Source organism: Tachypleus tridentatus, chromosome 8 (genome assembly GCF_004210375.1).
Source record: "Tachypleus tridentatus isolate NWPU-2018 chromosome 8, ASM421037v1, whole genome shotgun sequence".
Lineage (NCBI taxonomy): Eukaryota > Metazoa > Arthropoda > Merostomata > Xiphosura > Limulidae > Tachypleus > Tachypleus tridentatus.
The window spans coordinates 58,781,672-58,905,220 of record NC_134832.1 but is presented as its reverse complement, the minus strand read 5'-3'; the positions used below and the strand labels follow the sequence as shown (position 1 = coordinate 58,905,220).

At 33.3% G+C, this 123,549-nt stretch overlaps 2 protein-coding genes across 2 annotated transcripts; one reads left to right on the top strand and one right to left on the bottom strand.

The window, feature by feature from the left end:
- Positions 1 to 10,445: 10,445 nt before the first annotated feature.
- On the bottom strand, positions 10,446 to 32,019 carry Prosalpha3 (proteasome alpha3 subunit). Its single transcript, XM_076448979.1, has 8 exons — positions 31,867 to 32,019; positions 17,814 to 17,856; positions 16,454 to 16,616; positions 14,550 to 14,627; positions 13,187 to 13,275; positions 12,855 to 12,985; positions 11,020 to 11,143; positions 10,446 to 10,685 (listed from the first exon to the last, which is right to left on the bottom strand). Exons 1-8 carry the CDS (start codon positions 31,867 to 31,869, stop codon positions 10,537 to 10,539), a joined length of 780 nt encoding a protein of 259 aa, XP_076305094.1. The 5' UTR covers positions 31,870 to 32,019; the 3' UTR covers positions 10,446 to 10,536.
- Positions 32,020 to 32,168: 149 nt separating this feature from the next.
- LOC143222448 (mitochondrial import inner membrane translocase subunit TIM44-like) lies at positions 32,169 to 77,305 on the top strand. The gene is made up of 15 exons (XM_076448978.1): positions 32,169 to 32,269; positions 41,731 to 42,880; positions 45,369 to 45,446; positions 45,982 to 46,062; positions 48,215 to 48,364; positions 48,655 to 48,724; positions 58,583 to 58,649; positions 59,091 to 59,176; positions 60,130 to 60,222; positions 60,661 to 60,785; positions 61,613 to 61,663; positions 69,405 to 69,494; positions 73,636 to 73,746; positions 75,208 to 75,362; positions 75,932 to 77,305. Exons 2-14 carry the CDS (start codon positions 42,827 to 42,829, stop codon positions 75,325 to 75,327), a joined length of 1,176 nt encoding a protein of 391 aa, XP_076305093.1. The 5' UTR covers positions 32,169 to 32,269; positions 41,731 to 42,826; the 3' UTR covers positions 75,328 to 75,362; positions 75,932 to 77,305.
- The last annotated feature ends 46,244 nt before the right edge of the window (positions 77,306 to 123,549 follow it).

Here is a 123,549-nt window from a genome sequence, read left to right as displayed (position 1 = left end):
AATATAGCAACATCTTTTTGAACTTGTAATGTTGTGGTATGAGGGAATTTAGAATATGGTGGAACTAGTTGCACAATTCTGATTTAGACACTCGCTTTATGAAATTGCTAAATAAGAATATTAAAAGCCTTCTGGTGTTCTGTGGTATTGCTAATGTTAAGTGTGTTTCCTTTATTATGTGAAATAGCTATTCACAGGGCACAGCTTGTGTTTCTGTATACGTGACTAAAACACCTGTAAAAATTGTATACTTCTGTTTATAAATTATCATATAATATTAGTTATTGACTGTTTTTATTTATATATGTAAATCATGATGCAACTGTTAGGACTCTGCCCTTTTCAGATGAAAATGACTGTGTTTGTGTATGGTTGAAAGTGAACATGTGAGTACAGCAACTGCATATCTTCTCTCCAAATAAATGTAATAATTTAGTGATTGTATGTTTTTGTTTCATGTGAACATGGTGACTATAGCTATTTTAAGCAAAGAAAGAAGTTCTAGTATATTTTTTTGTCAGTCAGTGTAAGTTCTTTGTTTCAGTTAAACACAGCAGCTATTATTAGTTCTTTGTTTTCTCTGTTGCTGAACATTGCCAATGGTAATTGTTTACAGGTGAGCACAGAAAGTGTACTGATTGTACATTGTTAGTGGTGATGACAGTTACAGTAACCAGTATATATATGTAAATATCAGGTTACTCCTTTATTAAAGTTGCATCATTTCATGTCTTTCCACCGTACTTGTATTTACAATACAGAATCAACAGCACTTTGAGCGAACGATGGAGTATGCTGTGTATATGTGTCACATAATTACAGTTTTCAGAACTGATCTTGAACAAATAATTCAAAAGGTTCTATTTGTCCACTAACTGTTATTGTCTTGTGTTGTAAATTTTTTTTCATGTTCAGAGGAAAAGTTTGTGCTGCTTTATGTACATAATATTTGACTAATTTTGAAAGTTATTTTTTGTCTACGGTATACGCAAGTTTTTTTATCTTTAACGTCTGTACATGCAACTGTATAGTATTTTTTCCATAATTTGATGAAATGTACATTTATTTTTTTTATTAACTATTAAAGGCTATATAATTTTAGTTTTTATGTATAGGCAACCATTGGAAATAAGTTTGTTTTTATGAATTTATTTTTTGTACAACATTCTATTTAAAATGAGTAATGGTATAAAAGGTGCTGTCTGATAAAAAAAAAAAAAAAAAGAAGAGAAAATTCTACTGTAATTTAACTCAACTATACAACAGATATTGTGAAGCTGTAAACCTTTAAAAGTTATTAAGTGCTGAAAGCTTGTGTAGTGTTGCAAACCATTAGGCCTGGCTTTTTATAAAAAATAATTTAAACTGTTATGTTTTTTTTTGTACATTCTTTTATTGGCCCAGTTTGGGTTCTAAATCAGAAGTGTGTGAAAAATATTCCTCATTTACCTTTTGTTTCCCATAAGTCACTGCTGGAGAGGTCTTTTGTTTCATTCAATAACTTATAAATTTATGTGATTGTTATAATAAATTTTAGATTTATTGCTATACAAGCTTGTATTTGTAAGGATTACTAAGTACAGTAATTACTTGATTTAGGTGTAAAATCTCTATATTAATGTAACATTGTTATTAACCTAAGCAACATAATATAGAACTGAAGAAACTGAGGGAGCTGGAGGCAGAACAGTATTGTGATTTCTTACTTTTCAGTATCTCCTCTGTGGACAAATACAATGATCCAAGGAAAAGGTGTTTCAAGTGAATTACGTATTTCCTAGACTGAAAAATTCATTCTGATTAAAATGTTGGAGGTGTGAAGTTCTTCTTCCAAATTATATTCCTCTGAAGATAAACATTCCATTAACTTTAAATCACAACATTCAATGTTGGCATGTAGTAAAAGATGTTAGCAAGTCAAAGGGATTCAAGTTTGGAGAACATTAATTAAACATATTCTCTTGAAATATTGCTCAAGATTTCTCATTTAAAAACACATACACTGAACATTAACCCATTTAACCTAGTTCGAACGGTTGAGGTGAATAACATCTCAATCAGTACATTGCCCATCATGTCCTTATCTGGTTAATGAACCCTGCTGTAGGGCACATTCTCTTCACTTTAACTCTCAATTTTTTTAAATACATACCAGAAGGAATTAAAATTAGAAAATTTTGAATTGTCTATAAAACATAAACATTTCAAAATAACAGCAAAAATTATTTATTAATTATGTTTTCTTTTTCTTGCACACATAAGTACTTGAAACTTCAGTTACACCGTGTTTTTGTTGGTTTGCTATAAAGCTCTGACATATTGAACTTTTACAAATGTTATGGTTTGTCAAGAACAGTTGATGGAAGGGATTGTATAGTAATTTAATTATTAGTTATCTTTATGTGTCTTTCATTAAGAATATATATAGTTAAATAATAAAACATCTAATATTTGAAGTGCATTTAAGTCAGTTGTTATATGAAATTTTATATTGATACTAGATACAAGTGTTAAATGTTTTGATAGTGTTTGATGTGTCATTAATAAACAGTTTTAATACTAGTTCTACTAAAGCAGGCTGAAATGTTACATAGGTTTTTGTTGTTTTTTTACCTCCCATTAATTGCTTAAGGACTAGCTGGATTCTTCTATAATTTTTTTTTCAACCTCTCATCTATAGTAGTTGTACAGAAGTGAAATCCTGTTGGGAAAGAATTGCATGCAGTTTTTAAATTACATTTTTTCCACACTTTTTTAAAACGTAGTAGACTTCTCTTATTATATTCACACAATAATTTGTCTAATAGGAAAAAAAGAACAAACATGTAGAAAGGATTGAATTTCACAGTAATTAATTTTATATTAATGAATGTTATGGATAACTTTCTTTTTTTCAAAATCTGTTAATTAATAAAAAACATATATCAAGGTATTTTCACAAATATTTTACCATTCTTATGAAAATTCATCATTGTAACAAAGGACAGAGCAAGGTACTGTTGTAAACAGTGATTTTTTTATTATGTTATTTTATAAAACATAATTATTTACTAAGGTTAACCTTAATATTTTTTTTATCTGTGACTGTTTATTTTCATGTATACTTATAATGTAATGTGGTTTCTAGGTCAAAAATGGAAGTCATGCGTTAATTACAAAATAAAAGAATGGTTTAAAATTACTGAATGAAAAATAATTTTGTGGACATGATTTCAAACAAAATTAGACTTCATGATGGTTATTTAACTTAAATATGAATCAAATAATATTTTTCTTTCATTATCACAGTTTTAATCATTTTGTACTTTCAGATTTTGTCATGCTTCAGACATAACTGTTATTTGAGGCATAAGCTATGGTGAGGACTTGCTTATTCTTGCTAGCAGAAAATAATTAATGCATGAAATACACAAAGTTAGAGTTGAAACTGGAGAAATATAAACATTAAAAAAATAATTAGACATGAAATAACAATCGAATTGAAATCAGGGAAAAATTAAATTTAAAGAAAGCAAGAAATGAAAATTAAAATAATTACAATTAAATGGAAAAATAAAAACCATAATTTTATTAGAACCTCAAAACAAAGTGAAATAAAACGTTTACAAAAGTGAAGGTAAATATCAAGCAATTCTTCAGAAAAGAAATTTGCACCCCCCTAGTAAAAAGTGTAAATATAAGTTTAAAAACATTGAAAACAAAATGTTAAACTATAATAAATATTTCATTACGTTTTAACAAAATGAATGAGACCTATCATAAAAGAATAAAAAAAATTGGATGAGAAAAGTCTTTACACTAAGAGATGCCAACTTCAGGGCACAAGTATGTCAAAAGCCAAATATCAGTACAACAATTTTCTTTCACATCATTGTCTAGGAAACCAAATGATGGTAAAAGTACACCAAATGAAAATAAAACTAGATAATTCCTGACTGAAGAGAATTATATATTAAAATGAATATCTAGTGAGTTACACCAACTTTAAAGGTAACAGATGACACTTAACTTGATAGTTAAATCTACAAAAATTTATTGAAATGCAATTATAATTCTAGTCAATTTAGAAATACATAATCAATTTCTCATCACTCTGTTAACTATGCACTATTTGCATCATAAAACTGGTATAAATGTATGTGATAAAAATTAGTGCCCAAATACTCTAAAAGTTAATAAATTAACCTTTTCAATTTATTTTGTGTTTCTGTAAGAAAACATCCACATCTGTGCTGAAATATAGTTACAATGCCTCAAATTTACAATACTTATACTAACTTTAATTGCAAAAAAATCTTTATAATCTATAAATCTAAGCTAAATTATAATAGTTTTTGTAAAACAATGAATATATGATTTATCAATATTTCAAACACATGAATTGAAAAATTGTTTTTATCAACAATGACAGTGAGTAACAACAAGCAAAAAACTTCCTTCTAAGTGACGACCACAAATACGAGTGAAAATGGAACAGAGTGTGTGTGTGTATATATATATATAACATAAATACTGAACAGTTACAAGATGCTTTGGTGTTTTCATTAATATAATCATATATGTTATCAGAAAACATTTATAAATTGACACACAAAAATGGGAAAGACAAGCCTGGAACTGTCACTTAACCACCAATGTAATTGTACAATCCAGATAAATATAAAATAATACATTTTTATTTAAATCAAAGTTTTACCTTTGTGGCTTCTTCAGAATTAATATACATAACTGTTTATTAGAATATTTGTCAAACTCTTAAAACTGCTTGTAATGCTCTACTTCTTAATTCTTATGTGCATCTAACAGTGTATAAAATATTATTATTGCCCTAATATTATACTTTAGTTTTAATACTAACTATAAGTACGACATATATTATTTGAATTAAATGTATAAAAATAAAAGGAACCATAATACATTTTATGATTAACTGAAAAAACAGAAAATAGAAGCTGCTATGGAATGGTAATTAGTGGAAAGGATACAAAGCTTACTAGCAGTGTTAAACACAAACTGTAAGACTGTTTTAAACTGCAAATAATAGTGTTAAGTGTATTGATATGTGTTGTTTTATGAATGATGGTTTAGTTCCATGTATCGTCCATTATCTCTGTTAAATTTTGGATTTAATGTAGGCTTCCATAAATCTACAGGGTGGCTTGTAAGTCCCTACCCATCCATATATCTTATGTATCCAGTGTATCTGTGTGATGTCCCTCATTCTAGCTGCATAATATAATGCAACGCCATGTTCTGTGAGACATTTTCAAGTATAAATGGGCTTAAATTGGACATATTTCTCTGAAAAAAAAAGAAAAAATTTATAATACATGCGTAATTGAATATAACATGATAACATATTCATGTAATGATGTGTAGAGATATATCTGTAAGATAAAAGTTTCTAGCATTGTTTAATCATGACATTTTTAAAAAAAGCTGTATAGGCACCTCAACTCCTTGCTATAAATGAACAAGTTTGCACATCAAATGTGCAATATAATTTCTTGATGTGTTACTACATAAGGGCTATCAGTCCGTAATATTTTTCAGTTTCACACTTCAAAAGAATGATGGTAGTAACAGGTTGATTGGCCAAGTAAAGATTGTTCATGTACTAAAAGCAACAGTCTTGAATGTTGTGTCATAATGACTTTTAACTGGAAGATCTGATGTGTGAATTTCAGTCCTGAGAAAAAGATCATGACATGTGATAAGGGTTAGAACACACTATATTGTACTGCAAAACGAGAAAATGTGCTGAATCCAGTATTGGATGCCACGAATGTTGTCAGAAAAAAGTACATGAGAAAAAGAGCTTATTCATCTGGGTAACCATAGCAGAGTAGCTATTTAAAATTGAGATGGCCATAAACTTACAATATATTGGTAAAAATAGGTCAGTGTATATGAGATTCATGTTTTTGTTGATCGTAAGAATATAGTATGAATTAAGGTTTAACTGTAAGAACCAGAAAACTGATGTACCAAGCACCGAAAAACCTACAGTTATTTAACTTGGTCTAATAGTTAAGCATCAGCTTGATCAAAATTATAATCTGGGAACTGCATTCATGATTCTAGATCAATGAAGAAACTGGGTTTGACCATCTTTTGTTGTTAGCTTTATGACTACACATTGTGCTATCTATAATGGGTCCATCACAGATACTGGAACCTGATTTTTGGTACTACAAGCTTTAAGACATAATGCTGAACCATTTGAGGGCATTTTTATTGTTACTCGAGCATTTCAGTACCTTGTTGCTTTATTACCAAACAGATATAGTAGTGTCATGACTCCTAATGAAACATACAAACACAATGCTATTTCATTGTCAAACTGAAATGTACTGTTGTGGAGGTTCTGGTTAGAACATTTCAAAATTTTACTGCTTCATTGTAAAACTGATGTATAGTGTCATGGTTTCTGTTGAAGCATTTAAACACATTGCTTCTAAAGACTTATGTTTAAATGTTCCATCACCTGGCTGCTTTAATGTCAGATTTTTTCATTATATGTGTAAAAATGGCTGGTATGGGTAGAGAAAGCACTATGTAGAGGAGTGAACAATGTTTTGACCTTCTTCGATCACTATCAGGTTCACAAAGAAAGAAAGAAGTAACTGGCCAGTAGCTGACCACATGTTTGCTGCATCATTACCAAGCTTACATAATATGATCCTAAAGACACCTGTAGAAATGTTCCAACATCTTGTCTCATTACCAAACTTACATAGTACAGTCCTACAGATTCCTGTAGAAATATTCCATCACACTTCACCATTATTGAACTAATGTAGCATAGCTTTAAAGATTCCTACAAAAATGATCCATCACCAAACTTACTTCTTACAGCCCTCAAGATTCCTATAGAAATGTTTCAAAACTTTGCTGCTTCATTGCCAAGATTATTCTAATTTTAACGATTTCTGCTAAAATATTCCAATACTTCATTCCTGAATTAACATGGTACTGCCTTGAAGTTTTCTTTTGAAGCATTATATGATCTTGTTGCTTTTTTCCAAATGATATTAAAGGCTCGTGCCAAGATATTCAAACATCTTGCTGCTTCATTACCAAACTGGTGTTAATTTAAAAAAGAGGAATTGAGATTTACAAAGAAATACAAAAATGAGATAGGTAGTTTAAAGTGGAAATGCAACTGCCAAAGAAGCTTAACATTTGAGACAGAGTGTTGACATTATTTCTTCAAGCTACAAGTCTATTTTCACTCTCCTAAGGCACCTTGCAAAATTATTTACCCCCTTGCAAAGTTTCACATTTTGTTGCTGTCTTAGCTTGCAATCATAAAACTTAAATGGAGCTTTACATTTAGAACCTACACAATATACTCCAAACTGAGAAAATTTAAAAAATATTGATATTATTTAAGTATGTTAGATGTTTAAAGAAAATTAGAATAATCTCAATTGTGCAAGTATTCATCACCTTCCAATAGGAAACCATGAATCACTTCAAGTGAAAAATATTAGTTGTAAAGATCACAAAACTGTGTGCAATCAAAGTGGTTTAACTTCACAGGGAATACATCTTTTCAAGCCACAAGACCTGTCTAAACAAGTGAGGGATAAAGTGGTGGTGAAGCATGTAACAAGAACACTTCAAAGTTATTGATTATCCCTCTGAGTATGATGAAGTCCATCATTAAGAAGCGGAATGTGCTTCATCCTACCAAGCCACACAGATCAGGCCACTTTTCCAATCTAAGCAGCTGAGAAAGCAGGAAACTGGTTATGGATGCCACTGTGAAGTCAACAGTGACTTTGAAAAATCTGCAAAGTTCCATGCCTGACATGGGAGTCAGTGTTCTTACATTGACAATATAATAGTCCCTGAACAAAGTTAGTCTTTATGGGTGAGTGAGAAAAAAGTAATTACTGAAAAAGAATCATTTTAAATCTTGTATACAGTTCACAACAAAGCATGCAAATGATACTGCAGACGTGTGGCAGAAGGTTTTGTGGTCAGGGGAGACAAAAATTGAGCTTTTGTGGTCTAAATTCAAAACAACTTCTGGTGCAAGTCACAATATCCAGTCAGCACCATCACAACTGTCAAGCATGGTGGTGACACCATCAAGTTATGAGGATGCTTCTCATCAGCAGGGACCAGGAAGCTTATCAGGATTGAGAGTAAGATGGATGGTACAAATTGCAGTAAATCCTACAGGAACACCTGCTTCTCTCAACTTAGAATCCAAAACTGGATTTAAAATTCACATTTCAGTTGGACAATGATCCAAAGCTAAACTGGAGTGTCCTAAAAAGAAGAAAGTGAATGTCTTGGAGTGGTTCAGTCAAAGTCCTGACTTGAATCTAATGGGAAATTTATGGTAAGACATGAAAATTGCAGTCCATCAACAATCCCTGATGGACTTGTAAGAATGGAAATTTTGCAAAGAATAGACCTGCTGGAAAAGACTCACAGCAGTACTTACTGTCAAAGGTGCTTCCACCAAATATCGACTTAAGAGACTGAATACTTGTGGAATGAGCGAATTTCAGTTTCTATAATTACATTGCAGGATTTGCTAACATTCCACTTCCTTCATGTACAAGTGTTAACTTTGATGATTAGTTTGGAATAAAAACAAGTTTATTAAAAAACAACTTTACATTATTTGTATTTCATGAAAATGTGACATTATTGATAGGGGAAGGGGTGAATCTTATGGAAGGCATTGTAAATATTAAAGCTGTTGTTGTATGATGCTCTCTCTGGAAACAACTACCTTTGTATTAGCTTCATGCAGACTGGATGGCTATTGCTTATAATACTGTTCCCACAATGTTATCATTAATAGTGGTATTCCATGTTTGATAACTATGATCAACATACCATGTTATGTATATGCTTGTAAAACGTACATAGCTATTATGTTTATACCCTGTAGTTGTATGGGGAGTTTTAAAACACTGGATTGGAGGGACTACTGAACTGTACTGGAATGATGTAAAGACTGAATTGTTAAAGTGCACAAGTTTTAAACAAGCATGCATGCACATGTATGTTGGTTAGTATGACACTCTTCCATTGTGATGATCCTAAACTCTGGTTAGCTGTACGCACGTTAACAATTACTTATTGTAATTTCCTTGCCATGCATCTGCATTGAGTCAGACAATTTACAGTAACATAAATAATTACATCTAGAAAAAAAAAAATTATTGAAGTGTTCAGGGACAGCCTTAAGAGGGTGTGGGCTGCCCTGAGGCAAGTACTCAAAATTAGGTTCTTGAGTTTGGATACTAAATGTCTACAACTGACTTAGTCACTTTTTTTTTCCTTATAGCAAAGCCACATCAAGCTATCTGCTAAGCCAACCGAGGGGAATCGAACTCCTGATTTTAGCATTGTAAATCCGTAGGCTTACCACTGCACTAGCAGGGGGCAAGTTGGTCACTTAGGCACAATGCCTGAGGTGTTTGCTTCAGTGGACTCATCCTAAGGCTGGCCCTAGAAGCAAGGCCAGATTATTTATTAGGCACAGTGCCTACAGAAACTATGGGTCCATGAAAATGTTCCTTAAAAGTTAATCTTAGAGGGCCAAAAAATAACAATAAAAACTCGAAATACACATTTCACTGTAAAAATTTTATTACATCTTTAGGTTATATGATATACTTTTGTATATATGCATTAGTTTGTGTACTGACATTCACATATATGTATACAGCTAGTAGGGTCTACTGATAGAAGGGGCCCAGGCCCTATGATTGATCCAGCACTGCATGGAAGTGTCAACATGTGGAAGGTTATTTTACCATGTGTTTCATAGAAGAGCACATCTTTAAGCACTTTAAAATAATTTAATGTATTTATGCTCCATGAGCAAATATTTTAAAATTAATCTTTTTGGTGTACCTTTGTCTAAAATATGTAATTATGCAAAATCTTTTATCGCTGATTAATTTTGAGATTCAACGTTTTCTTTAAAATGTGAATACATGAATTATTGTACAAAAACTTGAGTTGCAACTGAGTAAGATTAAATATTTACTTGAAATGCAGACAAATACTTATGAAATTTCTCTACTGGTTTGTACAGCAGTTTTTTTGACAGCCCCATGCCAGTACAGCATTTTAGTTTGAAACTACACACATCAAACAAAATGGTCACATGGCAGATACATTTAATAACAAATGTGTTTTGAGTGAATCAATGACTAACATCTGTAATGTAGTGCAATTCACTGTATTTTTCAAGTGCCCATACTGAAACCACAGTTGGTGAATATTGTTTTTAATTTGTATAATCTTACAAGGAAACAGACTGTTATTACATGACAAAGAACATTAAAGCACATTGTCTGCACATTTTTCTTTTTCAGTATGTTAACAACTTGATAGCAGTGTTAATTCTTTGTTGATTCGTGTATCAGGAACAGGATTAACTATTTGTTTTTCTCATGACAAAATACTCTTTGTTAAAGACATTTTTATTTTATAGTTCAGAAGAAAAACTGTGATACAAGTACACCAAAAAAGGCAAAATATCTACTTTCATCCAAGTTAACTTTTAGATTTTTCCTTTTCTTTCTTTGCTGCTTCTGCTTTGGCCTCTTCTTCCTCGTGTTGTTTGATCAATGGTTGCACATCATTCTGATTCAAAATACGGATCTTTGTTTTACCATTTTCTCTTGTTAAAGTAGCCATTTCCACTGGAGAAGAAGGAAAGTTATTAAAAATAAAAAAATTACTTCCCAGTAGTTGAAATGAAAATACAAAGTTCAATATAATTTTAAAAACTGTATTGTATTGTTTTAAACAAAAAAAAAATCAGTTTCATTACTGCATACTTCATGAAGCTGAATATTATCTTTTAAGTACTGTCATTAACTGTATACTAGAAGTGATTAAAACATTACAGACAGGCTTAATGAAAGTATCTGAAAACAGGCTGCATCTAAAAATATATTAGTAAAATAAATTACTCTTTTCTTATCCCAGAAATTATTTTCCATAGACTAATCCATGAAGCTTCATAACACTCACACTTATCAGATGTTAGTTTAGTCATATCCAGGGTCTTGCTGAAAACCTTAATAGCAAGAGCTAAAGCATCTTTGAGTGTGGTTTTCCCCTCTTTGTATTCTTGCTTCAAAATAGAAACTGCTGCCTGTATTGGAACAATAAAAGCAAATATATTTCACAAAAACATTCTTTCGGCAATTAATATCCTCGAAGTTTCACAATGATTATTTAAAAACAAAACCATTCAACATCATGAACAATGAAAATCTGTATGTATATTAGAACATACAACAAAAGTAATATTTCTTTAGGGACCACTGATGTATTTTGTGCTCTTACATATCACAAAATTGTATGCACTTTCACTTATAATAGTAAAATAAATAACTAAACACAGACAGTTAATGTATTACTTGAAAATGAAAAACACTTTTGCTCCTTCATTGTTTACCTAATTTTAAAGGGTTTCTATCTCAACAATAAGATTTTCATATCTCAAAATATGACACTGGAAACAATATCAAGTATGAGTATTTATATTACTAGAGTAAATGTTGCCCATAGAGCAGTTGTTTATGTTAATATGTTTATATTTTTCTAAAAAAATTTAAAAAGTGAACATTTTCTATAAAAATGATTTTTCTGGGAAGTACTGTTTCAGAAAAGTGTCCAGATCATGCTGATATAAACTTTAATGTTTTTATATGTTGAAAGCATTAACTTTTATTGAACTTTTAATGAATTCCATTTGTTTAGTACTCTATTTACAAATTACACCCATAAAGATATAATCAGAAACTCGTGTTCTTGTTGTGAATTCAGACTTTTATTTAAAACTGTATTCTATTATAAAGAAATAGTTGTTGCACATATTGTAGTTATTCTTCTGTCTGAATCTTGAATACCCAAAGTGTGAAATATTTTATATATTTTTGTTAGTGGTGCTACTCAATAGATGGTGCCACATTGTATTCATTATTTCTATCACACACACACTCATATATATGTCTATTACAATAAGATATATTTTTCTCACACAATTATGAATCCACATTGTTAATCAAGAACTATAAAAGTGAATTAAATAATAATAGTGAAAGATGATGATATACTATTAATTTACACTTCAGTCATGTAGGTACATATGCAGTTTGTTACTTTGAAATTTTAACAAAAGGCTACTTTTGTATATCTGTCTCAAATTTTGAAATGATAAAGGGAGGCAACTTGCCTGCTTTGTTCTCCATTAATAACCTGCCTGAAAATAGTATTTAACTTTCACTTTTATAGCAAATTTTATTTAAGGCAATGACATGCAAACCACAGACCCTCTAATCCACAGTCCAAGCACTCATCTCTAGGTCACGAGTTGTCCTTTCTTTTAAGTGGGTCATGACATAGGCATTTTACAAAATTAAAGGATTAATATGGTAAATATAACGGCCAAACCATGTGAAAAAAAATTCTGTATGTTACACTACTGCTCCAACTTTTTTCTTATTGATGGTAGGAAGAATATGATAGAGAATACCAGTTTATTCACTGGTGTGTATTTTCCTTATAGCAAAGCCACATCAGGCAATCTGATGAGTCCACCGAGGGGAATTGATACCCTGATTTTACCATTGTAAATCTGTAGATTTACTGTTGTACCAGCAGGGGACTTATCCATTGGCAATTCAATTCATATACTACTCAATTTTTGCTTCTCAGCTTGTATTTATCATTTCAGTCACATACATAGATAAACACATGTACACATTTTATGCCAATTATATTCAGATTTCATAAAACTGTCTAATCATAAGTTTATTATAGGATATGCAGTGAAGATGTATCTGTAAATCACAACTTACAGCACTGTTATTGCCAATGCATGTAGCCTTCCATCCACCATAGTTGCCACTGGGATCAGATTGGTACAGCTGATATCCAAACTGTTTATCCCAACCCATGTACAGTATTGAAACTCCAAATGGCCTCTTTCCTATGTATGTATAGTAAAAATAAAAGAAATACAACATTTTTAAAACCATGTTTCATGGAGTGAAAAAATAAATAAATAAATATGCTGCATAATCTTGGAGTCGTTAGATAAATCATGTTCACAGCATTCACTACCATACTTTTAGAAAAATAAGGGTAAATGACTCATGTTAAGTGATATTAGCAAAGTGACTAAACCCACCTCCATACTGGGTATAAGCCTGTTTGAGATCGCACAACCAACTGACGAGTCTCTCACAGGGTATCGATTCACCAAATTGCAGCAAATACCTACGAGAAGCAAAAATTATTAATGGCTTGTGTTTTTCAAAACTACAATAACATTTTGAGTATAAAAATACACTGAAAATGATTCCATTCACTATAGTAAGTGTATATATTTACAGCTGAAGTAAACAGTATAATATAGAAATTATCTCACTGAAACATAAACATTGGATAAAATGTCTACCATTTAACGATGAAGTTTTTTTATAGCAAATTGTAACATAAAATAAGGGTGGCACATACATTAACACACAGATTTAAAATAAACTAAATCAGCAAAACAAATTAATACAAAAACCCAAAGTAATTTATCTCAATGTTTCCAGTAATAGAGGGATTTAAATCAAAGATGTACATTTAAAAACATTCAACCAACTAGTGTTACAAACTGGACAATTTTTTCTAAAAAGCTCACAGTTTTAATTTTTAAGACTTTTGACAAGTTAAACTTGAAAAAAGGAGAGAGTATTGAGTTCATTATTCAAAAAAGTAATTTGAAAGGAAATGTACATGATATACATACACAAATATATATGCTACTATTTCTTAATAAAATCATTTTGTAAAGGCACAAGCTATTTAAGTATTTCTCTCTCAGGAACTTCTGGAATATTAATGAAATGGCACTCAAATACATAGTATTGTTATATTTATTTGTAAGATTTGCAAAATCCTTCACCTGGTCTTTAACTCTCTGTACTTATACTAAAGATCTGAAAAACACATATTTATAATTAACTATTATTTCTTTATGAAGGAATTTTGCAAATATATTAGAACATATCTTCCTTATATATTTAATACTGTATATATGGAAATAATAATTACACATGATAACTGTAGATGTGCTAAGTTAATGTAAAAGACCTCAGAATATGTGACTGAGGAAGGGCAAAAACAATTGTTTAACCCTTTATGTTACTTCCAAGGGTACATGCTAGGCATGGTTGAATTTTTTTTTCTTTTCAAAACTAGATGTATGAAAATGTAAACAGACACACTGATAGTAGTCTCACAGAGGAAATAAAAACTGAATCAGACCAGACACTCCTGAGGATGGAACCTAAGTGTGTATGTAACATTTTAGTTGAAAGAAAAAATTAGTGTATGCACGTGCACACACACACACACGCACACACACACACACACACACACACACAGAGACCAGTGATTTCAATTTACTTCATTTCTATAAAAATTCACAGTGTAACTATATCTCCTGACATATCTCTTACTCAAAGTATCCAATTATTATATAAACATGTATATTAATGTACCTTTGAGCAATCTGCCTTAATTCATTTGTAAGAACATTTGCATCAGAAGTGATACCTGCTACACTGCATGCCATGTCACTGCAAAAAAATTGAAAACTTTAAAATAATTTTTTTTCTCAGAGCCACAATACAATTAAATAAATAGACAAAGCAGTTACACCTTTGCAGAGAATACTGAAACTTTCACTCATATACTTAATATTTAAAGGAGTTAAAAACATTTAGCAAAATGCATTATTCAATAATTTCCAAAAGTACTTTCTTAAATGTAGTAGGTGATATTTTTAGTTGTTTTCTGCACTTATATGTGAAACAAGATGCCTAATACCTCAAACATTCTCAAACAACACTGATCAAGTTATCTACTAAAATTGAAAACATTTAAATACCATAAACATATTTCATGATAAGTATCTCTCATCCTCAAATAGGAACATACCACATTACTAACTTTAAAAGTTAAACACTGTTATGTATAGTTATGTGTTTTTTACTTGATACTAACTTCCCATTTGGTAGAAAGATAAATCCACAAATTAAACTATAAGCTACTGACTGTGAATACTGAAACAGTTTTATAATAATAACGTCAGTATGTAAAATTGACCCTTTCACTGTGGCCGAGACGTACATTTCCCAGTGCTCCAACTTCCTCACACTGCGACTGGGAAAATGCTTCCCATTATCAGTGCTGTTTACACCTCTCTCTGCTGAGTCCAGGTTCATCATCTCAACTGTCAGCACCTAATGGAGAGCTGGCATCCTCATCTCATTGTTCCTTCATCATCACACATTCAAACACCCTGTAACTCTCTTCCACTATCTTCTAACCTATCTGAGTTAAGCATACCAAGCATATTTACACTGTATGGTCACTACTTGCCACTCTACCAATGTGGGCATGATCTACACTCATTTGTTGAGCATACCACTTGGCACCTTACAGGTTACTGAAGGACTGGAAGAAAGACATTGAGGAAAACCCTATATGTATACATTAACTGGGGTTCAATTAACTACTTTAAAACTCATTTTATGTACGTATATTACATGCAGTAATTTTTTAAATGACAGTGGGAAACGTCTGTCTCAGGGACAGGGTGAGGGGTTCGAAGAACCAAACAAAATACATCACAACCACAGTGAAAGGGTTAAACCCTCAAGGCAAACATATTCAGAATTTTCTGTGTTGCTCTACACACATATTCTTAATGTACAAATGGCACTGAAAATTAGGTTTCAATTAATAATAATTCTACTAACTATTATATTTGCATACATACAACTGTGTGTTTCTTCATAGACCTAGTATGCCTTTTGTCTGTAAGGTTTTTGTAATAATTATCTGTAACGATTATTCATATATAAAGAAACAAGAGAAAATTTTCAATAATGAATTTAAAAAATATTTTTTCCTTTATTGTGTTACGGTTTTACAACAACATTTATTTGTCAACACAATAGAAAACAATATTTACTGGCATGAATATTGTAGCATAATATTAAAAACCTCTTAGGTAACACACACACATACAAGCTGCTCCAATAAATCAAAAATGTGTATAAATCTTTGATTAACCAATTTAAGGTAAAAAGTAATGGTTTCTAATTACTTCCTCAGGCTTATATCTACATGCTGTAATTTTCATATAGTTACTAACCTATTGATTATTATGTTTCATTGGTAAGTCTAGAAATAAATAAAATATTAATTCAGCCTCCGACACTTTAAAGCTACATGCTTGTACAGGCCTTTAGTTAAATGTAATTTAAAAATTCTGCTAAGAAAATTCCTAACTGTATTATGAATTAAATACAATTTATCCACTAAACATTTTCAGAAATGTGTTTGAACTTTGAAAACATACGTATCATTAACTGAAATAAAGATACTTTCTACTTACTCGTGTAGCTTATAAATCTTCTCTGCACTGAATACTTCATCAAGTAATTTATTAGTATTCCTTCTTTCTGCAGCTAATACTATACCATCAGATGCTAGTATTCCTAGACAAGTTCCTGCATGTCCAATGGCTTCCATGGCATATTCAACTTGATAAAGTCTCCCTGAAATGGTATTTGTGGATTTTTTTACTGATAAATATATAAATTCAAAACCTATATAAACATTTAAACACACTAAAAAAGTTTCAGTGATGAATTAAACAGACTTTCTCCTGAAACCAAAATCACTTATCAACATCTTTTTTGCAAAATTCAAAACCTATTTTAACAGAGTTTGTGCTTTACTTTGCAGTTCAAATTTGCAAAGAATAGTCATTTTATTATTGACAATTATTTTATAAACATAATTTATAAATACAATACAATGATATATGTTAAGATGATGGCACTAAATGGTATTTTATTTCATAGAATTATTCACATCAGCAAATAATGTTAACTTTGGACAAACAATTTTTATAACATTTATTGTAATTAAATGTTATCTAATTACATATTAAAAACAAGGCTTAACTGCTTTTTGCTCACTAACTTTTAAATCCTAATGGTCACTTACTATTCATAACCAATAATGAGTACAATAGCTGTCCTGCAATATAAATAGTACACAATAAAAGTTTTTTGTACACATTTCACTTGGATATAATTATTTAATCCATTTACTGAAAAATACAGTTTGAATGTTACTGTTGTGCTTACTTTTGACACTGGAGATTGACCAGTAGTTTATGTTTGAGATGTAACCTACTGGAAATTTCTATATATATTTTCAATCCAAACAGATTTTATCACACAAGTTACAAATTTATAACAGACCGTACATATTTATTGTTAAGTTAATCTAACTTCTTCCCAACCTTTTTGCACTTTCTTAACTCTTGCAACTTCTTTAGTTGATTTAAAACTAATTCAGTTGCATGTTAGTGTTCTATTGCAGGCTAATTAATTATCAGAATATTCATATTTATTAATAGAAATTTTAATTTTCTGTTTTCATAAGCCTGTTACATTATAAGCTATAAATATCAACCTAGTTAAAACCTAAGAGCTTTCATTCTTTGATCATCAGTGATATTTTTACTGTAAAAGAAATGTAAAAATAAACATTAACTGCCTTATGTAGATAGTATGGCTTTAATACTGAAAGGTGTACAATAAATAAGGCTAGTGTATCAACATTACAAAAGTCTTCAGCTTTCCCTCACTCCAATGTTTCATCATAAATACAGTGTTTAAATCATCAATAAAAGAATACTTTAGATATTTCAGGTTTTATGATGTGAATTTAATAAAACTTACCTTCAGGAGAAAATATTGTTGTTCTTGAATCATATCGACGAGCCTTAAAATAATAAAAATATATAAACTGATATTTGATTAAAAATTAAATAGACAAAATACATTGTCTGTAGATTAAAGAAAATAAATGCAAGTGTTTTCATTCTTGCACTTTTCATAATATTCAAACATTTTCATAAGACCAAAGTATTATGAATACTTATGTTACATAAACCATGAAGATATAAAAGGCTATTCTATTCAATATATTAAGATGATTGACCAATAATTCACTGAAGTAAACAAAATAGTAAAAAAGGTTTAAAATAATCCAGTCAACCATTAACAGAATGGAAATTTCCAGAAAACTGTGTCCAAGACTGCTTCAGTTTACAAATAATGTACCACTCCCTTGTTCTCTAATGTGTATTCAAGTCTACTTTGCTAATTGTATTACTCAAACTAATATGACAACCTAAAACCACTCTGTAAGGCTTTCAAACACTTAAATTATACTACCAGTAATTACTATTTTTCTTAATGAAAACAAATAATTTAATTCATCTTTTTTAAATAAGATATATAGGGTGTTTGGAAAATCATTGTACAGTTTTGTAATCATATTTTATTCAGTCTATTTCAAGCCAGCAACTGATAGCGGTGTTTAGAAACAAAATAAGAAGGATCCAGGCCTGTATTGATGCCAACGAGGGTCACTTTGAACATTGTTTATAATTGTCATTCATATTTACATCCTGTATTCTATATTGAAACATGTCTGTTAATAAATATACAAGTGCACAGTGACTTTCCAAACACCCTGTACAACCATGTTATTTAAATTAGCAACAATAATTATGTCCTTTAAAATAACTCAATTTCTCCTGCAATAAAAATATGACTGAGCTAATTTATCAGGAAAATAAAAAGCATATTTTACTTCTAAACTAAAATGGACAGTCATATGAAATCAATATGTTAATATATAGTCATATGAAATTAATCAGTATTTCTCATATAACTGTACCTGTAAACTGACCTTTTCCACCAAATTAATGGTTCATTGAAATAATGCAAATTAAATTAGTTTACCAGGTAACCTGAGACATTGTATGAAACCTGTGATAAAGCAAGATAAAATGTAACCCTAATAAAATAATTCAACATAAAAATAGTATCTATACATATGTGAATTTGTATTCAACATGAAAAAAATAGTATCTATACATATGTGAATTTGTATCATACTGTGAAACAAAATAAAACTAAAAATAGTATCTATACATATGTGAATTTGTATCATACTGTGAAACAAAATGAAACTAAAAATAGTATCTATACATATGTGAATTTGTATCATACTGTGAAACCAAATGAAACTAAAAATAGTATCTATACATATGTGAATTTGTATCATACTGTGAAACAAAATGAAACTAAAAATAGTATCTATACATATGTGAATTTGTATCATACTGTGAAACAAAATGAAACTAAAAATAGTATCTATACATATGTGAATTTGTATCATACTGTGAAACAAAATGAAACTAAAAATAGTATCTATACATATGTGAATTTGTATCATACTGTGAAACAAAATGAAACTAAAAATAGTATCTATACATATGTGAATTTGTATCATACTGTGAAACAAAATGAAACTAAAAATAGTATCTATACATATGTGAATTTGTATCATACTGTGAAACAAAATGAAACTAAAAATAGTATCTATACATATGTGAATTTGTATCATACTGTGAAACAAAATGAAACTAAAAATAGTATCTATACATATGTGAATTTGTATCATACTGTGAAACAAAATGAAACTAAAAATAGTATCTATACATATGTGAATTTGTATCATACTGTGAAACAAAATGAAACTAAAAATAGTATCTATACATATGTGAATTTGTATCATACTGTGAAACAAAATGAAACTAAAAATAGTATCTATACATATGTGAATTTGTATCATACTGTGAAACAAAATGAAACTAAAAATAGTATCTATACATATGTGAATTTGTATCATACTGTGAAACAAAATGAAACTAAAAATAGTATCTATACATATGTGAATTTGTATCATACTGTGAAACAAAATGAAACTAAAAATAGTATCTATACATATGTGAATTTGTATCATACTGTGAAACAAAATGAAACTAAAAATAGTATCTATACATATGTGAATTTGTATCATACTGTGAAACAAAATGAAACTAAAAATAGTATCTATACATATGTGAATTTGTATCATACTGTGAAACAAAATGAAACTAAAAATAGTATCTATACATATGTGAATTTGTATCATACTGTGAAACAAAATGAAACTAAAAATAGTATCTATACATATGTGAATTTGTATCATACTGTGAAACAAAATGAAACTAAAAATAGTATCTATACATATGTGAATTTGTATCATACTGTGAAACAAAATGAAACTAAAAATAGTATCTATACATATGTGAATTTGTATCATACTGTGAAACAAAATGAAACTAAAAATAGTATCTATACATATGTGAATTTGTATCATACTGTGAAACAAAATGAAACTAAAAATAGTATCTATACATATGTGAATTTGTATCATACTGTGAAACAAAATGAAACTAAAAATAGTATCTATACATATGTGAATTTGTATCATACTGTGAAACAAAATGAAACTAAAAATAGTATCTATACATATGTGAATTTGTATCATACTGTGAAACAAAATGAAACTTCCTGAAACCAAATGTTACAAATATGAACTTATTTTTCACTGATTAAAATAAAGATTATTTATTCAGTTGGTTTCAGGCAAGAATTAACATGTACCAATATACATAACTATTCAATCACAACTGAGTTTATCCTATTTTAGCCTGTTAACATTCTACTATACTGTGTACCTGTGCTTTTATGTAGACATGCAAATGTCATTCCCACTATCTTGTTTGCATTATTTTTAAAGTATTGAATAATTGTAATCATCCCTACATTAATTTCTTTTTTTTTTTTTTTTTAAATTCTTTACTTCTGATGTAATACTGGCTCTTATTGGCTAAGCATTCATTTACTGACACCCTGTTTTTGTGTTAACATTCACCCACTCAATGGCAGAGGAGTGTTAAATGATCACAGTTATCTTATAGCTGATTTACAACTAATGTGACTACAGTTGCCTTACAATAAACTGTACAAACTCAACTTGTAATAACAGTACTTTATGCTTTTTCATTTATTATTAAATTTGGGATTTTGAATATGGGCAATTTATATATTCAAAACTGTAGCTCTAGGAATCCATATTATTAATAAGACTTTCTAATGTTTGTTTAAGATAGACTAGTAGAAAATCTAGTCCTGATGCAAATGACATAAGTAATGGCATATTTGAGATATCAGACGGGCATTGTGCAATACTGAAGAAAGTCAATGTTAAGAATTGTCAGGTAACAGTTTTTTTCCACCCTTTCAAATTAGAAGTAACTAATAAAACTATTTTAGGCTAGCTTCACCCTATCATGATGGGTCAAAGATCATGTCACTGTATTTGTTGACATATGTATTAGTTTATTGTATTTACTGTATACAATCTTATTGTATTGAATTGCTATTTTATGAATTTGTAAACAAGTTTGCAATCAAATTGTAGATTATAATCCAAATTTTAGTATGATATATTAATACAGTATTATATATTAATTAATTTCAAAATTTAAAAGTAAATATTAAAAGAACACACCCAAATTCTGATTTTTGTGGGTTACATGGTATGTTGAATGCAGTACTGGTTTATATTACATGTAAATGGGTAGGTATTTCATGTTTATTGGCACAAAGCTACTAGGCTATTTGTGCCAAACAAGATGTAGTATACTATAATGAAAAATGGAAATCAAGGTAAAAATAAGTAAAATTAAGATCCACCAAGAAGACTGAAGCATTAAGTTCAAACATGTTGTCAGTCACCTGAAGTTAGCCTTTCCAGTCCTGGGTTCAGGTCAAAATAAAATTTATGTGTGTAAAAGAATTCATGCTAAAACAGTGTATAGTCCAATAAAAACCTAAAGTTAAAAAGACTAATGGCTCTTAAAAATGTAAAAACATGAGTGAGGTGGCTAGTATCACTTATGACATTGGCTAATGTCAAGGACAAACCTACCTTAAAAATATGTTTGATATGGTGTCGTTGTTCTTGGTTAAATGAAGGCATGATAATAAAATATGTACAATTGTTACCTGAGTGCCACACAGACCACACATTGGTGCATCAGTACCAGATAAAAGGAAGTGGTGAGTTAAATAATTGTAACCAATGCATGTAGCCAAAACAACTTCCTTTGATCTTTACAGAAACAAGATGGCCAAAACAAAAGAAGGCTTGATTTGAAAAGCTTATTTCGTTGCTCACTCCAGGTCAACTGCCAACTGTTGTATAGTCAGGTTTTGATAACTGGACCATAGTTCATGTATGAAACAGGGATGTTGGTGACAGAGCCAGAGCAGATGGACTTTGCTGCTCTGTCAGCTAGCTCATTCCCATGAATACCAACATGACCTGGTATACAAAAAACTGAACAGAGATAGATGGGCCAGTTTGTTTTGGATACTGATAAGAATAGGATGGTAACTAACAGGGAATTATTTCAGGGCCAATAGACAACTGAGTGAATCAGTATAGATTGTACAATTTGTACATTGTGTAGTTTCAATATGATTCAGGGCAAAAGAAATGGCATACAATTCGGCAGTGAACACAGAAATTGTAGAAGGGACTCTGTGTGCTACAACTGAACTGTAACAAACCACGGCAGAACCTACATCGTCACCTGATTTTCAACCATCTGTATATATGTAGGAATGGATGGATTGTTTGAAAGATGTTCAGCAAATAAAGAGCAATATTTCCAATTAGGAGTACCAGCCTTCCTCAAATGACTAAAGGATAGGTCACAGTTGGGGACAGTAATTAGCAATGGTGGAAGAGGTCAATCTGTTGATACTACTATGCTATTCAAAGATAGATCTAATTTTTCTGAAAATGCCCAGATATGAAGGCTAAAAGGAACAATGGCAGATTTTCTATTATAAAAAAAGTGTGGCCCACTGAGGATGGAAAACACAACCCCAAGTAGGATGTTGTGGTAAAAAGCAAAGTTTGGAAGCATACATAAGAGACAGTTGCAAATGGTGAATATATAGAGGGGGTTCATGGGACTCCACATACAAACTTTGAACTAGAGAAGTACGAAAGGCCCCAGTGGAAAGCTGAAGCCCCTGATGGTTGATAGGATCCAGCATTTTCAGTGCTGAGGTTCTGGCAAAACCATAAATCCTGGACCCACAGTCAAGTTTGGATTGGATAAGGGCATGATAAATTTTTAGCATGTAGTATCGCTCCACTCCCCAAGAGGAGGAAGAGAGGACATGGAGGATGTTCAGTTCTCTTATACATTTGACACGAAGTTGCTCAATATGGGATATAAAGTTTAATTCACAGTCAAATATAAGACCTGAGAACTTCGCCTGTTGTCTCTGAGGCAAAGTATTGAGCAGTTACAAACTGCTGCTCAATAAATCTCATGTTTGATGACTGACATGAGATGTGAAAGCTGTCAATGAAGAGACCATTTGCAACTGAAGGGGATAGCTGCTCACTGATGGCATTAATCTTTATAATGAGAAGTGTGACACTCAGAACATAGCTCTGAGGGACTCCAAGTTCCTGTGGGAAAAAACTGGAAAGTTTTGAGTCCACAGGAACTGGATTCAGCAGTTCATTAAAAATGCTTAATAAAAAGTGGCAAATTTGCACGCAATCCATATAAGTGAAGGTCTTCCAAGATGCCATATCTCCATGTTGTATTATAAGCTTTCTCTAAATAAAAAAAAAAAAAAAGAAACAACATGTTGTCACTTCAAAAAGGCTTTTCTGACTGATGTTTCAAGGTGAATTAAGTATTCTATCATGGAGCGTTGTCTTTGGAACCTCCACTGAGTGGGTAAGAGAAAGTTGTTTGATTCAAGGAATCAAACAACACGAACATTAATCATCCTCTCTAAGGTCTTACTGAGACAACTTGTCAAAACAATGGGATGGTAATTTGAAGGATTCTTTGGATCCTTCCCAGGTTTAAGAATAGGGAGTACAATAGCTTGGCATCAAGCATCAGAAAAGACATTCTCCTGCCATATCCAGTCAAAGACAGCCAGGAGAATAGTAAGAGAGGTAGGAGGAAGGTGGCATAGCAACTGATTACCAGACCAATGAAGTACAAGTTTGAGATCCACCAGTATAAGAGGGTGATTGTAGTTATAGGGATGATCACTCGAAAAGGAAAGAGGCAGATGTTCAACTCGTATTTTACAGCTACAAAGGAAGGGTGAGTTTGAAGAGCTAGATACTTGGTTGGTTGGTTGATTTAGTGTTTTATGGCACAAAGCAGCTAGGCTATCTGCTCCAAACATTAAGTAAACGGTAAACTTGAAGTAAATGTAGTAAAATTCATAAAAGGAGATGAAGGTAAAACAAAACAGCATTTAAAAACATAAATAGCATAAAACCAATGTTGACATCTAGTCTACAATGTTAAGAGAGAAACCATAGCAAGAGAAGTTGTAAAGGACTTTCTGTAGCATAATGGTAATTATCATAACTCACCAGGAAGACTAACAGATAAGTACAAGAACCACCATCAGTCACCTGAAGTTGGCCTTTCCAGTCCTGGTTCCAGGTTATGTGTCATTACAACTATTATCAAAATTGTAAAGTAATAAAAGTTTTGAAAGACATGCAGCAAAACTGATCCTGGTGTCGAATTATTTTATGTTACAGCCATTTCTAATTTCAAATTGAACTAGAGAGATTGTTATTCTTAAAAGGGAACCACAATAAAAAAGGTTTAATGAATAAATATAAAACATTTAAATGACATTAAAAAGATTATTGGCCTTTAAAAAACTAAAAACTTTATCAAGGTGGACAGTGTCACCGTCACCACTAACACTGTCTAATGTTATGGACAAACTTTGGGACAGAACATGTTTAAAATGGTGCCATCGTTGAGAGTCATAACGATGACAAGAAAGTTAAATGTGGCTTATTGTGATCTGAATGTTACACAAACTTCACACTAGTGCATCAGTTCCAAATAAAAGAAAACGATGAGTTAACCAAGACGGCCAAAGTCCAATATAGGGTTTTATTTTGAAAAGCTTGTTTTCGCATTGCTCACTCCAAGTCGACTGCCAGCTGGCACGGAGCTGAGCCTTGAATACTGGACCATAGTCCATGTATGAAACAGGCACTGCAGTGATAGTGCCAGAGCAGATAAATTTAGCTGCCATGTCTGCAAGCTCATTCCTGCGAATACCAATGTGGACTGGTATCTAGAAAAACTGGATTGAAGTAGATGTTAATGAGAAATGGACCAGTCGGTTTTGAATATCAGCGAGAACAAGGTGTGAACCAGCATGAAGAGATTCTAGAGCCAGTAGAGAACTAAGCAAGTCAGTATAAATAGTGCTGTTGTAGTACTGCTTAGCTCCAATATGATCCAGGGCAAGAGAAATGGTGTGCAGTTCAGCAGTGAACACAGAAGCTGTAGAGAGGATTCTGCATGCAACCACCAAACCATGGTAGAGCTCACAGAGTCACCTGATTTGTAACCATCCATATAAATTGGAATGGAAAGATTGTTCGAAGGATGTTCAGTAAATAAAAGATGGTGCTTCCAATCGGGAGTATCTGCTCTTCTCAGATGACTTAAAGAAAGGTAACATTTGGGGACTGTAATAAGCCATGGTGGGATGGGCTGACCAGTGGATACTACAATGTTATCCAAGGACAGACCCAATTTATCCAACTGCACCTGGATGCAAAGGACAAAAGGAGCAATGGCAGATTGTCTGTTCTGAAAAAGCATGACCCACCAAGGAAGAAAGACACAACCCCAGGTGGGATGCTTTGGTAAGGAATGAAGTTTCGAAGAATATGGTAAAGACAGTTGCAAACGGCAGAGGTGCAAAAAACCCCAGTGCAGAGCTGAAGTCCTTGATGATGAATGGGGTCCAGGATCTTTAAGGTCGAGGGTCTGGCAGAGCCATAGACCAGTGATCCATAGTCAAGTTTTGATCAAATAAGAGCACGATATATCTTTAACATTGAACATTGATCTGCTCCCCAACTGGTGGTAGAGAGGACATGGAGAATGTTCAGTGCTCTTGTACATTTGACCTGTAGCTGCTTAATGTGTGGTATAAAGGTCAACTTGCAGTCAAAGATAAGCTCCAAGAACTTGGTCTCAGGGACTACAGGCAGTGAAACTTCACCGATACGGAGTTCAGGATCAGGGGAATACCCCCCGTTAGTGGCAAAAGTGCATGCAAACAGTTTCAGAGAGAGAGAAATTAAAGCTGTTTGCCGTGGTCCACTTCAGTACACAATCAATGGCAGTTTGTAGTTGCCGCTCAATATATCTCATGTTCGATGATTGACATGAGATGTTAAAGTCATCGACATAGAGCCTGTTTGCAACAGCAAGAGGGAGTTGTTCAGTGATGGCATTAATCTTTATACTGAAAAGTGTGACACTCAAAACACAACCCTGAGAGACTCCAAGTTCGTGTAGAAAAGAATGGGAAAGTGTTGAACCTACACAAACTTGGAATCTCCTGTCCATTAAAAATGTTTTTAATAAAAATGGGTAAATGGCCACGTAACCCATATATATGAAGATTTTGCAAAATGCCATACCTCCATGTTGTGCTATAAGCCTTAACGTCAAAGAATATTGATACAAGATGTCATTTGAGAAAGGATTCTCTGATTGATGTTTCAAGTCGAATCAGGTGGTCAAATGGTGGAGTGCTGTCATCGAAACCCACATTGAGTGGGTGAGAGGAGGTTGTTTGATTCAAGGAACCAAACAAGATGAGCATTAGCAATTGGACGGTAGTTTGAAGGAATACTGGGATATTTCCCAGGCTTAAAGAAAGGTACGATAATAGCCTGGTGCCAAGTATTAGAAAAAACATTCTCCTGCCAGATCCAATTAAAAACAATAAGAAGAATATCAAGAGAAGCATGAGATAGATGGCACAGCATGTCATAGTGTACATCATCAGGTCCAACTGATGTACTGTCAGACTGATGAAAGGACAGTTTGAGTTTCACCAGTGTAAAGAGACGATTATAGTCATAATCAGTTTGAAAGGAAAGAGGTGATCGCTCTGCCCGAATCTTGATAGCCAAGAAGGTGGAGGAACAAGCACAAGTGCTAAATACCTGGTAAAAGCTTTCACTTAGAGTATCGGCAATGCTTCGGACATCAGCTACTTCTTGGCCATCAGAGAGTAAGATCGAGAGGGGGACAGAACTATATTGCCCACTGACCTTTCAAACCCTGTTCCATATAACTGTGGAACTGGTGGTAGAAGATATGCCAGTTGTGAACTTAATCCAAGATTCCTTCTGGCTTTGACGTCTTACCCACCTAGTATGTGGGCACTCTGGAAAGCAATGCTCTTTGAAAGTGTGGGATATCTACGGAAAGTATGCCAGGTCCATTTTTGAGCCTTCTGTGCTATGTGGCAGGCAGGATTTCACCATGGCCAAGGATATAGTGGAAACCATGTCAAGGTTTTAAAAATACATTGAGCAGCTACTTGCATAATACAGTCGGTTACTGCTGCCACACAGTCGTCTATTGATGGCTGTCAGACGATGGCAGGATCAAGTTCTGCGAGAGCAGTGAAAGTGGACCAGTCTGCCTGATCCAGCTTTCACAGGGGCATGTGGGTAGGGTGGCATCAACCACGGCCAGTCTCTCTCAAAAGTAAAGGAAAATTATCACTGCATCGTGGATTACTGTCAACTGTCCATGAAAAAATGGGAGCAAACTGAGAGATCAACAGCAGTAAACGACTGACTAAATGTGTGAAAATAAGTGGAAGAACCAGTTTTGAAAAGAGAAAGGTTGTGATCAGAGAGCATAGGTTCTTCAGAGCCTCAAATCCCTTCTATCAATATCAGCACTTCCCTAGAGGGGATGATGTCCATTAAAGTCCCTCAGGATTAAAAAGGGAGACAGCAACTGTTCAATGAGAGCATCAAAGTCTGATTGATGACATGTCTCTCTAGACAACAGGTAGAAAGAACAAACAGTGATGGTACAACCCAAGGAAACATGGATGGCTACGGCCTCCAAGAGTGTGTCGAGTGGCAAAAAACAGGGTGGGCACATACTAATCAACCAACACTGCCACCATTCCATGGACTCATCCATCACACAGCCTGTCATTTCTGTACAAAGAAAACTGCTGAAAGGTAACTGTATCAGCAGGTTTCAGAAATGTTTCCTGTAAGGAAAAACATACAGGATAGTAGGAAGCAATCAGTGTTTTGATGTCATCCAGATTAGATCGTAAACCTTGACAATTCCATTGTATCAAGGTGGACATTTTTAATGACGTGTCAGCGAAATTGGTTGGAGAACCCTTCTGTTTGTGACCACGACTTTTTTCTTTACTGTCCTTATTCAAGGGAGGTCTATCAACCTCCATGGGTTCTGCCCTGGGTTGATTGGGCAGGTCTTTGTTGTTGGAAGGGGATTCCAGCTACTGAGGATGTAAACGAATGACTGTTTTGCATCTTGGGGTGAGAGAAAAAGATGCATCCAAAGAAATGCCTGTACCTGGAACCAAAGGATGTGGATCTTGGGGTTTATTGGAATGTATGGGATGAACAGAGACGGTTGTAGAAGTTGATTCATCAACTTTTTTAACCATGGAGGTCAAAAGGCTTTTCATTCATTTTGAGAATGATTCTCTTGGAGGCACAGAGAGATCTGTCTGCACTCCCACTGTAGTTGTGGAATGAAGTGCAGCAGCATATATCCGAGATGAAGTGGTGGACAGCAATTTTCGAAGCTCAGGATAAGTAACATTATGAGTGGTTTTCAAACCCTGTACCTCTTTTTCCTCCAACCATTTAGGACAAGAACGAAAGTAGAAAGGATGAGAACCATTGCACAATATGGATCCGTTTCACACTCACAGGCATAGTGGTCCTTGCCACCACAACAAGCACATGTCAGAGAACCACGACATTACATCTTTGAGTGACAGAACCTCTGACACTGGAAACATTGGAGGGTTTGGAATGTACGGCCATACCCTGCCTTGATGGTGGCAGGTACTCGTGGGGATGTAAATGTCAAAACGAGAATATATGTTGGCAGTGTAACTCCATCTTTGCGAGTGGAGATGCACCTCACTGCAGAAACTCCTTGAGTGGAGAAACCAGTGAGAATTTCTGTCTTGGGGATGTTCTTCAAATCCCTCTCAACAATAACTCCTCTTGATGAATTCAAAGTAGCATGAGGGGTAACCTCTATAGGTATATCCCCAATTGCCTTTGAATTCAAGAGAAGTTCACTGTGACAAGATGTGGATGTTTCAACCAATATGTCTCCAGATCGAAGCTCCTTTACTGACTTTTGAGAGCCAGCAAGGCCCTCCAGTCCCTTCTGAATAAAAAAGGAGGGACATTTGCCCTAAAGGTTTTTCTGAAAGAGAATGTAATATAAGAAAATGGGGTACAGGTGTTACAGATGTTGAAGATTGCTGCTAAGGGTCTTCAAGACGTGGTCGTTTACCTATTGACTGTTTTTTCAGTATTTTATTTAAATTTTTTGTTGGAGGTTCCATAGGAAAAAAGGAAAATTTTGGTACCCACTGACCCCACCTACCATGGAGCCCTACGAGGGGATGCACTACAATGTCAAGCAAGGACACTGCAGCAATGCCAGGGTTTCGTGAGCACTATACCCAAACACCAGCAACAGATACAATATCAGACATAATGTCCACTACACCTATTGAGGATGTCCTATGCTGGCACTCAGTTGACCCTGGCTCAAATGGACTAGGGAATTGATTGTGGGGTCGCCCTAAGACCGCCTGTCTACAGGAATTCAAGGCCAAAGTGGTGAGTTGGAGTTGAACCCCTCAACCACCAGGATCCTCTCCTCCCTTTCATGGGTCACCACGGATGGCAAACATGCAGGTGGATATTTAGATCCCAGAGAAGGTAAATTAAAACTGCAGAACCTTCTCTGGGAGGTTCCCCTCACCATGTACAGGAATCCACATTGAGAGGTCACATTACAGGTTTATGATGATAAAATACTAAGTGTGTGTGTTTTTCTTATAGCAAAGCCACATCAGGCCATCTGCTGAGCCTACCAAAGGGAATCAAACCCCTGATTTTAGCATTGTAAGTTCATAGACTTACTGCTGTACTGGCAGGGGGCCTAAATACTAAGTCTATAGTTTCATATGAAATAGGAATACTTGAAAGGTAGAATATAAAATATGAACCTTGTTTCTTTTCTATTTATTGACATATGGCTTATGTACTGAATCAACTCACCTCTTTGCATTTTTGGAAACAGTCCCTCATATAAACTTACTTCAATATATGACATGTGAATAACCAATCAAAAGCTCATAATGCCCCCAAGACACTTTCTCAGCTATTTTGTTCTTTCAAACCAAGATTTCAAGCATGTTGGTCATGTCTCTAGTCTGCTTGAAATTACACATATCTTTAAACAAAATACAGCTTAATTACTATGCTTGATAAATTATAGTGAAATTTTATGGAATCAATATAGGTATTTAAGACATTTTAGTTATTTCAAATGTATATATAAAACCTAAAAAATTATTTTGTTTCACAACCTACACATGCAAAATTTGAAAAGGCTTCGCAACTCAAGATCATATCATCAGCAAGTTTGTTATCATTTATTGACCATTACTTTATCTATGTTATTGATGTAAATTAAAAAAAAAAACCCAAAGGTTCTTATAGTGAGGTAACCACACAAGATACTAACCCAAAACAACTCTGTTTTACAATTAGCTAACTTATCCTCATATAATAGATTTTTTTAAAAAAGTCTTTTAAGTGTTAAATGTGTAAAATGCTTTCTGAAATCTAGATATACAAAATTTAAACCCTTAACTTTATCTACATTAGTATTACTCTATTCAAAGAATATCAAATGATTACTAATGCAAGATTTACCCCTAGTAAAATTATGTTGAATATTCATCAAAGCTTATTTTGATTTAAAAAAAAAATTATTTTTTTAGATTGTTGTCTTTTTTTTCCTGAACAATAACTGAAGCCTTATTGAAAGGTCTAAGGGTAAAAAGAATAGTAGTGGAAATATAACAGTGTCAAGTAGGGTAAAATTTGGATAGAAGGTAACATTAAGCACAACTCCAGCACTCATTACAATACAAATGAGGAATAGAAGCCTTTGGAACACTTTTATTCTGCCACATAATTACAAGTTGTTTTACTGACAAGCATCTTTTTATTTATTTTATTTAATACCACAAGTTGTGTACACAAATTTTATCAACAACCTCCCTCTACTGAACACAGGATAAAAAAAAAAACAGTACTGTTCATTCAAAACAGCACAGAAAAATATACGACTTCATAAGTTATTATAAATCTCTAATTTCTGTACTTTTAATGAGTTGGCATAAAAGAATTCTTTAATCATAATTCATGATTTTGGTTTTTTTTTTTTTTTTTGTTATTCACTCGCAAAATGTTTATCCACCTAAAGATTTGGGTATAATTCCAACTGATAACAGTTGGTAAAATTGAAATAGTGATCCTAATGGACTAAGCAGTTTTGTATACATTTGCTTGTTATAAGATAATCTATGTACAGATGAATGACGTACAATTATGATGTTAAATTTAAAAAAACCAATAAAAAACAGACATCACAGTTACATTTTAAGTTATAGTAACTGAAGATTCCAGTAGCAACATTAAACAAGTTTTCATTGTTACTACGATTACCACTGCTTCTAATATACTATTACTGGTAGTTCTATGTTACTCAGTTTTGCTAGTGTTATACCTGAGTACATCTTTACAGTACTTTTTCATTGACAATTCAAATGTTACTTTTAAACTCAGTATCAAATTTTACGAAAATAAGTATGAAATAATAAAAGGAAGAGTACTCACCATAACTTTGGTAAATTCTTTCTTTAAACCTTGTGAATTTTCGTAGTAACTTCAGAATACTTTTTATTACGCAGATATCATACACTCAAACGTTAACACTCATTTAATTTCATGAAACCAACACAAGAATGATTCCAAAATTTGCTTGTCATCTTTATTCACATTTGTTACCTTCGAACTACCTATGTTCAAAAAATTTTGGAAACTAGTAGTTAATAAATACATTAATAAATTACAATTAAAATTATTTTACTTAATTAATAAGGCAAAGAATTATCAAAATGACACAAATACGAAACTGATACCATTTAGCGAAAATATAAATGAGGATTATATTAAGATGGCGTCGCACGTGCTGGGTGCATGGCTATTATCGTCACGATTGAGATTCCCAATTACCAAAGTATGAATAATAAATTTGTTTGTTATTTAACTAATAACGGATTTTTATATCTTTAAATGTATTTTTGCCATCCACTTTTAATAACATATGTAACTTCACTGGTTTGGAGTTAAATTTTAAAATTAAACTTACGTAAACGGTAAAGTTTAAACTTGAAACTGTAAAACTTGACTTACAGGTTAGTTGTAACTTGAAAATAGTGAAATCTAACATATATTCTGCATCTCCACTAGATTGTTTCAGAGTGAAAGTTCAATAATTTTGACTTAAGTTAATGTCACACAGGGGGTGAAATTCACACAAAAAAGTAGAGGTGATCAGGTGGATAAAGTGATCCTATTTTGGAAGAAAAAAAAGTGTAAACATGAAAAACGACAAAGCAACTCAAATAAGTCCCAGTACCACTACCGCCTTAAAAAAATAAGTTCCAGTGCTCAGTACCAGTAAGTACTGGCAAAATTTCACCCCTGATGTCATGATTTATGGATGATATGTTTCTATTCCATTTCTTTATTCTTGCCTTTTATTAATCTTAATTTTTGTATTAATATCATATTGTATTAATATCATATTATTATTTTTGAGTCATGTTACAACTTCATAGTTAGCTTGCAAATTTTATTTGCCCTACAGCTATTATTATTACCTGCAGTAAACTAGTAGTAGTTTTATTGTAATTAAAATGTAATATCACTTTCAGCTTCACTCTGATTCTCAATTTGATTTTTCAGAATTGTATTAAGACATATATATATTATATTATGTTACATTTTGTTTTCAAACTTCTATTTGAATTTACATACCTCTGCTGTTATTTAAAGTTCATGATTAATATTCTTCCAATTTTTTGTTTACTCTTTTTTTTGTAACATTCTAAGACAAGCTGCATCATTGCGTAGTGAGTAAACATATTTCTGAAAAGTAGCAGAAGATTTTGATTTACCTTCAAATCACGTGGCATTCAACATCACAGTATACTTTTATTCACTCATTTTATGCATCTACTCAGTGGAGAAACACACAGTATCTACACAAAACATGCAATGATTTTAAAAGGACCCAAAATGTGCTTTCAAATAATAGAGTATTTATCCCCAGGTCGATTTGAAAGTGCTCAAGTTTTTCAGGTCCTTCTTCAAAATCAGTAGAGAAGCAATAAATATAAAGGTTTATATTGCTAAAATCTAACATTCACCATGAAATTATGTGCTTAAAAACAAACAAATTCATCATTTGCAATCATAGCTAGACTGTTCAGTTGAAGAAAAAGTAAAAGAATAATATTACAGTGTAGGTACTGTCAATGCTGATTGTTGTAATGCTTTGAATATTCTTGAAATATAAGGTTGTCAAAAGAATTATAAATTTAAGAACCTGGTTTTGTGTCTTGTCATTAATGGTATTGAACAGGGGTCACCAAACTTTTTTTACAGGGGGCCAGATTACTTGGGGAATGAGAAGCTGGGACCGCATGATCATTATGTTCAATACTCATAAACTAGAACGAAAGCTCTCTGTAAAAGCCTTAACACTAAGTTTAGGATGCCACATTAGCCATGTGGGAGTAGCATGCAATACACACATATAATAAAAAACAAACAGAAATACAACCAACATTTTTATTTACCAAAAGGTTATCAAAGAAGGTGACATTAGCAAAAACAATTGTCACATCGCACATAGTGAGTACATATCTGACTTTTACTAAGCTGCAAAGAAGTTAATGAGATTTATGAAATTGGTGTTTGGCTTTCAAAATATCTTCAATGTTTGGTTTTGAATTGCTGCATCCAATCATTAGAATTGCTTTCAAATGTTCATCAGTCAACCTTGATCGATGTACCGACTTCACATACTTCATTTTTGAAAATGCTTGTTCACAGACATAAGTTGTTCCAAACACTGATGCCATACCAGATGCAAACTGCTACAGCTTTGGAAAATCATCTTCAGGTATGCAGCTTTAAAATTCAATAAGTTGCCCCTCTCTGTGTTTTGCTTTCAAGAAGTCATTTCCTTGCAAATCGATGACCTCCAGCTGAAGTTCCACTGGCACGTCATCAATGACACAATCAAAAGGATTCTGAAAAGGAGAATGTCACTTTTGATTCTGTCGAGATCTGAAAATCTCTCTAAAAATGCTTATTTAAATCACCAATAATCTTTTTCTGAAACTCCAGGTTGGCACCTTCTGTGATTCCAGCATGAAACTCATTGAAACACTGAAAATGAGAGAGGTTTCCTCCTACCAAATGTGCTTCAAAGAATGACAGCTTTCTCCAAACTCCTTTATTGATTCTATAGAGATCACAGACAAGGTTATTCTTCCTCTGAAGTTTCAAGTTCAATTCATTCATGTGGGATGTGATGTCAACCAAAAATGACAACTTTGACAACCAGGTTGGATCCAACAGAAGTGGATCGGTTCTATATCTCTCTTCTCAGCTTATAAAAACGAGACAAGACTTTACCGCAGCTGAGCCACCTCACCGCCCATGTGACAAAGCAAGTCACAGAAATCCGAATCAATTTCTTCAAGAAACGCCTTGGACTGGCGATGATTAAGTGCATGACCCGAATGAAGTTCACTGCAGAAATGACTGGTTTCAGTACGCAAGAAATATCTAAGTCTTTTCCACAGAGTGCTTGCTGACGTATGATGCAGTGTATGAACAGAGCACTTGGGAGTTGAAGATCTTCCAACTGTTTCCTGATCAGCCCCACCAGACCCTTCCTTACTCCAGCCATGTTTTTTCCTCCATCAACTGTTACACCTTTAACTGATTCAACTGAAGGTTATAGTCTTGCAAAGTTTTACACACTTCCATGAAAATGTCTTCTTCAGTTGTTCTTCCATGCATGTTGTAAACTGATGCCAACTCTTCCATGATCTGAAAGTCCAAATTAACTCCACGAATGAACACAAGAAGTTGTGACATACTCGAGAGATCAGTAGACTCATCCAGTGTCAGAGAATACCATAGGAAGTTTCTAGCTTTTGGGGTTTTGTAATTCGATGTTTTCTCCAGGTTCTTCTGCTCTTCGTACAACTGAAGTTGCTGAAAGGCTGATACTTTCAAAGAAATTGGAATTTTCAGGACACAGCTCATTTGCTGTTTCCATCATACACTCTTTGATAAAGTTGCCATCAGTAAAGGGTTTTCCCCGCTCTGCCATCCTATGTACTATTTTGTATCTTGTACGAGTGACAGATTCATTTTCAGCAAACTTTCTCATGAAGAGATTCTTTCGAGATTCAAAAACATGTTTCATGGATTCAAATTTCTGCCATCCTATGTACTATTTTGTAGCTTTCTGGTTTTGTTTCCACAAAGAAGTACTTTTCTCCCCATTTTTCATTGAAAACATGACACTGACAGATTCATTTTCAGCAAACTTTCTCATGAAGAGATTCTTTCGAGATTCAAAAACATGTTTCATGGATTCAAATTTCTCAGAACAGAACTTTCCCGAAAATTTCAAATTAGTTGATAGATGTTTTGTTTCATAGTGACTTCGAAGATTGTGCTCTTTCAAACGGCAACACTTTCGAAAATTTCAAATATGTTGACAAGTAGCTTTCTGGACTTCAAGATTGTGCTTCCGGCAACACTTTCGTGCATAAAGTACTGGTTTTGTTTTTACTTTTCTCCCCATTTTTCATTGAAAACATGACACTGAGAGTCCATTTTTCTTCTTTTAAAAGCAGCCATAACAATGGGTGAAAAAAACAGGATCTGAAAATGAAAAACATAGAACACTGTGAGAAAAGTATTATACTGGTTCAAGAACGCACAAACAAAATATATTGAAATGTACGTTTGCCACGACACTTACCTAAGAATGAGTTACAAAAAGCGCATCACCCAACTGTTGAGAGAAATGAGCTTGCTGAAGCGGTAACCCTTGGCCGTTGAATTTACAAGATGAGTTGATAGGATGAGGGTTAAGTTTGTACTTGTTTTCAAAATCTTAATGCTTTCATAGATACGTGCCTCAATATGAATAAACAGGCATCAAGGATGAAAGAAGAATTTTCCTATTGGTTGAAAATGCACATGACAGCCTTGTTTCTTTTTATCATGATGTCTTGTGTTTGCCAGCTTAAAGCGACCATCGGTGTGATTTATTTTATTATGACAGTCGGACATTTGATGAAATGTCGCATTTTATTTCCAAGAGGCTAGCTGCTGGCAGGCTGGACAAAATGACTTCGAGGGATGTAGATTGGTGACCCCTGGTATTGAATAATGTTTGAGAATTTGATGACTTAGTTTCATACCTTGTGTCAACCACTTGAAAGTTGCTGAGTTATATTTATATTACAGTTGTGAAATATGTTGTTTTTTTTTTCAGTTGTTTGCTAGTGCTAAAGATTTTTACAATAAAAATTTAATTATTGAGATGTATATGTTTATTGTCATACATGCTATTATTGCAAGTTAATTTTATGTATTTGTAATGTTCATTGTTTTTGGTGTTATGATACTCTTCAGTTATCTTATTCCTCATTATTGAGAAAGAACACTTCATTCTGCACTATTTTGCACTTGTTTTGGTTGTGAAAACCTTTAATTATGTTTTAGTCTTGCTGTTGTATATTTTATGCAAGATTTATTTAGACCATTTGTTCCTAGTTATTGTTTTATATTTGTGACAATGACATGATTATTTTTCATTGCATGTTTATCTATTTTGATTATTTTCTTGTCACACTTTTTAGATCAGATATATTTTAGAAGCCTTATCAATTTCTTGTCATTAGTGTAATTTTTATTTCTAAGTTATAAGCTCCTTTTACCAATAGAGAGTGGTCCTGCCTGAAAAAAAAAAGTTTTTAATATTGACTTCAGCTTCCTTCCTGTGGAAAGTTACATTTGTACACATATTACTTACTAGTATCAGAGTACAGTAGAACTGAGAACTGTATAATGTTAAATGATATAAGCACGGGTCGTAACAGGGTCATTTCATGCCAGCTCACCTACGGCTTTCAAGTTCATGTCATAGTTTTTCTTGAAAACATTTAAGCAAAAACATCATCCTGATTTATTCAGCTATGCAGTACAGCTTTAGGATTTTCCAGCTGAGTAAATCAAAATGAAGTGTTTGCTTTAATTTTTTCAAGAAAATCTGTGACATGAATTGGGAAAAGTTCTTTCTTCTGGGTGAGTTGGAATGGAATGACCTAACAATAGTTATGTGACATATACAGGTTCAATGAAAATTGATATAAAATGAGGATTTAGTGAGATGGAGTTAAGTGGAAGGTTAAATGTTCTATTAATTGTAAAAAGTTGATATTTTTACAATTTGAAGATAATGTGCATACACACTTGTGACGTACAGATAAGTTAGGACGTTTTTTGAATATCATTTGCAACGTACACACATTTACTGCTCACCTCAAAATAATGAGAAGAACATTAGAATGATTAAAAAATAACAAATTTTTCCCCTCAAATGTTGCTGAACACATTACCTATTATGTATTGAAACACCAGACCATCCAAGTGATTGAACCAAGGCCTGTATATTTCATTATATTTTCCATTAAAATCAGGTTTGTTGAACACATTTTCTGAAAATATTGAAAATTAAATATATTGAGAACAGCTCACTAAAATGTGGACCTGTGATGATCCTTCCCACATGGTTATTCCAATTAGGTTATTAGTGACCCAAAAATAAATATATATTTTTTGTCACTTTTAGACATTCATTTTTGAAGCTTTACATATTTTTATCATATTTGACAATGTTTTTCACTGCTTGTGATAACATTATTTATACATGCTAAATATAACAATAGAAATAATTTGTATCATTGATTTCAGATTAAAACTAGAAGAGGCAAATGATATGATCCTTGCAATTTAGGATCTCTGGGTCCCAATGGTTGCAAGGAAGTCCACTCAATGTACAAGTGTGCCTGTGATTCTCCTACAAATGTGCTTCACTGTGATGATGTGAAGCTATTACTTGAATGCTAGGATTTTCTTTCCCCTGCTCATCTAAGCACTGTTCTGATTTTTTCTTACTTGCTCCAGTCGTTTATTCTTCAGTTAATAGCTCTCTGCAATATTTTTCTCTTTACATTCTCCACCTATGTCAGAGTGCCCTCTATCCTGGTACTGTATGTAAGCAAATTATTTAGATAACATCATTTTTTTTTTTTTTGACAAAGCATTCTCTATATTATGATTATTGAATATACTTTGTGCTTTCCTTGTGTTTACCTATTTGACTTTTGTTATTTTTTTCTTTTATTTAGCCATATGGCAGGCTAATCTACTGGTAGAATACCTGGAGTAAATTTTTGGTATGTAGGCAAACCAAATCTTTCTTGTATCACATTTGATATTTAGTGTTGATTAGTTGAGGTTGTTCTGGACAGTTCTGGACATTTTGAGAGAATTTAGGTTGGCTTTTCTGGTGTCTTCCTTTACTCAGTTGGCTTCTCATGAAGTCAGTTTCTCTCAGTCAACACTGACTTTTCCTCAGTTAATTAAGTATGTGATGTTTTGGGTCTTTCCCCAGTTGCTTTTGAGTCTACATCTTCCCTGATGGTAGAAAGGTCTGAGAGGAAATACTTAGTTTTACCTCCATCTCCTGATATTGTGGTTCATGTAGGGAGGTATACTGCTCAGTTATATGATGCAACATTTGTCAGAACAACATGTTTTAGCCTATCACTACCAGGTGTACATGTATCTAGATTATCAAAGACTATATCTTTTCCTGGAAATGTGGGATTCCATAACAAAAGTTGTGGTCATCTGAATAGATCACAATACTCTAGGATTTATTTCACCCTAACTACAATGTTAAGATATTTATGATCCCTATAACTTTTGTCAGAAGCATCTCAGCTTGATGAAGATTTGAGACCATTGTTAGTATCTATCTTGGTTTTGATGTCAGCTCCTGCACTGTTCCTAGTCTCTTGGATGGTACGTTGTTGGGATTTATTGGGTAAAAATGCCTTATTGGAGAGCATTTGTCTACCAGCTGCTACTCTCCATGAGTTATGTGAGGCCCCTTTCTTTGTTCTTTGATTTTTGCAGGAGTTCCAGAGTATTTGGAATCAAGGATTGATGTTGCTCATCTGCATTCCTCCCTGTTGTTGTTGACTTCTAGACTTTATTTGGGTCCTATGGGGTTTCGTAGTTCTGTCTCTGTCCGAGTGTCTTGATCCTTACGTCAGCTCCTTCATCCATTGGTACCTAGTATTGATCCTCCCCAAATCCAAGAGTTCCTCTGCTTGGTTGGAATGCCACCAGTAGTGGCAGTGACTGCCATATGCCTCTGTGGTCTGTGGGGAATCAGATTTGAGAATCTCTGGATGTGGGAAAATCTTTATGGTGGATTTATGTGTTACTATAAGTACTTGCATCAGGATTAGTAATTCGTTTCACCACAATTATCCATCTAACCTGTAGTGTTTCCACATCTCACAGATACTTGGATCTTGGAACTTTGTTCTAGGACTATCAAAGATTTGTTGGTCAAGGTTGTGGTGGAGAGAGTTGTCTTAGTTATTCTAGTGTTTTATTCCCACCTGTTTGTTATGTCCAAGATGTAAATAGCAGAGGAGCCAGCCTTCATGGGAACCTACTTGTAATACAGGTTTAGATTTGATGCTTCACTACCTGTTTGGGATGTGCATGGCTCTTCTGTTTGATCTTTATTGGTTCAGTACATACTGGGTCTTTAGTTGAGCACAGTTTGTTCCATGTTTTCCCCACACCTCTGGGTCAAGTGGAATATGCCTATATAGTTGAGTGGCATTAATTGTTCTGTTTCTTCAGTTTAAGTATGGCATACTGGATCACACCATTCTGAGTTGGAGTGTTACCTTTTGAACTTCTTTGGGTTAAGGAGAGGATTTGTCCATTTAAGTACCATTATTCTGTTGGCTCAAAATAGATCACTCTATAGCTGTTGGCTGTGATACGCTAACACACACACATATTGCACATCAAATGTTTTAGTCACCAACGTGTGATTTAGGGGCCATGGTTTTATAATTCCAATTCCAAGCAGTGAGACTTTAGCTACCTAGTTGTGGTGTGACCAATAATGGTGACAGATTATGTCTGTATTGCATGACTTAGGTTTTGGGTGAAGAACATACCTTCTCTGGATGTAGTGCGGTTCCCCCACCAGGATACCAGTATTTTATTTGTACACCCACAGTCTTGGAAAGTGATAATATTAACTGAATGAGGTGTTAAGGATGGTATCAGGATAGAGAGAGTGTTTATGTAGGTTAGTAGAGTGCCACAAGATAGATATTGCCAAAGGTAGTAAAGTGGGAAATAAAAGACTGGAGCAGTATTATTGGAAAGACATTTTCTTTTATGTTCAAAAAGCATAAAATCATACATTTTGAGGGGACATTTTAAACATTTCAGAAGAGTTTGTTCATTGGTGTTGTTTTTTTTTTAGTATTACAGGAAGCTAAAATTGTGTTTTTTTGTTAGTGGTTGTGAAGTGTCATTTAACTTTAGTTATGTAGCATTTTCAGTTAATGTTCATGAATCAGAAAAATTATAAATTCTAGCCTCATATCATTTTATGCCAGTAACCCATCTTCAAAGTGTGAAGCTTTATATAAAAATCTTTGATAACTATTTGCCTGCAAAAGTTGATTCATTTGTTATACTGTTTTTATCATAATGTTTTTGTTGAAATTCATAATACTGTTAGTTTATTATGGTACATTTCTTTGATTTTGTTTTCTCTGACTTGATTATGTAATTTAATTCTTATTAGTAAACAGATTTGGCATTGTTATGATTAGGAGAAATTGTCAGTATGGTAATTTTAAACATACAACTTGCTTGTGCACATTTTGTGTTTCAGTTCAACTTGAAAATGTTTGAATGATTTGGTTCTTCATGACAGTCCACTTTGTCTTGAGCTAAAAAAAAAAGGTGCTTAATTAGTAAGTGTTGAAGTTGTATTATAATAATACTCAATTTTTCACTGTCCTGAAAATATGTGCAAAGCTTACTATATAAATGTGTATTTGTGCAGACATCATTTCAGTGGATGTAAATATTCAGTAAATATTTTATACAATATGTTAAAAACTTATCTCTCTTTTTATTTTTTTATTTAAAGGTTGAACATTAAGTTGTGAAGTAACATTATAGGTTTATTGATAGTATTAAGTATGGTAAAATTTAGCCCTAACTAAACAAAAACTGCATTATATTGAATATAGGCTAAACTGAAAGGCTCACCAATGTTAGGTGTAAGACAAGTGGACTTTCAGTGTCTGTGATTAGAATTATTTTGTATTATTCTAGAAATGCTATATGTACATAAGTATTTTTGCAATAAATATACTGAGTTAATTGCAATGTTTTGTGGGTTTCTGCTAGTATTTAAATAACAGTACTTGTGAATTGGATTACATTTGGTATTTCTTTTTTTTTATTAATTTTTTACAGGCTATAGGAACGAGAATACAACTGGAAAGACTTGGTTCCACAGCATGTTTTACAAATATAAAATCTCAACCACCTCCATTAGGACTTGTACAACTAACACATTGTCAGGTTAAGTATAGTATTATTTAAGGATTATTTTTTCATTGTCTTGATTTACTCTGTAAGAGTTAAAACTTCTGAATGCCTGTTTTAAATATGTATTGATTCTAGCATAAACATTTGTATTTATTAATGTTTTAAGAAGTTTGATTTCTGATACTGATTTTTCTTCATTAGTTTTGTTTGAGAACAGATAAAGTATTATTACTGAACTGTGTGTTTAATGCATTACCTTCAAACTGGGTAATTTTACTATAGTGAATGTAGTATGTATGTCAGTATCTATGTATGTAACCAAAAGTTCTGTACCATCTACTGAATGGCACTACAAAAAAATCCTTTAAAATATTTCACACTTTGGATATTCAAGATTCAGACAATTAAAGGAATAACTGGTATGTGCAACAAACATTTCTTTATATTAGAACACAATTTTAACTGAAAACATTTTCTTCACAACAGAACATGACTTTTGCTAGTTCTGTTGGTGAGGGTTTGGTTATATCTTTATTGATGTAATATTTAAATTTAGTACTGAGAAACTGAAGTTATTAAAAGAAAAACTTATTTTATCAATATATGGTACCATGTTTAATATATAAAAACATTACAGTTTTATACAACTGTTTGTTATTTCTAACAGCACATAGGGTGGCACTTCTGTTAGTCTATATTATTAGAATAAGAAAATTTTAAAAGTCATTATAGTTCATACTTTTGTTTTTGTTCATTTGAAGTTTTATTAATTTTCAAGTAGTTTCAGAAATGGGTAAATGGAACATTCCAGCCATTGCATATTAAGTCTTGTTTGTAAATTGATATAGACATGTATTATACTTTATAAAGTTTTGACAAATATTTTTCATGAAAGTAAAAGTATAGATTACAATTGCATCCTAACTTATATTTGACAATTATTATTATTCATTAAAAATGATTTTTTTTGTGCTGTGTTTATACAGTCTCGAATTTCAGTGCTCCTCAAAAAAATTTCTTCATGAAGTTAATAGAAAACATTCAACAAGAGCTGGCAAAGAACAAAGAAATGAAGGTAAGTGTTTGTTAATAAATATGGAACATAAGAAAATACTAGGTAACATATGGATATAGTGTTTGACTGCATATAGTTCCAACTTAGGCAGTTTTTTTTAATATAGTTTGTTTATTTGTTGATTGTATTATGACATCTTACAATATGATATTAGTTTGTTTTTTTTTTTTTTCTGCTTTGAAGCTAGTGTTTTATACCTTATTTTCAAATATCTTGGTTTTAGCTGGAGCCTGCTACTATAAAATACTGCATAAATATTATGATACCATAGATCTTTAAATAATTTTATTGGTAATGTTAAATGCCTTGAAATTTTACTATATATAAACTACGATTTATCTCTTTTATATGGTATTGTCTGAAAATTGGGGATCCTAGTCTTCCTGCATACTTTAAGTGTTTTCCCTTGAAACAGAACATTACAGATTCTGTAAGGCTTCTGTTATTTCAGGTTGTCAAATATGTCAAATGCTAATTTTCACAAATAGGTCCATGTTTAATAAATGAGTCTGTTTAATGCAGATATTGTAAGCAATAAACATGATTAGATTTGTTTCAGTTTTTACTGTGAAATTCTACTAGATCAAAAGCAAAGTTAAAAGTTTTGTATTGCATTATCAAACCTAGCCTCCATGGCAAGTAACTGAGATACCAGTATGACCATTTTGATGGTTATTTTTCTTTGTATTGTTTTCTATTCATTATTATAAGCCTATGCATAAAAGAAAACATGTAGAATAATAAGCTTGGTTTACACTGATGATCACTAAAATGAACACAAAATTATTGTAATAATATAAAGTAACCCAAGAGAACCTTTGAACTGCTGCTAACAGTGTTAATATCAATGGGCCTACCCATGATAATTTGGTTTGAGCACAGTGCATTGCCAATACAGATTACTGAAAGTTTCACTTTTAACTTTTAAATATTTTGTATAATTGTAAAAAAGCATCTTTATTGTGGGAGTAAGTAACAAAACAGAGCTGATATTTTCTTATTCCATCAACAAATTATAATTGTTCATCTTTAACCTGTTGACTGCCAAGTATTTCAGCTGCAATACAACTCTAATGATTCTTCGTTTTGGATGAAAGTAAAACAATTTGTAAGTAGGTCAAATGCATGTATGGTGCTGACATCTAGCGTTGAAGTTAGGTATTATTGAGAATGAATTAACTCGTTCGTGGCACTCTGTTACCGATCAGATTGGATGAGTTATCTCATCTACGGCACTAAACAGGTTAATGACATTTCTCAATTGGAAAAAACTAAACCTGCGTCTCAAAAGTGTCACCTAAATTTTTTGTTGTGTCCTCTGAAGTTTGTTACAAGGTACAACACATGGGTCCATTAAACTGTAGAATCTAGGAACAACAATGTTTAAAATTAGTCAATTAGTTATACTTATAGTATGATAGGATGATTGTGTAAGTTTAGGGACCTGTAGTAGGTCTCTAGTGCATAAATAAAACTTTTCAGCTGAGGTTGGAAGTGTTTTTCCATTTGTCAACCTAAACTGAAAATTTATTTATATATAGAAGTTTTCAAAGAAGTGATGTATTTTTAGTTTGGTAAAATGAATTTCTTAATACAATCTGTACATTACGTATATGCTTGATAGAGTTGGGTCGTATGTGGAATTTGATAATTGATTGTTGAGCTCATTAATGAAGGACACTCCCCAAAATGTTTATTTTCATGAGTTGACTAAAAACCAAAGTTTATAACACGTAAGTTGAATTTCAATACTTGTAGTGGACAAAGAATGGATAAGCCATTGTGTAAGACATAATAGCAATATTTCAATTATTTGATTAATTGGAATAATTGAAAATATCAATAATTGTAAATCCTAGTTTCTGTTAGTTTATTATTTTTGTTAATTTTTATTCTAGTCAATTGAGCTTAACAAATTTAAATTAATCCAAAATAATAATGAAATATCATAATAGCAAAATTTTTATTATAGTTGGAATAATTAAAAAACAGCAGTAATTAGAGACATTAGTTGATCATTTTAATGATATTATTGTATGATATTATTCAATTTAAACATAATTCTGATGTGTTGATTACTTTACTTGACACTAATCAAATACTCATCAGTAATTGATTGAGTTCATACTTGTAATATTAAATCATCTATAGTAAGGATAGCTAATTATTTGAATACCAGTGTGAGAACACTATTTAGTTACGTTTATAGGATTATAAATCACTGATACCTTTCCATAAGTTCCATGAATAATCAGAATTATTTACAGAATGTTCTTACACAAGTCTTTACGTCTATTTGATATTTTGGTAATAAGAGGGTTGAAGAAACAGCTTTTAATGTTTCCTTACTTAAATATTTGGGATATCGTCCAATAAGAAATGTTTTATTAATTTATTTAGTCTGTTTAATGTACATTTTTGCCACTGTATTTTGCATTAAAGCTGTTAAAATGCATGTATGTTTACAAAAGCATTTGATATGATTTAGGAAAGTCTTAGGAAGTTCAGAGAAGAAGCTGAAAAGTTGGAACAGTCAGAAGCTTTGCAGAAAGCAAGGAAAAAATATGTAAGTTTGAGTTTCAGAAGTGTTTTTTTGAAATTAGATCATGATACCAATGTGTGTGTGTGTTAATATATATATATATATATTAGTGAAAATAAATACATTTTAGTGAAGCTAACTAGTAAAATAAGTAAACTCATAAGGAAGGACTGCATTAAAAACAGCAAATCTACATCTCTGACTAATTATATTAGTTTATTAAAACTCAAAAACAAGCCGAAACAAAAACAAGTTAAACAAAACATGCACTTACCTCTAAAACCTAGGGTACATTTTATAATTCCACATTGCAGCTTGTACTTTGGGATCATGTAAGTTGATGTAGTGTTTTTGTTCAGTGTGGTTTTGTTTTAACTTGTTTTTGAGCTATAACAAACTAATATATATATATATATATATATATATATATACATATATATACTTGATGCTGCAGTATTATTTGTGTTAATGCAATTTTATATCTAAATTTAAATTAACTTGATATGATAATTAATGCTTTATTGATCAATTAATTTAATTTTATATCCATTACTTATAGGAATCTATAGAAGCTGAAACAGTAAAAAGTTCTCAGGTTCTGAAAGAACAACTTGAAAGTTGGAAAGATAAACTTAAAGAGGTATGTTATGAAACATGAATGAACAATGAAGTTGCTTTAGGTGGTAAATCACTAGCTAGTAGCACAGTAACTGCTGACAGACTTATAATTAGGCTTAGTGTTTTGTTGCATATTCAGATGAAAAGAAACAAGTTTCAGTTGTTAATTGTTCAAAAAATGGTTTACAGAGGGCTACTAGTATGATTCCATAGAGAGGGGGTTTATCTTACAGAGATAGGTTAGACTCTTTAAATTATTTTCTCTTGAGAAGATAAGGAGATGCTTTTATTGAATTTTACAAGATTATCTGGAGGATTGATAGTGTAGAGGCTTCTGTTTTCTTTGTGCTATATGCTGAAGATGGGTTGAACCCAGTTAAGACAGTTTTATTTTTCTAATAGGATGATTGACTTAAGGAATTATATGTCATCAGGCTGGCACTTACAGGAAGTTAATTAAAGAATCAACAATTTCCTGATTTACATTTAAACTTTTTTTTTTCATAGGTAATTGAGTAAGGACAGCCTTGAAGGACAAAATTGTTCATTTTTCTCTATAGGTTATAAATGTTATTGATTTTTATTTTTGATATCCTTATGTTTTTGCCTTGAAAATAGTACATTATGAAATTTAGTAATATTACCTTACCATTTGATATTTGAAAACATGCTTTTGTTAGTGCTGACTAATTTACTATTTTCAAAAGGATAAATTGAAACATAAAACAGGTCTAATTGGTACAGGTGTTGTTACTTCTCATTATATGTCATCATAACAATGAGAGAGAAATGTTGTTATTAATTGATCTGTTTTTAAAATAAAGATATTTTTGCTTCTCTTTGGTTCAGGTTAAGTGAAAAAAAGTATTTTGAATATTCTCACACATAATGTATTCTAGAGAAGGAAATGAAAGTACAGTAACACTGACTTACATTTTTTCTCATAGGGACCATTATGTGCTGTTGGCCATTGATTTGCTTTAGAGCTTTTTAGTGAAATGTATAAGAAGCAACATTTATTATGAACTGAAAGTTTGTGAGTGTATATGGATATATCTCAAGTACTTTGTGTATAAATGTATATACGTTCTTTCTCTTAAGGGTACCATGGTATTAGTTAAAAGTGTTAGTACAAACATTAAATAACTTCATTTATGTGAAGCAGAGAAACCAAAAACTGGTATATAAAAATTCCAAATTTTTAATAAACTGTTTAAGTATAATTTATTTTATCAATGAATATGTTAGATTATATCTTCATTTTAACCCTGTAATAAACGTTTTATTTACTTTACCATCTAGCTAAAAACAAATATTATATGGAGGTAGACAACATACATGAATAAAAGTATACAATTAATATGTTGGCTCCTAAGCCTATTTTACTGATACTTTCCAGGGTTCCACTAGTCATTTTGCAATTACTCTTTTTAGGAAGAGTGTATATGTAGACATTGTGTCTCATCCAATAAGTGGTCCTTTAAAAAGAAAATAGAGCATGACTTACAGGTGGGTCATGGGGGTCTTACTGGTAGACTGTCATAACCTAGTAGTGAGTCGTGTGGGAGCCAACATGTTAATGGTATATTTTCTTCATTCAAGAAGATTTAAAAATAAAAGCTTCTCATATAATTAAAAATAACATTTTACACATATGTTATGGCAATATAACATAGATATTTCATTACGTAATAATTTATGCAAAGTATTTGAAAATTGTGTATGGTAGAAGATGCTAAAAAATTTAATGAAACTAAAATAATGAACTGGAAGTGTAATATGCATATATTACAGTTATTTGCACTTTGACATTCTCTTAGAAGTTTTTGCTATATTTTTGTAGAAAGCTTAAGAAAAATGCAACAATTAGGGATAAATGTTATATAACAGTGCAGTTGATCTTTAAGTGATCGAACAGATTAACTTTACTGTACAAGCTAAAAGTCTTGGTGTTTGAAACTACTGTCAGTTTGTGGTAAGTTTTTTATTGTGCATTGTATTATTAATTCAACTGTTTAAAAATAACAAATATTAGATCATAGAGTTATCACTTAAATAGCTTTTTCAGAAAAATGTTTTTATAGTAAGTTTAATGAGTAGAGGTGGTAATTTATGTGCAGAATACTGACAAAAGATTTCTACTGCATTGATTGCATTTTATTCTGATAAACTAGGGAATTGAAGAAGCTCAGAAGAGTGAATTAGGAAAAAAAGGTTTAGAAATTACTGAAGAGATCACCAAGTCAGCAAGAAGTGCAGCAGAATCTTTAAGTAAACACAGAGAACAGCTGAGTAAGAGCGAAAAGTTAAAAACTGTTTCTGAGGTAGTTTGCTCATTTCTTAATTTGTAATTATTGGTTTTGTTTTGCAACATATTTTTTACAAATCACATTTTTTCTGTTGGGAACGTAACACATTTCTTACAAATAAATTTTTTTTTCTTCATGTTAATGTTTAATTCAAGCATTCAGTTTCTTCAATTAATATTTCTAATAGCTTTATTTTCTCTGTACCTTTACTGATTTTTAGTAAAATAATTTTCTATTACTTATCTGTGTAAATGGATAGTTTTACTTCAGTTTGGATAATGATTTATCTTCAATATTCTTTGTAGGGGGTTAAAGCAGTAAGGCAAGAAATCAGTGAGAGTACCTTTAGTAGAGTAGGAGTATACAAACCACCAGGTGAGTTTAATTTTGTATTTTATTTCATAACATTTGTAATTAACTCACATGCACCTTCAATTGTTTTTAGACTTATTCTTATGTTAGTTTTATTTTGAAAAAATGTATTATTTGCCAGAAAAAATTCAAACTTGGGTCATAATGAAAGCAAAAGAGGTAGTGTTGACTAAGAAATCACTTATTAAAATCAACTGCTGTACTATATTTATTAGACTCTTAGAAATGCCAAAGGAAGCTTTTTTACTTATATTAAAATTAAGGATAATCTGCATAACGTTATTTAAAATAAAAGCTTCTCTATAATGAATTATAGATTATTTATCTAGCTGCTTCTGATGGATACATCTTGAGACTGATAAAAAATGTATCTCATAGTAATTTCTTAAAAATATCTATTGTTCAACTTTTGTTGTATATATATACATATTGTCAAGTGTTTTATGCAGGAATTAGGTACATATATTTTCATTATAATTGCATCACCTTGTGACATCTGTTAAACTTGTAATATGAAATCATGTGTAAACTGTAGTACGTATTAGTTTGTCCAGAAATAAATGTCATTTTTGGACTGCAAAGTTAGGAAAAGTATAAACCAGTGTTGTAAAACATGCTTTAATTAAAGTAAGCACCATTTGCTCCAACACATTTTTGCCAATGTGTAATAATGCTGTTTATGTCCCTGCTATAGAAATCAGAGTTTCTGTGGTTAATGAACTCACTGAAAGATTCTTCTGCAGCTGCCTGGTTGTGAAACCATTTGTTGTTCAAAAAGTTGGCTTGAAAAAATGAAAATCTGTAGGAGAAAGGTCTGGGAAATAAGATGGATGAGGCAGAACCCAGATTCCCAACTTGTTCAATTTTGAAGCATCTGGACAGATCTCATAATGCTGATTTTATTGATCTTCAGCCAGCTTGTGCGGAACCCACTTATCTAACTTTTTCCATCTTTCCAATCACACTCATGTGGTTGGCAATGCTTGATTTGCTTGCACCAAGCTATTCTGGAAGCTCATGTACTGTTGTGCGAGGATCTGTCTCAACTGCTTCCCTTAATGTGTTTTCATTTAAGGATGGTTTCATTCCATGACTTTCGTGGTCTTCAAGACTTTTACCTCCAGGTCAAAACCTTTGGAATCAATGCAGAACTGTACATTCTGTAACAGATCCATGTTTAAGTGCCTGGTTGATGTTCTGTGTAGTTTTGGTAGCTTTTTGTCCAAGTTTGAAGTTGTAGAGGAAAATCAGATGAATGTCTTTCTTGTCTATGCTGCCTTGGGGTTTTCAAAAGTTACTCTGAGTAGAGTTGAAACAGCAGACATTTAAGACACCTTGTAGGCGACAAACATTGGATTAAACCGATCAGCTAATGATTAGTTACTCAATATTCAGCTTCTAAATGTCAATGTGAGAATTCTGACATTCATTTCTGGACAACCTAATACAGTGTAGTGTATTTTAATACATCATGGCTAGAACTTGCCATTAGTATCCCAGGTTATGGTTTGAAAGGAAAAATGTTTGATCATGATATGCCTCTGAAGACACACTTTAAGATGTGGGAATGCTATGACAGTTATTTATATTTTTGAATATAAGCTATGTTGGTTTACCTATTACTGAGTGGTTTCTTTCTTATCTAAAGCTTTAGAGTAGGAATGGCTGTGTTCAGTCTCTGTGATTTGAATGTTTAGCTCACTCCACTTAGTTTCATCCATGTAGAAAATAACAAATATTAAATTTATACACCGTTGTTATGTCAAATATTAAATTTATACACCATTGTTATGTCAAATACTAAATTTATACACCATTGTTGTACAAATACTAAATTGATACACTAATGTTAAACCAAATACTAAATTCATACACCAATGTTATACCAAATAATAAATTTATACATCAACATTATACCAAATACTAAATTTATACACCAATGTTATGTTAAATACGGAATTTATACACCAGTTTTATACCAAATACAGTGGTACCTCGGTTCTCGAACTTAATCCATTTCAGAAGGCTGTTCAAAAACCGATTTGTTCGTAAACTGAATCAATTTTTCCCATAAGAAATATTGTAAATTAAATTAATCCGTTCCAGACCTCCAAAAATTATGCATTATGAAGCATTTTAAGTAAAAATATTGCTTATTTATACCTGTATAATAATACTTGCATGTATAAAGTCAACCACAAAAGCTATAAACACAATAAAAAAACAATAAATGAAAATTTAACTGCACATTACCTGTGCTGAGGAGAGCTGATGGCGTAAGTGAAAGGTGGTGAGGAACGTGGAGAGTAGGAGGGTTATTATTGTTTGGAAGGGGAGTCACCTTCCGTAAAAACGTCAGGTAACTCTCCTTCTGGGGCTATTTCTCTTTTCTGTCTCTTTGCACCGCTACAACCTGCTTGAGACTCACTGGACTTATTTCTCACTAAAAACTTGTCTAGTGAGGTTTGTTTCTGCCTGCATTTTAAAATGTTTCTGAAGTAAGACATGGCATTGTCATTGAAAAAGTTTGTGCTGCGGTTTGCTACAGCTTTGTCAGGGTGAAATTTTTCCAGAAAACTTTGTAACTCTCCCCATTTTCCACACATTTCCTTGATTAGTGAACTTCCTCCCTTCCCTCCTCCTCATCTGAAGACACTTTCTCAGTTGCCTTCTGTTGCTGCTCCTTCTGAAGGTCTTGGAGTTCTTCCATGGTGAGCTTAGTGTTGTGGTCTTCCACCAAGTCCTCCACATCATCACCACTCACATTCAAGCCCATACACTTGCCTAGTGAAACAATATCCTCAACAACAGGCTCAGCCTCACAGCCTTCAAAGTCTCTATCTGCCATTGAGTCTGGCCACAATTTCTTCTAGGCTGACTTAATGGTCCTCAAAGGCACTTCCCTGCAGGCTTTGTCTATGATCCTCAAACAATGGAGGATATTAAAGTGATTTTTCCAGAACTTTCTGAGGGTTAACTCTGTGTCAGAGGTCACTTCAAAGCACCTTTGAAACAGTGCTTTGGTATAGAGTTTCTTAAAGTTTGATATGAGTTGCTGGTCCATGGGTTGAATAAGAGGAGTCGTGTTTGGGGGCAAGAACTTCACCGTAATGAAACTGTACTCCTCCACCAACCCATCCTCCAAGCCTGGTGGGTGAGCAGGTGCATTGTCCATCCCAAGAAGGGCCTTGAGTGGCAACTGTTTTTCCGTGAGGTAATTCTTTACACGTGGGGCAAACGCTTCATGGACCCACTCCATAAAAAATTGCTTGGTTACCCATTCTTTACTATTAGCCCTCCACATGACATTTAGTTTACTTTTCAGGACATTATTTTTCTCAAAAAACCCTCGGGTTCTCAGAATGGTACACAAGCAAAGGTTTAAGTTTTAAGTTCCCACTTGCATTACTACATAACAATAGAGTTAGCCTGTCCTTCATTGGCTTGTGTCCTAGCAGTGACTTCTCCTCCCTGGTGATGTAGGTCCTCTTTGGCATTTTCTTCCAAAAGAGGCCTGTCTCATCACAGTTGAACACTTGTTGGGGAATAAAACCCTCAGCTTTTACATAGTCCTTAAATTCCCTAACAAATTTATCAGCAGCATCTTTGTTAGAACTGGCACCCTCCCCATGTCTCACCACACTATGTATGCCACTTCTCTTTTTAAATTTTTCAAACCACCCCCTACTAGCCTTAAAGGCATCACTTGTATCAGCACTCGTTCCAGGGGTGTTTTTCAGGAGGTCAGCATGCAACTGCTTTGCTTTCTCACAAATGATGGTCTCAGAAATGCTATCACTAGCTAACTTTTTTCGTTCACCCAAACCAACAAAAGTTTTTCTACCTTTTCCATTGTTTACGATCTTTGTTTTGTAAGCACTGTCACTTGCTTTGCAACATCAGCTCCTTTGATGATTTCTTTATTTTTCAGTATAGTGCAGACTGTAGACTTCACCATACCAAACTGTGTAACAAGGTCAGACACACGAACACCACTCTCATACTTCGCTATGAGATCTTTTTTCACCTCTATTGTGGCTCTAACAACTTTTCTTTTTGGTTTGCTACTTTTATTATCCTTTTTTAACCCCATGTTGGCTTATTTAATCAGAATATTTAGAAAAACAACAACAAAAAAAAAAAGAAAAACGAGAATGTTCACAGCAGAATTTAGTGGACTGAGCGACACGTGTGGGTAAAATGTTTTGGGCAAGCTAGGCGAAAAATGGTCGAAGGGTTGTTAGGGCCACCAGTCTGGTTATTTCGGGGTTCAGGCCACAACAGCTTAGTTTGGGAAACGAGTTTATGTTTGACAACTGAGACATTTTTTTCTTAAAAAATTTGTTCGAAAACCAAATTGTTCAAAAAGGGAGTCGTTCGAAAACTTGAGATACCACTGTTCTAAATTTATACACCAATGTTGTACCAAATACGAAATTCATACACCAATGTTATACCAGATACTGAATTGATACACCAATGTTATACCAAATACTAAATTTATACACCAATGTTATATCAGATATTAAATTGATACACCAATGTTATACCAAATAATAAATTTATACACCAATTTTATACAAATACTAAATTTATACATCAATGTTATACCAGATACTAAATTAATACACCAATGTTATATCAGATACTAAATTGATACACTGATGTTATACCAAATAATAAATTTATACACCAATGTTATACAAATACTAAATTTATACATCAGTGTTATACCAGATACTAAATTAATACACCAATGTTATATCAGATACTAAATTGATACACCAATGTTATACCAGATACTAAATTTTTACATCAGTGTTATACCAAATAATAAATTGATACACCAGTGTTATACCAGATACTAAATTTATACATCAGTGTTGTACCAAATAATAAATTGATACACCAGTGTTATATCAAATAATAAATTTATACATCAATGTTATATAAGATACTAAATTTATATCCCAACATTATACCAAATAATAAATTTATATACCAATGTTGTACCAAACAATAAATTTATACACCAATGTTATACCAGATAATAAATTGATACAGCAATGTTATACCAAATAATAAATTTATATACCAATGTTGTACCAAATAATAAATTTATACACCAATGTTATACCAGATACTAAATTGATACACCAATGTTATACCAAATGATAAACTTATATTCCAATGTTGTACCAAATAATAAATTTATACACCAATGTTATACAAAATAATAAATTTATATACCAATGTTGTACCAAATAATAAATTTATACACCAATGTTATACAAAATAATAAATTTACACACCAATGTTATACCAAATAATAAATTGATACACCAGTGTTATACCAAATAATAAATTTATATACCAATGTTGTACCAAACAATAAATTTATACACCAATGTTATACCAGATACTAAATTTATACACCAATGTTATATCAGATACTAAATTGATACACCAATGTTATACCAAATAATAAATTTATACACCAATGTTATACCAAACAATAAATTTATACACCAATGTAACACCAGATACTAAACTTATACACCAATGTTATACCAGATACTAAATTTATACACCAATGTTATACCAGATACTAAATTAATACACCAATGTTATACCAGATACTAAATTTATACACCAATGTTATACCAGATACTAAATTAATACACCAATGTTATACCAGATACTAAATTGATACACCAATGTTGTACCAGATACTAAATTGATACACCAATGTTGTACCAAATAATAAATTGATACACCAATGTTGTACCAAATAATAAATTTATACACCAATGTTATACCAGATACTAAATTTATACACAAATGTTATACCAGATACTAAATTTATACACCAACGTTATGCTAAATACTAAATTGATACACCAATGTTATACCAAATAATAAATTTACACACCAATGTTATACCAGATACTAAATTTATACACCCGTGCTATACCAGATACTAAATTTATACACCGCTACACTTTTTTCACTGCTATAAAGATCTTTTCCGTATCAAGGCAGAATAAACATCAGTGTTGGAACATTTGACAGTCTTGAACTTCGAAGATTATAGAAAGATTGTGGTGATATGGTGATATCAATTGTTGTCATGGTTACCAGTCTTTCCACCTAGGATCAGATTCAGGCCAACACCATCATGTCCTTTAGTCCTCAGGACATTTCTGAAAACAGCAGCCAGATTGTAAAATGTAATCTAGTGTCTTGTAAGAAAAAGGAATGAGTAATAAGTAGACTAAGGTGATTATATATGTTACTAACCACAACAGTGAGTTTAAGTAATAAGTAGACTAAGGTGATTATATATGTTACTAACCACAACAGTGAGTTTAAGTAATAAGTAGACTAAGGTGATTATATATGTTACTAACCACAACAGTGAGTTTAAGTAATAAGTAGACTAAGGTGATTATATATGTTACTAACCACAACAGTGAGTTTAAGTAATAAGTAGACTAAGGTGATTATATATGTTACTAACCACAACAGTGAGTTTAAGTAATAAGTAGACTAAGGTGATTATATATGTTACTGTTACTAACCACAACAGTGAGTTTAAGTAGTAAGTAGACTAAGGTGATTATATATGTTACTAACCACAACAGTGAGTTTAAGTAATAAGTAGACTAAGGTGATTATATATGTTACTAACCACAACAGTGAGTTTAAGTAATAAGTAGACTAAGGTGATTATATGTGTTACTAACCACAACAGTGAGTTTAAGTAATAAGTAGACTAAGGTGATTATATATGTTACTAACTACAACAGTGAATTTAAGTAATAAGTAGACTAAGGTGAATATATATGTTACTAACCACAACAGTGAGTTTAAGTAGTAAGTAGACTAAGGTGATTATATATGTTACTAACCACAACAGTGAGTTTAAGTAATAAGTAGACTAAGGTGATTATATATGTTACTAACCACAACAGTGAGTTTAAGTAATAAGTAGACTAAGGTGATTATATATGTTACTAACCACAACAGTGAGTTTAAGTAATAAGTAGACTAAGGTGATTATATATGTTACTGACCACAACAGTGAGTTTAAGTAATAAGTAGACTAAGGTGATTATATATGTTACTAACTACAACAGTGAATTTAAGTAATAAGTAGACTAAGGTGAATATATATGTTACTAACCACAACAGTGAGTTTAAGTAGTAAGTAGACTAAGGTGATTATATATGTTATTAACCACAACAGTGAGTTTAAGTAATAAGTAGACTAAGGTGATTATATATGTTACTGATCACAACAGTGAGTTTAAGTAATAAGTAGACTAAGGTGATTATATATGTTACTAACTACAACAGTGAGTTTAAGTAATAAGTAGACTAAGGTGATTATATATGTTACTAACCACAACAGTGAGTTTAAGTAGTAAGTAGACTAAGGTGATTATATATGTTACTAACCACAACAGTGAGATCAAGTAATAAATAGAGTAAGGTGATTATATACGTTACTAACCACAACAGTGAGTTTAAGTAATAAGTAGACTAAGGTGATTATATATGTTACTAACCACAACAGTGAGTTTAAGTAATAAGTAGACTAAGGTGATTATATATGTTACTGACCACAACAGTGAGTGTAAGTAATAAGTAGACTAAGGTGATTATATATGTTACTAACCACAACAGTGAGTTTAAGTAGTAAGTAGACTAAGGTGATTATATATGTTACTAACCACAACAGTGAGTTTAAGTAATAAGTAGACTAAGGTGATTATATATGTTACTAACCACAACAGTGAGTTTAAGTAATAAGTAGACTAAGGTGATTATATATGTTACTATCCACAACAGTGAGTTCAAGTAATTAGTAGACTAAGGTGATTATATGTGTTACTAACCACAATGGTGAGTTTAAGTAATAAGTAGACTGAGGTTATTATACATGTTACTAACCACAACAGTGAGTTTAAGTAGTAAATAGACTGAGGTGATTATATATTATACTTTATATGCAAAAACGGCTCGTTTGGGTTGAGAAAATATTTATGATATATTATACTAATCACAACATTGAGTTTAAGTAATAAGTAGACTAAGGTGATTATATATGTTACTAACCACAACAGTGAGTTTAAGTAATAAGTAGACTAAGGTGATTATATATTACACTAATCACAACTGTGAGTTTAAGTAATAAGTAGACTAAGGTGATTATATATGTTACTAACCACAACAGTGAGATCAAGTAATAAATAGAGTAAGGTGATTATATATGTTACTAACCACAACAGTGAGTTTAAGTAGTAAGTAGACTAAGGTGATTATATATGTTACTAACCACAACAGTGAGTTTAAGTAATAAGTAGACTAAGGTGATTATATATGTTACTATCCACAACAGTGAGTTCAAGTAATTAGTAGACTAAGGTGATTATATGTGTTACTAACCACAATGGTGAGTTTAAGTAATAAGTAGACTGAGGTGATTATATATTATACTTTATATGCAAAAACGGCTCATTTGGGTTGAGAAAATATTTATGATATATTATACTAATCACAACATTGAGTTTAAGTAATAAGTAGACTAAGGTGATTATATATGTTACTAACCACAACAGTGAGTTTAAGTAATAAGTAGACTAAGGTGATTATATATTACACTAATCACAACTGTGAGTTTAAGTAATAAGTAGACTAAGGTGATTATATATGTTACTATCCACAACAGTGAGTTTAAGTAATAAGTAGACTAAGGTGATTATATATGTTACTAACCACAACAGTGAGTTTAAGTAGTAAGTAGACTAAGGTGATTATATGTGTTACTAACCACAACAGTGAGTTTAAGTAATAAGTAGACTAAGGTGATTATATATGTTACTAACCACAACAGTGAGTGTAAGTAATAAGTAGACTAAGGTGATTATATATGTTACTAACCACAACAGTGAGTTTAAGTAATAAGTAGACTAAGGTGATTATATATGTTACTATCCACAACAGTGAGTTCAAGTAATTAGTAGACTAAGGTGATTATATATGTTACTAACCACAACAGTGAGTTTAAGTAATAAGTAGACTAAGGTGATTATATATGTTACTATCCACAACAGTGAGTTCAAGTAATTAGTAGACTAAGGTGATTATATGTGTTACTAACCACAATGGTGAGTTTAAGTAATAAGTAGACTGAGGTTATTATACATGTTACTAACCACAACAGTGAGTTTAAGTAGTAAATAGAGTAAGGTGATTATATGTGTTACTAACCACAACGGTGAGTTTAAGTAATTAGTAGACTGAGGTTATTATATATGTTACTAACCACAACAGTGAGATCAAGTAATAAATAGAGTAAGGTGATTATATATGTTACTAACCACAACAGTGAGTTTAAGTAGTAAGTAGACTAAGGTGATTATATATGTTACTAACCACAACAGTGAGTTTAAGTAATAAGTAGACTAAGGTGATTATATATGTTACTAACCACAACAGTGAGTTTAAGTAATAAGTAGACTAAGGTGATTATATATGTTACTAACCACAACAGTGAGTTTAAGTAATAAGTAGACTAAGGTGATTATATATGTTACTATCCACAACAGTGAGTTCAAGTAATTAGTAGACTAAGGTGATTATATGTGTTACTAACCACAATGGTGAGTTTAAGTAGTAAGTAGACTGAGGTTATTATATATGTTACTAACCACAACAGTGAGTTTAAAATATTATTTTGCAGGAAAAGGATGTAAAGATAAGCACATAATCAAAGTCTGTTCAAAGTCAACTTATATAAACCTCACATTTATGGTAGCTGCAACAGTAATTATTAATTAATTCAATATATTTTAGTCAAACTTAGAAAAAGAATTGAAAAACCAGATGTGGGCAGTGAAGATAAAGTATTAACTCCTAATACGTGAGTAACTTTTCAATTTTATTGAAATGTTGTTTTTGAAATTATTTTCAATATTGTATCCCATCCTTCTTTATTCTACATTCAGTCAAAATCAGGAGATTTCAACTTAACTTTGCAAAATATTTTCTACTCCAATCTTTTATTATATTTGTGAGTTCTACCTAACCTGTTGAGGAATTAGAACTACCACTCTAGTATACTTATTTATCTGCTTGTGCATCGATTCATTCTCAATAAAGATTAAACATTTGGCAAGTTGCTTCAATTAGCTTTCAAATGTATATGGTAGATTTGTGGATTTTTATGCTAGTAATGATAATTTTATCCTTGAATGACTTTATTGAAGCTTGATATTTATAATATACCATTATTTTGCCCAAGTTCTTTCTAGTTCAGACCTGCTGTTTATTTAAAAGAAAAATCTTTAAATTGTTGTTTCAGAGAGGCCACAGGCTTGGAATTACATAAAGATTCCAAGTGGTTCCAAAGTTGGCAGAATTTTAAAGATAACAATCCATATGTTAATAGTAAGTACTTTACTGTAATCTTACAATGATTATGGCTTTAGTTTCATCACAACATTTAACATCTCAGTTTTTTATTTAGATAATTGATCTACATACTCTCAGACACAGATCGTAATCGTTTAATTAGAAAAAGCTAGAAATAAGTAGGTATTAAATCTTTTAGCATAATTTGATGAATTAGATCTCAGTAATATATATATATGATATTAAAATATAAATTAAAAAGTACCTCAATAATTTTTTGTGATAATTGTTTTTTTAAAGTTGTCTTACAAATTTTTAATCTGCATTTTTTAACATTTTTAGTTCAAGAAGTTTTTACAGAAATTATTCCTTTCAGTTGTTAAAACAAATTACAGCTTCAAACATTGGTAGTAATGAAAATGTAACATACATTTATTTGTAATCTGATGACTTTAGTGGACAGAATATTGTGCCAACCTCCCAGTGGCTCAGCTGTATGTCTGCAGACTTACAACTCTTAAAAACTGGGTTTTGATGTTTATGGTGGGCATAGCATCTGTAGCTTATTGTGCAGCTTTGAAAATCATGTGCACCTTTAATGGCCTTCATATAGAGTTTGTTTGTGTTGGACAATAATCTTATCTGTAGAACTACATTTTGTTTATGTCATGCTCACCTGGTGGGCCAATAGTAAATGTACGGACTTACAATGCTAAAACCTGGAGTTCAATTACCTGCAGTAGAAAGAGTGCACATAGCACATATGTAGCTTTGCGTAATCTTGATTTTTATAATGTTTAAGATCAGGATGTGATACCCAAAATGGGCAGAGCATAGATTGTCCATTGTGTAACTTTGCAATTAACAACAAACAAACAAAGAGAACATATTTCATAACTTGATATTCATTTCATAATGCTGACTTCTTTGTGTATATTTTCTGTTTAGACAGCTCATTTGGTTAATCATATTTATGCTTTTATAAACAGAAGTTTTTGATTGGAAAATGAAATATGATGAAAGTGATAACCCAGTTATTCGAGCATCTCGATTAGTAACTGACAAAATCTCTGATATTATGGGTGAGTGATATGTTGCTGTATTCTAAATAAACAAACTTTCATCCAAGTTACATGAAATATAGTTTTAATTACTGACTAGCTGACTCTATTAATATTTAAGATTGACAGGTTGTATGTGGTATTATTAGTAAGTTTCTGAGAAAAGTTAAAGCTTAAGTCTGATAGTCTGAGAAAGAGAATGTTTAACATTCCAAATGTGTTAAGTAGTACACTGTGTAATTAACCACTCAAAGGGTCATATGTATTTTATTCATAAAACTTATAACCAAAACTATAATAGTATACTTAGACACGTCACTTATATCTCTATGGATAGATTTTCAGCTCTTTATAACTTGTTCAATGACAATAAAAATATTGTTACATACAGAGAATGCTTTAGTCATATATGATTTTTGTTGTGTGGTTATGTATAATTGTGCCATGATTTTTAAACAGGTGGACTTTTTCAGAAAACAGAATTATCAGAAGTATTAACAGAAATCATCAAAATGGATCCAACTTTTGAAAAAGAAAAATTTCTTAGAGAGTGTGAGCTAGAAATTATCCCAAACATCTTAGAAGTGAGTAAACTTAGCATCACAAACTTTTGGAGTGTGTGCTTTATGGCAGTTTATTTTACTAAATTTTACTTTTTTATTTTTATAAAAGGCTGGTTTAGAAATATTAGTTTCTGTAAAATAACATTGATATCCAGAATCCAATTATATTAAAATATTTTATTCTGTGCCAGTAATAAACATTCTTTTGTTTAAAAGGTTTATTTTATATTTTGGGTATCATAGTTTGCAGAGAAGAAGAATTATTTCAAACATTTCATTTGTGATATTTGGTGCTTTTATCGATTAAATTTGCACAATGTTTGAGTTTTGTTAACTTATAACTACAATGTACTGCTTATTCATTGTTGGTTGACTTCATCAGTGACGTGTACTGTTTGGTTTTTGCTCACTTATTGTCAAGATATACAGTTTGGTTTTTCTCGATTTACCGACCATAATGCAACAGTTGAGTTTTGCTTTCTTATTATGACAACGTAAATCAACATAAAACCACCAACTATATAATGTTTGGTTTTTGCTCACTTGTTTCTACAATGTGTGGTTTCATTTTTGTTAACTTGCTATCACAATAAAATGTTTATTTTCTGATTTACTACCACAATGTACTTTTTGATCTTTGTTTGCTTGTTCCAGTGTTACATTTTGTTTGTTGACGTACTACCACAATGATATGCACTGTTTGTTTTTTTGTTAAACTGCTATCACAGTTTATGGTGAGCCTGATACTTTTGTTTATATTTCTCAAATGAATTTTGAAACATTTAATTCTTTTTGTCCGGTAACTTTTCTTTCATGTAATACATGTATTGATACCTTTATTTTTGAAGGCCATGATTCGAGGAGATCTAGAAATTCTAAAGGATTGGTGCCATGAGGCAGTAAGTATTATAATATTTAGAACCAAAGTTATCAAAACTTGGTATTAAAAGAATAATTTTTAATAATATTTAAACTAATTCATTTTTATGGAGGTCAAGAGATCATTGTACAATCTTCAGATAAGTGTTCTCAAATTTGTTATCACATATTATCTGTTAATAATTTTCAGTAGTAAACATGTGGCATTAAAAAAACAACAATTTTATCTAATCTGATGAAATGATTATTTCCCAGCACAGATAGCCCTCGTGTATCTTTGACAAAATTCAAAACACAAACAATCATTATTTCCTACATGTTTTTTCACAGCAAATTTGTCATTTACTTTCAAACAAGTCTATTTTTTATTGACAAAACATTATAATTCACTGTATTACCTTACAGACAATATGTTTATTTCTATTTTTTAGTTTGTTTGTTGTTAAACTTGCAATTGCAAAATGCTTTGTCAGTTACAGGGATTAAACTCATTTTTATTGTGTACGTTGTGAGTGGCCCAATGATATAGATAAAAATTTGCATTTTGATCTAACAAATAATTAATTGCTTTATACGTTATAACTATGCATGTAACCGTGGGGCAAAACCAACCTCTTCATCTGGTTAAATTTTTGATTACTACTGTCACACTGCTTAGACTAGTGTATTTTTATATATTCTAATTTTATTTACAATGAATTTTTGTTGCTCTTGTACAGGCATGATTTCAGATCCTTATCACTTTCTATTTTTAACAAAGAAAGGTTTCCTAAACTAGATAGTGTCACTGTAGCACTGAGTTGTTAGTGTTAGCTTTGGCAGATCATATACAGAAATGGAGTTTTATAAGGATAACAGTATTTTTAAAATAAAACAAAATAAATTGAATGCTTTAATAACATATTGATTATAAGTACGAATTCAAAATGAATTATTAAAAACATGTAGTATTTACTTACAATTTAGTTATCAGTGTATTTGTTACCTCAAACACACATACTCCAACTGTATGATTGAGGAAGCAATGTTTGTAATAGCTGCTGCAGTATTGCTAATCATGTAAACAAAGGTGAATTAACTGATAAATAATATTGAAGCTTTAATGTGTGAACATTTGAGAAAATAAGGTATTTTGAATTTGGAATCTTAAGTCTTCAAATGAAGTATTTACTCTGGTTTTAGACAACAGAATTTGCATTAGTATGCTGTTATATATTTTGTTGTGTTGATATAGTAACTTATAACCTGTCATACAGTAAAAAAATATTTAAACCAGAATAAAATTCCAGGTACGAGTTGTTGGCTTTTACAATCTCTTGCTATAAAACACATCGTGTATTTGTCTGTCTGTCTCTTGGTAATGCACTGATGTCATAGCAATGTATTATGTAATTTAAGTAGTTTGGTTTCTTGTTAATTAGGAGCAAGTAGTCTGTATTTGATCAAAAATGAAAGGTATATTTAGACTAAAATGTATAAAATGTTGCAACATTATGAACACAAAAGGTACTGAATTTTGTTACTCTGACTTATAAGTTAAGTCCACATTTAATAAATAGTCCACTATAAATTTAAATCTCTCGATTATTTTAGTTGTTTTAATCATAATGCATTGATGAAACTATGCCGCATATTCTTTAATGTCTAAAGCCTAATATTCAGTTACCTAATTATTTTCCAACTGGCAAGCCCACAGGCAGACATGTACATGTATGCATTTCTTTAATGATACAATCTAGCAAAATAAAAATAAGTGGTATCATATATAACAACTTCTGATATATATATAAAAGTCAGTGTTTTGGTAACAGTATATTTCAACAGTGGCTTTTATATTATGTTGTTGCTTGGTAATAAAAGTATAACCTAATATTGTCGTTAAAAAGCTATGTGTTGAAAGTATAAAATTAAATGTATTAACTTTAAAATTTAAAAAGTCCGGCATGCCCCCGGACGCCCCTGGTCAGGTGCGGCTGCGCCGCGCTGTGGCGCCAGGCTATATACCTTTTCCTCTTTTTTTCATAAATGTCAATGGCATGCCTGAAAATTGGAGAACAGATCGGAGGGAAGATTATCTTTGTCAACAGGTTACATCCTGTAAACGAGCAACAAAAGCATATAGGTTATAATTTTGTATTAAAATGGGTTAAGAATACACACATTAACATGGTCATTTAAAATCAATCAGCCTAATTACGTGAATGAAGACAGGTATTTTTGCTAGTTAGGTCACAAAATTCCAAGATAAGGTAAAGTAAGATACTTAGTTTGAAGGTGTAAGTCTCCAACTTTATAAATGTTCTTATAAGTTTTGCATTAGAACTTTTAGGAGAAGAAGTAGTTTTGTGTGTTCTACTGATTTCTCAGTTTAGGAACATTAAATATATTTCACACTTGTTTTTAGGAGAAGTAGTTTTGTGTGTTCTACTGATTTCTCAGTTTAGGAACATTAAATATATTTCACACTTGTTTTTAGGAGATGAAGAAGTTTTGTGTGTTCTACTGATTTCTCAGTTTAGGAACATTAAATATATTTCACACTTGTTTTTAGGAGATGAAGAAGTTTTGTGTGTTCTACTGATTTCTCAGTTTAGGAACATTAAATATATTTCACACTTGTTTTTAGGAGAAGTAGTTTTGTGTGTTCTACTGATTTCTCAGTTCTGAACATTAAATATATTTCACACTTGTTTTTAGGAGAAGAAGTAGTTTTGTGTGTTCTACTGATTTCTCAGTTTAGGAACATTAAATATATTTCACACTTGTTTTTAGGAGATGAAGTAGTTTTGTGTGTTCTACTGATTTCTCAGTTTACGAACATTAAATATATTTCACACTTGTTTTTAGGAGAAGAAGTAGTTTTGTGTGTTCTACTGATTTCTCAGTTTACGAACATTAAATATATTTCACACTTGTTTTTAGGAGATGAAGAAGTTTTGTGTGTTCTACTGATTTCTCAGTTTAGGAACATTAAATATATTTCACACTTGTTTTTAATAGATGAAGTAGTTTTGTGTGTTCTACTGATTTCTCAGTTTAGGAACATTAAATATATTTCACACTTGTTTTTAGAAGATGAAGTAGTTTTGTGTGTTCTACTGATTTCTCAGTTTAGGAACATTAAATATATTTCACACTTGTTTTTAGGAGAAGTAGTTTTGTGTGTTCTACTGATTTCTCAGTTTAGGAACATTAAATATATTTCACACTTGTTTTTAGGAGAAGAAGTAGTTTTGTGTGTTCTACTGATTTCTCAGTTTAGGAACATTAAATATATTTCACACTTGTTTTTAGGAGATGAAGAAGTTTTGTGTGTTCTACTGATTTCTCAGTTTAGGAACATTAAATATATTTCACACTTGTTTTTAGGAGAAGCAGTTTTGTGTGTTCTACTGATTTCTCAGTTTCTGAACATTAAATATATTTCACACTTGTTTTTAGGAGAAGAAGTAGTTTTGTGTGTTCTACTGATTTCTCAGTTTACAAACATTAAATATATTTCACACTTGTTTTTAGGAGATGAAGAAGTTTTGTGTGTTCTACTGATTTCTCAGTTTACAAACATTAAATATATTTCACACTTGTTTTTAGGAGATGAAGTAGTTTTGTGTGTTCTACTGATTTCTCAGTTTAGGAACATTAAATATATTTCACACTTGTTTTTAGGAGAAGAAGTAGTTTTGTGTGTTCTACTGATTTCTCAGTTTAGGAACATTAAATATATTTCACACTTGTTTTTAGGAGATGAAGTAGTTTTGTGTGTTCTACTGATTTCTCAGTTTACGAACATTAAATATATTTCACACTTGTTTTTAGGAGAAGAAGTAGTTTTGTGTGTTCTACTGATTTCTCAGTTTACGAACATTAAATATATTTCACACTTGTTTTAGGAGATGAAGAAGTTTTGTGTGTTCTACTGATTTCTCAGTTTAGGAACATTAAATATATTTCACACTTGTTTTAGGAGAAGAAGTAGTTTTGTGTGTTCTACTGATTTCTCAGTTCTGAACATTAAATATATTTCACACTTGTTTTTAGGAGAAGAAGTAGTTTTGTGTGTTCTACTGATTTCTCAGTTTACGAACATTAAATATATTTCACACTTGTTTTTAGGAGAAGTAGTTTTGTGTGTTCTACTGATTTCTCAGTTTAGGAACATTAAATATATTTCACACTTGTTTTTAGGAGAAGAAGTAGTTTTGTGTGTTCTACTGATTTCTCAGTTTAGGAACATTAAATATATTTCACACTTGTTTTTAGGAGATGAAGAAGTTTTGTGTGTTCTACTGATTTCTCAGTTTCTGAACATTAAATATATTTCACACTTGTTTTAGGAGAAGAAGTAGTTTTGTGTGTTCTACTGATTTCTCAGTTTCTGAACATTAAATATATTTCACACTTGTTTTTAGGAGAAGTAGTTTTGTGTGTTCTACTGATTTCTCAGTTTAGGAACATTAAATATATTTCACACTTGTTTTTAGGAGAAGTAGTTTTGTGTGTTCTACTGATTTCTCAGTTTAGGAACATTAAATATATTTCACACTTGTTTTTAGGAGAAGTAGTTTTGTGTGTTCTACTGATTTCTCAGTTTAGGAACATTAAATATATTTCACACTTGTTTTTAATAGATGAAGTTTTGTGTGTTCTACTGATTTCTCAGTTTAGGAACATTAAATATATTTCACACTTGTTTTTAGGAGATGAAGTAGTTTTGTGTGTTCTACTGATTTCTCAGTTTAGGAACATTAAATATATTTCACACTTGTTTTTAGGAGAAGAAATAGTTTTGTGTGTTCTACTGATTTCTCAGTTTAGGAACATTAAATATATTTCACACTTGTTTTTAGGAGATGAAGTAGTTTTGTGTGTTCTACTGATTTCTCAGTTTAGGAACATTAAATATATTTCACACTTGTTTTTAATAGATGAAGAAGTTTTGTGTGTTCTACTGATTTCTCAGTTTAGGAACATTAAATATATTTCACACTTGTTTTTAGGAGAAGAAATAGTTTTGTGTGTTCTACTGATTTCTCAGTTTAGGAACATTAAATATATTTCACACTTGTTTTTAGGAGATGAAGTAGTTTTGTGTGTTCTACTGATTTCTCAGTTTAGGAACATTAAATATATTTCACACTTGTTTTTAATAGATGAAGAAGTTTTGTGTGTTCTACTGATTTCTCAGTTTAGGAACATTAAATATATTTCACACTTGTTTTTAGGAGAAGAAGTAATTTTGTGTGTTCTACTGATTTCTCAGTTTAGGAACATTAAATATATTTCACACTTGTTTTTAGGAGAAGAAATAGTTTTGTGTGTTCTACTGATTTCTCAGTTTAGGAACATTAAATATATTTCACACTTGTTTTTAGGAGATGAAGTAGTTTTGTGTGTTCTACTGATTTCTCAGTTTAGGAACATTAAATATATTTCACACTTGTTTTTAATAGATGAAGAAGTTTTGTGTGTTCTACTGATTTCTCAGTTTAGGAACATTAAATATATTTCACACTTGTTTTTAATAGATGAAGAAGTTTTGTGTGTTCTTCTGATTTCTCAGTTTAGGAACATTAAATATATTTCACACTTGTTTTTAGGAGATGAAGTAGTTTTGTGTGTTCTACTGATTTCTCAGTTTAGGAACATTAAATATATTTCACACTTGTTTTTAGGAGATGAAGTAGTTTTGTGTGTTCTACTGATTTCTCAGTTTAGGAACATTAAATATATTTCACACTTGTTTTTAGGAGAAGAAGAAGTTTTGTGTGTTCTACTGATTTCTCAGTTTAGGAACATTAAATATATTTCACACTTGTTTTTAGGAGAAGAAATAGTTTTGTGTGTTCTACTGATTTCTCAGTTTAGGAACATTAAATATATTTCACACTTGTTTTTAGGAGATGAAGTAGTTTTGTGTGTTCTACTGATTTCTCAGTTTAGGAACATTAAATATATTTCACACTTGTTTTTAGGAGATGAAGTAGTTTTGTGTGTTCTACTGATTTCTCAGTTTAGGAACATTAAATATATTTCACACTTGTTTTTAGGAGATGAAGTAGTTTTGTGTGTTCTACTGATTTCTCAGTTTAGGAACATTAAATATATTTCACACTTGTTTTTAGGAGAAGTAGTTTTGTGTGTTCTACTGATTTCTCAGTTTAGGAACATTAAATATATTTCACAATTGTTTTTAGGAGAAGAAATAGTTTTGTGTGTTCTACTGATTTCTCAGTTTAGGAACATTAAATATATTTCACACTTGTTTTAGGAGATGAAGTAGTTTTGTGTGTTCTACTGATTTCTCAGTTTAGGAACATTAATTATATTTCACACTTGTTTTTAGGAGATGAAGTAGTTTTGTGTGTTCTACTGATTTCTCAGTTTAGGAACATTAAATATATTTCACACTTGTTTTTAATAGATGAAGAAGTTTTGTGTGTTCTACTGATTTCTCAGTTTAGGAACATTAAATATATTTCACACTTGTTTTTAGGAGATGAAGTAGTTTTGTGTGTTCTACTGATTTCTCAGTTTAGGAACATTAAATATATTTCACACTTGTTTTAGGAGATGAAGTAGTTTTGTGTGTTCTACTGATTTCTCAGTTTAGGAACATTAAATATATTTCACACTTGTTTTAATAGATGAAGTAGTTTTGTGTGTTCTACTGATTTCTCAGTTTAGGAACATTAAATATATTTCACACTTGTTTTTAATAGATGAAGAAGTTTTGTGTGTTCTACTGATTTCTCAGTTTAGGAACATTAAATATATTTCACACTTGTTTTTAGAAGATGAAGTAGTTTTGTGTGTTCTACTGATTTCTCAGTTTAGGAACATTAAATATATTTCACACTTGTTTTTTAGGAGAAGTAGTTTTGTGTGTTCTACTGATTTCTCAGTTTAGGAACATTAAATATATTTCACACTTGTTTTAGGAGATGAAGAAGTTTTGTGTGTTCTACTGATTTCTCAGTTTAGGAACATTAAATATATTTCACACTTGTTTTTAGGAGATGAAGTAGTTTTGTGTGTTCTACTGATTTCTCAGTTTAGGAACATTAAATATATTTCACACTTGTTTTTAGGAGATGAAGAAGTTTTGTGTGTTCTACTGATTTCTCAGTTTAGGAACATTAAATATATTTCACACTTGTTTTTAGGAGATGAAGTAGTTTTGTGTGTTCTACTGATTTCTCAGTTTAGGAACATTAAATATATTTCACACTTGTTTTTAGGAGAAGAAATAGTTTTGTGTGTTCTACTGATTTCTCAGTTTAGGAACATTAAATATATTTCACACTTGTTTTTAGGAGATGAAGAAGTTTTGTGTGTTCTACTGATTTCTCAGTTTAGGAACATTAAATATATTTCACACTTGTTTTAGGAGAAGAAGTAGTTTTGTGTGTTCTACTGATTTCTCAGTTTAGGAACATTAAATATATTTCACACTTGTTTTTTTAGGAGATGAAGTAGTTTTGTGTGTTCTACTGATTTCTCAGTTTAGGAACATTAAATATATTTCACACTTGTTTTAGGAGATGAAGTAGTTTTGTGTGTTCTACTGATTTCTCAGTTTAGGAACATTAAATATATTTCACACTTGTTTTTAGGAGAAGAAATAGTTTTGTGTGTTCTACTGATTTCTCAGTTTAGGAACATTAAATATATTTCACACTTGTTTTTATGACACCAAATCTTATTTTATTAAATTGTGTTTCTTATCATTGGATATGTTTTGTTTCATATTTTATATTTCAGCCCTTCAATACTCTTGCAGCTCCCATCAAACAAGCACAAAGTTTAGGATACAAATTTGACTCCAGGATTTTGGATATAAGTAACATTGATGTACGTATTATTATTACCTTTTAATTCTGTTGAGTGTCTGTTTGATATTGAAGAAATATATCTAAATCATGTAGGCTTATCTCTAAACTACTGAAAGCTTTTCCTTATTGAGTTGCTCTTGTTCTAACACTAACAACGTAGATTCTGAATATCATTGATGGCTTACTTACTTAACAGTTCGCTGCTCTCCAACCTTTCATGTGAGTTATTGCCCACATGTCAAGATAATGTCCATAAGTTGTACTTTTTCACTATAAGCCTGGGTTTTATTTGGTGACTGTTTTGCTGATAACGTCGCTCATTATAAATTATAATGTTGACATTAACTACTGCTGTGAATATTTTTACAAATTCAGAAATTGTTTGTGGAGGCCTTATTTAAGTAGGCTATATCTGGCAAGAACTTAAGTGGGAAAGAAAAGAAGAATTTAAAACAGTATATCAGCAACACTATATCTGCTATATCAAGTGCTGATGAGGTTTTTTTCCAATATCAGGATCTTGTTAGTTGACTGGGATAGATGGACATAATGGTTGATACACTACTCATATTATGTAATTGCATGAACAACATTTGTAATGGTTTTGAATTAGATTACATTGTGAAAGTGTAAATTTTATTCATTTAATTTGGATCATTTATAAATTAAAACTAAGGTAGTGATTCATGACTCGTTTGTTGTAACATTAGTTATTTTATTATAATCCAGTCTGTTAATTATATATTGTCTGCTGGTGTCTGTAGTGAGTCTCATGTTTGTATTGTGTCTCAGTTGTGGAACGTCTGCTCTTTCTCTTAATAATGAAAAAAAAAGTGTAATATTTTGTTTATGGTAGACATTCTTTATTACCTGTTGTATTACCTGCCTTATGTTTTCTTGACCTTGTTACCATTTGACCTTATTACCACTTGTCTGCTATTTTCAAATTAAAAAGTTAGGAAAACATTGCAATTCATTCCATTGAAAATTAATATTTTTAATGCATGTTTTATTGGTGTACATTTTTGTTGCAATATGTTTTTAATTAAATATTAAGGATATTGAGTTGTATTTACATTTGAGGAAAAGAGTAAAACTGAAATGCTATGTGTTTACTAAATTCATAAAAAGAAGTGGAAAATAAATTTTGATTTTTTAAATTTTTTTTATTATTTTCCTGGTACAAACATAATATGCTGAGTGACTGATGTCACTGAGAAGGGTGTTTAGCACTAGGACAGTAATTTTCACTTTTATATGTAACAGTAATGATAATAAGATTACTACCAGTGCCCCCTGTTATATGTTAAGTAAGATGTTATCATAATTAAATGAAATTACAATTAACATTTGCTCAGCTGCATATTTATCTGAATTGATTGGGGGGTGGCATCTATTTTCATTCTTTTGTATTAGATTTGGTATAATTCTGACAACTAAATAATCTTCAATAGTTAGATTGCACTCAAACAATAAGACCTTAAGGCAACCCGTGCTGTAGTTTTAATCCTTTGTACTTTATTTTGAATCTATTTGACAAGGTGAAAGTTTCAGTTAGTGACTGTTTGGACTGAAGAAAAATATGTCGGTATTATTTATATATGTCATTGACAGTATTTACAGTGAAAAGTCCTAACTGAGGTGAGAACTTGAGAAGGTTATTCTCCCTTTTCCAAGCTTCTTGATGGAAATCCTAGAAAAGTTTTTGGTTTTTTTTAAAGTAGGCTTAATTTCAAAGAAATTAAAAAGGCAGGTATGAAATTCTCAAAAGGGAAAAATAATAACTTGCATAAGAGATAACTAATGTCTAACTGTAGGTGACACCTAAATATGTAAAGATTTTGCACAATTATTATGGAATGTGTTTGTTAGAGAATGACACTTTTGAAGTTACTCTTAAATTTAATAGTCATACCACTTACGATTCTTGTACATCTGTAACAGAATTTTCAACTTGTTACAGTCATTTGTTGAGTTTTTAATTCTCAGTAGCCAATAATAGAATTTTTTTAATCAATAAGTAATACTTGATAACAAAACACATACAATAACCAATTTAAAAGAAGATTTGATAGGCTTAATATTTTGTGGCAGTGTAAAAAAGTTATTATTTCTAAAATTATATATTAAGGGCCATTTTTGTCCTTTGATGCCCATGCCTCTTCCAATGGGAGAGTTTGTCGTAATCACAAAAATTCTGATAGTTGATTACATAATTGATTACTTTTAAGCATTCATTACATCAGGTAGTGTTTTATAAAACTAATGTTTAAGGAAAGTTATGATTGAATCAATTAATGTTGTAAAAATAATGAACTAATTAAAACTGAATTGTATTATTCTAATTATCCAAGTAAAATAAAATATTGTGATTTCTAATTATTATTATTTTTTATTAATTTAAGTTTGTTAAGGTTTGTTAATTATTTTAACTAAATAAGAGTATTTTTAACTTCAGATAGTTTACTTACTATAAATGTGCCCCCTATTAGTCCAGTGGTCAATCTACGAACTCACATGCGAAACTCAGGGGTTTGATTCCCTTGGTGGGTTCAGGCTGATATGGCTTTGCTATAAGAAAACAAACATACTACAAATGTAACTCGCATTACATTAGATTAGATTATTTTAATGGAAAAGTTACAGCAAGTTCATACTTATTATTGTGTATTTGTTCAAAGAAAGTATTGACTAATGCATAACTTCCTCATAATTTGTAATGTGAACTAATAACAGTTTGACAATATGTGAAACCATTATACTTGTCACAAGACATTAGATTAGGCCTATCAAATTTATAATCACCACGTTCGTTATCTAGTCCCTTCAGGATTTTAAAGAGTTAGAACAGTGTGTATAAAAATAGAATTCCAATCACACAATATTTGTCATATTTATTGCCAATGAAACCAGCTTGCAAAAGGCCTACACATCATAACGATAAGTAACACAGCTAACTAATTAATTTATTTGTATCAACAGGACACCTGTTTAATTATAACTAGCTCTAGCTAGATAGAAAAAATTTAAAAAGGAAAAACATATGTCTGACTGTTATTGGGTGGTGCTTAAACACTGTCTTGTACTTTGAATTGTTAAATTTATTGATTTAACAACATGGGCTGGTGGTTAGGGTGCTCTCTGGCTGTGAGATCAAAACCCAGCATTGAACATGCTTACTCTTTCAACTGTGGCAGTGTTATGATGTCATGGTAAATTCTACTATCTGTTGGGAATAAAGGTAGTCAAACAGTTGGAAATTTTCTCTGATGCAGTTGACAGTTAGCATTGTCATAAACAAACCAAACAAGTGCATGTGTTGCTACAGATTATTACAGTCTGTACTATAAAATGTAAGCATTAATAATCCTAATGTGTTCCTTCTAAACTTCTCTGTATTAACGACTTGCTAAAATGTTTTTTTATACTTATGAAGCTACTAACTGTTTCTTAAGTTATTCATACTAATAATGGAATTTTAGCAAATAGGCAGTAATTAAAGATTTTTTTTAGTATTAATGCTTTTTTTTATATTGTGTATAAAACTTAAATTCCACTTTACAAACTGGTCATGCAATATGTATTATTGTAGCATTAACTAATCTTATAAAAGACAAGTACAAAGGTAACATGCAATAATAATACAAGAATATTATATTTGGTATTTTTTCTGATTTATAGTCAATGTCATGAAGTATTTATTTTAAGCAACACGAATTTATAGTTTTAATACAGTAGTCTTGCAGAATGGAATTAATTGTACTTTCTATTTCTTACATGTTAAAATATTCAAAACCTGATTTATGAGTGTATATGTAACATAAATGGTATAATTAATAGAAAGTTATCTTTTTTCCTTGTTAATATGACATGCATTTCATATTAATTATTTCTTCCTCTTCTGTGGATAGCATTCTCCAAGGTTATCTGGCTAACTTCCAAGCTTTATAAATGTGTGGATTGTGCTGACATTCACATTTTTTTCAACTAATGTCACATCTTGCATTATTCTGTATTTTTTGCTTCTCTTTTGTAATAAAATGCATGTTAATCTTGAAAGTGTACTCCTGAGTGTATGTTCAGTTGTACAGTTATATTTGCCACAAAGGAGATAGTTCCTTCTTTATCTTAAAGATTAAAAAATATCTCATTTTTCACAGCTTGCAATGGGAAAGATGATGGAACAAGGACCTGTTCTCATAATAACATTTCAAACACAACAGATCATGGTTGTTCGAAATGCCAAAGGTGACGTTGTGGAAGGAGATCCAGTAAGTTGAATTTCTTTTCAATGCTGTATATATTCTGAGTAAATGGAATGTTCAGTGCAAAGAATTCTGTACATAAACTTTAATGAAGGAAAAACGTGTCTTTAGTTTTCTTTTTATTTAAATACGAAGAACCTTTTTGACATAAAAATTTATGTTGATCTATAAAATTAATATTACCCGTGATTTGAGAATATAAATGATTGTCTTTTGTCTCATCAGCCTAGATAAAGCATACAATAAAGAAAGCAAAAATGTGTTGAAACTCAAGATAATTGTATGACAAAAAAAAGGCAAAGGTTTTTCCAGTAAGCTGGTTGATAATTTCACAGAAACTAGAGCTACATAATTTGTATCATACACATTTTTAGAAGGGGGTGTATATATATATATATATACAATTTTGCAAAATGTCTGTTGTTGGGTGGGTTCTTTTGGACAGTTTGATAAAAATAATGCCAAGTCTAGTCTACACAATGATAATAAATCAGTAATTTTTTCTTAAAGTTTATAACAGGTGACTTTCATTTGTAGTTGTAAGACTAAATACATAAAAGTGTTTCAACATAAATTAATGGTAAGTATGCCTAACTTGCTTACAGAATTCACTTGCTAACTGATTGAATAATTGAACAGATGTGATAAATCTTCCCATGCTGAATAAGTACTGAACTGAACTCAATGCTGATTACTCATACTTACGTCATATCCTTGTTTTTGTATATTTCACAAAGCTTTTTGGTTATTAAGTCACAGTGAACTTTCAATATGTTGCATCATTGTGATTACCATATCTCTCCAGTAAACATCTAAATTAGAATATTAAGAAAATAGCTTACAAATATGTATATAAATATATATACACACACACACACAGATGTACATATGTATCTGTACATATCTTTTAGTGATTTAAAGTTTTTTTCATATGTATTTCAAGTCGGGGGTTTAAAAATAATAGTTCTATTAGAATTTAGTATACCCATTCTCATCTGACTTAATTTTTTATAAATATTGGATCTCATTGGTTACTTGTTAAGTATACTTAATAATAAATTATTAAGTTAGGAATTTTGTACTTTCAAAATGTTTAGCATTCTTTTCAAAAAGATTTTTTTAATAAGAAAAGAAAATCATATTAATAAACATGATAAAGAAGATGAGGACTCAATGGTAATTAAAATGCAAATATGTCAATCAAATCATTTGTTTCATGTACATTTTTCCTTGTTTATAAGTTTTGTTGTTGTATACCGTTAACCGATAAATTGATTTATGTAACTTTTAGCCTGGAGTATTGTAAATATTTTTCATCATCTTGTTTTTTGTAAATTACTTACCTATAATGAACTGGTTAGTTGTTGTTGGAGTCTGGAGTGACAAAAGTAACAAATCATTATGGATAATGTGTACTGAGTTTTATAATAAATATATTTAATATGGAAATCATTGATTTTTTTTTAGGACAAAATTTTGAGAATGTACTATGTTTGGGTTTTATGCCGAGATCAGACAGAACTAGATCCAAAGGCAGCTTGGAAACTCATGGATCTTTCAGCAAATAGTGTACAACAGTTTTTATGATTAGTAAAATTATTAGCAACAAGTGTGATTCAGAGGTGAGGGAAGACTTCTATTCCAGATGTGTAGTTGAGAAAAAAATATACATGATATGTGTATATATACCTTTTGAAAGTGATTAAAAACCTTTTATTATTTATTGGAATTTTATTGTTTGGCAGAAAAGCAACAATTGTGACTGATGTTTACATTCGTAATATACTTTTTCAAGTAAAGAATCATTATGAGAGTTGAAACAACTCAAGTGGGCATTTGCATTTATATCAAAACATCTGTTCATTATCATTTAGCATAAGATATAGAAGAAATAAAAAGTATTTATTTATTTATTTAAAAGTTACGGTTTAAATTCCGAAACACTGTTCTTTTTATCACAAGCGCTAGTCATAGTACTTTTTATTTTGTTAATTCTGAAATCGTTTTTAAATATTTTAAAAAATCTAGAGTCTGTCTCATGACTAATGATACTGTTGTGATTAATTTGAGGAGCAGTAATACTAAATTAGATGACAGAATATATTTGGTCAGTACGTTTTTATAACTGTTTCATGTCAGATTGCAAAAGGAAATGATAACAATAATTTATTTTCCTTTTTTTTCTTGTCAGGTTGGTTATATAGCCCAAAAAAGACAAACCTTTACAGCTGCATAGTTCGTCATAATTTTGGTTATATCATCAGGTCAATTTTGTATGCTAGGGACTGTAAGAGATCGTTTAATTTCATTCTGTAGTGGCTATAGAGTCAACAAGTTATTTTAGGTGATCATTAAAATATTATTAAACAAAGAATTTAATATTCCTCTCTCTATTCCTTTCATGAAAGTTATGTTAACTTATGAATAAAAATATGCAGTTAACTTGTTCATGAGATACTTTCTTCAAGCTGAAGGCTTCATTTTGTTTAGTTTTTAAACATTTGAAAATGGTAACTAAAAGCTAAATAGTTATGACTTTGTTAGAATTCATACTACCTTTTTGATACATTTATGAGACCATCAGAGTTGTTATTTTTCGTAAGGCCTATGTGACGCATTATATTGTTTTATATCATTTTCATGATTTTGAAAACTTAAGTTTTTTGTCAAAATAATAATATAATACACTTTTTTTTTTCACTTTAATAATTAGTTGGATGATTTGTCTCAATCGAACATTAGAAAATGGCTATAGCTTTTATTCTAAGTAAACAGATTTATCTTACTGACCTAAGTGATTGTGTAACTACATCAGGCTTTGCTGTGAGAACTCCCACATAAAAATATTTTCATTTCCAATTGTTGAAAGATTATACAATTTTTTGTTACTGCTGTTAAACTATGTGACTGTGTTATTTTGCCATATTTTTGTTTTATTTTGCAAAATCTACCAAATCATGTAAAAATCGATATGTAGTAGAGTTCATAGTAACTATATAATTTTTCCTACATTGTACTTTTCACTGAGGTGTGTCTCTGTTGTATATATATTAGAAAAAGTTAAATGGCAATTAAAACGTTTTTTTTTTACAGTTTATAATATGCACACACACACACAAATACATAAGTAACATTAAGTTATAAGTTAATAATCAGTTAAGTTGCAAGAGTGATTGTCAGGGTAACTGTATATATATTACAATGAAAATTTTTTATGAGACTTCATTCTTCTGTGTGAAGAAAGAATGGTATTGTGATCCTTACCTCACAAAAGCCACAAAACGATTTGAAACACGAGAAAATGCAAGGAATCAACAAGTACAGATATAATGCTCATAGCTTTTAAAGAGTTAAGCAGAAAGTTCTGAATAAACATATTCTGTAATTAACATAACTCTTAAGTAGATACAAAAATGGAAATTATTAACAGAAAAATTCAGTTTCTTCTTATACGGTGAAATTGTGTGTATATGTCAAGTGTGTAGGAAAAAGAAAATTACTCAAAGTGTAGAATTTGTTTTAAAAGCAAAAAGACAGGAAAAGATGAATAAAAAGACAGTTGAAATAATAATATTGTGTTTATTGAGTATAGGTAAATTTTGTACAATAAAGAATGTTTTTGCCCAAGAGTTCTATGTATGAATGGCTAGTGGTCAAAATTTTAATAGCACTGTTTATGTGGCCCGGCAAGGCCAGATGGTTAGGGTGCTTGACTCCTAATCTGATGGTCGCGGGATTCAGCTGTGGGGGTGTTATAAGTTACAGTCAATCCCATTATTCTTTAGTAAAAGAGTAGCTCAAGATTTTGTGGTGGGTAGTAATGACTAGCTGCCTTCCCTCTAGTCTTATATTGCTAAATTTCAGACGGCTAACACAGAAGCTCTCGTGTAGCTTTGCGTGAAATTCAAAAACAAACAAACAAGCACCGTTTATAAATAACCCTTTAAACACTGGTTTTATCGAATATTAAATAAAATTATAGAATTGTTGACTAGCTTTGCAAGATATTCGAATAAAGAACACTTACCTTCACACATTATACATCATGAGCTTATTCGGGATAACTATTCCTAGAGATCCTTCTGAAATGTACAACTTTTGATATCCTAAAATAATCATATTTTTCGTCTACAAATATTTTGATTGTGTTTTCAATATACTTTTATATTTTCTTATATGCTATTATAGTTTAAGCGTTTGTATTGTACAGTGATAAAAAAAATCCTAAATTCAGGTGTTAACGTCTCATGCACAAAGTATTATTATATATTTCGCAAATATGACGGTAGATGGCGTTATTTTAATTAAGCTACCACTGTTATTTCAGTTAAGTTTTTAGTTGTATTTTATTCATAACACCTTATTTTTACGTAAAGAAATTGTAGTAAACTTCTATTCCCCTATTCGAAGTATTGTACGTAACTTATTGCAATGTGTGTTAGTGCGTTTATTTTTTCATTATGATTCTTTGTGCTATCTAATTTTTTTTATAAGCGAGTTTAATTTTTTAAAATTTTGCATTTAACATTTTACTGCTTTAGGCTATTTCTAATACTGTCAGTCATGTTTCACAGCAGAGGTTTCGATATTAAACCATGTTTGTAAAGTTTGCTCAACGTAATTTATTGTTTTGATTTAGTATTTTATTTTTATTTATACAAGCAATTTCAAGTGAAAGTGATTACTTATTGCATATTATGATATAACCTATTTTTAAACGCTGTCGATAAGTGTTACTTAGAAACCCACAGTCCAGAGGGTGGGTAACTGAATTTAGACAATTACAATTTACGCACGAAAGTTAAAGTTACATCTCACTTCAAATGGCAGTCTTTTCGCAATTCTTACAATGTACGTGTGGGATAATTATTTATAATTATAACTCTTATAACTTATCAGTTTATATTATGTATACAATTGTTCACTGCATTTAGATAATTTTATAACAGTATAATTTATTTTATTTAGAACACAGTTTATCTGGCCTATAGCCAAAATTTGTGACTTTGGGCTATCAAGTTATTGATTACGAATATAGATTAGAAAAAACCATACACGTTGTGTAGTATGATTGTATAGTTCACTGAAACGATGAACATATTTTCTCGAAATGGATTTATTTATACCAAAAAACGTTCTTGTGTCTCAACAAATACAAATTTAAATTATAATACAGAGAATTATAATACACTTAGTTATGGTTTTCGATATAAAATACCACTTTTGTAAAAGCTCGTGTTTCTTACTGTTTTTATGTTTTGGGAGGGGTTATTAATAGACGATGTAAATCGTTAGGGGCTGATGATGTAAAATACACCCCAGTCAAACAATAGAATATGAAATTTCCTAACACTGTCGTTTTTTGAAATCGTGTTTTGAATGCAACTTGACAAAATTTCCTATTCAGATTTTTAAAGTAGCCCCTTGATTGTTGTGCTTGGCGTAGTCAAGTGCTGAGTAAGATAAAACTGAGTAAGACAAAATTTCGTATTCAGATTTTTAAAGTAGCCCCTTGATTGTTGTGTTTGGCGTAGTCAAGTGCTGAGTAAGATAAAACTGAGAATTCGGGTTCGCGATGCATTATCAACACAATTTGAAGTTTTGAGTGACGACCATATTCCACTATTCTATCAGGAAAAAGTTACCGTAAGGTGCTGTTGAGTAGTTGACTTCATGCTGTTGTATCAATTTAATTGTGGGCGACTTCATATTGTTTGTTCTCAGGTATCTTTTCGCGCGAAATTCTGCAACAAATTAATTATAAAATAAAATAATTAATTCTTAATTGAGGTTTCTCATAAAACTATTTTCTTAACCATAAAACAAAATTTACTGCATTGTATTACCAAGAAATCGAAATTTCTTCGCTTTGAGTTTTTTTTTTTTTTTTTTACAAAAACTGACATAAAATGCTTTAGGTGTTTGCTGGTAATATTGTCGAACGTTTCTGATAATTCAAGTTTTAGATTTGAAACTTATTTATGAGTGTCATTGAATGTTCTCAGACTCGTGATATAAAAGAATCTACAAGCAAAAATGTATGCCAGAGACGACTAATTTGGGTATTTAAATTCAAGTAACAACGTTTTGGCCTGCACACGTTGCTTCACATTAAGACTTATTTATTTCCTGGCCTGGCATGGCCGAACGCGTAAGGCGTGCGACTTGTAATCCGAGGGTCGCGGGTTCGCGCCCGCGTTGCGCTCAACATGCTCGCCCTCCCAGCCGTGGGGGTGTATAATGTGACGATCAATCCCACTATTCGTTGGTAAAAGAGTAACCCAAGAGTTGGCGGTGGGTGGTGATGACTAGCTGCCTTCCCTCTAGTCTTACACTGCTAAATTAGGGACGGCTAGCACAGATAGCCCTCGAGTAGCTTTGTGCGAAATTCCAAAAAACAAACAAACAAGTAGGAAAATTTATTTCCTACTTCAAGGCAAGAGTAAAATATAAGAACTCAGGGTTTAAATGCCTGCGGCATCAGCGTATTGTAATTTACAACATCACTGGAGTTGAGTTTATTTGCGTTATTTAATTAAGATAATTCGTAGAGTGATTATTCTCAAACTTTTTCCATTCACCATACAGATCACAGACCGCTAAAGGCGTCTTGATATTGTTAGTACAATAGGCCAACGCTTAACGAGAAACAATAGTACAGAACTTCCTGAGTATTGCCTGTACATGTTGAAATAATACAGAATCTTCGAGTTTTGACAATTTCAACGTTAGGCTTAGCCGGCTTAGGAAACATAAAAGAAGCCTCTAATATATAGAAGCCCATTTAATAAGAGAAACTTTTGTTTTCTTAATGATCAGGTTTCAAAAAATAATATTTCTTTATGATATTGTAGAATAATACAATCGAAAAGAAACCAGAATGGTTTTATTGAAGACTCGGAGATGGAAAAAGTAACGTTTGGAATTTATGTTGTGTGATCAGAAGCTTGTCGGTGTTACTGTTTCTTATCCTAAATTATAAGTTTTTTCTTTAATAGCCGAATTATTCCGTTCATAATTCTGTGTGTTCCCTTTAACATCTGTCATTGTTTTCTTTTGTTATTTCAATGTTCAAATTTACTTTAGAATTATCTACGAAGATATAATTTATTTATACTGTACGATCGTTTATTAGACTCCCATTTACCAGTATTTCAGAGTCGTCTGCAGTCTAACGACTCTAAAATTCAGGTTTCAATACTCATGGTGGTAAGAGCACACATATACAGTTGTGTATTTTTGTGCTAAAAGCCAAACCAAACAAAACTAATTTTATTAAATTTTAAGGCCTATATAAAATGAAATACGCTGACGTAGTCTTGGAAGTTTGTTAATTTGGAGGGAAGTTTTGCTTGTTTTGGGAATTTCACACAAAACTACTCGAGGGCTATCTGTGCTAGCCGTCCCTAATTTAGCAGTATAAGACTAGAGGGAAGGCGGCTAGTCATCACCACCCACCGCCAACTCTTGGGCTACTCTTTTACCAACGAATAGTGGGATTGACCGTCACATTATAACGCCCCCACGGCTGAAAGGGCGAGCGTGTTTGGCGCGACGGGGATGCGAACCCACGACCCTCGGATTACGAGTCGCACGCTTTAACACGCTTGGCCATGCCGGGCCTGGAGGCAAGTTTCAAATAAAACAATATATACAAAAGTGTGCAATTTAACTGATTTGCTTGTTCTTTACTATATACATAACATGTTTATACTACTGTAAAGTTATCGTTAATTGACGTGGAATTATATATTTGAATTATTTTCCGTAAGTGTTCGTACAGCTACAAGGTTTACAGTATCAGTTTATATTCTGGCGCTTTTTGTGGATTAAGGTGAAACGAATTTCTTCTGTTAGATCCACACTCGTATCACTCATACGTATTTTTATCTAGATACACACTTATATTGTTTGTTGTTAAACACAAAGCTGAATGTTGTGTCCACTATGGGTATCGAAACCCGAATTTTAGCTTATAAGCTTTCAGACTTTGAGTCACTGGGAGAGGCGCGTACATGCGTGTTTATCTATAGGGAAAGCTTGTATTTCCCCTGTTTCTTAAGTTTAGACATGCGAATTTTTATTCCTTTACTGAGATCAAAACCATTTGCTACCAACATTGCTTGGGCTTTATGATCATGGTAACGAGAAACCTGGTTGAAGTAAAAGTGCATTTTGAAAACTGCTGTTGTGGGTATTAAAACTTTTATTAAAATAAAGCAGAGAACAACGTTTCGACTTTCTTAGTTCATCTTCAGGTTAACAAAGTGAGTTAACTCTCGGCCCAAGAAGGTCGAAATGTTGTTCTTTATTTTAATTAAAGTTTTAATACCCATATCAGCGGTCTTCAGAATACATCAGTGTTTGGACTTATTTATAGTAGCACAGTTGGTGTGGCGTTTTAGTGTGTTACAGCATACAAAACGGTTTTACTAGCCATGAGGCTTAGTAAACTACAGTCGTTATTACGATTATAAATTTTATATACTTTTTTCGTTAGAAAGGTCTGAGAAATGTTTGTGAAAGATAATTCTTTCCTTTCGTTTATAACTACATTACATTAAATGCTGCGGCCTGATTTCTGTGAGTATATGTCTGTCTCAACGAGATGTCGCTACAGGTCCGTTGTTCGAAAAATTTGGATCTAAAATCGCTTGGTTCCAGTCGTATCTTCTTGTTATTTTCCGAAATGATTACTGGAAGAAATTTATTTAAAATTCGTTTGGACTATATGCATTTACAAAATAAACTGTCCTTATATAAATATGATGGCTTGTATTGCCCATTAAAGAAACTCGTCGTGTATTTATATTAATCTCAAGTGATTATTTCTTTCGAAGATACATTTTTCCCCTGTATGTACTTAAACGATTGATATCAGTTGTGTTTCAACTGAGGCTTTATATATGGTATCTCTGCTAACCTAATAAAATCCGGTGTCTAGTGCAAGGCCTCGACGGCGGCGGCGTGCAAAGTGTGCATTCGGAATCTATTAAGTATAATAATTTTTTCTTACTGAAAATCCATATGAAACGAATATAGAATTATGTGAATGAAATTATGCTCCAACATTAGTTACAGACTATTCTGCGTGTAAAAATCGTTTTCGCGGTTTCTTTTAGTACTTTGTGGTGACAGTTGTTTAGATGAGTGCTGTGGTCTAGCGCCTCACGTTTTTTACTTTCTGCTGCTGTTTTCTGTAAATACATTGTGCATAAAATGTTACATTGTTATTGAATGTTAGATGTTTCTAAGTTACGTACTGATTTCTTGCGTACAACTATCAAGCATATTGTTAATAAAATGTATCGCTGTTGTCTGGTATGTTGTTTTGAATTAAGCACAAAGCTTCTAAAGGGGCAGTCTGTGCTCTGCCCAACACGGGTATCGAAACCTGGTTTTTAGCGTTGTAAGTCCGCAGACACACCGCTGAGTCACTGGGGGGCTGTCTAGTTTGAATTGAGAGTAGTCTAAAATTATCTTTCCTATCTTAAAATTTAATGATTAAAATACTAAAATATATACAATCATGCTGTTTTCAACATCTTATAGCCAAAAACAAACAGATTTTACTGACACGTCAGTAGACATCTACGTGTACATCATTAGTGTCGGTACATCTAACCGATTTCAGCTCACGTTCGCTCCAACATATCTATCATTACAATAGCGATGACGTCCGTTATTATTGTCTTCAGTTCCTTTACATTTGTTATTGGTGTACGATACATGATACCCTTAACATACCCCTATACCTTTTTCCTGTATTGGTGTCTGTAACACCACTGCACCACAGTCACTAACTTGGTCTCTAGAAACTAAACGGTGTACCGAGCCTTTTACTGCACGATTGCCATTTTACACAGTAACCTACTTACTGAAGTGAAAAACAAACATGTCAGTAAAAACTGTTTAAGTTTGGCTACAAGATGTTGAAAACTACATAATTGGATTTCTGTAGTTATTTATTAAATTCGAAAACAGGAAAGATTACTTTAGACCACCCTGTATTTTGTTGTTGTTTGGAATTTCGCACAAAGCTACTCGAGGGCTATCTGTGCTAGCCGTCCCTAATTTAGCAGTGTAAGACTAGAGGGAAGGCAGCTAGTCATCACCACCCACCGCCAACTCTTGGGCTACTCTTTTACCAACGAATAGTGGGATTGACTGTAACATTATAACGCCCCCACGGCTGAGAGGGCGAGCATGTTTGGCGCGACTCGGGCGCGAACCCGCGACCCTCGGATTACGAAGCGCACGCCTTAACGCGCTAGGCCATGCCAGGCCCTCCCTGTATTTTAAAGTTACATTTTCGTTTATTGTTTGCTGGAAGCACATTGTTATTTACTTTAAACGTGTTTTTAACATTCTTGTTTGTAGTTCTCAAGATTGATACTACCTGTGTTACGTATTACAGTTTATCCCTGATGATCCTCCAATTTATTATTGTTACGTATTACGATTTCAAATAGCCTGAAATTTTAGTTTTAATTTAGAAGTTGATAGAATGTGATATGTGTCAAACTGATGATATTTTTAAACAAGACTGATGCACATAATTTTCTTTCTCAACACAAATATATTTTAATATACCAACAACAACACAATTTATAAAACGGTTATTTCAAATTATGATTTATAAACAAAAGTTTCAGAAACTTACAAATAATATTATCTCTTCTATCTGGTCTGGAACTGAATACTTTATCGACGGTTCACGATGGGCGAATTAATTCTGAGTTGATGAACTAGCTAGCACTTTATTCTTGGATAGCCTTATATCGCGTACAAGTTGACTTTTCTCCGACGAAGATATCTAAAATCGTCGTAGAAATACTAACGTCCGAAGTTAAACATTCTACAATGTTCGAAATCATAAATATTCTTGGTCAAATGTCTGTAATTTTCCGTTTAATAAGCGTTCATCACAGTTATAGCTTCCGAGGTTTATAGTATACTAACATTTGTTTGTTTTTTAATTTCGCACAAAGCTACTCGAGGGCTATCTGTGCTAGCCGTCCCTAATTTAGCAGTGTAAGACAAGAGGGAAGGCAGCTAGTCATCACCACCCACCACCAACTCTTGGGCTACTCTTTTACCAACGAATAGTGGGATTGACCATCACTTTATAACGCCCCCACGGCTGAAAGGGAGAGCATGTTTGGCGCGACCGGGATGCGAACCTGCGACCCTCAGGTTCGCACGCCTTAACACGCTTGGCCACTAACTGTAGCATGCCAACAATATTTTCTTCATGCGTCGATTTACAAACTGTACGCTAGGTTCTTGAAAGTACAATTGGCAACAATGTAAAACATTTAACAATGTATGATAAATGCATCTCTAAATATATGTTAAACTGAAACAAATATAAATATTAAAATAAATATATGTAGTTTTTTTGGGGGTGGAGCTTTTGTTATGTTACGCACTTATGAAGAGTGTTAAAAACAGATGTCCGTCTCTCACCAGCACCTACTGCTTGTTATACGGTTATTTTTCATCGAATAGCGAAATCGACTGTCACAGTTATCAAGCTCAACATTTGAAAGCAGAAAGCATGTTCATTAGCATGTCTCTTCTTGCACCTTGGCCCAGCATGGCTAGGTGGTTAAGGCACTCGACTCGTAATCCGAGGGGCGCGGGTTCGAATCCCAGTCACACCACACATGCTCGCCCTTTCAACCGTGCAGGCGTTATAATGTTATGGCCAATTCCATTATTCGTTGATAAAAGAGTAGATAAAAGTGGCAGTGGACGGTGATGACTAGCTGCCTTCCCTCTAGTCTTACACTGCTAAGTTAGGGACGGCTAGCGTAGATAGCTCTCGTGTCGCTTTGCGCGAAATTCCAAACGAACCAAATCTTGCACGTTTGCCCTTCTAATATGTAATCTGACATGCTAATCAATAAGCCACGCCCGATCCAGGTGTATTAGAACTTAATTAGTAGCGTAAACTTATGATCTGGAACATTTATGCAGAGTAATAGGTAGATTTATATGTTGCTGTAAATTATGGTGAAGTTTACGAAGTAACTTTTATGATATCGTTCCAACTATTTCATTTGTCTGAACACTTAATGTTGTATTAGACGAAAAGCATTTGATAATTAAATGAAAATCCCTTCTGATATATATATTGTGTTACATGAAATCAGTGACACTGATATAAGGTTATAGATACGGCATTGTCATTAATCAATTGGAAAATGTAATCTTTAGGAGTTCTTTTTTTAACATCTACTCGTTATGTTTATTTCATGTTTACTATGAGCTATACAGTGAAGCCAACAGTATTAAAGATTAGGGGAAAATATACCCTTGTGTGCCTGTTAGAGTCATGTTTAAAAAACAACAACAACACGATACGGTTGGTTCTAATTCTAGATGTATAAACTTGTTCAATGATGACATGATCTTAAGGTCTCAAAACCCTGCCAGTAGTTCTGGTCAGTGATTATTATTTCTTATACACATAGAATTGCCCTCAGTAGCACTGTAGCAAGTCTATAGACTTATAACGCTAGAAACCTGGTTTTGATACCCGTGGTGAGTACAACACAGATGGTCCATTGTGTAGCTTTGCGCATAATTACAAGCAAACAAACGTTTTGTATTATCTCACGCGTGTTTCATTGTTGTTAAGCACAGAGCTACACAATGAACTATTTGTGCTGTGCCTACTACAGATATCGAAACCTGATTTTTAGCGTCGTAAGCCTGTAGTCTTACCACTGAGCAGCTGGGGAGCGCTTCACATGTGTACAACCGACTTTGTTACTTTAGTTGAGCCAACTTCATGTATTTGTAATACTTAAAGGAATGCATGCGTTTGTCTGCATAAAAAAATTATGCATTATCAAAGAATAGAATATGATAAATAACTGCACATGCATTGCAGCTCGATAAACTTGTGTTTACGTTAGTCTGTATAAACATTATGCCTGTATCGTCGCATAAAAAATGTATGATAAATTGTTAGTAGTTTAATCTAGACTATCGGAAACGGACCCTTGGTAGGTTTTACACTGAGTCAGGTTTGCTTGCATTTTTTAAGGCAGTACTGTGTCAAACCCACTCCAAAATTCTGTCGACAGCTACAAAATAGAATGTACAAATATCCCATACATAGTACTGAAAGTAAGTGACTAGAGGAACCATTAACATTTTTGTAACTTTTTTGTGAGATAAAATTGATACTCGTTAGAATTTTGTAGAAAAAAAATACTATTTCTCTTGAGAGGGAGGCGCAGATAGCCTACTTGCTTTGCGCCATAAAACACTAAACCAACCAATCAACTTGAGAGGGAAATTACGTACGCGATGATAGCAAACGAGAACAACACGTCACTCGTGTCCGTTGCTTAGTAACGTAAGATATCTACCGCTTTCTGTTTGTTTATTTTGAATGTCGCTCAAAGCTATTCGAGGGCTATCTGAGCTAGCCGTCTCTCATTTAGCAGTTTAGGACTAGAGGGAAGGAAGTTAGTCATTATCACCCACCGCCAACCCTTCGGCTACTATTTTACCAACGAATAGTGAAATTGGCTATTTTTTATAACGATTCACGGCGGAAAGGGCGAGCATGTTTTGTGTGACAGGACTGCTTTTCGTGATAACGGTTAGGTAGAGCAGAGAAAAGAATCTCAAGTTGTTTTATTTTGTCAGAGATCGCTTTTGTGTAATGAAGCATTTTAATATGGGTATGATTCTATAGTTCACTCCAAATCAACCAACTTGTGTTCTTTGGTTTATAAAGAAATGGAAAAAAAAAATGGCTTAGTATTTTCCAATTGGCTGAATGTTGTTATGTTTATATTTATTTTTGTTAAAGCTGCAAAGTAACAGAAAAAGACAATTGAACATCGGATGTATCTGAAGTTTAGCTGCGGGCTTTAAGTTTTGTATTTGTCGTTGCCCGTTTGGGTAAACTTTAATTGCGCTGTTCTTTCGAAAATGAAATATCAGAACTTGGAAAGAAAACTTTGTTGTACACTGCCCGCATGAATAAACTTGCGTTTTCTTCAGTCGTCCTGAAAACGTAAGAGATCATTACTTCTTTTACGATGTTTTATTGACACAATCGTCTATGTTCTCGATCACAGTTTATTAAACTACAATGTATATGTATATATAAAGGCATTTGATAACTAATGTAAACTCAGTCTTATAAATATGAATGCATTCTTCACATATTTGTGTTTTGCACATATAGATAAAAACCTCGTAGCAATGGTCCGGCATGGCCACGTTAACCGTTTAGGGGAGCTCGACTCTTAATCTCAGATGGCCTGGCATGGCCAAGCGCGTAAGGCGTGCGACTTGTAATCCGAGGGTCGCGGGTTCGCGCCCGCGTCGCGCTAAACATGCTCGCCCTCCCAGCCGTGGGGGCGTATAATGTGACGGTCAATCCCACTATTCGTTGGTAAAAGAGTAGCCCAAGAGTTGGCGGTGGGTGGTGATGACTAGCTGCCTTCCCTCTAGTCTTACACTGCTAAATTAGGGACGGCTAGCACAGATAGCCCTCGAGTAGCTTTGTGCGAAATTCCAAAAACAAACTTAATCTCAGAGTCGCAGGTTCGAATCCCCGTCACACCAAACATGCTCGTCCTTTCAGCTGTGGGGACGTTATAAACTGATGGTCAATTCTGGTCAGTTAAAGAGTATCCCAAGAGTTGACGGTGGATGGTGATGACTAGCTGCCTTCTGTGCAGTTTTAGACTGCTAAATTAGGGACAGCTAGCGCAGGGACAGCCCTCGTGTAGCTTTGCGCGAAATTCCAAAAGCAAAAAGAAAACACAAAGTACTGTGATAAAAGTAACAACTTTAATTGTCCAATAAACAATACCAAACCAATTTTATGAAGCCTCCTGTAAAAAGTTAAGTACAATCTCAATTTCTCTCAAAAAATAAAAGATGATAAATCATGCTAAAAATGTTAATATTTATTAAAACATAGCCTCGAAATACTTTTATTCACATAACATACAAAATCACAATACATAACATTTCAGAAGTTAAAACAACAGTAAAAAATGGACGATTAGAACTTGATACCTGCGAATTTTCGAATGTTACTCATATCGTCATAAGAAAAACATATTCCATACTTCGAATTTGTAATTCAGTAAATTGAAATTTGAGATTTTCATGATAAATTGTTTTATTAAATGTGTGCTTCTTGGGTGAGGCCAGGCATGGTCAGGTAGGTTTAGGCGTTCGACTCGTAATCTGAGGGTCGCGAGTTCGAATCCCCGTCGCACTAAACATGCTCGCTCTTTCAGTCGTGAAGGCGTTATAATGTGACTGTCATTCCCACTATTGGATAGTAAAAGAGTAGCTCAAGAGTTGGTGGTGGGTGGTGATGACCAGCTGTCTTCCCTCTAGTCTTAAACTGCTAAATTAGGGACGGCTAGATCAGATAGCCCTTGTGTAACTTTGCGCGAACTTCAAATCTTTTTGGGTGAAACATTATTGCGTACTTCTTTTTCGTCCGTCTTTTGTTTTTTGCATGTTGGTGTGTTTTGAATGCAAGGTACAAAATGGGCCTGTTTGCGCAGTAACTACCCTTTGGAATGAATTTTGAGTTTTAGCTTTATAAGCCCTTAAGCTAAACGGGTAAGTTTTTAGATGTGTTTGTTGTTGAATTTCGCGCAAAGCTACACGTCCCTAATTTAGCAGTGTAAGACTAAAGTCACTACCACCCACCGCCAACTCTTGGGCTACTCTTTCACCAAAGAATAGTGGGATTGACCGAACATTATAACGCCCCCACACCTGAAATGGTGAGCATGCTTGGTGTGACGGGGATTCGAACCTGTGACCCTCAGATTACGAGTCAAGTGCCTTAACCACCTGGCCATGCCGGGCCTTTTGAGTGTGACCCATATGTTGTTGATGAATCCATATAAATAACAAAGTCAGGAGATAACGAGGAAAATGGACCTCACTAATAATTCGAGGGTTAATATTATTTTTTTAAGTAAGTTGACGCAGTGAAACCTGAGAGCCGTCAAAACTCATTGACTCCTTTAGTTTGGTTGTCTTCTTGGAACACTTAAAAATATTTTATTGTTTTATATACTTTCTGAGAATGAAAAGTCCACGTGCAAAAAGTAGGTTCGTCAAGAATTGTGGTAGAAGTGAGAATTTACCTAAATGTTGATACATACAAGAGTTCACTTGATAATTGCAGAATAGATACGTGCTGGGAAGAAGGTAATATACGATTGGTACTACAGAAAATTTTACAAAGACAACTGAAATCAATTTAATTGTTAAAAAGTAAACATTCTCGAGAAAACATTTATATGTATACCAATACATAAATTAATTTCATGTATTGCCCTACACATAGTTATGTGATATTGTGTCCCTGATATTACTAATATTTTAAACACACACATGTATTTGTATGAATCAAAACTACAATGATTTCTGTGAAGAAGTAATCTAGCACCTACTCAGTTAGTGCTCCAAATTTATATTTTATGTTTCGTCTGCCCTCGGAACAACTTCCACAATCGTCAGTTGTTGTAAGTACACATTATAATGCTTGGTGTTGCAATTTCCTCTGCAAACACGTTTTGTGAAAGCCATTGAGGTCAATCTTTTCAACAGACCCTCCACTGTTCGCTGCATGGAGACATCCAAATCCAAGTTTGAGGAGATAAAGCTGTACTGATAAAGACATAAATGTCTGTAGCTGTACTGGCGGACTTGACAGATGTGAGGTTGAATGCTATTGTTGTTATTCTCATTTCTCTGGTAATTTTTTTTCTCATTAAAACAACCATTGATTTTTTGGTGTAGCTGGAGGCTTGTGAACGTTTGGTTTGTGAACCCTTTCAGTTACTCAGAACCTGCATTTTTTTTTAATGGTACCAGGAACATGTTCAGCTTCATCAGGATTGTTTTTGTTTTTTTTGGTGGGGTTGAAAGGTTATTTTTTTTTTTACAGTAGTCTTTATTTTACGGATTGCAGGTTTGTACAGTATTTCCGGGTTACGTTGCTGTCTCAAATGTTTTTCTGTACAAGTGTTTCCACATTTTGAAGAATATTTATAGGATTCTTTCCTAAGAGTTGTGTGTCTTTTAGCTCTGTATTGCTTTCGTAATTTCGCTGTTTGAACTCCTTTTTTCCAGAAAGGGCTGTTGTATGTTTGTCCACTCATAAGCATTTCTGTGTCCTCATTATGTTATCGAATGTTTAAAAATCCATTCTGAACACAATATATAGGTGCTAGATGCTAAGAAAAATATCGCCTGTGATGTTCTACAGCACTAATGTAGAGAAGTCGTTCATATAATGTGTACAACAGAAATTATTTATGTCTATTTAAAAAGCTTTAATTAGTTTAATGTTGATATATATATATATATATATCTGTGTGTGTGTGTGAAACAAATTAAATAATCGTCTACGCATCTCAAGGGAAGGCAGCTAGTCATTACCACCCGCCATCAACTCTTGAGATACTCTTTTACCGACGAGTAGTAGAATTGGCCATAACATTATAATGCCTCCACAGTTGAAAGAACGAGTATGTTTGGTGGGACGGGGATTACAAGTCGAGGGCCCAAACCACCTGACCGATGTGCTTATGTTGTGTAAAATGCTCCATATTAAAGAAAAGCGAAATCTTTAATATGTAGATTTTTATCACATTATTTCTATAAATATATACAAATTATAACCTTTTCGATAGGTTTTGACTTAAGTAATGAACACACACACACACATATATATATATAAATATATTAATCAACGTGCTCTACTTTATTTTTAGCGCATTGTTTTAGTTCGTGGCCCCCTATGACAGTTTCAGTGTTTTTCTTTGTTAAACGTCTGCATTTTGATTAGGCACGATCACGAGTTTGGTTTATTTATATTTTGTTATTTACTTATTTATTCTAGAATTTCTTACATTTTCAATATGTATTTTTTTAATTATTACAATATCGAATAATATAAACAAATGAATCACTGTTTATTAGTAGGACTAGGGTATAGCCCACGGGTGGCCAAACTTGCTTAATGTAAGAGTCACATACGAAGAATTTCGGATGTTTGAGAGCCACAAAACATGAACAAATATTACACACGTTATTATTGTCACATGTATATCTTTTTACATAATTTTTTACATAAATGTAGTTTTTAAACTGTGAATTTGTATTAGTTTCACTAATCACAAAGTACACACATATATATATATCAAATGTCTTCAAAATCCTGGCTGATTATTGTTTTAATTATATTGAGCATATTAAATGTGGTAATGAACTACGGAAACATCTAAGAAAAATATGCAAATTTTCATTTCATTAACATTAAATGAGACTGCCAAAAATAAAAATAAAAGGGTTAAAAATATATGTATTTAACGATATTTATTTGTCTCAGTAAATATCTGGTCAAAACACGGAGGAAAATATGTACAACAATAAAATTAGAGATATTTCAATCAGATACCACCTTACACAATTTTAGTCTTGTCATAATATTTTTCTGACACAAACAGACTTCGATACAATTATCAGGATATTTACTACTAGCAGAGGTCTTGTGAGTTTCCAGGCCTGGCATGGCCAAGCGCGTAAGGCGTGCGACTCGTAATCTGAGGGTCGCGGGTTCGTGCCCGCGTCGTGCTAAACATGCTCGCCCTCCCAGCCGTGGGGGTGTATAATGTGACGGTTAATCCCACTATTCGTTGGTAAAAGAGTAGCCCAAGAGTTGGCGGTGGGTGGTGATGACTAGCTGCCTTCCCTCTAGTCTTACACTGCTAAATTAGGGACGGCTAGCACAGATAGCCCTCGAGTAGCTTTGTGCGAAATTCCAAAACAAACAAACAAACTTGTGAGTTTCCATCTTGGTTGTGAGTCATTGACATTCTGGCTGATATGTTGATAAGGCCGTACGAATTAGCTCCATCAGGTGTTGGTTTGTAAGGATTGCACGATGTTTCGGCTTCACAAACTTCATTATAGAGTATAGTGACTCACAGCAGTATGTCGTGAGTCGCACACTGGTTTTCTTCTGTTCAGGATGTTCTATTTCTTGCTTCCAGAACTCAATTGTAGAATGGGATTTATGGATCATCTTTAGACTCAGGTCCTCTTATAGTTCTATCAGTTACATTTCCACACTAGATGATTCTGTAACCAGAGGTTCGAGAATTGGACAACCATCAGTGATCACATCAACCATGAATGGATTTACAAGAAAGGCAAAGCAGGGCTTCAGCTTCTGCAAGTCCTCAAACCTGTTTAGGAAATTATCAGCAGTTCTTGTAATTTATCTTTGTATTATTCCGGTTTGTGGTCTTTTATTTCAATATCAGATAATGTATTTACTCTCCTTTTGAGATTGGGAAAGTAACTAAAGTTTTTTGACAACATGTCTCTTGGAAAAAATCTTATTTTATTCTGAAAGCTGAAAAGTGTCTGAGTAAGATCAGAAACAACCTTATCCTTCCCCCGGAGTGCCAAGTTGAGAATTTGAGGATGATTCATTATATTAATAAGGAACATTAGAGCTTGCATCCATTCTTCATTTTCCAGTTGATGATAGGTTCTTTTCTTTTATTCAAGAAAAGTAATAATAGGCTCCAACAGATCCACAAGCCTATTTAAGAAATTGCTGGTTGACAGCCACCTCACAATGCAGTAGAAAGAGACATCACTGGGTTTATATTCAAGCTCCAGTTCTTCAATAAAATTTTTGAACTGTCGGTGAGCCTTCCCATTTCAGCGTATGAAATTGACAATTTCAAGAACAAATTTCATAACATCTTTATACTTGAAGTATCTGGCTGCCAGGTGTTCACGATCAATAATGCAATGAACAGGGAGAAACTCTGAAAAGCTGGGATCACTTTTCATAAATGTAATTAATCTTGAATTTTTTTCCCACCATTGCAGGTGCTCCATCTGTTGCAACACTGACGAGTTTATCCAGTGGAATATCAGCATTTGTTAAGGTTCTGTCAAGCGCATTTTTAATGCCAACACTACGAGTTGCTTCTTTCAGTGCCACTAACTCCAATATCTATTATTTCACAGTTGCATCAGAAGAAACATAACATACAAATACCGCCAGTTGTGGGTTGTCTTGTGTCTAGATTCGTTAAGGGCTTAGCTAAATGCAAGGGAATTCTTTAAATCATTTTGCATTTTGCCTGCAACATCAGCACTGATCTGGGAGATACGTCTCTCTGTAGTGTGGCGTGAAGCTGGTGTTTGTGCTATTAGTCGCTGAAGTTTTGTGTTATTTAGATCTAACACTGAAACAACTTCAGCTATATTCTTAACAAATTCACTATCAGAATATGAGCGGTTAGCACAAGCAATATTCCATGATATAACAAAACTAGTTTTAGTCGTTATATCAACTTCCTTACTGAACGTTGTCAACAATGTCTGCTGCCTATTTAGTGATGATTTTAACACAGTTAACTTGCTTTTCAGTAATTCTGATTTAGGTGGATAATCAGAAGAAAAGTTTTTGTGATTTGTTTCATACTGGCGTTTCAAGTTAGTGGCTTTGAAATGACTGAGTAACATATTACAGATAAGACACAAAGGTTTACCTTCTTTAACGGTGAATGCACAATTTTCCTCCCACTCTGACTTAAAATTTTTGTTTTCATCTTCATACTTTTGCTTCTTACAATTTGATGACGCCATCTTCCTTCATAAAATTTTCAGACTCTTCTAAAAAATTAAATGAAAAGAAACAACAAGCCCCAACGAGTGCAACGCAACCAAACTCTACAGCGCCCAGTATCATACTAAATTCCACTAAATTCACTGCCCGCAACATAGCCACACACGCCACAATCACGCGATCGCAATCCATGCCCACTGAAACTAACATTATCAGCACTGGCTTGTACTATTACTGATTCTCCAGCACAATTCTTCTGTAATCCTTGCTGATCTGTAATTTCTTTAATCCATGACTCAAATCCATGACTTTTTTTTAAGCTTGAATTTTTTTTTATATACCTTTCATATTAATTTTGATGCAAAGATGTTTGGTTTGGTTTGTTTTGAATTTTGCACGAAGCTACACGAGGCTATTTGCGCTTGCCATCCCTAACTTAGCAGTATTGTAAGAATAGAGAGAAGGTGACTAGTCATCACCACCCACCGCCAACTCTTGGGCTACTCTTACCAACGAATTGACCGTCACATTATAACGCCCACATGGCTGAAAGGGCGAGCATGTTTGGTGTGACGGAGATTCGAACCCACGACCATCGGATTACAACCCAAATGCCTTAACAACCTAGACATGCCGGGCCTGAGGCAAAAAGGAGCTCAGCCAGCATATTTCCGCGAGCTGCACGTTATATATCAGAGCCGCATGTAGCTCGCGAACCGCGGTTTCGCTATCTTTGGTGTAATACGTATGTAAAAACGGCTCGTTTGGGTTGAGAATTTTTTTTTACGTAGAAGAGCGAACAACGTTTCGACATTCTTCGGTCATCGTCAGGTTCACGAAGAAAGGAAGAGGTAACTGACTGGAAGCTGACCACATGTTTGAAAGGGGCTGCGTAACTAAGTGTCGGAATGTAGAGGGCGCGCTTAGATTTTTGAATATATAATTTTATATTATTTATTTTATTATTATTATTTATTATATTATTTTTTAATATAGGCATAAAGGTATTCCTTTATAAAGCAGTATATGATTTCGTGATTTTTTGATTCGTGAGATATATTTACTTTTGTCGGTTGATTTTGCTTTCTGTCTGGGTGTGTGCGTGTAATGTTTTCTACGGTTTGTGGAGGAAACTTATTGATGTTGATGAAGTATTGTTTTATTTTGTCTAATTCATCGTTAATTTTATCTGGTAAGCATAGTTTTATGGCTGTGTTGATTTGGTTTCTTAGTATGTTGAATTTTTGTTTTGTTTCATGTGCTGAGTCCCAATATAGTCCAGTATTGGTGATTTTTCGGTGGATTTTCATTTTAAATTGTGTATCGATTCTTGTAATTTTGAGGTTAAGAAATGATATTTGATTGCTTTCGTCCTGTTCACATGTGAAGTTAATGTTGGGATGTATAGAGTTAATGTGATTGAAAAAATATATTTTTCTCTACAAGTGTTTTGGCATGACCAAACGCGTTAAGGCGTGCGACTCGTAATTTGAGGGTCGCGGGTTCGCCTCCGCGTTGCGCCAAACATGCTCGCCCTACCAGCCGTGGGGGCGTTATAATGTTACGGTCAATCCCACTATTCGTTGGTAAAAGAGTAGCCCAAGAGTTGGCGGTGGGTGGTGATGACTAGCTGCCTTCCATCTAGTCTTACACTGCTAAATTAGGGATGGCTAGCGCAGATAGCCCTCGAGTAGCTTTGTGCGAAATTCAAAAACAAACAAACAATTCTCTACAAGTAGGTTTTCTCAACATTACTGATTATCATCTCTGGTATAGTTCGTCAAAAATGACTACCATCCCGACCCTATATCCCAATCTTATATTTCTTAGCTAACTGAAATAAATAAATGTTGTGAAATCAAATTTGACCAAGAGAGAGGCAAAAAGTTCCAGCCAATTAATTCATGGAATTTTTATAAAAAATATTGGTAAAACATCAGTTAGATTAACAATTTCTAATATATATTACCAAAAGCCAGTACGTTTTGGTGAGCACCACATTCAACAATGGCTTTTATGTTACGTTGCTCAGCAACAAAGGTATAACTTGATATTATTATTGTTAGTCTGTGTACTGAAAATATAAAATGAAATGCATAGACAACAAAACTGGAAAAATATTTAATATTTCAACTTAGTCTCCGTTGATTAAAAATGTTTGTTTTTTATTATAAACCTTGGTGATATAACACAAAATAGATTAATTGCGAAACGATTTAAGTTTAAAATTGATTCGATATTTTTACTTTCGTGATAAATTTTATACCCTTGTCTCTAGGCTAGATGATTTCACACTCTTTACTGCAGGCTTATTATATCAGCACTCACTATATTTAATAAGGTTCCACGACACCTCTTCCCTCACAATTCTCTTGTACTCCGGTCACTAAACTCGTAATAGACAAACAGTAATCGAACTATTCTATCTCGATAAGCTTTTATGATGACTCCTATTTTAACAAATCAAGCGTTATATGACACACAGCATTTACATTTATGTTTATAGGTTATGTTTATGTGGGTGTAATATAGGTTATGTGGGTGTTTATGTGGATTGTGTAATATTACACCACAATTCAAACACTAATGATTTGAATCATAACTTTTCTTCTTTATTGGCCTATAGATTACTTGTACACATAATTTTGTGCTTAAATAAGCACGTCTCCCGGTGAAGCAGTAGTAAGTCTATGAACTTACAACATTAAAATCCGGGATTTGATTCCTCAGTTTCCCATGGTGGGCATAGTAGATATCCCAATGTTTGTTTATTCTGAAAAACAACTTAAGCTCCTTGGCAAAGCGTGGTCTATATGGAATTTATCGTGTCGGGCTGCGCTCCGGGGGGGTCTGGGGATAGCAATGTGATACTGCTGCATCAACTGTGAAATTTCAGCCCTGGGCGTGCTATAGAAATTACAGTTAATTCATTATGGTTCAAAGTGGTGGTTAGTGCTTCTAGTTGGCTGTTGCCACTGTAATTAGTTGTTTAAAATTATGTTACACATGAAGCCTAGAGGTCTCCTACGTCGTTTAGCCCTTATGTGTGATAAGTGCTGTTGATGACAAAAACTGTTAATTCCTAGCCTCTCTGTCAAACATATCACATTACAAAGATTGTGTTTAATTAGAGCTTTAACCACTAGAAAATTAAAAAAATTTCCCGTGAAGACTGTCAAATCATTTTGTTTGCTCATAGACTGATTAAATTAACCATATTTTATTGAATTTTTTTACCCTGGATTGTTGAGTGATTGATTGTAAATGTAATTATATACTTATGTATTTTAAATATAATAAAAATAAAATAGCAGTATGTTTTATTAATAGTACAATGAAAGTAACTCTTGATCAAATTCTTTGTGTTAAAAGACGAAGATCACCGTACGTTTATTTCCAGATATTCAGTGGCTAATAATTCATCCAGTTTTTGAACGCATTTTGTTTTATTTCACAATTTAAGGTAAACTAAGGAAATTATAAGATTAATAACATATTTATTTTACTTCACTCCATTTGTCTTGTTTTATTGCTGCCTTCGTATTCGTATGATTATTAGGGATAAGGTCTGGTGTGTATCATGTCGTGGTTTCGAATGTTCGCCAATAGTGTGTTCTTCCTGTAATCTTACCTATATTATCTTTTGTACTACCGTTCTACGATATACTGACAGCACTGGCCGTAATATGTTTAAGTGGAACTATTGCAATGAAATAAGCTAATGTACTTTCTAATAAAATACTTAAGTAAGTTAAACAAAGTAATGTTAACAGCTGATATCTCTGTCGCTGACGTTATGACATGTGACAGAGGTGGGTGCCTTACCCACAAACAAGCTGAACCGCAAGTTGGCTTACCTCCACCTTTTGTCATCACGGCATCTGTTATTTGCCTTCATTGTATAAAAGATTTAGATAATTAACATTAACATGTTAAATAAAGTCGAGTTTAATCAGTCGCTGTGTGATAAAATTAAATCCGTCTATGAAGAGCTTAATGTTATTATACACACGTGATAGCTGTTTTGAAAATATGCTATTTGAGATAAAAATATGGAAACTTTTTTCCCTAAATCATTCAGCTAGTTTATATATATGTCTTTCATGATATAAGATAAATCCCACGCCTAAAAATGTTTGTGTTTGATGTGATAAATACGTAACTTATGTTCATGTTTGAAGTGGTTGTTTACTGCATTTAGTCAGTAAACTTGTTATAAAATAAACAACTTTCGAATTCAGGACTCTTTACGGCACTAGGACTAAATTTCAGTAATCAAACTATGAGATCTATTTTTAATTTATTTTTCTCCTTTTCTTCATCACGAAGTATTTATTTCACGCAAGGCAAATGCAGACTACAAGGAGAAATGAAAGTTATATTTCAGAGAAAGTGGCAACTGAATATAAATTTGTACGCTTCGAGTTTGATGATCAATATCTCACTTTCAGTCTTACGAAGTTAGATTAGCATGGATATAAATGTAGAGTACCATATTATTACCAACTTAACTAAATATTACAGACTCTCGGTTTATGTATTTTTCAACATAAAACGGTTTATGCGAAAGTAGATTCGAACTTTGAGTCCGTTGTTTAGAAGACCAATTTGAATTACATTCATTATTCTTAGTTAAATACAAAAGTTTGAAATTCGTGTTGCAGGATTTAAGCCTACGCGCTTTATCCTCGACGTGTAATTACATTTTTAAAGAAGTAACACTTCCGCAATATGTGTTAATACTTAAATGCGTATTGGATTTCAACCTTCTGTGTGTTTACCAATGGCTGTCTTTGAAGTTATAGTGATGTACCTGGAACCCGAATGATTATCGATTCATATTTTATTTCACCATAATAACAATTCTTGGTATCTTGTTTCTCTCATTGCTTGTTTTATCGCGTAGAAAAAGAATATTTTAAAATATTTTTACGTTACAACTTCGGATCACTGTTTTTCTTGTTTGTTGTGTGTGTGTGAATGGGTTGAAGAACGAAACCCTGGATATAGACAGATTATTTTTTAGAAACAAATGCTTGAATGAAACTGATAAATTAAACCGACGCACGGAGCTGTGGAAACTCCACATAAAATATTCGGCGCTGACTTACTTTGTGTTTATGTGATTTACTTTGAAAAATTTGTGGATCGTTCTAAGCTTCGTTTTTTTGAGAAAAAAACGACGACAACTGATTATTTTGTCACTAAGTTTCTGTGTTAAACATTAATGGTGTTATGCTGCACGTCGTGAACGTTGACGTATTCATATTATTTGACTGCGGTTTGATTTTGTTTTGGTTTAGCGCAAAACTACAAAATAGGATGTCTGCCTTTTATCCACCGCGGGAAATTGAATCCTAAATTTTACCGCTGACCCAGTGGGGGATTCATATTATCAGACCTATTTTTCGAAAGTCTAACAGATATTATGTATCATTTCATTCGAGATATTCAAAAGCAGCCCGAATACAATATCACATATGAGTTTCTTTGTTTTTTAATTTCGCGCAAAACTACACGAGAGCCACGCTAGCCATCCCTAATTTAGCAGCGTAAGACTAGAGGGAAGGCAGCTAGTCATCACCACCCACTGCCAATTGTTGGGCTACTCTTTTACCAACGAATAGTGGGATTGACCGTTACATTATAACGTCCGCACGGCCAAAAGGGCCAGCATATTTGGTGCTACGGGGATTGGAACCCGCGACCCTCGGATTACGAATCGAGCATGTTAACCAGCTGGCCCTGTCGGGCCCGTATAGGAGTTCATAAGAAGTATTTTACTTGTGTTCTAAACACTGTTTTGCTCAAGTATTTAGCAACTGTCTGCACACGAATTAACTTCTTGTTGAGAAGCCAACTAGATATTTTTCTTGTTTGTTGTCCCCATTAGATCCCAAGTCAAGTATCAGGGGTTTCTGAATTATAACTTGTGAAAAAATGCTTTAACCACACGATAGCCCCCATAAGTAAAATTGGAAAGTACTTTCCCCTTATAAGAAATTAACTAGAAACGAAAACAAATGTGACTATGAAACCAGAATATTTTAATTTCTTTTATAAAATCAGTTTTTTTTTCTCTCCAAAATGTTCCGAGTGTGTGGTTTTATTTAATACCTTTAGTCTCGTAAGTTTTTATGCATATAACTTCTGAGACTGATAAACGTGTTAAATATGGTTAAATTAAATGAGGTTTTGTCCAGAACATGCTGTTGCCATTGGGAGTTCTAATTTCAAATATTTGTTTTATAAACCTTTTTCCATATGCTGCTATAGAGTGTTTAAAACACGTTGAGCTAAACGGCTCTATTTAGAATTAATTTTTCTCCTTGATTTATATAACAGCTTTGCATTTCTTGTTAAATACGTGCCTATAAAATCAGGACACATCGGCAGCAATCTATCTTATCAGTAAAAGTAAGTTTTGTAGAAGAGATAACAAGGCTTTATGTCAAACTCCAATGATGTCTTGTACAGACTCTAAATATCAATTTGCAATTGCCATTCTACGCATTTCATATAAATGCGATTTATCAGTTATTATAAATGTGCTCCTACACTTTGGTGAAATGTATAGTTACAATTAAATATTGAACATAATTATTTCAGATTATTAACATGTATCTTACCAAAAAGGAGGCCCGGCATGGCCAAGCGTGTTAAGGCGTTCGACTCGTAATCCGACGGTCGCGGGTTCGCATCCCCGTCGCGCCAAACATGCTCGCCTTTTCAGCAGTGAGGGAGTTACAATGTTACGGTCAATCTAACTATTCTTTGGTAAAAGAGTAGCCCAAGAGTTGGCGGTGGGTGGTGATGACTAGCTGCCTTCCCTCTAGTCTTACACTGCTAAATTAGGGACGGCTAGTACAGATAGCTCTCGAGTAGCTTTGCGCGAAATTCAAAACAAACAAAACCAAAAAGGATTGGACAAGTGCCTCTAGGTAGGCCCTCTATATTTTTAACTTATAAAAAGATATCTTAAATGTACAATCATGTTTTTACTTGTGTTATTCAGTCTGGAACGATATTCAATGGAATATTGAATGGAATTAGGTAATCGATCCAAAGAAAGTGTGAAGATCGCTATTCTTAAGAAAAATACAAATTATTTAAGTATTTCAATCGCTTATAAATGCTTTTGTATGACGTCAACAACAACAAGAAAAAAGTTGGAAGAGTGCGCACGCGCAGCAATATACTGTTTCCACTGTATTGGCGAATTTCTGAAAATATATTTCTCACATTTTGGAAACAAGCTATATATCTATCTACTCGTCTTGCAATCTAATACAAGCGCTGTAAAACATATACTACATGTTATTGATTCCAACTTGCGAGTTAAATGAAACTAAATTACAAACTACGTGCTGCATCATAAGCAAGTGTGAGACTTATCCACGTGGAATTAATTTTTAAAGCCAAAATTATATAAAATATACCATTGACCACATACAACTTAAATAATTACTAGAAATTAAAACAAGAGTTTGGATTGCAACTCTTGTTTTCATTTTCTAGATTGATTTTGACGAATTTTGACACGGACAGAGATTTGAGTTTTAGTTATTCGTATGTGTTATTAAAAGAATATGTAGTTAAAAAGTTTTCGTAACTGCATATTTCGTTTTATATTACATATTGTTTAGATGTCCACCAAGAACAGAGTCTAGCATAGTCTAGAGGTTGACATGCACGTGAATCCGAAGGTTCATGCTTCGCAGCCTATTGCTGCAAAAAAGGAAAGAAAGAAAACGTGTGGAGCACCTGAAAAATTAGGCCTTACACCAAACTGATATAACAACATGCATATGGTATTATAGCAGAGTGTTATGGGCTCGACTGACGTATTTCAGATTGAGTAATTATTATTTTGACCTATTTTTATGACATGCACATTTCAGACATATCTGATTCTTTATAAATAAAAGTGATATATAAACTAAACGTTTCCATATCTATCTGTTTAATATATCTCAGAATAAGCTTCAGTTGGTTGTTATTAGCAAATGAGGATGGTAATTCGATTCTTCTCAATTTTCCATAAACAAACGGAAATTACCACTCGAAGGAGAACGGGAAACAAGAAGAGTTCGTGACGTCACTGATATGTGAAGTGAAACGTTTACCTTGCGAGCGGTTTCATTATGTGTGGTTCAGTAGATACTGATAAAAACCAAAAGGAACACAAGAAAGACGTACAATTCTACATCTAACATGAAATTTGTTTTATGTTGTTTATTATACTGAATTGAAATGTACTTTAATTGATTAAAAACAAAACAACAACAAATATTAGAGGATTCAATTTACCAGTAATACTAAATAATCCAGAAGTGATGTTCCCTGTAAAATTGCTACAAAAATATTTTTAGAAAGCACCTACTAAAAGATAACTGTATAAGCAGATCAAAGTTTTAACGCTATTAGTGAAGGCTAAGTGAACATCAAGTTGTGTGAGGCGATTTATAAAGTATTTTAAGACATACAAGTTCGAGTTTGTCAGTAAATACCAGTGCCCCCGCCCCCAATTCCACCACTCTCCTACGCACTGTGACTCAGCGATAAGTCTTTCGGCTTATAAAGCTAAAAACTGGTTTCAAAACTCGTGTATCGCTTGTAGTTTTGTGTTCAACTACAAACAAACAAATATAGTGGCGCCATCTGGAGGGAAGCTGTTTCGTGGATTAAAAGGAGATAAAATAGAATTATAGCTTATCAAAATCATTATAAGAAAGATTAAGTGACGCTCAGATCTCGTTTACTCACTGTAAAGGAATAATATTTAGTGACATCTAGTGACCTTACTTGTGTTCCTTCTTAAAGTAAATATTTATTTAAATTTTTATCTAAATGATCCTAGTGAAAGCATAAATTACTTGTTAGGGTTGATGATTGTCTGTGACTTTTTAAATGATGAATTAATAATTTAAAGTTATATTATTGATAAGAATTTCCGAGTGGCAGTAAAGAAGAGTGAACAGCAACATGCCAATCATACTATATCTGTCATGTCTAGAACCGAGGAGGTCTTGCGCCCAACACCAGAACTCTTCAGGACGGTTAGGAGACAGCAGATACAGTTGTAGTTAAAACTTAGTACAGTTTAAGGACACATTTAAACTGCTTAACAATAGCCCAATATATAACTTATTTCAAATTCAATTCTATTGGAATTTAAATCAAATAAGATCATAACTTCAGTAGGCGTAATATGAGCGATAAGATATTGCAGTCAACTTATACAAACACTCTTTGTTCTTTACTGATTTAATACAAATTTTCACTTTGTATTTGATGGGCAGAGCTCACTGGAGTGTCTAAGTAATACAATATACTAAGTTATAATTAAAATGCTATTTAGAACATACTTTTAGTATAGATTGTTTGTTTGTTTTGAATTTCGCACAAAGCTACTCGAGGGCTATCTGTGCTAGCCGTCCCTAATTGAGTAGTGTAAGGCTAGAGGGAAGGCAGCTAGTCATCACCACCTACCGCCAACTCTTGGGCTACTCTTTTACCAACGAATAGTGGGATTGTGGGAAATAATAACAGCTTGTTTTTCTGTAAAATAATAAAACTAACACTGCACTGAAATGTTTATTTTGGGGCTAAAATTGATCTGTGAAAATCGTAAAAGAAATTGGGCGTTAAAAATTTATATTTTGGTTATCAGGTAGCCCCAAAAGCTGAAACTTGGAATATTTTAGAATGTACGTTTGAGAAGATGGCAGTATCTAAGAACAAAATAGGAGTATGTAACTGTTAAACAGAGACTGACTTTACTCTCGGCCTGGAATGGCCAGGTGATTAGGGGAGTCGACTTGTAATCCGAAGGTCGCTGGTTCATATCCCTCTCACACCAAACATGGTCGCCCTTTCAGCCGTTGGGGCGTTATAATGTGACGGTCAATTTCACTATTCATTGGTAAAAGAGTGGCCCAAGAGTTGGCGGTGAGTAGTGATGACTATCTGCCTTCCCTCTAGTTTTACACTGCTAAATTAGGGACGACTAGCGCAGATAACCCTCATGTAGCTTTGCGCGAAATTCAAAACAAACCAAACTAGTCTTTGTTCTCCAAGTGCCACCACATAATTAAAAGTCTTAAATGTTTTAAGTGAATACATTTTGGACTTTTGTTTTGACTTTTAAATTATTACTAAGAACATTATTCTGCAAAGAAACCGTTTCTGACCACCAGGGTGAGTCACAGGTAGACTATTTTAAAGAACGTTACAACTTTAGGTTAATCTGTTCTGCTCCAAATCTTCGGTGTATGTAAATTCCGAGACCTAATTACGACAATCTGTTTGATTAAAAAATCGCATTTTTCTTTGATAGATTGTTGAGGCAAGAGTATTCATGATGAAAGGCGGAAGACTTTCGAAACGTCATCTTCTACACTTGCATCTCCACAACAGGAAGTTTCCGTCCATTCTACAACGTTTCATCAAATTGCATTGTTTATAGCAGTTTGAATGTTTTCAGTTTCTTATTAGTCATGCTTATTCAAAAGAAAAAAGCCCACTTTAGAGGTAAAAGAGGAATAAGTTGTAAGTAATCGGATTTTTAAGATGTGACGCTTCGAGAGCTCTCTTTTACTGAGAAGACCTCCAGTGGCACAACGGTGTCTTCGCGGACTTAAACGCAAGAAACCAGGTTTCGACACACCATGGTGGTGGGCAAAATATACACAGCCCATTATGTAGGTTCGTGCTTAACTACAAATTAGTAATCCTTCGGGTGAAAATTAAGTATTCTCAAACTATTGTGTTAAGACTCTAATTACGATATTACTGATTAGCCAATGGGACTTTCAAAATATGACACTCACTCTGTGGAAGTCCTTGATAAGTTACTTTCATATGAAAAATATTTCAACATGTTAAGTGTTCTCGGTTAGATGGCCCGGCATGGCCAAGCGTGTTAAGGCGTGCGACTCGAAATCTGAGGGTCGCGGGTTCGCATCCCGGTCGCGCCAAACATGCTCGCCCTTTCAGCCGTTCGGGCGTTATAATGTTACGGTCACTCCCACATTGGTAAAAGAGTCTATTCCAAGAGTTGGCGGTGGGTGGTGATGACTAGCTGCCTTCCCTCTAGTCTTACATTGCAAAATTAGGGACGGCTAGCACAGATAGCCCTCGAGTAGCTTTGTGCGAAATTCCAAAACAAACAAATCAGTTAGATTTTGCAATATTATCTTTTTTTCTTTAAAATACTTCTTACAATACAAAGAAAGCAGTAACTAAAATTAAATTTCTGGCTATATTTTCAAGATGTTCTTGTGTGTGAAAGTTCTGACACATGTAAGTAAACGAATATATTAGTATCTAAACATACAGTGTTCAGTGACCACAAATACAGTGATTACATACCAATTTCACAACACAGATACATCTAAAACAAAGAATGATAATATAAAGGTTTGAGGGCCCGGCATGGCCAAGTGCGTTAAGGTGTGCGACTCGTAATCCGATGGTCGCGGGTTCGAATTCCGGTCGCGCCAAAAATGCTCGCCCTTTCAGCCGTGGGGCATTATAATGTTACGGTCAATCCCACTATTCGTTGGTAAGAGAATAGACCAGTGGTTGGCGGTGGGTGGTGATGACTAGCTGCCTTCCCTCTAGTCTTACACTGCTAAATTAGGGACGACTAGCGCAGGTAGCCCTCGAATAGCTTTGCGCGAAATTCAAAACAAACAAGCAAGGGTTTGAAAACAACAATGATAAATTAAAGTCTTATGAGTGGAATTCTCAAGGAATACATATACATACATTACCTATACATGATCGGGGGATTGGGACGCTTGGCTCGTATTTTGAGGATCGCGGATTCGAATCCCTGCCACGACAAACACGTTCGCCCTTTCAGCCATGGGGGCGTTATAATATGACAGTCAATCCCACGATTCGTTGGTAAGAGAATAGACCAGTAGTTGGCGGTGGGTGGTGATGATTTGTTTTCTTCCCTCTAGTCTTACACTACTAAATTAGGAATGGGTAGCGCAGATAGCTCTGGTGTATCTTTGCGCAAAATAAAAAAACAACACACATTGACTGCGCCAGATTGTTACATTGTAATTCTGAAAGCTGCACAATAGGCTATCTGTGTTCCGCTAACCGCGGGTGTCGAAACCCGACTTTTAGCGTTTATAAGTCTTTAGACTTACCACTAATTTATCGGAGAGGGGGTGTAAGACTGTAATTATATTTTTTTGACAGAAAAAATCAGAAACAAATGTTTTGACTAATAATCTCGTTGGGAGCGAGAGTAAGCTTAACTTAAGTTCAGTCTGTTGTGTTTATAAAGCTCAACACAAGCTGCGTGAATTTACTGTAACAAAAGTTTGGCTGATGCAACATCAAGCTTATTCAGTAATTTCTTTTACAAAGCAAAACGATTAATAGTTTCAATTTTTCGTTATTAAGAGGTTAAAAACTTAAAATTTATCTTAAGCGTTCTCAAAAACAAGGTAAATTTAACAAAAAATGGTTAAAAAACAATAAGCTGAAAACAAAAAGTTTTGCGTCTAAATTAATAACGGACAGCGGTAAGCCTAATGAAGTACGACACTAAAATCTTGTGTTTGATCCCAGACTGTAGAAACAAAAGATATCCCAAGATAACTTCGTTTTAAAATAAACGAACTCGATGAATAAAATAATAACAAAAAAGTCGAATATAAAAAGCTAAATAACAAAACAAAAAATTGACAAACGTGAGTCGTTACTGTCCTACATACATTATTATTTATTCTAAATTCGAATAATTTTTGGTTATGTGTTATTCAGATCAGAAATTTGTTTTTCTTTTCGTCAAGGAATGTTTGAAGGGGAAAATATAGATATGTCTAATCGTATTTATATTCTTTATCGTATGTTCAGCTAAAATACACCTGTCAGTTTACTGAAACGTAAATGTAAATACAAGCTCGCATGGGTTTATGTATACACATATTTATATCATTCTGATTCTACGCTACTAAGTAAACAACGGTAAAGATCTGTCAGTTTCCATTAAAATAAGATTCACAAAAAATTTCATTTCCTTTTACGACACGGCTGCTTTGGAATTACAGACCTGTTAAATGCGTCTTTGAAAGTTTTCCTCGCTTAATGACTATGTCACATAAACTGATTTTGTTGTGTGTGTTTATGTAAGGGAAACACGACTGTGTGAGACTTCGGATGTTTGTATTTTAATACGAACGTCGCGCTGTCTAATTCCATTATCATAGCATAAGCTAGGAATCTTTGGTAATGGTTGAATTCAAGCGTCTTCCATCTTAACTGAAACTTCTCTATTTTACCAAAAGAAGAAAATTGTAGATTCAGCGAAGCAATATCTTTTTGTATAAATTAATTTTGGATGTGCTTTCATTAACTCTAACGTATTTAGAATATGTATAGAAAACTCTAAGCTTCATCAAAATGTATTTATATATGTACGAATCTCTGTGTGTTTTAAAGCTTTTTAGTAGATTATTTGCGCTGTGTCCACCATTGTCATCTATACCTTACTTTTAGTTATATAAGCTCTTAAAGCTTAACATTGGCCAAGCGGATAGAATGTGTTGTGTGATCAGTTGTAACAGTCTGTATGACGAACCGTGTAAAATTACTGCAAGGGAAATATGTTGCGCACATGCGTGGAAGCTCATATACTTTACGCTGATTCCTGGAAAGGGTATAGTTGTACTACACATGTAAGTGAAGGATGGAACAGCCAACCATTAGTTTATCATTCAGCAGTGGAAAGCAGAGAACAATGTTAACATTTGGAATATTTTGGTGGAACAGTGCAATGAAAAGGATTGCAATACTAAGACACTTCCTACACAATCTATACATACCTGTTGATGGTAGAAGATTGACTAGAAAGTTCTAGAAAGACACTTTCTTGCTAACGACAGGGTGTCTGAAAAGTTTGGAAGAATCGGTGATTTACAGCTTTTCTTAAATACATGAGAATAATCCTGCTTGTGTGGTTGGCTGGTTGGTCCCAGTGGAGGATTTCTGTCAAATTTAATGCACGCCATCTAGAGAGAGAGAAAGAGGAAGCTAAATTTAAGAAGATTAGCGGAGTGGACAATGACACGAATAGGCTTAGCAGTGTTCAAAGAGAAAGGAAATACCGTCTCCAAACTTGTTTCGAATTATAAAGACAGCATGTGGAATACATTTTATAAAGTTACTTGAAGTGCTTATGGTTCCAGACGTTTCGGAAACGCAGTACTGTTTGTGAGTTTTCCGATTCAGCAATAATTCTTTCAACTGAAATAAAACGTTATTTCAACAGAGGTTTGTATGATCTGATAGGGAAATAACTTCTATGGCATTTTCCAAAATTATTATCATGATGGACGCAGTAATCGATGCAAACTGTAGCAACATAGAACAAGTGCTATAATGGAGTCCCTCGGATGTTCTTTCTGGAAATCAGTGGATTACACTTACACAGTTTACCCTTCAGTAATCTTCACAATCTTAAGAATATATTCATATTTCACTGCTAATGTATGGGATATTGTTTTAGAGCCTAATATTATTCTAAGCCTTTTTGTCTATTCATCGTTGAATAATCTAACTATACATTTATGCTTCCTTGAAAAGGGCGGTGATACAATATTCCAACCACATGTCGACTACAGGGAGGGGTCATAATAAAGTAACCAATTACTTTAGAAGTTTCCACAGGTTTGTAATGTCGTCTCAGAGAGAAGCGTTTCGTTTGACAGTAAGATTGGTTTTCGTTGTTGTTATTTTCTTCTGAAACAAGATATTTGAGGAGTAAACAGATGACGATAGGTGGCCTTGCACGTGGATTACACGTGCTTGTACATCCTTTATTAACAAGCTTGTCTTCTGACAGTTTCTCTTTGGAGAGTGATGACTTATAAACTGGAGAGTGATGGCTTATAAACTGGAAAACACAAAAAAACACGACTGTTAGTGTGTGTGTGTGTTTCTTGTAGGAAACCCACACCAGGCTACCTGCCGTCTTCACCGAAAGGAATAAAACCCCTGATTTAACGTTATAAATCCGAAGACTTACTGCTACCCTAGTGGGGGACATATGGCTGTTAAAAGTAGCATCTTGAGTAAAATGCTTGTAAACTTCTCTCTTTAGTTTTTTATTACAGTTTCCAGTATGTTGTTCCTGCATCGTCAGGTGGTTAAGACACTTAATCCAAGGGTCGCGGGTTCGAATCCCAGTCATTCCAAACATGCTCGTCCTTTCAGTCGTGGGGGCGTTATAATGTGACAATCAATCCTACTATTCGTTGGTAAAAGAGTAATAGCCCAAGAGTTGGCCGGTGGGTGATGATGACTAGCTGCCTTTCCTATAGATTTACACTGCTAAATTAGGGACGGCTGGAACAGATAGCCCTCGGGTAGCTTTGGGCAAAATTCAAGACAAACCAAACCCAGTTATGTTCATAGTGAAAATCAAGGTTAATATTATTTATTATGAATGCCTTTTTTTTTTCAGTGTGATTTAAGTCAATGGTGTAGTGGATTTATGCTAGAGACGTCAAACTGTGTTTTATGTGACTTGCGGTGCCGTTATTATTAAATGCAGAGTGGATCTGTCTTGGTTTGTTTTTTTCTGAATTTAAAGCTATTAGAGGGATATCTGCGCTAGCCGTCCCTGATTTAGCAGTGTAATACTAGAGGGAAGGCAGCTAGTCATGCCACCCACCGCCAACTCTTCGGCTACTCTTTTACCAACGAATAGTGGGATTGACCGTCACATTATAACGCCCCACGGCTGAAATGGCAACCACGTTTGGGGTGAAGGGGATTTGAATGCTCTGACAGACACCACGATTTACAATGTGTATAAGATCGATTAGATGGAAGGCAGCTAGTGAACATCACCCAACACCAGTTCATGGGCTATCATTTGGCAACAAAAAGAGGGACTGACCGTCACATTATAACGCCCTCACGGCTGAAAGGGTGAGCATGCTTTGTGTGACGGGGATACGAACCCGCGACCCTCAGATTACGAGTCGAGTGCTTTGACCATCTGGCCATGCCAGGCCGGATCCATCTTAATGGACAGTCATTACAGCGAAAGTAATTGGAGATCACATCTATCTCCGGGTTTACTCTTTAGAGATGCTATAAGTGTAAATAATGTGGATTAATTTGTTTAATACCATGCTTGTTTTAACATTTTAAAGTTTGTTTTATTGAGTTTTGTGCAACGCTGTTCAAGGGTTATTTATCCTAACCGACTGCAGTTTATACGTGACGAGTAAAAGTACCCGTCCTTGGTACTTTTATAAAAATTAAATTATCACCATAAATTATTTCGTAGGTTTTAAAAAGGTTAATTGTGTCACATTTCTTAGAGCCTAATCTCTGAGCTATTTATATCACCTACCACGTAAAGTAATTGTTAAGCATTTCAGTCATGTTAAGAGACGCTCAGTAATAAAATACAATAAATCTATGTTTTTATAGTTTTAATTTACGTCACATTCTGAAATGTGATTAATTCTTAACAGTTTACTGTAGAATATCCTGCTTGAGAAACGAAATTTAGCATTAACATTATTCATGCTTGCTTTTCTTTATTTAAAAATTGAATGTTGAGCTTTACCTGCGTGCGTAGCGTTTCAAACGCAACGTGGGAAGCAGCCGCCGTAAACGGGAGACAGACGAACACTCTAACAGTTTGTTTGTTTTCAATTTCGGGCAAACCTACTCAAGGGACGGCTAGCGCAGATAGCCGTCCCTAATTTAGCAGTGTAAGAATAGAGGGAAGGCAGCTAGTCACCACCACCCACCGCCAACTCTTGGGCTACTCTTTTACTAACGAATAATGGGATTGACCGTAACATTATAACGTCCCACGGCTGAAAGGGCGACCATGTTTGGGGTGACGGGGATTCGAACGCTCTGACATACACCACGATTTGCAATGTGTATATGATCGATTAGATGGAAGGCAGCTAGTCAACATCGCTCAACGTCAGTTCTTGGGCTATCATTTGCCAACAAAAAAAGAGATTGACCGTCACATTATAAAGCCCTCAGGACTGAAAGAACGAGGATGTTCAGTAACTGGACTCGAACCTGTGAACCGCAAATTACAGGTTTAGCTCTCTAACTACCAGATCATACGAGGATCGACACCCTTAGGAACGACAACGTAGAATGATGATAGTGGAATACACGATATATAGTCTAATTCGATATTACGGGTCTGGAAAGCCTGTTTTTTGTGGTTTTATAAATCGTAGCTTGTTTTTATGAATCACAGTTAGTGTTAGATAGTGTAATATTATTTTACGAATAATTCTTTCTTTGTCTATATTTGTAATTTATTTTTGATTTTTTCTTCCGTGCGGTATCTTGGTTTTATGGAGACTGTTAAGTGGTTTTATGATTCACGATTTCAGTATTTTTATGCAGTTAACATTATGTATCCATTAGAATAATACGTTTACTCTTATCAGCATATTTATTTTTTAACATTGTGCTTAAGGTCGTGAAAGATTAGACTCGTTACAGAACATCTAATATCCGTTTTAATGACCGGAGGATCCATACATTGATTTTCATGAAATAAAGACATTAAAAAGATGCGATTAAGATGACAAAAGTGTGACATTCCAAAATATCAGGAAAGAAAACTATTTTTTGTTTATATAAACTTGCTACAAATGTAATATTAATAATATTAGTTATATCTGTTACACTGCGTAATTAAAAACAGTTTCTTGGACTTCAAGTCTGCATATTTGTATCAAAATATATTTCTCCATATAAGTGATGTCACAACTTATTGTTAGGAATTTGTAAACCAATTTCGATCAAATTTAGTAGAGAAACTTGAGTAGACTTCCCTCAAATCAAGTTTAAATGGATAAGAAAGTAATGAAATGAACGGTTCGCGTTTGGTATATATTTCGACATTACTACTTTAATGCCACGAATGAGGGCTTCAAAGGAAAGATGAGGATGGTATGTGATGCAGACGCGCTTGTATTGTTTGTTTTGGTTTGTTTTAAATTCTCTGCAAAGCTAATTACACTATCCAATCTAGGTGTCCCTACTTTAGCAGTGAGAGACTAGAGGGAAGTCCGCCAAACTTTGGGCTTCTCTTTTTCCAACGAATAGTGGAATTGACCGTAATTTTATAACGCCCCCACTGCCCAAAAGGCGAGTATGTTTGATGTGACGGGTATATGAACCAGCGATCCTCAGATTACGAGTCGAGTGCCTTAACCACGTTGCCATGCTAGGCCGAAGACGTGTCTATAAAGGATACTTTTGTATCTGACGAATAGTTCGTGTGCCGTGGTCCAACGTAGTGGAAGAGGGCGACTGATGACCCCATTTGGTTTGTAAGACTGGTTTCGCCGGATTCCTTACTTAATACAGCAAATACTGTCTTTTACAGCATAACCGGTGTTTCTCAGGTCTGTTCCGCTTTCATAAGATCCTTACTGGTTCAGAATAGACATAAAAGCACCTCGTGTTCTCTCAGTATTTTAGGGTGAGAAACAAAAAGCTTCACGGTCAAACTCAGTGCCTTGCTAATAAGAAAAAAGATTTACAGGTGTTATTACAAATGCACCGACAGCTTTAGTGGTCTTTAGTAATTAGTAGCCAAGTGAGTAAATAAACTAAAGAAAACAATATTAATACACTTTTAGCAATACTGTTTGTTTGTTTTTGAATTTCGCGCAAAGCTACTCGAGGGCTATCTGGGCTAGCCGTCCCTAATTTAGCAGTGTAAGACTAGAGGGAAGGCAGCTAGTCATCACCACCCACCGCCAACTCTTGGTCTACTCTTTTACCAACGAATAGTGGGATTGACCGTCACATTATAACGCACCTGGGGCAAGCATTTTATTATGACGGGGACTCGAACCCGCAACCCTCAGATTACGAGTCGAGCACTCCAACCATCTCGCCATGCTGAGCGTTTAGTCGTCGTAACAGCACGTTATTTTTGCTGTTTCTTTCCTGTAGACACGGCATGGCCAGGTGGTTAAGGCGTTCGACTCCTAAGTTGAGGGTCGCGGGTTCGAATCCTGGTCGCACCAAACATGTTTGCCCTATCAGTCGTGGGGCGTTATAATGTGACGGTCAATCCCACTATTCGTTGGTAAAAGAGTAGCCCAAGAGTTGGCGGTGGGTAGTGATGGCTAGCTGCCTTCCCTCTAGTCTTACACTGCTAAATTAGGGACGGCTAGCACAGATAGCCCTCGAGTAGCTTTGTGCGAATTTCCAAAAACCAAACCTTCAAAAAATAAACAAAACAAACAATCCTTTCCTATATTTAAATCCTCTTTTAGTGTACAAAATATATATTTAGGTATATAAAACAAATGTAATAGAAATTAGAACGCATTAGGTTTGTCTGTTAATATTTAAGTATATTAACTAAATATGTAAATAAACCAAAAACTGCTTGTGTTTTTCTAAGCCAGTTAAGTCAATATCAAGTTTTAATTATTTTCTCAGACAAAACAGGTCATACCAGCCCCAGGGATTCGTCTCTACGTATCGTTTCAGTCTGGAAAAGAATTATTAAACGAGTATGCCAAGTGTGTCACCCAGTTTGACAGTGCAATATATTAATTTTAGAATTTCGGTATAAGAAGGAACAGTTGAAATAACTTTTAATAATAGTTGAACATATTAACCAAATTCACTTTTAAATTGAAAGACTTATGAGATTGAAATTAAAATCGAAATCAAATCCAATAAAACGTATCTGCCAGAAAGGTTTTACTGAATGAAATGGTTGATCCAGGAAATTGTACGATCGTGAAATACCTTTGAAAAATTCTGCGCACGTACTTGAAACTCTATTTAATGTAACTCAGTTTATCGCCATGTTATCAGCTCCATTAAGCCTGTGGACAAAACTTAATTTACTCTCTCCTAGAAGCTAAAGATAAAATGAAATAATAGATACTTAACATGGAAAAAGGAAATGCTAAATAGAAATATATTAAATGTAGCAATAAATATACAGAGAATCTGAGAAAGCATTAGCTGAGCGTAAACTTCTTTCAACAACACAATATACACTCGCTTAGAAACAAACACAGAATGCCAAGATAAAAGAGCCAGAAGAAGTAAAATCATATCATTTAATTTATTAATGAAACAAATTCAATATCTGGTTAAATATCCATATATTTAGTTTTTGTTGATATGAAGACAAATTCAGTACCAGTATATCTACTGCTTGCAAGCATGAAGTATTATTTGGATATATATATATATATCTTTCTCATCAGCACTTTTAATTGTTTGTTTTGTTTGTTTTTTGAATTTCGCACAAAGCAATTCGAGAGCTATCTTTGCTAGCCGTCCCTAATTTAGCAGTGTAAGACTGGAGGGAAGGCAGCTAGTTATCACCACCCACCGCTAACTCTTGGGCTACTCTTTACCAACGAATAGTGGGATTGACCGTCACATTATAACACCCCCACAGCTGAAAGGGCGAACGTGTTTGGTGTGTCCGGGATTCGAACCCGCGACCCTCATATTACGAGTTGAACGCCTTAACCCACCTGGCCATGCCGGGGCTCAGCACTTTTAAACAAAACATGTTAATAATAATTTCGTTCAGAGTTTCTTGCTGTTTAAGTATTACGTAATTATAAGCTACAGTTTGTATGGTGAGGAAGGTTATTTCTTATAATATAAGACGTTTCGATCACTAGTGCGATCATTTTCAAGCACACATTAAAATATCTTGTACTCTCCAACTGGACTGTTGATGATTGTAAAAGGGTGTAATGGATGGATGGATGAGTCCAAGTTTGAAATATTTGGTTCAAAGCGTAGGTTGTACATCTGATGGAAGAGAGTTCAAAGACATTTACCTCAGTGCATGTCACCTACCATGAATCGTGAAGAAAGTCAGTTTGATGGTTGGGGAAGTTTTCCTGCTGAGGTAACAGAAGGTATTTGCAAAATAAATGGAATAAAGGACCAGCACAAGTACCATCAGAAACTTGTTCATCATAGTACACCAAGTGGTTTACATATTATTGGGAAAGGATTCTACTATTAAAAAATAATGACCCCAAACACTTACCCAACATATACAGAAATTATTTAGCTAAAAAAAGAACCTGCTGGAGTATTACTATTAAGGATAGAATTAACAAACGTTTTCAAGCACTGAACGTATTAGGCAACAAAATTAGTGTTGTGGTTGAACAGTGCATCGAGCTAATTTGTCCATCTTGGATGTTTATAAGTGAAACTGATCATGTTAGGTGACCTATACTGGGTGCGACTCGTAATCTGAGAGTCGCGGGTTCGAATCCGCGTCGCGCCAAACATGCTCGCTTTCTCAGCCGTGGGGACGTTATAAGTTACGGTCAATCCCACTATTCGTTGGTAAAAGAGTAGACCAAGAGTTGGCGGTGGGTGGTGATGACTAGCTGCCTTCCCTCTAGTCTTACACTGCTAAATTAGGGACGGCTGGCACAGATAGCCCTCGAGTAGCTTTGTGCGAAATTCCAAAAAAACAAACAAACAAAGGTTACCTGTAACAGAAATACGGATGTATTGTCCCTAATTGAAATGTGAACATCTTGTGTACCTACGTAGCTGTGCTTGTAAATCTAGTATCACATGCAAAGGCCGTGCAAAATCGATAACCGAAGAAGGTCGAAACGTTGTTCACTCCTCTACGTAAAAAAATTTTCTCAACCCCAACGAGCCGTTTTTACATATATATTTCTCTACAAGAGGGTTTCTCGACATCACTGAAAATCAACTATAATTCTTTCGTTTATGTAATTTTCAGTCTCGCTGTTGAGTATTTTACAAGTAGATATATTTAATACATTCATTCAAAGCTCATGTTGGTTCTCTTTAGAATTATTTAAGTTTATAGGTTCAGTTGACCTTAGTTCGGAGTAAGCAATCCTATATTAATTCAGTTCACTTGTTTGTGGACTCTTCTGTCCGTAAACTCCTCCTTTAGATTTAGAGCCAGCAGGACTAAACTTAGCAGGCTGGATTCAGGTTCGAGATGGCCTTATCTATACAACGGATCATCCTCCTATCAAGACAGTAACAGGGTGAGCTAAAACACGCCCACAAGGTAGTGCTTAACAATATACCTCGTTGCTTAGCAACAAAACTATTACCTGATTGTTCTTAGACCAACAATGGTGTTTATGTTGAATGCTCAATATTCATGTTCATTTGTTAGAAAGGTTTGATTTTATATTATTTATTTTTTGATAACTTAAGTGATATAACAGCAACATTCAGACGTTTCATGGTATTGAGTTGTAGCCAAAAACAAAATAAAATTTACCAAGTAGTATTTTAGGGAAGTCTTGTGTTACATTTATTTATTAGGCCTAATGCTTAATTAAATTAGGCTACAAATAGGCTGACTGTTACTAACATTACAGAGTCAGTGTATAAAAAGTTTTATGTGGTAAATATATGTTAATGAATAAAGATTATTTTGATATGTTAACACATCTATTAACGACTTGGCCTTAAAACATAAAGCAAAATAAACGTTTATTAGTGACAAATATTTTTTATCTTTTTTACAGTTGAAAGAGTTAAAATTTGTTTCGCAATGTTAGCACTTTTTGTCTAATCTCTGACCAGGAATACAAATGAAAAGATTTCAAGAGTGTTTTTGAGTAGGCCCGGGCATGGCCAGGTGGTTAAAGCACTCGACTCGTAATCTGAGGGTCGCGAGATCGAATCCCCGTCACACCAAACATGCCCGCCCTTTCAGCCGTATGGTAGTTATAATGTTACGATCAATCCCACTATTCGTTGGTAAAAGAGTAGCCCAAGAGTTGGCGACGGGTAGTGATGACTAGTTGCCTTCCCTCTAGTCTTAGACTGCTAAAGTAGGGAGGTTAACGCAAATAGCCCTCGTGTAGCTTTGCGCGAAATTCAAAATATGTTTTTGAGTCTCTTTCACTTGAAATGTGGTGATTGAGAATTACCTCTGGAGTGATAAAATAAGTCAATAGTAGGTGCATATTGAAGGTACAGTTATATTTATTTTAGTTAAATTATATAACGTTCGTCAATTATTCGACAATGGTTTCTCGTCATGTTTGACGGGCTTCTATACCAGTTGTAGTTTATTTAGTAAAGTTTGTGCGTGTTTTTATATCGTAAATTTAATTTACTTATGCATGGAATAATTGTCATAAAGTATAGGCTTGATTTAAACAGCTGTGAAAACCTGTACATATTTGGACTTTGTTAAAAATTATTGTGGTATTCGTATTTTAACAAGAAACAGCGTTTTTCTAAATATCAGTAGGAGGTGCACATCTCCTAGTTACGGTTCGATTGTCTTGTAAGATAGAATGTTTTACATTACTGGGGAGCTAAATGTGTAACTGTCGTAATTTCAGGAATAGCCACGTGATTGTGCTATTTGTCACAGGGCATCATTGTTTTAGTCAAGTCTACCAGTTCTAATGGGTTTGTTAGTTTCTAATGGCTGACTTCAACAGTGAGCTTTACCTAACAAGAAAAACACAAACAAACCGTACGTGAACGACAAATAAATGTGAGAGACCACGTTGTACGTGAGTTTTCAATATATTGATATTTAAATAATTATAATCATAAGGGTATGTTAACCATGAGGTTAACGTTTAAAAAATACGAGGTTTGTTTGTTTGTTTTAGAATATTGCGTAAAGCTACACGAGGGTTATCTGTGCTAGCCGTTCCTAATTTTGCAATGTAAGACTAGAGGGAAGGCAGCTAGTCATCACCACCCACCGCCAACTCTTGGGCTACTCTTTTACCAACGAATAGTGGGATTGACCGTCACATTATAACGCCCGCACGGCTGAAAGGGCGAGAATGTTTGGTGCGACGGGAACGCGAACTCGTGATCTTCGGATTACGAGTCGCACGCCTTAACCCACCTGGCCATGCCGAACCAAAATACGAGGTAAAAATTATAAGAGCTTGTGGAAGATAGTTACACTCACTAGCCTTTATATATGTGTGTGTATATATATATATATATAGCACCACCTGGTGTTTGAAAAGGAAGAAGAATAAAATACATAAAATTTAATGCTTTAAAAAACAACGAGAAAATACAGTGATAAATGATTTAGTAGTTTTCAGTAATTATATATTAAGCTATAATAATTAACTATATGGTTTTAGTATGTTAGGTGTCTCTCTTAATCGAAATCTCGTCTATCCATGACACGTAAACATATATTTATTAGTGTTAAATCATTTACTGTATTTTTTATTTGTAAACGAACGTATTGTAGGATAAGAATATCTTAAGAGGTTGTATATATGTCTCTCTTACTTTCGTACATCATGTCCAACAGTTGAAAATAATAATAACACCACCTCACCAACATATATCTATTTCTGATCTCAATTACACATTTTACGTTACCACATTTTAAGGCCTTTCAGAGTTGCTATAAAAAGGCTGTGCTCACTCTAAGGCCTGCAAGCTGAAAATGCACAGTATACCTGTTAAAAATGAAAAACCAAAAGACACGTTGTTTTTTCAAAGCCACTTGAGATGGTTGGTAATTTTGGGCCTCAAAGTGTTGTAATGAGAAATACCACTGACAAGTTAAAAACATACACATTAACATTGTTTGTTTGTTTTGGAATTTCGCTCAAAGCTACTCGAGGGCTATCTGTGTTTGTTTGTTTGTTTGTTTGTTTTGGAATTTCGCACAAAGCTACTCGAGGGCTATCTGTGCTAGCCGTCCCTAATTTAGCAGTGTAAGACTAGAGGGAAGGCAGCTAGTCATCACCACCCACCGCCAACTCTTGGGCTACTCTTTTACCAACGAAAAGTGGGATTGATCGTCACATTATAACGCCCCCACGGCTGGGAGGGCGAGCATGTTTGGCGCGACTCGGGCGCGAACCCGCGACCCTCAGATTACGAAGCGCACGCCTTAACACGCTAGGCCATGCCAGGCCCCACATTAACATACCAGTACGTTTTTACCAGTTTCACTTGCTTACTTTTGTTACAATTATAATAGACTACTAACTGTCCCCCCGATGGGACAACGACTTATTATGGACATACAACGCTAAAGTTCGCGTTTCGATTCCTGTGGTATACGCATCAAATTACCCAATGTTACTTTGCTCCTAACAAACAAAACTACAAGGAACATTTCATTCGACTGCATAAAACACCAGAAGAGACATATTTATTAGCCAGCATAAGGTATCGAAGTACGCGATAGTTGTGTAATAAGTACATGCAACTGAAGCAACACCGATGGTTGGCTTGCACGCTCTGTTGTGATTTTCTGGAACCGGAAAGACCTTGTGGTGAGGGTTACTAAATGGATTCTTACGATTTCGTCAGAGAAAATTAATTCAAGATTACTATTAATCCACTACCTCCATTCTGGTTGCCAGCTCAAAATTAAGGGATAAGTATGCGCAGTTAGACCTTTATGTAGCTTTGCGCAAAAAGTGCTCAAAAAACAAAATAACAACAACTGGTATATGTTAGTGTGAAAAGCATTACTCAAAAAAAAAAATTATGTGGGTTAAATAAAATATTAGCAACCTGGAAGCAACGTCATTGGTGCGGAGCTTGTAGAGACATCTTGCGGTGTAAACTCGACTAAACCACAATACCAGAAGTCGAAGAGTAAAAAAAAACCACCTAAACTCTACTCAGAAAGAAAAAAAATTAAACATGGGATCTAAACATATGATACAGAAATAAAAATAATACAATTAAACAAGCATATGGAAGGAAGAGGTGGAAAGTGTACCTGACCCTCTCAGGTTCATCAATATCGGACCTAAAAAATCCGATACAGCGGACCACCTGATATATTTTAATATGTTCTTTGAGATTAAATGTCCAGGTTTACTTGTGATGTTGGTTACGTTTGTGAATAAAGAAAGGTTGAAGCACATCAGTTGCCTACAATGGTGTAGCTTGTGCTTTATCAACGGAATATAATATAAACGTTTATAGTGCTTACAGCCTTAATCCGCCAGGAACACATGTTCTGAAAATTATAGCCAATCCATATAGATTTAACGAGTCTTATCTATGAATCTAGCTTATTTTTGATTTTTTAAAAATATACATGTGTATTAACAACCGTCTGTGGTATGTTACGTTAAAATATTGGTAACTGTTTGAAGTTAAGCACAAAGCTGCACAACAGGCTATCTGTGCTCACCACGGGTATCAAAACCCGTTTTTTAGAGTTGTAAGTCTATAGACATACCACTTGACCACTGAGAGAGCAAATATTAGTGAATATAAAACATAAAGAAATTAAAATAATCCGAAAAACTGACTAGAACGCCTCCTAGTGGCACAGGGTATGTCTGCGGACTCATACCGCTAGAAACCGGGTTTCGTTACATGTAGTGGGCAGAGCACATATAGTTCATTGTGTAGCTTTGTGCTTAATTTCAATGAACAAACTAAAACTTCACACAATAGCAACGATTAGTAAAATAATCACATGGTAATGCAGTAATATAATTTACTTTTATTTTCTTAGTTTGTTTTTTATGTAGGTAAGCAAAGCTCTACATTATGGGCTATCTGTGTTGTGCCCATCACAGGTATCGAAGCATGCGTTTTAGTGTTATAAGCATTCAGACTTGCCATTGTGTCCCTGTGGACCATTTAGTTCAAGTAATAATATCGTCGGTGATTTTCAGCAATGTATTTGGACACAACACTAAAAATATGGTTTCGATACTCGTGGTGAGCACAAAGAAACTATTGTCTAGCTTTGCACCCAACAACAAACAAAAATTAATTTTATGGCTTTCTTACTTGAAATCTTCTCATTGTCTTATATATATTTCTTTTGAAGAGAGCTTTTAAGAAGTCCGTTTAATTGAAAAGAGCGCACATCTCATCAAAAAAGTAAAAAAACACCCAAAAAACGGTTTTAATCACTATATTCAGAGGTTTAATTATAAACTTTTTCACATTTCACTTCACTAAATATACAGAAAAAAGCTGTAGAAGTGAAATGTCAGATCAATATACGGTAAAATCAATGATTACTTTGTCTTGTAGGCTTAGCTCTGAGGGAACAGATCGTCTGCGAACCAAGCCTAAATGATTCGCTAAAAGGTCAACACCGAAAGTTCTATAATGACGACAGCAGATGCTGCTAAGTAGTATAACGACCATGTTCCTTCAAGTGTGAATAAAAGAAGATAATTATTGTTCTTTACAACAAGAAGCCATTATTCCTACTTGAACACCGACGACTCATATCTACAAAATCTTATATGTTTCAAGCATAAACATATATTCTTTACTGTCAGGAATACTAAAACCTATCATTATTACACGCGTAGGCGGGATTTATGTGGTCCGGAACTCTTCCACGTGTTGCATATTAAAACTGTGATGTAACATCAGGTGTAGATTATATTCCTTTCGTGTGACTCGCACATTTGAAAACTGCAGTTAGGGCAATAATTAATGTGCGCGAATTGGTAATAAAATAATTTTGTTTTTGTATCATAAATTTTTCAAAGAGTAGCTTCCGAATGTTGTAAAAATAGTGACGAAGTTAATCCATTTTTACTGGACCTCTTCCCCTATTCCTCTTCTTTAGTCCGCCATGGTGGTGGAATCAGAACTGCGTAAAAATAACAGTTCATATCAATCACTCTCCTGCCACAAATCACTGTTGAGAAGGCTTTTCGCTCGATACTAGAATTCATCAACTGGACTAGGCTTATAGCAGAGGTATATCTGGAATGTTACTTATACGCAGTACCAGAAATATATTGCTGTGATATAAGACTAGGCGGGTATTTACGCGTAACAAGGAAATTCAAATCATGCCTGATTGCGTATGTGTCTGAACATTGCTTTTAATGGTTAGCGTATCGAACTAGAAAATCGAAGGTCTCGGATTTCGAGACGTGACGCCATCAGAAATACTTTGCTCTTCAGATCTGAGTACATCATACGAATGACTGTCAATTCCTCTATTCGATTAAATATAGACACTTAAGGCGGATGGTGCTGTCAAATGCTTATCTTTTCTATGATTTGCAGCTCAAAATTAGGGACGGATAAGCCTGGATAATTTCTTTGTTTTGTTTTTGAATTTCGCGCAAAGCTACTCGAGGGCTATCTGCGCTAGCCATCCCTAATTTAGCAGTGTAAGACTAGAGGGAAGGCAGCTAGTCATCACTACGCATCGCCAACTCTTGGGCTACTCTTTTATCAGCGAATTGTGGAATCGATCGTCACATTATAATGCCCTCACGGCTGATAGAGCGAGCATGTTTGATGAGACGGGGATCCGAACCTGCAATCTTCAGATTGCGATTCGAGTGCTTTAACCACCTGGCTATGCCGGATCCATTGTTTATTGTTAATCACACAGCTACACGAGGGCTATCTGTTGTGTGCCTAACATGGGTATCGGAAGGTTCTTTATGGATAAATATCTAAGCATAAAAATTCCCTTGAACACAAGCAGAAGGGGTTAATTATTCTTTATTTAGTGATTTATCGTAAGTGAAGGATGAATATTTACAAGCTTTTAAAAATCTTTCGTTAACGTGACTTAGTGTATGTCTACAAAACATTTATAAGGTTTTTTTTAGAAGAATACCTATACTAGGAAGACGTGAAAAAAAAACAACCCAAAAACGTTAAACCTTCTCACTATGATGTATATATATATCAATATTGTTAAGAATTTTAAGTATTAGAATAGTTAAATATCTCTTTTACAAAAATCAAATTATATGTTCACGTAATTCTTTTTTTTTCTCTTTAATGTGAAAAGAGAAACATTTGTGTTTAATACCAGATTTTTCTCTGCTCAGTACCATTAAGTGTAAATTGCATTCATTAATTATCGAGTTCTCTTACGCCACCGCTGAATTTAAGATTTCTACAACGAATAACCTTTAAACAAAAGCAAGCTTATAATGTGCAATAAATATAAATTGCTTTATATTTCGTCTTAATGGCGGTAATAAATACCGAGATATAAATATTTAGATCAATGTTAGTTTCCAGGGCTTAGTTTAAATACATTTGTCAGTAAAGTTGACATTAACCCTCAAATTACCAACTTGTTTTTATGCCATTCGTTATTGGTGGATTCCGCATATTCCATCACACGG

Excerpts from the sequence above, each read along its gene's own strand:
- Prosalpha3 (XM_076448979.1), bottom strand. Across the intron at positions 12,986-13,186 it reads GGCTTATACCCAGTATGGAG|GAAAGAGGCCATTTGGAGTT; the intron begins GTGGGTTTAGTC and ends ATACATACATAG. Across the intron at positions 10,686-11,019 it reads TAAACTAACATCTGATAAGT|TGGAAATGGCTACTTTAACA; the intron begins GTGAGTGTTATG and ends CTTCTTCTCCAG.
- LOC143222448 (XM_076448978.1), top strand. The coding sequence starts at position 42,827 with ATGAAGTTAATAGAAAACATTCAACAAGAGCTGGCAAAGAACAAAGAA. Across the intron at positions 58,650-59,090 it reads AAAGTATTAACTCCTAATAC|AGAGGCCACAGGCTTGGAAT; the intron begins GTGAGTAACTTT and ends TTGTTGTTTCAG. Across the intron at positions 60,786-61,612 it reads TTATCCCAAACATCTTAGAA|GCCATGATTCGAGGAGATCT; the intron begins GTGAGTAAACTT and ends TTATTTTTGAAG.